Genomic DNA, 144,179 nt, shown 5'->3' with positions numbered 1-144,179 from the left:
GCCTAAGTAGACCAGATTCAGTTCAATGGATTTCAGATCACACGAGATAAGATCTATCCAAACTTCGACTAGCCCGAGGACCAATTTGACTACTTGAAGAACACTGTTCAACTAGTCGAATTTGGTCTTCGACTAGTCGAAGTTTCAAAAATCCGATAAGTTGTAGTTGCTGGACTTGGAGTTGAATTTTCTTAGGCTGGTCAAAGGTCAAGCTTCGACTGGTCGAACAAAAAATTCAACTAGTCGAATTTGTAACCAAAATTGGTTTTTGTTTCGACTTAAACTTGGACTAGCTGAGAAAACTTAAACTAGTCAAATGAAAACTTAGGCTGGTCGGATTCCAAGCAAAAAACAAGTATAAAAATCCAATTTTAAACGATTTTAAAAGCACCTAATCATAAGGTCTTTCTAGGGTTTTATATTACTTGAGATATATAAAATATTTGAACTTCTTTGACTTGAACTCAATTACGGAATTCATCTTGACTTTTGAGCTTGATCTATTCTTGAACATCAGTTGATATTTAGTTGATATTTGTACCAGTCTTGAGCTTAATCTTCTTTTGATCTTAAGCTTGATCTTTTCTCGATTATGGACCAGTCTTGAAGATCTCTTGTCAAGTTGGTTTGACTTTACGAAATTTATCAACTAAAGTTTACTTAATCATTTTAGCTTACAATCTCCCTCTTTGTCAATTTTGTGACAAGACAATTATCATTACAGATATGAAAATAATGAAGTCTTGTAACCCGAAGAAATCTTGTAATAGGAGCTTCTTGAAAGCTATAAGTTGAATTGGAATTACTCCCCCTCAAATAGCACTTCCCCTGTACAATGAAACATAGCAATCCATACACACATATATATAGCATTCCCTTTCCATACACACATATATAGTATTCTATAACTTTGTCATAGCATTCATGCATCACGCTATTATTAACCAATCATGCTAACTCTAATTAGTTAATGCTAACTCTCCATATTATAACTAACTCACCCCTTTTTTGTCACAAGTTGATAAAGGAAGAATGATATAAATAACAAGTAAGCATTGATAGACTTCGAATACCAAGAAGTAAGCTTATGAGATAACTATGAAATAGGTTAAATAGAAGTAAGCATATGAAATAGATAAAGTCAAAAAAGCAAATGGCATTGAAAATTAAAAAGTGACAAGGAAGTGTAAAGGGAAATCATTTAAGTACCAACATAAGAGTAAATTTTTAAGTTACATAACCAACAAAATAAGTTTAACCAGAAGATAATCAATCTCAATCCAATCCAGAAAAAGAACAAGCAAGAATTTATGGGTCAAGTTGATTCAAACTCTGGTTGATACGATAGAAGTACTTCTTCATGTACTTCATTGAAGACTTATGAGTTTGAGCCAAATTTTTCTATGATACGAGCAACGCTTCAACCTTCTCCTCCAGTGATTTGAGACGCTCATCAACCTGGGAGGGCTGGTAGTCGGAATCATCTAGATCATCTGATTCTTCTAATTCATTGAAAATGTCATCCATGGTTGTGTCCTTAGGTTGTTGTGCTTCCTCCTCTTCTTCACTTTGACCAGGAAGAGTTTTCAAGTTCATCTTATTCGGATTAGCGTTATTGAAAGGGAGTCCAGATTTTGGTGCCTCAGCCGATGAGATTTTAACATTATAATGCAATGCAAGGCAAGTCATAAGATATGCAATAGGAATCGAACCATGTTTGGGATGTAAGCGATACTGAATAATGGTGTAGCAAATTAATGATCAAAGATAAATATGCATACCTAACACAACAGAATGAAAAACTCTAACCATAAAGGGAGTAAGATCAATCTTATTCCCTGATCGAGGATAGACATTGGAACTAAAAATTCTATGCCAAACTCTATACTTCAGGAGCATTTGGTTTGTAGTGAGGGCATTACTCAACCTTCATTCGACATTAAAGCAACACAAATTACGTGTTACTGCCTGCTTTTATTATATGATATTTTTTTAAGTTAATGTGGCAATAGGTATTGCATCGTCTGCAACATCAATTTCTATCAACGCTGAAATTATGTGCGGTGTAACTAGGAATATCCCTTCAACAAATTTAATCGTGAATGTCAAGTTATCAAGGGATACATCACAGATTAATGCATACATTCCATGCACAATGGAGCGGTAAGTTGTTCCACCTCATCCCAAAATGCGCTCCCAACCAATTTCAATGAGAATGGGAGCTATACCAAAAGATGATTTTTGCGTGCCATTTTCTTTAATCGATACTCCATATCAGTTTGCGCAAGATAGAAATCAAAGAAAGTGAAAGGAATCAGACTAGATCATTTTTTTGAAGAGAACCCACCCCAAATAAGGTTTTAAATGAAGAATACAATACTCAAAAGAAATTTACTAGCAATAAATTACCAAATATTAGAAGAAAATTAAAAGGAAAACACTTACTAGCAAGAATGAATGCTGGGTTAGTCGAACAAGGCACCGGCTAGTCGAGGAAGAAGATGAGAAATGAAAAGAAAAAGTGATTTTTTTCCCCGTTTTTAGGTGAAATCGTGCGACCTTCGACTGGTCGAGTATGTACTCGACTGGTCGAAAAATAACAAAATTTGATTTTTTGACTTATTTATTTTTAATTTTATCATGATTAGAATTTTATGTATTTAATAGAAATAAACATAAACAAACAATGCATAAAAAGAAACAAGATAATTATTTAACAAAGCAAAAACCAATATCATGCTTTAAGTAGGAAAATCTGGTTCTGTCAAGTGGCTTGGTCAGTATGTCTGCAAGCTGCTTCTCAGTTTAAATGTATTTAAGCATGATAAACTTGTCTTCAACCAATTCTTGAATATAATGGTATCGAATATCGATATATTTCGTACAAGAATGTTGGATTGGATTTTTGGCGATATTAATTACACTTGAATTATTGCAGTACAATGTCATTATATCTTGTGTAATTCCATAATCAGCTAGCATTCTTTTAATCCAAATTATCTAAGTGCAAGCATTTTTTGATGCAATATATTCAACTTTAGTTGTAGAGAGAGATACATAATTTTATTTCTTCTTGAACCAAGATACTAAGCAGTTTCCTACATAGAAACATCCACCACTGGTAGATTTTCTATCATCAATATTTCCTGCCCAGTCTGCATCACTATATCTAGCAATTTGTACAGACATGTCATGCAGATACCATAGTCCTAAGTTCATGGAACTTGCGACATATCTAATTATCCGTTTAACAACAGTTAAGCGTGATTCTTTAGGATTAGATTGATATCTGGCACTTATTCCAACATTAAAAGCAATATCAGGTCTACTAGCAGTTAACTACAAAAGACTACCAATCATGCTTTGGTATAGACGAGAGTTTACACTTTTACACGATTCATCTTTTGAGAGTTTAAGTGTTGTACTCATTAGAGTATCGAAATTTTTTACATTCTCAAAATCAAACCTTTTTACAAGGTTCAATGCATATTCGGTCTGTGAGATGAACATTCCATCTTCAAATTATTTAACTTGTAATCCAAGAAAATAGTTTATTTCGCTGACCATACTCATTTCAAACTTAGATTTCATTAGATTTGCAAACTCAATCTTAGATTTCATTCTTTATCAGATGGTTTTTGGGAATTTGTTCTTTTCTTGTTTTTGAAAACTCATTTCAAAATTTCTTTGCTAACATTGCCATATCATCTTCATTTTCTTCAAAAACAAACTTAACATTACTTTCTTTTGAATTATATTTAGAAGATTTAAGAGTAATGGACTTAACTTTAAGAGCCTTAAAATTCAACCCATAAGTTTGAAGAGAACTAACTAACTCCTCAACCTTCATAACATCAGTTTCCCTTAACTCCTGTATAGCAGTAACCTTTGAATTCAACCTATCAGGTAGTGATTGCAGTATTTTTGTGCAAACCTTACTTTCAAGGATTCTATCTCCAAGACCCCACATGGTCATTCAGTTTTGTATGGAAGTCCATAAAAGACTCATTTTCTTCCATACGATCTCCTGAAATTTTAGTTGTGAGGATTTGAAATTTTGATTTCTTAACTATAGTGGTTCCTTCATGTCATTCCGAGAATGTCCCATGCTTTCTTAGTTGTATCGCATGAAAAATTCTTTGAATTCATCAAGCATTAGTGTGCAAGTTATTGTATTTAAGGCCTTTGTATTTGCACTACTTTCACTTTTCTGAACCATAGTCCAAAATGTAAATGCGGTTTCTTTCATTGATATTGCTCCATCATCGGCTACTACTTCCATCATAGGAGGGATCCATTTAGTCACAGTGGCTTTGTAAGATCTGTATCCTAGCCTATACGGTTTCGTAGGCTTCCGCAGTCATCCCGGTCGAATTCTGGTGACCTTCGATCTGTTATCGGTGTTTGTGCACGATACTGAGTCGTGTCCTGTATATCAGAGTCAGCTCGACTCGAAACTTGTACCCTTGCGACCACACTGTCGCCGCAGTTCTGATGTCGCGTCTCGCAAGCTGAGGCGATATCCAGGCTAGGAGATGTGGACCCGCGTTCAGTTCGAGAAAAATGCGGTCCTTTGCAAAACCTAAGAGAATTTTTATCAAATCAATCAAGTACACATCACCTCTCATGTCAAGTGCATATCTCATCACTCCCTTACCAAAGCAACCCCAAAATCAAAGCAACCCACCCCTTCACGTCAAGTACACATCATTCACTCTCCATCACTCCATCACTCACACCCATCCCTCTCTCTCATTTTTCCCAAGAAACCCAAACATCTAACATTTCCATGGGAGAGAGGAGAAGCTAGTGTGGCCCACCTTACTACCACCCAATCTCACCCTCCAAAATCAATCTCAACCATTGAATCGTGTTTCCTTGGAGCTCTAGAACCCATTGGTGAAGGAATGAAGAAGAGATCTTCAGGTGGGTATTTTTATGTGATTTTGTTAATTAGAGGGCCCACATATGGTGGGACCCATCTTGATGTATGTATTGTTCAAGAGGGACCCATAGTGTCGGGGTTCCTCCACTACTCACATCCCTCCATCTTGTCTCTCCCCCCCCTCTCCCTCTCTCTCTCTCTCTCTCTCTCTCTCGCAGTGGTGTGTGGCCCACCTGATGTGTCCAGGCATCCAAAACCGTCCGCCCATTTGGCCGGACACAGGGCCACCTTAATGATGTATTCCATTCAGGTTGTCCGTCCGATGGATGTCCAGGACGCCAGGATGGGAGTAGGGAAAACATAAATATCGACTTTACCAGAGGCTGGTGGGTCCCACACGTGTGGACCCACCCCCACACATGTGTTTTATCTGGACCATCCATATGGCCAGCAGCTGTTAGCTGCATTGAAGTTAGTAGCACCATGATGTATGTTTTTTTATATATACCCACTGCCCTTTTTTTTAGAGGTGGGCCCACCCCACACATGTGACACGTGTGGGCAGGTGGGACCCACCTTGATGCATCTGTTCTATATCCTCACCCGTGCGGCTGGACGAGTGGTGTGGGTGTAATGACCTGAAAAAAAATGCATATAAGGACCCGAGTACCACCTCATGCAGGACTACCTAAGGACCACATTCTCTCCAATAATTTAGGCAAAGATTAGTTAAGTATTAAACTAAATAATCAGTGGATTAAGCTCATGCCACCATTTCCACAAATGAGAAGGCCTAAAACCATTAATACCATGGGCGCAACATCACTTAAAGACCTAGGAGAAATTCCAAGAGCTTGTCGCTCTCGGGAGTACATTGAAACCTCGTATCAGACCTATACTACACGTCAAGGGTCCAATGATCGCGAAACCATAGGACTATGTCCATCTTACTGGGCTTGACAACCATTGTGGTAATCAAGCCCAGATAGTGTCCAAAAAAGTACAACTTGAGCACTAAGTGAAGTGCATGAGAAACGAGAATATCTTTAGAAAATGAAATGAAACTTAAGTGAATTGGGCCATTCGCTCTCACGCGAAATTGAGGATTTCGGACTGTCAGTTTCTTACCAAACTTCACCCATGGGGAAAGGAAATTTCCCTGCACATCCGTATACCTGTGGCCTCGATTGAGTAAGTATGACCTTTGATTTGACGTAGGCTCTCCACGATCTATTAGCTTACCCGATCGCACCAAAATCATGTCCTGGCATAGATCCATTGTCAGGGAACATACCTTATGATGTAGGTGGGTAATGGACCTCCCTATGAGCCCTGTTTGTCAAAACCAATCGCCTAAAGGGTATAAACCATTTATATAGTGGCCCTGGGCCCATTTGCATCACTTATGGGCTTATAAATAGCCCTTATTTCACCCCACCTCTCTCATAAACGAATTTCACCAAACCCTAAGGGATAGAGGAGAGAAAAGAAGAGAAAAAAGGAAAGAGAGAAGAAGGATTTTGGGAGATTGTTATGGGAATCCTCTCCCACAATTTCACGGACCAAATCGCCTGCCTATCGCGCTACCGAATCTCTTTCGGTTACAATTTTAGGTAAGAAAACCAAACCCTAATGTCGTTGTAGAGATCCAGGTTGATTGTTCATCAAACTAGCTAACCTATTTCATCATTTAGGTGCCCGACGTTCCATTTTTGAAAACATAGAGTTTGAACCAACTCCGAATCGAGTATTCTGATGAAAGGTGTGGACTATAAACGCTTAGGTTATGGTTATCAATGCTTTCATGTCAGATAATGATTTATGTCTGATTTAATTGCTACCATATTGTCTTAGATACGCCGATTTTGATATAATATACATGTATGAACAGTGTTGAGCAAAAGATGCATCCCATGTGTTTGTTGAAACGTTTGAATGAACATTTAAACATGATTTGTGCTTGCCATGATTACTGATCTAGGATTCATCATTGTCATATGCATGTTGATCAATCTGTATAAGGAATTGCTAAAACATATGTCGTAATTAGCCTAGTCTATGTATTTGGTAAAGTATAGTCTAAGTGTTTGATGAATTGTTTAAATGAGAAATTGTTGATGATTTGTATTTATTACGAGTATTAAGATAGGATTCTTAATTGCCTTATACATATGTATAGTTTCTTTCATGTAATCATATTTGCATCTATGCAATTCATTGATAAAATGCAAGTGTTTAGTGACATGATCAATGTGTTTGATGAAATGCTTAAATGAGGAATTTACTTGGATTATTTGTTAAATGTTGAAATGATTATCACATGTCTTTATTTACTGCATTTGAGTAATATTGGGGCTACAACGTAGCCTAGGCAATCAATAGCAATCCCTGTTTAGGTGGTTAAACTAGTCTCACTACATTGGGTATACTCGATGAATCTAGGTCGCATGATGATTGTCGATAGTGGTTTGGCCATGAGGGGTACTTATGCGCTCCATGTCGATTAAGTCAGCATGCGCCTGTAACAATCGAACTTGCCTAATAAACTAATTGGCCTATTCTGTGTTTACCATGTATGGACACTACTACTTGAATCTAAGGTACCCCTCACCAATCTAAAGGCCCACTTAGCCATGGTACCACGATCCACTAAGACTCATGAGCTGGGCATGGTGGTATGGGACATCGTGTTCGAGCTGTTGGCTTACGCTAGGGTGATGAGCCTCCCGTAGTGATCAGTGAGCAACTAAAACTCGTGAGTCAGGCATGGTGGTATGGGACACCATGTTTATACTGTTGGCCTACACTAAGGTGACGAGCCTCCCCATAGTGACTACGAGTATAAACTTTTAAATTTACCTATCAACTACTTTTCATTAGGAGTGATGACCGTACAACTTGCCTATCGTATGTGCTTAATAAGGGGTGACAAACCTAGATGGATACTTGGGTTTGGGTCAATGATACAAAGGGAGGTACCCTAGCTTCACAAATCTGCTGTATGAATAAGCTTAATTAAGTACTTGGCTAACAAGACCATGCATCGCATTGCATTAGTTAGGATGCACTTTAAAGGGAATGAAGTTACACTGGAGGAAGTGATGTCATATGCAAAATAGGTTTTTGGAGTTGCTTATGAGGGAGCCTCAATGTGAGGGCATACATCATTACTTGCACTCCATTCCTGCATTAACAAGAGTAGTTAGGAAGTGATTGTTATATTGCTTTATCATTACTACTTGATTGACTTACCTTATAGTACCGCTGAGTTGGCCACTCACTCCCACTCTGGGACGATGTTTTAAAACAACAACTAGACTTTGATTTAGATGCAGGTGTTGATGAAGTTTATACGACGGATCAGGACTTTATGGATGAGGAGCTTCCTATTTTTAGCTCTTGGGCGGGTCTACGTAGACCTCGTGCCGATGCGCAGGGACTGCTAGGATATTTGGCTTAGTTGGACACCTTACATTTCCACATTTTGTATATTTTAAAATAGTACATGTCTATATTGAGTCCGGTTACATACTCATACTCTGGAGGTTGCGAAACACTTACATGCCTAAATATATATGTTTCAGACTTCCACTTACTTAATTTAATTATATCCGAAGTATGATATGTTATTTTAGTATAATCTCACTCATGTTTAACTCATTAATATGGGCGAAATCTGAACATCATTATCCCTATTGCATAAGTGATGCGTTAGATCTCGGGAGTAGAGCTTTGCACGACCCTCGAAATTTAGGGCGTTACAAGTTGGTATTAGAGCATGATTTAGATTAAACTGAACCTGGGTTAAGGTAACACGATGTACTCTGACGCACTCTGACTTAGGAAGGGGGCGATAAAATTTAAAGACAATCTTAGGATCCCAATGTTTCGCCGACAGGCGAGACCAAACATTGTAATGTAGTTCCCAACATATACCTGAGGGACTTAGCTCACGTGCATTGACCTAAGTCACCTCTCGGCCGTCAGTCGACAGGTTCGAGTCATTAGTTGATGAATACTAAACCTAAAACAGATCCAAATGGCATGAATACACATGTGTTGGACCACAAAAATGGACCATACAGGCCTAAGACCCCAAATCACGAGATTCGGTGGGGCATAGGGGGTCCCACAGACCAAAATACGACGCTGGGGGGGTGGCCACCGCCGGACCAGCCAGACAGGTGTAGCAGCGCTGCAGGATCAGTGGTACGCCACTGCCAGCCGACCATGGTGGGGTCCCTCCCATGTGTGGGGCCCCCTTTTTACACCTTTAACACCCTTTTCCCCCATTTTCCCTATTTCTAACCCCTTAAACCCTCCAAAAACCCTATTTCTCTCTCAAATCTTCATTTTCATACTTTTAATCTCCCATTTTCTCTACATTCTACACACCTCCACCACTATTTCTCTAAAACTATCCTTTACATCTTCCCATCTCCCTTATTCTCACTCATTTAAGCACAAAACCCTCTTTTTTGTGCCTCATAACCCCCATACCTTCAAATCCACTCCATCCTCAAGGTGCTTCCATCTCCATGGTTCTTTTTGAGATTGTGACCACCATCTTCTCCATTTCAACACTCCTTTCCCTTATGGGAAAGAAGAAAGTGGCCCCGGATGAGGTCGGGCCAAGACGTCCAAGTCACTCTAAGTAGAAGACAAGTACCGAAGCAAGTGTAAGCGCCGAGCGAAGGTCCAAACGGGACCTCGACCCTCGAATCCTGATAGAGAGGTCTCTACCAGTGGGCGCCGAACTCGGTAAGTTCTGAAATCGTAAGGTTGTTTTTGAAGCTCACGTGGATGAGAAGTTATTTAGGATATATCCAGTGATCGACCTTCTTCTAAAGAACGGGTGGGGTCCCATATTTGAAGGAAAAACACATGATAGTGAAGGCATTGTACAAGCCTTCTATGCACACATAAGGGACCCAACTCTCGAGCCTCTCTAGTTTACCATCCCATTGAGGAGAACTGAAACCAGGGTCGATGTGGATGTCATGGCACGTATCATGGTGTGGTGTATGCCAGTGATACTAATCTCGCTAGTGAATAGGAGAGAGATCGCCACACATGTTTCCTTTATGGCTAACTCGTTAACTAGAGGCAAGGGAATAGCCGCGCATTGACACGTATGATGGAAGATTTTCACCTGCTCCACCATATATGCACGTACAACGTGTATCCTAGATGGAGAAACTGCATAGAATGTACTAGATTTATGGTGGACTTCCTGTATCGAGTTGGATAGGGAGAAAAAGTGTGCCTACCTACTCTCGCCTTAACTCGAATAATTAATATTGCATGATATATTAAGGGGGACGGCTCCCTCCCATTCGGCTGACTCATTGCAAGATTGCCCACAACTTTGGTTCAAGCTTCACATGGATAACCTCACACCTATCCATCTCATCAACGAGACTACACTCAACAATATGAAAATAGGCCCCAGGCAATGCCAAGCCAGAATTGAAGAATTTGGAGATGAGATAGAAGAAGAGACCGAAGAAGAGGAGGGCAGTGAAAAAGAGGAAAGAAGTGAAGGAGAGGAAGACAGTGAAGAAGTGAAGTAGGAAGAAGATGGGGAGGCCCAGGACTCAGACAGGGGACCTCCTATTTCTCATGAGGACTGCCATAATGGGGCCGCCCTTGAAGCCCGGATGGCTAAGATCGAGAAAAATCAGGCCTACTTGAAGCAGAAGTTTGAGGAAAACCAGACCTACCTGAAGGAAAAGTTTAAGAGAATGTCCCGCACCCTGAAGGCCCTCCTATGCTGTATGCAAGATAAGGGAGCACCTCCGCCTTCGCCAGAATCGGAGGACTAGTAGTATAGTTGTAGTTTCTTTTTGTTTCTTTTTATAATAACCTTGGATAGGCTTGGTTTAGATGTTAGGTTAGTAAGTATTGAAGCCTTTTTGTTAGTTAGCTTTCATGCATCCTCTGTCATAGTAGCTGTAATATCACATCATATGTGGTTATGAAAAATTTTGTTAAATTAAATGCATGAAGCTTCTTTTATTTAGAAATGTTTAGAATGTTTGGAAAGAGTGGATTTGCAACCAGCCACTGGCCTCACAAATGGGCCAACACCGAGTGCACCACCGGTTCTAAGTTAGAACCCTGCATCTTCATTGATGCCACCCATGCCTCGGGTGGCCTCTTCCCCTGATAGGTTGGAGCAGATGATACTCCTAATGCAACAACAACAATAAGTTATGGCAGCTATAGCGGGGGCCATCGCATAAAACATGAATGTGGCCCCGCCGATGCCACACGTGCAGCCTACTGGGACTATGACTACAAGTGGCCCGTTTGAGCATTTTTAATGCCTTCGTCCTCCCACTTTTACGGGTACTCGTAGACCCAAGGAGGTTGAGTGCTGGTTAGATCACATTTCTAAGATGTTGAGTGTGTTACACTGTACCAAGGCGGAATAGGTTGAGCTAGTCACATATATGTATGAGAAGGAAGCTAGCCTATGGTGGGATGGTGTCCTTCGAACCATTCCCATAGGGTTTGTGTGGACATGGGACGAATTCAAGGTACACTTCCATGAGAAGTATTTTTCCCTCCCCGTAATGAAAAGGAGGGAAAATTCCTCTACCTCCGACAGGGGGAATGATAGTGGCAGAATACGAGAACCATTTCACAGAGCTGGCTAGATATGCTCCTTTGATTTTGGTAGACGAGTCGATGAGAATGCGACGATTTTCAGAAGGGTTGCGGGCTGACATCCGCACTACGATATGTTGCGCTAGGATTCTCAACTATACTGAGCAAGTGAACATGTCCCTACGAGCTGAGTAGGATGGTGAGCAAGTGTCTTGAACACGCATGCTAATGGGCTTGAGGCCTAGGCCTGAATTACAGAACCGGCCATTTCTCAGCAAGAGGCCGCGTATGAACTCACCTCCTAGACCAATAGAGGCGAACTGATCTTTGGTGTACTTATTGTAATAAAGCAGGCCATACTGACCCCTTTTGTTTTACCAAGATGAAGGACAATGGCTACACGCCACCTCAGAAGGTCAACCGTCAGCCACCACATGTTATTTCAACTCCACCTTTACGATTTGTAGCACTGACACAACCATTTAGCCGACCTCCTATGTCTCAAAATAAGCTACCTCAACGACCTATGATAGCACCGCCTAACCACCCGTAACAAGCTCATGTACATGCACTCGCAGCTGAAGCATCTGAATCAGCGGTTGCAGTGTCGCTAGCCTTTGAAGTCACTACCCACATCCAACGTACACCAGTATTTCTGTTAATAGACACCAGGTCCACTATTTTAATGATAGCATGCTATACAATCAAGCGATTAGCGTTGGACACTACCCCTATGGTTGGGGTGAGAGTCATCGCTGTAGCAGGGACCTTCACAAACGCCACTAAGCTTTGTAAGGGTTGCCCGATAGACTTAGGGAGTAGAATGGTGTGCATTGACCTGATCGTAACTAAGATACATCATTATGGCATTATCCTTGGCATGGATTAGCTCACCGAAATGAAGGTAGAGATTGACTATGAAACCAGATTGGTGACAGCTCATGGGCCCAAAGGCACGACCTACACCTTCCCGGTTCAGGTCAGTTGTCCTTGCCGCATTCGTTGTTACGCTTCCCTATTGGAAAATTATGATGGTCTGTCACTTGGGAACATACCAGTAGTCTAAGATTTCATGAACATGTTCAGAATGATCCCTGGACTACCCCCTCATCGCGAGATCAACTTTACCATCAACCTTGTGCCAGGCGCGACACCTATCTCCTTATCAACATACCACATGCCTTCGTGTGAAATGGAGAAATTGAGGAAGTAGATTGATGACTTATTGGATTCGGGTTTTATGCGGCCAAGCATATCTCCTTGGGGAGCACCGATATTGTTTGTGAAAAAGAAGGATGGATCACTATAGTTGTGTATAGATTATCGCAGGCTAAATCACGTCACGGTAAAGAACAAGTATCCTCCGCCCAGGATAGATGACTTGTTTGACCAGTTGAAGGGGGTGCAGTATTTCTCTAAGATAGACTTACAGTCCAGGTATCATCACTTGCATGTCAAGGATGAAGATGTGCAGAAAACAGTTTTCAGGACCACCTTTGGGTACTACGAGTTCCTTGTGATGCCGTTTGAACTTACAAATGCACCGGACGTATTCATGGATCTCATGAATCGGGTATTTCGGTCATATCTTTACTAATTCATCATCGTATTTATAGACGACATTTTAATATACTCAAAGAGTCAAAAGGATCATGAAGAAAACCTGCAAACAGTCCTTGATACTCTTAGGCAGAGTCAGTTGTTTGCACAGAACCGAAAATGCGACTTCTGAAAGAAAGAAGTCAAGTTCTTCGGACATGTGGTTTCCAAGGAAGGAATCACCGTGGACCTTGCCAAGGTGACCGCGGTACAAGACTAGGAACGGCCCGGCTTGGTTACAAAAGTGAGGAGTTTCCTCGGACTTACCGGCTATTATCATCGATTCATTAAAGATTTCTCCAAGATAGCCCGACCATTGTCTCAACTTACTCAGAAAGATCTTAAGTTTACTTGGAATAAGAAAGCAAAGGCAGCCTTTCAAGAATTAAAGGACAAGTTAACATCTGTGCCCGTGTTAGTACTATTAGAGTAAGGTGTCAAATACACTATTTACACCGATGCATCTCGAGTCGGTTTGGGTTGTGTACTTATGCATAAGGATAGGGTGATCGCCTATGCCTCACGTACCAGCAAGTCAAGGTCGAGCACCGTCGACCCCTTGGGTTACTTTAGTCCATGCCCATAGCTGAGTGAAAGTGGAATTTCATATCTATGGATTTCATTTTCAGGTTACCAAAGATGAGATATGGATGATGGTGGACTGGTTGACGAAATTGGCCTATTTCCTCCCAATTAGAGTTTCTAATTCAGTAGATGATTTGGCCAAGATGTACATCAAGGAGATAGTACGACTACATGGGGTTCCTATAGATATTGTGTTGGACCAAGACACATGATTCAAGTCTATTTTTTGGCCTCGAAACTAAGAAGCAATGGGAGTGAAACTGAAGTTCAGTACCGCATTCCACCTACAGATTGATAGGCAGACAGAGCGGGTAAATCAAATACTTGAGGACATGTTATGAGTGTGTGTACTTGACTTCAAGGACAGCTGGGATGATTGTCTCCCTTATGCCGAGTTTGCTTATAGCAATAGCTTCTAAGCAAGCATTGGCATGGCTCCTGACCAAGCCTTATATGGACGCCCATGTCGAGCTCCCCATTGTTAGGCGGAAGCTGGTGAGAGGAGCTTGGTTGGCCCAGATCTGGTTCAAGCGACCTAAAAAAAATTGATATTATTAGGCGTCGACTCCTTATAACCTAGAGTAGATAGAAGAGTTACGCTGATATGAGATAGAGATAGTTAGAATTTGAAGTTGGGGACCATGTATTCATTAAAGTTTCCCCAGTGAAAGGATGTAACGCCCCAAAAATTGGGGGGTTGAGCAACGCTTAACTACTAAGGTCCGGTGCATCACTTATTTAACATAGATAATGATGTTTAAACATTGTCCATATTAGTGCATTTAACGTGAGTGGGATTATACTAAAACAACATATCATACTCCAGAGATAATGTAATTTAGCAAGTGGAAGACTGAAATATATGTATTGTGATAAGTAAGCGGTTATCTGTCTCCAGAGTATGATAATGCAACAGGGTTGAATACATACATGTCTGATTCTAAAATTTACAAAATATCAAAGTGTAACTGTCCAACTAATCCATGTTATCTTATAATCCCGTCGAATCAGAATAAGGTGTAGGAAGACCTGCCTGACAGTAGGACATATGAGAATTCATCCTCCTTGTCCATGACGTCCATTTCAACTGCATAGACTCCATCATTACCTACATCTACAACAGAGTTTGGTTGGTGTTTTAAAACACCATCCCAAGTGGGAATGACTAGCAAAATCAATGGAACTATAAAGTAAAGGTTAACATGTTATCAATTCAGTCAAGCAGTAATGGTAAAGCAGTACAACAAACATTTCCTAAGTACTCTGGTTAATGCAAGGATGATATGCAGTAATGATGTATGCCCTCGCCTGCACTCCATCTCATGGTCGCACATACTAAACTCTCATTATGCCTTCCTCACCTAAGCACATGCAATGCGATGCATGGTCATGTTAGCCAAGTACTTAATTAGGCTTATTCATACAGCAGATTCGGGAAGCTAAGGTACCTCCCTTTATATCATTTACCCAAACGATGATCCATCTAAGGTCGTTAATCCTAGTTAATCACATACGATAGGTAAGTTATAGGGCAACATCACCCCTGATTTGAAAAGCAGTGGATAGGCAAGTTTGCGAGTTTACACTCGAGGTCACTACGGAAGGCTTATCATCTTAGCATAGGCCTAATTTATACTTGAGGTCACTATGGTAGGCTCATCACCTAACGTAGGCTGACAGCTAGAATACGGTGTCCCATACACCACCATATTCAGCTCATGAGTTTGGGTTGCTCACTGGTCACTATGGGGAGGCTCGTCACCCCAGCGTAGGTCAAAAGCTCGACCAGGGTGTCCCAACCACCATGCCCGGATCATGAGTCTTAGCGGATCATTCTACCATGGCTGAAATAGGTTTTTACATTGGTAAATGGTACCTGAGATTCAAGCAGTAGCGTCCATATATAGTAAACACACAATAGGTCAATCGATTTATTAGACAAGTTTGACTAGCACGAACGTACGCTGAATTAATCGACATGGAGCGCATAAGCACTCCACGTTACTTAACCACTGTTTACAATCATCGTATGACTCAGATTCATTGAAAGCATCAAATGTGGCGAGACTAATTCGACCACTCAAGCAGGAATTGTTAATTGTTACCAATTGCCCGGACTACGTAGTAGTCTCAATCATACTCAAATGCAGCATGTGGAGACAAGTGATAATCATATAGGCATTTAACAAACAATCCAAGTACAACACTTATTTGAGCATTTTATCAACATATTAAACATGTTATCGAATATTTTGATACATCCATAAATTGCATAGTTAAAATTAAGATTACATGAAGAAAATTATACATATAGATAAGGTAAGTGAGAATGCTATCTCAACACCTTATTAAATACAATTCATCAAACAATATCTCATTCAGACATTTTATGAAACACATAGAACATGTTATTATATATGTGCATCTTATACATAAATCACGTAGTTGAAATTAAGACTACATGAAGGAAATTATACATCTAGATAAGGTAGTTGAGAATCCTATCTCAACGCCCTTAATAAATACAATTCATCAGACAATTGCTCATTCAGACATTTTATCAAACACTTAGACTACACATTACCACATATATAAACTAAATTAGTTATATCATATATTATGGCAAATCCTTTTACAAAGAAGTTGTCATACATACAACAATCATGTATTCTAGGTTAATAGTCATGGCAAGCACAGATCATGATTTCATATTCATTCGAACAATTCAACAAACACATGAAATGCATCATATATTCACATAGTTTACACACATGTATAAATTATTGAATACATCATAACTAAGATCATATGGCAGTAATCAAGTTAGACATAAATCATTAGCTGACATTAAATGCGTTGAAAACTATAACCTAAACGTATATAGTCCGCACCTTTCATCGAAAAATCGTTTCGAACTCGGTTTGAATCCTACGCTTCCGTCTACAGAACAACGGCTACCTAAATCACGAAATAGGTTAGCTATTTCATCAATTCCTCTATTTGGATTCTTCAAATAATATTAGGGTTAGGATTTCTTACCAAAATCGTAGCCGGAAGAGGGTTGGATAGTGAAAGAAAACAGTGATCTAGCACGTAGAGTCATGTGGGAGGATTCCTGCAACGATCTCCCAGACTCTCCCTTCTTTCCTCACTCTTTTCTTTCCTTTTCTCTCTTCTCTCTCCTAGGGTTTGGAGAAATTCGTATGGGAGAGAGAGAGAGGCATGTTTAAGGGCCTTATATAGGCTCAAAAGCGATGCGAATGGCCCCAGGGCCATGGTATACATGGTTTGTTTCCAAAGGGCACCTATTTCAGGTAAACGGGGCTCATCTGGAGGTCCATTACCTATCTACGTCACGGAGTAAGTTCCCTGACAATGGATCTAGGCTAGTTATGATTTCTGTATGATCGGATTAGTGGATCGACCATGGAGGACCCGTATCAGATCAATAGTCGTTATCACTCGATCAAGGCCACAATTATATGTTTAAGAGTAGGAAAATTTCCCTGATCCATGGGTTAAGTTTGGTCAGAATCTAACGGTTTGAAGACTTCAATTTCGCCCACATGTGAACGGCCCAATTTACTTAAGTTTGAGACCTTTTTTTAAAGATATTTACGTTTCTCACACACTTCGCTTAGGGCTCAAGTTGTGCGTTTCTAAATACTATTTGGGCTTGATTCCCACAATAGTTGTTAAGCCTAATACAGTGATCATAACCTTATAGTTTCGCGGCAATCGGACTTTCGACGCGCAGTCTAGGTTCGATACGGAGTTTCAATGTGCTCCCGAGAGGAACTAGGTTTTGGGATTTTCCCTAAGTTTACAAGAGATGTTGAGTTAATAGTATTAATGATTTTTAGGTCTTATCGTTTGTATAGAAAGTGGTTCAAGCCAAATCCATCGATTGTTTAGTTTAGTACTTAACTAAATTCCGCCCTAATTACGACAGAATAATATCTTATGGTAGTTCTATGCCCCTTTTTGGCACTTTTAGTTAGTATATTATTTTAATTATTTTTCTAGTAGTTCATCATCAAGTTTACGTTATCTCTACCAAATTTCACTACATTTCGTATTGTGAAAAAATTCTAAAAATTCTAAAAGTAGCAGCTATCAGAACTAATAATTTTGGACAGTTGTCACATCAACCTAATTTTTAACTATATTAAAATTTTCATTATATTTTCACTTATTTGTATATGAAACTAAACTTATCAAGCTTCAATCTGACTTGTGAATCACCTAAATCGAAGTTATAACGAGGAAGATATGACTTTTTTAAGTCGGTCGAAAACTGTAGCGAAGGTCCACCTAATTTTTAGTGCACCAGCGACGCACCGCGGTCCACTGCACTGTTGGCGGTGCCACCGCACCTGCCTAGTAGTGGTTTTGCCACTCATTTTCTTGCAACAGGCGTATCTTCCAATCCAGAATGAGTTACGCGATGTGCCATATGTGAATTTGGCATAGGAGAAGCTGATATATCCAAATAACCTATTTATTTTGTGAGATTTCATAAGGTTAATGGTTAAAAACCCATTTTATTTATAAATTTACTATTTATAGTAAATTTTAGTTTAAGTATTGATCTTCATCATTTAAACTTTAAGATTAGTGTCTAATATGAAAGTACTTGAAAAATTTTGAAGAATAAGGTGGTGAAAGGTGAGATTTTGAAGGAAATGGGTTGAAAGGGGATTTGAGACTTTGGGATTGAGTTTTGAGAAGTCGATAATGTGTTATGATAGGCTCATTGCCTAAGAACGTCTAACTTCAAGTTGGAAAAAATTCAGGATGTTACAATCTACTCCCCTCAAAAACAATTTGTCCCCAAAATTATCTAAGGGTAGTAACGAAGGATTTTATTATTTCATTTGCCTAAGTTTTATTGATTTCAAGTTTATATGGGTGGTAGAGTGTATATTGTCTATGCTAGTTTGACTCATTTTAGTCTACCTCTCTTAAAACTTTTTCGCCCTGAAATTGGCTAAGGTTTCTATTGGGTTCAAATTCAACGAGCACATTTGTAGATACACTAACCTCGGTTATTGTAATTCAGCTCGTACCCATTGTTAGGCCTATTCCTTAATATGAATTGGTTTAACACTTGAACCCTAGTTGCTTTCCTTCGATGACTTCATTATTGACATTTTAAAGGAGATTCAGATCCTATTTAGTGACCTAACCTTACGTGTATCCTAGATCCATTTCCTATGAGCCTGGGCCAGTGGGGTAGGGACCCACCACGCTTCCGCTATGCCATTTTGATCAAATGGATGTATTAGCCGACCTAAGTAGATTGGGCTCATAATGTTCTACCCCACTTAAAAATTATTTCTACTCTCAAGGCTCAAGAATTTATGTCATGATTCGTATGTCGGAACAAGGTGTAATGTAAGACCTATCCTTGACATGAAATGGGAAACGATCTCTTAATACATTGGTCTTCCTTTCATCGATGATATGTACTATGGCATTGGTACCTATGGTCATAGAAATGAGTTAAAAATGATGGGTGTTGTGGTTGATTCCAGGGACGGGTGTGAGTTTGTGGCAAGATGCCTAATTCTACCAAAGAAAGACTTTTACTACGATCCCGACTTATCCTCTTTAATCATGCCTGGTTTAGTACTATAAGATAATCTATACATTATTAGTGCATAAGGAATTTGGACAAAATAGGTTAATGGGTGGACTATCTTTTGAAGTTCATATGCACAATATGTATGCTAGAATGGTCTGCGACTCAGGACCTAATTTCTAACTGTTTGTTGCCTATTTGAGAAATTTCTTAGGCCAAAACGAAAATATCCCTATTGGCTATATGTTCTTAACACCTCTGAAAGGTAAAATAATAAACTTTTGGTTGTAAGTGGTCGGGCCAACACGGAAGGAAGGTCGTGTAGTGGGTTTGAGTCGGATACACAAACCTTCTCTCTAGCTATGACAGAAAATTTTTCGTATCAGTTCTTAATCCTAGTTGATCTCGATCTTCTACTTGATCAGAGCATTGAGTTCATTGGTAACTACCAGGATCAAGAATTTGATTCAAACTGTAAATACTTCGCTTATATATATAGTTTCTCTACTCCGTGTTCCCGATTGTAATAAGTCTCTGGGAAGGCAATTCTAAGGGGTGTGTTGATTTGACCTAATGTCCAATCTGAGGGATATATAAGTTTTCTTTGAGCCTAAATAGTTTCTAATCAAACGTTATTAAAGAAGCCTTTAAGTATCAAAGGGATCCAATGAAGGAATGAGGTCTTAATCCAACCTAATCAAGCCAACTAACGAAGTCTATCTTTCAATTATCTTAGCATATTCAATCTTTTACATTCCTTAGTATAACTAGTAGCCTAGTCTTAATTTAAGAGTAGCGGTAATCCAATAGTTGTGATCCAAAGTCTACGCTCATATGCTAGATGATTTCATGTCATTTCTAATACAAGAAATCGTTTTATTGTTTAGGGTCAAAAGTTGTCTGATTGGGATTGAGTTGCCCGAACTTAAATTTAACTGTGCTCGAGCACTCCACACATGACCATACCAGCTAAGGAGGTCCTAGGGTTCACGTTATTAATTTATTGGATTGATACTGTCAGATTTTTCGAAATCTAGGAGTACCAACTTTAGGTCCCAAAACTCAAAATGTCCCAACATTTGATGGTCATTGTTTATGGACTAAACTATAGTGTTTGGTCTCGCCCGTCGGTAGAGACCTTTCTAACGGAATTCGAGGGTCGAGATCCCACTTTGACCTTCACTCGGCGTTTGCACTTGTTTTGGCACTCGTCTTCTTCCTAGAACAGCTTGGATAGCTAGGCACGTAACCTTCACTCTCTCGATCCAACAAGTGCGTATTCGCACCTTTTTGCTTATTTCAGGTTTTTTAAACTTGTTGACTTATGGTTCTAACCTGTTGATTGACGGCCCTAAAGTGACTGAGATCAATTTATATGATCAAGGACGCACACGGGCTACACTATAGAAGTCCATCTCGCCCGTTGGTGAAACTTAGGATTCAAATGTAGTTTTTAGATTCCATCGCCCCCTTCCTAAGTCAGAGTGCATCAGAGTACGTCGTGTTACCTATAACCCAGGTCCAATTTAATCCAAATCATGCTTTAATACCATCTTGTAATGGCCCGAAAATCGGGTGGTCGAGCAGAGCTCAACTCCCGAGGTTCAATGCATCACTTATGCAATATAGATAATGATGTTTAAATGTTGTCCATATTAGTGCATTTAACATGAGTTGGATTATACTAAAATAGCATATTATACTCCAGAGATAATGTAATTTAGCAAGTGGAAGATTGAAATATATGTATTATGATATGTAAGTGGTTATCTGCCTCCAGAGTATGATAATGTAACAGGGTTAAATACATACATGTATGATTTCAAAATTTACAAAATATCAAAGTGTAACTATCCGACTAATCCATGTAACCCTATAATCCTATCGAATTAGAACAAGGTCTACAAAGACCCGCCTGATAGCTAGACATAGGAGAATTCATCCTCCTCATCCATGACATCCATTTCAGCTGCATAGACTCTGTCATTACCTGCATCTACAACATATTTTGGTTGGTGTTTTAAAACACGATCCCAGGTAGCAATGAGTAGCTAATTCAATGGAACTATAAAGCAAAGGTTAACATGTTATCAATTTAGTCAAGGAGTAATGATAAAGCAGTATAACAAACATTTCCTAAGTACTCTGGTTAATGCAAGGATGATGTGTGGTAATGACGCATGCCCTCGCCTACACTCCCTTAGCGACACCATCTCACGGTTGCGCATGCTAAACTCCCACTGTGCCTTCCTCGCCTAAGCACATGCAGTGCAGTGCATGGTCGTGTTAGCCAAGTACTTAATTTAGCTTATTCATACAGCAAATTCAGGAAGCTAAGGTACCACCCTTTATATTATTTACCCAAATAATGATCCGTCTAGGGTCATTAATCCTAGTTAACCACATACGATAGGCAAGTTATAGGGCAACATCACCCCTGATTTGAAAAGTAGTGGATAGGCAAGTTCGCGAGTTTACACTCGAGGTCACTATGGAAGGCTCGTCACCTTAGTATAGGCCTAATTTATACTTGAGGTCACTACGGTAGGCTCGTCACCTTGCGTAACCCGACAGCTCAAATACTATGTCCCATACACCATCATATTCAGCTCACGAGTTTGGGTTGCTCATTTGTCACTACGGGGAGGCTCGTCACCCGAGTGTAGGCCGAAAGCTCGACCACGGTATCCCATACTACCATGCCCAGCTCATGAGTCTTAGCATTGAAACGGACTTTTACATTTGTAAGTGGTACCTTAGATCAAGCAGTAACATCCATACATAGTAAACACACAATAGGCCAATCGGTTTATTAGACAAGTTCAACTGGCATGAGCGTACGCTGAATTAATCGACATGGAGCGCATAAACACTCCACGTTGCCTAACCACTATCGACAATCATCGTATGACTTGGATTAACCAAATGCATCAAATGTAGCGAGACTAATTCGACCACTCAAGCAGGAATTATTACCGATTGCCTGGACTACGTAGTAGTCCCAATTATACTCAAATGCAGCATGTAGAGACATGTGATAATCATATAGGCATTTAACAAACAATCCAAGTACAACACTCATTTGAGCATTTTATCAACATATTGAACATGCTACCAAACATTTCGATTCATCCATAAATTGCATAGTTGAAATTAAGATTACATGAAGGAAATTATACATATAGATAAGGTAAGTGAGAATGTTATCTCAACACCCTTATTAAATACACTTCACCAAACAATATCTCATTCAGACATTTTATCACACACATAGAACATGTTATTATACATGTGAATTTTATACATAAATCACATAGTTGAAATTAAGACATTTAGATAAGGTAGTTGAGAATCCTATCTCAACGCCCTTAATAAATACAATTCATCGGATAATTGCTCATTCAGACATTTTATCAAACACTTAGACTACACATTACCATATATATGAACTAAAATAGTTATAGCATATATTATGGCAAATCCTTTCACAAAGGAGTTGTCATACATACAACAATCATGTATTCTAGGTTAATAGTCATGGCAAGCACAAATCATGATTTCATATTCATTCGAACATTTTAACAAACACATGGAATGCATCATATATTCACATAGTTTACACACATGTATAAATTATTGAATACATCGTAACTAAGATCATATGACAGCAATCAAGTCAGACATAAATCATTAGCTAACATTGAATGCCTTGAAAACTATAACCTAAACATTTATAGTCCGCACCTTTCATCGAAAAACTCGTTTCGAACTCAGTTCAAATCCTATGCTTTCGTCTACAGAACAACGGCTACCTAAATCACGAAATAGGTTAGCTATTTCATTGATTCCTTTATTTGGATTCTTAAAACAAGATTAGGGTTAAGATTTCTTACCAAAATCGTAGCCGGAAGAGGGTTAGATAGTGAAAGAAAACAACAATCTAGCATGTAGAGTCATGTGGGAGGATTCCTGCAACGATCTCCTAGACTCTCCCTTCTCCCCTAACTCTTTTCTCTCTTCTCTTTCCTAGGGTTTGGAGAAATTCATATGAGAGAGAGATAGAGAGGCATTGCAAATGGCCCCAAGGCGATGGTATACCTGGTTTGTATCCAAAGGGCACCTGTCTGAAGGTCCATTACCTATCTATGTCACGGGGTAAGTTCCCTAACAATGGATCTAGGCCAGGTTATGATATTGATACGATTGGATTAGTGGATCGATTGTGGAGGACCCGCATCAGATCAACGAACTTTGTCACTCAATCATGGCCACAATTATACAGTTAAGAGCAGGGAAATTTTCCTGATCCATGGGTGAAGTTGGTCAGAATCTGACGGTCTGAAGTCTTTAATTTTGCCCGCAAGTGAACGGCCTAATTTACTTAAGTTTAAGACCTTTTTTCTAAAGATATTCGTGTTCCTTATGCACTTCGCTCAGCACTCAAGTTGTTTATTTCTTGATACTATTTAGGCTCAACTCCTACGATGTTTGTCAAGCCCAATAAGGCGGTTATAACCTTATAATTTCACGCCAATCGGACTTTCGATGGGCAGTCCGGGTTCGATACGGAGTTTCAATGTGCTCCCGAGAACAACTGAGTTTTAGGATTTCTCCTAGGTTTACAAGGGACATTGAATCAATAGTATTAATAATTTTTGGGTCTTGTCATTTGTATAAAAAGTGGTTCAAGCCAAATCCATCGATTGTTTAGTTTAGTAATTAACTAAATTTTGCCCTAATTACGATAAAATAAAGTCCTAGGGTAGTTATATGCCCCTTTTTGAAAATTTTAGTTAGTATATTATTTTAATTATTTTTCTAGTAGTTCATCATCAAGTCTACTTTATCCCTACCAAATTTCAGTAGATTTTATGTTGTAGAAAAATTCTAAAAATTCTAGAAATAGCAGCTGTCCAAACTAATAATGTTGAATAGTTGTCACATCAACCTAATTTTTAACTATATTAAAAATTTTATTGTATTTTTTACTTATTTTTATATGAAATTAGATTTATCAAGCTTCAATTTGGATATGAATCACCTAAATCGGAGTTATAACGAGGGATATATGACTTTTTAAAGTTGGTCGAAAACTGCAGCGAGGGTCCACCGAATTTTTGGTGCACCGGCGACGCCACTGCGGTCCGCTCGACTGTGGCGGTGCCACTGTGCCCGCCTGGTGGTGGTTCTGCCACTTGTTTTCTTAAAATAGGTCTCTTCTAATATAGAATGAGTTACTCGATGTGCCATATATGAATTCGGGGTAGGAGAAGCTGATCTATCAAAATAACCTATTTATTTTGTTATATTCCATAAGTTTAATGGTTAAAAACTCAATTTATTTATAAATTTACTATTTATAGTAAATGTTAGTTTAAGTATTATTCTTAATCATTTAAACTTTAGGATTAGTATTTAATATGAAAGTACTTGGAAAATTTTGAAGAATAAGGTGGTGAAAGGTGAGATTTTGGAGGAAATAGGTTGAAAGGGGATTTGAGACTTTGGGATTGAGTTTTGAGAAGTTGATAAGGTGTTGTGATAGACTCATTGTATAAGGACGTCTAACTCCAAGTTGGTAAAAATCTGGGATGTTACAAAGGAATACTTTGTTTTAGCAGAAAAGGAAAACTTATGCCAAGATTCATTGGCTTGTTCCAGATTTTTGACTAAGTGGGTGTGGTATCATACCTTTCTAGCCTTGCCCACACCACTCACGTGCATGCACAACGTATTAAATGTATCGATGCTGAAGAAGTATGTTGTTGACCCTACCCATATTATCAAGTGGGAGCAACTGTAGCTAAGTGAAGATGCTACATATGTATTGCGGCCTATGCGTGTTCTGGATAGGAAGGAACAGGTGTTGCGCAGCAAGGTTATCCCACTCGTAAAAGTGTTATGGACACACCACACCGAGGAGGAAACTACTTGGGAAATGGAACTCGAAGTCCTTAAGAACTACTCTCAAATCCTCGAGGAGTAGGAAAAGGTACTAATTTCAAGGATACAATTTTTCTTTAAGGGGGTAGATTGAACATCTCAGAAAAATCTGTACAAGGACTCGAGTACCACCTCTAGCAAGACTACATAAGGACCGCATCCTAACGAATAATTTAGGTGAAGATTAGTTAAGTACTAAACTAAATAATCAGTGGATTAAGCTCGGGCCACTATTTCCACAAATAAGAAGGCCTAAAACTATTAATATCACTGGCTCAACATCACTTAAAGACCTAGGAGAAATTCCAAGAGCCTGTCGCTCTTGGGAATACATTGAAACCCCGTATCAGACCTAAACCGCACGTCGAGGGTCAGATGACCACGAAACTATAGGACTATGTCCGTCATACTGTGCTTGACAACCATCATGGGAATCAAGCCCAGATAATGTCCAAAAATGTACAACTTGAGCCCTAAGTGAAGTGCGTGAAAAACACGAATATCTTTAGAAAATGAATTGAAACCTAAGTGAATTGGGTCATTCGCTCTTAGGCGAAATTGAGGATATCGGACCATCAGTTTCTGACCAAACATCACCCGTGGGGAAAGGAAACCTCCCTACACATTTCTGTATACCTGCGGCCCCGATTGAATAAGTATGACCGTTGATCTAACGTGGGCTCTTCACGGTCGATCGGCTTATCCAATCGCATCAAAATAATGTCCTAACATAGATCCATTGTCAGGGAGCATACCCTATACTGTAGGTGGGTAGTGGGCCTCCCTATGAGCCCTGTTTGTCAAAAACAGTCGCCCAAAGGGTATAAACCATGTATATAGTGGCCCTAGGGCCATTTGCATCACTTCTGGGCTTATAAATAGCCCTTAATTCACCCCACCTCTATCATATACGAATTTCACCAAACCCTAAGGGAGAGAGGAGAGAAAAGAAGAGAAAAGAGGAAAGAGAGAAGAAGGATTTTGGGAGACTGCTGCAGGAATCCTCTCCCGCGATTTCACACACCAAATCACCTCCCTGTCGCGCTACCGAATCTCTTTTGGTTACAATTTTGGGTAAGAAAACCTAACCCTAATGTTGCTGCAGAGATCTGGGTTGATTGTTCATCAAACTAGCTAACATATTTCATCATTTAGGTGCCCGACGTTCCATTTTCAGAAAGATAGAGTTTGAATCGAGTCCGAATCAAATATTCCGATGAAAGGTGCGGACTGTAAACACTTAGGTTGTGGTTATCAATGCTTTCTTGTCAGCTAATGATTTATGTCTGACTTGATTGCTATCGTATTATCTTAGATACACTGATTTCAGTATAATATACATGTATGAGTTGTGTTGAGCAAAAGATACATCCCATGTGTTTGTTAAAATGTTTGAATGAATATTTAAACATGATTTGTGCTTTCCATGATTACTGATCTAGGATTCATCATTATTATATGCATGATGATCACTCTATATAAGGAATTGCTAAAACATATGTCGTAACTAACCTAATCTATGTATTTGGTGAAGTGTAGTCCAAGTGTTTGATGAATTGTTTGAACGACAAATTGTTGATGATTTGTATTTATTACGAGTATTAAGATAGGTTTCTTAATTGCCTTATACATATGTATAGTTTCTTTCATGTAATCATATTTGCATCTACGCAATTCATTGAGAAAATGCAATTGTTTGGTGATATGATCAATGTGTTTGATGAAATGCTCAAATGAGGAATTTACTTGGATTGTTTGTTAAATGCTGAAATGATTATCACGTGTGTTTATTTACTACATCTGATTAATATTGGGGCTATAACGTAGCCCAGGCAATCAGTAACAATCCCTGTTCGAGTGGTTGAACTAGTCTCGCTACATTGGGTGTACTCCATGAATCCGGGTCGCATGACAATTTTTGACAGTTATTAGGCCACGAGAGGTGCTTATGCGCTTTATATCAATTAAGTCAGCGTGTACCCCAGCATGTATGGACACTACTGCTTGAATCTAAGGTACCCCTCACCAATGTAAAGGCCCACTTTAACTATGGTACCATGATCTGGTAAGAGTCATGAGCCCGGCATGGTGGTATGGGACACCATGTTCGAGCTGTCGGCCTATGCTGGGGTGACAAGCCTCCCCGTAGTAACCAGTGAGCAACTAAGACTCCTAAGCCGGGCATGGTGGTATGGGACATCGTGTTCGTGCTGTTGGCCTACACTTAGGTGACGAGCCTTCCCGTAGTGACTGCGATTATAAACTTTTAAATTTTTCTATTGACTGCTTTTCATTAGCAATGACCTTATAACTTGCATATCATATGTACTTAACTAGAAGTGACGAATCTAGATGGATCCTTCGGTTCGGTTTAATGATATAAAGAGAGGTACCCTAGCTTCTCAAATCTATTGTATGAATAAGCTTAATTAAGTACTTGGCTAACACGACTATGCATCACATTGCATTAGTTAAGATGTGCTTTAAAGGCGATGAAGTTGCACCAGAGGAGGTGATGTCATATGCGAAATAGGTTGTCGAAGTCGCTTGTGAAGGAGCTTCAATGCGAGGGCATACATCATTACTTGCACTCCATTCCTGCATTAACAAGAGTAGTTAGGAAGTGATTGTTATGTTGCTTTATCATTACTACTTGATTCACTTGATAACATGTTAACTTTTGCCTTATAGTACCACTGAGTTAGCCACTCACTCCCACTTGGCCACGGATCAAGACTTTATGGATGAGGAAGAGGAGTTCTCCTACTTTCAGCTCTCAGGCGGGTCTACGTAGACCTCGTGCCGATGCACAAGGACTACTGGGATATTTGGCTTATTTGGACACCTTGCATTTCCACATTTTGTATATTTTGAAACAATACATGTATATATTGAGACCGGTTACATACTCATACTCTGAAGGTTGTGAAACACTTACATGTTTAAATATATATGTTTCAAACTTCCGCTTGCTTAATTTAATTATATCCAGAGTATGATATATTGTTTTAGTATAATCCCACTCATGTTTTACTCATTAAAATGGGCAAAATCTGAACATCATTATCCATATTGCATAAGTGATGTGTTGGATCTCGGGAGTAGAGTTTTGCTCGACCCTTGAAATTTAGGGCGTTACAGTGGGCCACCAAACGTATGTATATCCATCACCGCCCGTCCTTATGGCGGAATGTGGGACCCACCCACACGTGTTGCACATGTGGGGTGGGCCCCTAACTTGATGATGTGTTGAACATCACACCGTCCAACACCCTTAGACGGTGATATATGGAGTGCGTCGTGATGTATTATTCCATTCAAGCCATCTAGGGCCTGGACGCTGCCCTTTTCAAAAAAAATATCATATTATATTATATTATATGTGGTGGGCCCCACGTGGGATGCACCTGATATGAAGTTGATTAGCTGGGGTGCCTCACACAAGCTATATAGCAGTTGTGGTGACGTCACCAAGTTCCGTGGGACACAACTACATGTGTTTGATCCACGTCGTACATCCACCATTATGCATGTGTTTCATCAACATTCTCCATCTAATGGGGTGTGGACCCCACACGTGTGGTCCCACCGGATGAGATCCACATCATCAAGAGCATGAACGGTGGGTCCCACGTAGCCACATAACTGCTCCTTAATATCAGTGAGTTCTATGGGTCCCATCATGAGATGTGTTATATATATACCATTCGTCCATTTTTTCTGCAACGTGGGATCCACCTCACACGTGTTGCATGTGTGGGGTGAGGCCCACCTTAATGGGTGCATTGTGTAGCAGTCGTCCATCTGGACGGGCTGTGTGGACCCCCAGCCATGATGTATCTGTTTACATCCACGTTGTCCGTCCATCTGGACCGTCAACACACCATAATAGATGTGTTTTATCCAAGGGTCGTCCAGTCCCTGGATGTTATATGCTTTATCCCAGATGACCAGCAACTGGACGGTGGAACACCACCCTGATGTATGTGTTTTATATACACCATCCATCCAATTGATGCATGGGCCAGCAAGATGTATATGTACATCCACACCCTCCATCCACTTTTCCATGGACATGGGACCACTTCACACGTGTGGCACATGTGAGGGTGGGGCCCACCTTAATGTATGTATGTATTTTATCTATGCACTATCCATCTGGACGGTGCATGTAAAGACACCCACCGTGATATGTATGACTTGAGCCCCACCGTTCATCTGCTAGTGGGGCGCTGACCATGATGTATATGTTATATCCTAACCATCCATATGTCTGGACGTGGGCCCCACACCAGCCATATGGTTGTTGTATGACGTCAGTAGGTCAAGTGAGCCTTGACCTTGATGTATGTTTTATATTAAAATCGTACACCCACGTAGGTACCTCATGATTTATGTATTTTGTATCTACACTGTCCAAATCATCTGGATGGTGCCATGTGGGCCACACCTTGATGTATTTGTTCCATCCACACCGCCATCCAGATGTGCTCGATGGTGCTGGACTGCTTGGACGGTGCTGCAATGCCCCGCCTTGATGTACTTTGCAGCTATGTCATTCACCTGTTTTAGCTGCCAACGTGAGGCCCAGCTTAAGTATGTATTGTATATCTATGTTGTCCATGTGAGAGGCCCACCTCAATGTATGTTGTACCCCCCGTCTTGATGTACATAAGGCCCAAGTAGTGCGGCCCACTTGTTCTATAGGAGGGCCATGGGTTGAGGCACATTTAGATGTATTTGGGGCCTATGGGTTGAGGCCCATTGAGATATATTTGAGGCCCAGGTATGACGCCCACTTGATTGTATTAGGTCCATGTGTAGGGCCCACCTATTGTGTATTTGAAGCCCATGGATTGTGGCCCATCGTGACGTATCCAAGGCCCATGGGCGAGCCCCGTTGTGATGTATTCGAGGCCCATGGGCAAGGCCTGATGTGTTGTATTTATGGCCCATGTGCCAAGGCCCATTATGTTGTATTTTTGTCCCATGGATGCCCCATTGTGATGTATTTCCAGGCCCATGTATGCGGCCCATTGCGATGTGTATGGTGATGTATATAAGCGGCCCATAGTGATGTGTATTAGGCCCATGTGAGCGGCACATAGTGATGTGTATTAGGCCCATGTGAGTAACCCACAGTGATATGTGTTAGGCCCGTGCAAGCAGCCCATAGTGATGTGTACTATGCCCATGTGATGCGGCCCATAGTAATGTGTATTAGGCCCATTGTGATTGTAGGTGGCCCATTGTGATTGCATAGGACCCGTTGTGATGTAATTGTGGCCATTGATGAGGCCCGGCATGATGTATTTATGGCCCAATGTGATGTATATTAGACCCTTGTGTGAGGCCATGGGCCCACTATATGTTTGGCTCTATGTGGGCCACTCCTTGGGTGCAATGATTGGTTAAATGTCCACATTGATGGGCAATGATAGTTAGATGTCCTCATTGTGACCTTCCCTTAGGCCCTTTGATAAGACAATTATTGATGCCGGTTATCGATACCAATTATGAGTATGTGACGGCATAACATCATGATACATGCCCATACACATCATCTGCACGTTTATTATGAGATATGGTTGGACATTGCATATGCCATAGGGCAGGTTGTTTATGGGACTCCTTGATAGGAAGAGTTGCCCTACATGAGCACACAATATGCGTAAGATTGATGCATGATTGGACTATGTGACTCGTGCATCTCGCATTGTATGATTATAATTACCGTATGCCCTAGCAACATCAAGGCCGTAGCCTCCACAGGCATATCGTGGAAAGCCAGATAGGACACCAAAAATCTGTTCTATATGTGTTCTATAGATATCCTTGGGTGAAACTCCCAGAACTTTCTTGGTTCCAGAGGTTGCTCCAACGTCTAGACCGAGTGGATGCATGATCACATGAGGGTCGTATACCGTTAAGCCGCGTCTCCTACTGTGTCATAGTCGGTTGAAAGGAGGTGCTACCTTACCTGCCCGAGAGGAGGGGGCAAAGCTAGGCTGAGTTTGACCAACTCAAGGAATGGGTCCGCTATCGACGAGTCGGGCCCGATATTGGCAGGTGGATATTGAGGTCTCTTACCTTGTTGCGCACGATAGGGCGACAATCTGGTTTGGAGTGTACTAGACCCCGGTGATTTCCTAGAGAGGAACCGCACTGATATGTGGACTTATTGAGCAGGAGTTACATGCTCATTCATTCAGTCATTCACTATCCACTCGAGCTAGTGGTGACAACTAATTATTGTGTCTTTTCGTAATGGTAAGGATTTCGGTTAGGGCGTGTGACTAACCTGAGATCAAGAGTCTATTACATTGAGTCTGGCTATCCAAATTTAGGTATGGGACTGGTTTGGATAGAAGTCCTTTATGATAGACCCGTAGCTTACGATGCTACATTCTATCATCCCGACTTCACACTCCAGCTTGGTCATTCCTTTCGCATCGCATATTGCATTGCATCCTTGCACTACTAAAAAAATGACCAAAGGTTACAAAATATGTAGACTTTTCACTACGGATATAAACTGTAGCTATATTACTATGGATTTAATCCGTAGTTAAAACCTGCATAATTTGTAGCTAAAACATGCCTCCCCATAGGACTTTATTAGAGACTGACAATGCTTAAGGGGCTCTATGGGGCCCATTGCAAAATATGTGTTTTTATCTAATACGTCTATCAATTTTGAAATATTATTTTAGTGCATGAGCCCAAAAAGTAGAAAAATCAAAAGTCTAAGTCGACCACACCATAAGAAATAATGAAAAATAAATTTATATCGTTAATATGTGGTGTGATCCACCTACATCTTCGATCTAACTCATTTTTTAGATAAACCCTAAAACTGAGCCGTTAAAATGAATGGACGGAGTGGATAATTAACGTACACAAATGTGGGCCCCACAAGTCCTAAAATAAATTAAGATGGTGATATGTTCGTCACCCCTATAACATAATCCCGTCCGCGCTCCTCTCCCGCATGCACCCAATTCCTAAAACCAAATCCCGCTCTCTCTCTCTCTCTCTCTCTCTCTCTCTCTCTCTCTCTCGCCCATGCACTCACCCTCCCTCCCCCCCCCCTCTCTCCCTCTCTCTCTCTCTCTCTCCCAGCCTCTCCATTTCTCTCGCCCTCTCTCGATCTCCCGCGCTCCCTCACCCTCTCTCTGTCTCTCAGCCCCATTTCCCTCTCTCTGTTTCCCAACCTCTCTGTCTCTCTCGCTAGGGTTTTCAAAACCCCCTTTCGCTGTAAACTCACCATTGATCTGTGAGCACATCCTGTGCTAGGGTTTTAGAAACCCCTGGTATTTGGGTAATAATCCCCTTTTTCTATCCAATATTTCTTTGTAGTACTTTCTAGCTGTTATAGGATGATCCCATTCGTGCTACTGTTCAACGTGATGGTAAGACTCCAGATCCATGGGTTGTGGATAGTCTAGATCTTCAAAGACTTGCAAATGCTAAATGTGTATGTTTCATCTATTCCTTTTTTGGTTTTAATTTCATTACATTGACATGGAATCAGATTGATTCTTAGTTTGGTCAATAACTTACGACCATATGGTGGGAAGATGCAATACGTTTTAAGCCATATTCATGAGTTCATCGTATGAAATTGGAAATGATGGTTAGGAAATTTTCTTTCCACATGAGTGTTTGCAATTCCTCAGTATTAACTGTTCAAATCTGCTCTTTTGTTCTATTTTTTTTTCTATTAGTGATGTCTAAGATTTTCCTGCCCAATGGAAATCACGAAAAATCAATGGAGGAAGGAGTGAATGGGAATTTAAAAGAAGGTGACGCTCTTCTAAGTAAATATAGGGATTCTTCTTTCACTACTTCGAAAAATAGTAGAGCATGGAGTCTCAGTTCTCTGTGTCATTCTTATTGAAGGTGAGTTTTCTTTCTTACCTTTATTTCTTTCTCAGGTTTTCTTAGAGAAAGTCAATTCCATTTACCTTTTTATGTGTTTTTAATGTTAGATGATGAGTTTATAGGTCTGAATTCTTACCTGGGTTTATGTTGAAATTTCACATTGTTAACTTGGCGCCTGTTTGGTTGCCTCCTCTTGGAAATGTGCTCATCTCATTTTAGTTGTTGTCAATTGCTTATGAGAGATCATATTTTGTATAAATTGTTGGTTATATTTTTAAACCCTACAAAAAAATTGGTCTCTAATACATAGAAATGAAACAAACTCATTTTTAAGTGGTACCGTTAGTTCCTTTTTGAATTTGTTTTTTTTTTAATGCATGTTTTTGGGTCTTTATGGATTATGGTGACCATTTTTGGATTATAGGTATGAGAGCATTACATAAGCATGTCAAAATATTGTATTATTTGGATTTTCTTTTCTTTTTTCTTTTTTTTGTCCTACTGCTTTAGAGAATGCTTTGGGTCGTAATCTGATTCTAGCAATTCTCCAGGAGGGTGACCTTCTCATCACATCCCCTATGGAACTAATTAAGATAAAAAAAAAAAAGATGAAAAAAGTATAAAGTGAAACTTTCTAGGGAAAAAGCCCAAGTCTCCTCAGCTTTGCACATCAAGCACCTATTCGGAGGTATAAAATTCCACTTCTTAAGTATAACGAGCTTGGAAATTTTTGTGCTAATCTTTCCTTAAGTAGTTGTTTTCGGGGTAATTAACGCTATACTCGATTGCTTGTGAAATTCGTATCAATCACTTTAAATTGAATCTGCATGGCTTAAAACTTGTAGATTAGTTAGCGCTACGTTACTCTGAAATCTGGGATCCATCGCTAAATCCAGTTGTTCTGGGGAATTTTTAGAAGATCTGGATCGGACCTGGACTGCGTGTCGAAAGTTCGATAGTGATGATCTTAGGCTGTTACGGTCACCGAGTTGGGCTTGACCATCACCTCGGAAATCAATTCTAGGTCGATTTGATTGAGTTCGGAGTGAAGAGTGTGAGAACGGTTGGAATTTATTAAGTTTTTATGAAATCTGAGTCGTGTTACTTGCACGATGATTTTAAGCTATCTGACCGTTGGATTCTGACCCAATTTCACCCTCTGATCAGGGTAGGTGGCCCAGGCATATCCTAGTGCTTGTGGACCTGATCGAGATTCCGTGACCGTTGAATTGAGTGTGGTCCGCCATGGCTGATCTGAAGAGCCGGTCGGTACGAAAACTCAGCCTAACCTAGATCCATGGTCAATGAGCTTAAGTCCGACCTTTCGTGGTTATAGGCCCACCAGAAGTGCTTCGTTGGATCGCGAGAGTCGGGTTTTGGTTATACCCTAAGTATACCTTGACCCTGGGGTTATTTTCATCAATAATAGGCCTATTTATAGGCCTTAAACCCTAGCTCTCTTTTCCATACGAATTTTCTCTAACCCTAGCTTGGAAAGAGAGTGGAAAAGAGAGAGAAAGTGAGAGAGATAAGTTGGTGAATCATCTTAGATTCTTCTTTGTTCTTCTTCATCTTTGAACCATCACTTTGAATCGTTCTTCTGACAGTTCTGAGTTCTTTTTGGGGTAAGTTAATCTAACCCTAACCTGTGTTAGAGCTTAGATTAGTCTTGGTGTTGTTGTATCTCATTTCTATCCTTGTTTTAGGGTATTCTATCGCCATTGACGAAGACAACTCGTCTAAATCAATTCGGTGTTCTTTCCTTGCTTAAGGTGCGGACTTTAAGTGTATAGGTTATGGTTTTCAAGGCTTTCAACGCCAGTTAGTGATTTATTCTTGTTATGGATGAGATTTCACATGCCAAATGTTGTGTTTACGTTGCTTTCCTGATATGCATGTGCTATATTGAGATTTGTGTATTCTATGTGTATTTATAAAGTACCGTATACATATAAAATATCACTTATGTTTGCCATGATTATTTGTCATGTATGTATGCTAGATGCATGTATGACAACTCCTTGGTAAAAGGAATTGTCCAAATGCATGTATTTTAACATACGTCATGTATGTTGTTCCATGTATGCTAAGTGTATGTAGAAATGCATGAATGACCTAAAGTGTAATTTATTACACTAATTGAGGGCGTTGAGAAGTGATTCTCAACACTCCTACTGATATGCATGATTTCCTTTATGCAAGTTACATTCCATGTTATTTAAATTCAAGCATTACCTATGCTTACATTTATGTTAAGTTGAGGTTCTTCAGATGCGTATGTACTATGATTTAAGTTGTTGTTCCATTACTGTTTTTCATTCCATATGAATATCTGTTGTAGTGTAAGGTGTGTGGGACTATGCATTAGTCCAAGAAATCGGTAATCGACTCTATGTTCATGGTTGAGGTTGCTTTCGCCACGTAGGACGTATTAGACGAACCCGAGCCCTATTAGAGTTGTCGGCAGTGGTTTTGCCACGCGAAGTGTTTGCGCACTCTATGTTGCTCAACTCAATGTGCACTCGTGCTAGTCGAGTTCGTCAAGTAACCCGATTGTCCGATGCATGTTCACCATGTATGGACGCTACTGCTTGAATCTAGGGTACCGAACTTACCAGTGAAATCCTATTAACCATGGTACCTCGATCCCCTAAGACTCATGAGCCGGACAAGGTGGTATGGGACACCGTGGTCGAGCTGTCGGCCTACGCTGGGGTGACGAGCCTCCCCGTAGTGACCAGTGAGCATCTCAACTCGTGAGCCGATTATGGTGGTATGGGATGCTATATTCGTGTTGTTGGCCTACATTGATTGGTGACGAGCCCTTTGTAGTGACCTCGAGCATACCTGGATACCGCAAGGAGTTGACGAACCGAATTGTGGTAGTAAAGGTATGAAAGGCTTGCATTGATTGGTGACAAGCCCTTTGCTACGACCTCAAATATATGATCGTATGAGATGTCTAGGATTGACGACCCTAGAATGGATCACTGTTTGGATGGTGACATGAGGAAGGTATCTTAGCTTCCCAATCCTACTGTGTGAAATGGACTAATAACAACTCGGTAATCATATCCATGCACCGCATTTGTATGTGCTTTATAGATGTGGCGCACTTTGAGGCGATGTCACGCGTAACGTAAGATGAAGACGCTGAGGGTGTACGAGTGAGGGCACGCATCTTATTGCATACATCCTTGCATTAACAAGAGTACTTAGAATTTATTTAATTATCCTGCTTTTCATTACTGTTTGATTGAACTGATAACATGTTAACCAGTGCCTTATTGTTCCACTGAGTTGATCACTCACTCCCACGTTTCTGGGGTGGTGTTAAACACCCACCAGACTCTGTCTTAGGCTCTAATGTTACAGATGTGGATGCGACTTCTGAGGCAGAGCGGGAGCTGGATGACGATGAGGCTGGCTTCTCCTATATGCAGTTTTCAGACAGGTTTTAGCGAGCCTCGTTCTGATGCACGGGATCTCTGGGATTATTTTTGGGAATTTAAATGATGTAACTTGATACTTATAATTTTGTTAAATAACACTTTTATACGACCTGGTTTGTATATGTACTTCAGGGATTTACACTTGTACACATATTTTTCTATAAGTCTTCCGCTTGCTTTATTCACTTATCCCTGAATCATATCGGTGTTTTGGCTTAATATATTCCATGTTTTATGTACTAATACGGTCAACATACATCCATCATTAAATATGTTGCATAAGTGATGTTTTGGAACTCAGGAGCTGAGTTACGCTCAACCCCCAAATTTTAGGGCGTTACAAGTTGGTATCAGAGCATGATCTGAATTAAACCGGACCTGGGTTATGGTCACACACCGCACGTTGTCACCACTTTAGTTTATTTGGGTGTGGGTTTATTATAGATTTGGTGTTTGTGCTCCGTAGTTTCTATCGGTGAAAGTTTCCTGAAAACCTTCGCCGAGATCGAGTCTGTACTCTTACCTAATCACACACAGCGACCCGAAACCTTTCATAGACCATCTATTAATGAGTGTAGATGGTTTATCATCTTGTTTTAACCCTTGAACCTTCAAGAAATCTCTCTTTCAATCAGATTTCTACCAGAATGGCCCAATAGGCGTCAAATCATGCAAGGGGCCAATCGGGGCATTTCCAGTGGGGCTCAGGGGGAACCACATCATTTGGACCAAGGGGGACCAGGAGGGCCTCGCCAAAATGGTGAGGCATTGCCGGAATGTCCAGAGACCGGCGATGCCATCGCCAGTTCGGCGAGGGATCGCCGGCCAACGGGCCAGACCCGGCGGGCCGTTGCGGGCCGAAGCATCTCAGGCCTAGTGTGGCCCACCCCTCCATGGTTTTACCTTAAAACCCTCTTCTTTTATCTATTTCCTTCACAAATCCCTCTCCTAAGCTCTCCCTTTCTTCAAAACCCTCTCCAAATCCTCTCAAATCTCTCCTAAATCTTCTTCTTCCTCCATTTTTCATGCAAACCCATCACCCCATCTCCAAATCTTCCCTCCCATTGCTGATTTCTCTTTCTTTCCTTCTCATTTGAGCTCTTGCTTTCCCTTTTGATTGATAGTTGTGTGGAAGCTTCACCATCTTCCTATTTCTCTCTTTCTCTCTTTTCTCATGGCCCTCTTTGAGATTGTGATGGCCATCTTTTTCATTTCTTCCCTTCTTTCCTTGATGGGGAAGAAGAGAGCACCTGTGGATGAAGCCGGGCCGAGCCCCCCAACCCGTGCACGGAGGCCAAGAGGTGCCGCCGCGAGCACGTCCGCCACTCGTGAATTCCAGACGAAGCGGGACCTCGATCCTCGAGCTCCCGTTAGTAGGACTTTGTTGGCGGAGTTGTCGCATGGAGTCTATGAAGGCCGTAGAGTCCTTTTTAAGGTTCATGTTGATCCGCGGCTCTTTGGTGAGTTTTTCTTGTTGGAGCGCCTAGAAGGGGCTGGTTGGGGTCCCTTGTTTGAAGGCGAGTATCGCGTGAATGCTAGCACTGTTCGGGCCTTTTATGCCAACATTCTGGAGCCTTCGCTGGAGCCTCTGCAGTTCAAGATTCCTTGTGGTAGCGGTCATGTGGGTATCGTCGATGTTGCTTTGTTATCCCGCCTCCTGAAAGTGCCACTTGGTGAAGTGCATGCCAGCTAGAAGAATGTGGACAGTGTGCGCGAGAGGGATCGTCGCACCCGATCCTTGTGTGGTCGTCTGGTTGAATGGCAGCCGAATAAGAGTCTTCTGGCTTCCTACATGACGGACGACTTCTGTTTGCTTCACCACATCTTTACGTTCAATGTGTGTGCCGATGTACGTCCTGCGCTAGATTATTCTCATCGCTCGTTCGAGTAGAAGGACCGAGTCGCTTCCATTTGGCCGCCTCATTTGTAAGATTGCACATGAGTTTGGCTATAGGCTTGGAGTTGAGAAGCCGGTTCCTGTTCGTCATATCAATCTGAGGACTCTTAAGCCGATGGAGGTTGGTTCTGGTCGGCTAGCCTCAGAGGGTGAGGCTGAGTCTGAGAGCGGTGATGAAGAGAGTTATGCTGAAGGTGGTGTTGAGTCTGAGGAAGAAACAGAGCAAGACGAGGAAGAGATTGAGGCACAGGATTCGAGTGATAGCTCTCCTCCTGTGGCGCCAGAGCAGGGCGCAGAGCAGACTGCCAGAGATGCCCGTATTACACGGCTTGAAGAATGGCAGGCTGTTTTACGCCAGGATATGGTTGATCTTCGAGGCCTTGTTAAACATAAGTTTAAGAAGGTGACTCAGACTCTGAAGTCTATCCTGTGTTGCTTGCAGGATAAGGGTGCTCTGCCTCCATCTCCTGATTCCGACGAGTAGCTGTCGTCGTGGCCATCTTTTGCTTTGTTTGTGGTCTTCTTTCTGTGTGTAGCCGTTGTTGGCTTGTAGTTGGAGTGTTGTAGTTGTTGTAGTTGTTTGTGGGTGTTGTAGTTTCTGTGGTTGTTTGAAGTGGTAGATGTTGTTGCTTTCATGCTTTCCTAGTCGTGATTCATGTATTGCTGCACTACTTGTATTGCGACGATTTTGATTAATGGAATGCATGTTGTTTACCTTTGGAGTTGTGCTGTGTTGTTGTGTGGATGGATTATGTGATTTAGAATCTGACAGGTTGCATCCTCTGTTGAATGTAGGGATGCCTCCTAAGGGTTCGAAGACTTCGGCCCGTCTCTCTTTGATTGATTCGCTTGCTGGGGTTCCTCCCTTGAGCGATAGCCAGTCAGATCCGCAGGCGGGTCCATCTCGGGCCAGTGTTGGGTCGACACCGATGGCTCCTCCAGTCACACCCTCGGTTCCTGGGCCGAGCCGTGCACCTTCATCTACTCCACCTGTTGATAGGTTTGAGCAGATGATGCTGTTGATGCACCAGCAGCACTAGCAGCAGTAGCAGCAGCAGCAGCAGGAGTTCCTCTCTTCCATGGCTGGCATCTTTGCTCAGTCAGTGGGGGCGACTCCACCTGTTTCACCTATGCCTCCATCTGGGAGCGCCAGTGCCAGTGGCACTTTCGAGCGATTTCAGCGCTTGCGACCTCCTACTTTTGCGGGTTCTCATAGACCCGAGGAGGCCGAGTATTGGATAGACCCCATCTCTAAGATGCTAAGACCGCTGCACTGCTCTGAGGTCGAGCAGGTTGAGCTTGCCACCTTCATGTTGGAGAAGGAGGCCAGTCTGTGGTGGGATAGTGTTCTTCGTACTGTCGAGGAAGGCTTTGAGTGGTCGTGGCAGGCGTTTGAGGTGCGCTTCCACGAGAAGTATTTCCCGGTCACGTACCGACATGAGAAGGAGAGTGAGTTCCTTCGCCTCCGCCAGGGAGGGTTGTCGGTTACGGAGTATGAGAACCTGTTTGCTGAGTTGGGGCGGTATGTTCCTTTGATCCTGGGTGATCAGCTGATGAGGATGCGGCGTTTCTCTGAGGGACTGAGACCTGAGATTCGATCGAAGATTTGTTGTGCTAGCATTTCTTCTTATGCGGAGCTGGTGAGCATGTCCTTGCGAGCAGAGCAGGATGGAGATAGAGCGTCCCACATGCGAGCACCGATGGTTCCTAGGCCACGACCAGATTTCTAGGGTGTACCTTTCCTCGGTAAGAGGCCGTGAGCAGATTCTCCTCCGAGGCGTTCAGCGCCGCCCGCTCAACAGATGAGAGCTGATCTTCGATGTTCTTATTGTGGGAAGGTGGGGCACTTGGACCGTTTTTGCTTCTCCCGTATGCGAGCCGGTGGTTTTACTCCACCGCAGAGGGTTAGCCGTCCGATGCCTCAGGTTATTTCTCCTCCTCCTCTTCGATCAGCGCCAGCTCATCCATCCTTCAGACCTGCAGTTCCTGGTTTCAGGCCACCTCAGCGGCCCATGGTTCCTCCACCGAATTGTCAGCAGTAGGCTCGTGTTCATAGGCTCTCAGCTGAAGCGCCTATGTCTGACTTAGTGCCGAGGTCTTTTGAGGTGACAGTGAACATTAAAGGTATTCCCGTTTCTGTGTTAGTGGATACAGGGTCCACTACTTCTCTTATATCTTATGCGGTAGTTAGGCATTTGGGTTTGAGATCTGTTCCTATGCAAGGAGTGACGTTTACTACCGCTACGGGGATTTTCTCTGCTTTGGGCAAGCGTTGTATGGATTGTTTGGTTGATCTGGGAAGTGGATCGATCCGTGTTGATTTGCTTGTCGCACTGCTTTATCACTACGATGTTATTATGGGTATGGATTGGCTCACGAGGATGCGAGCTGAGATTGATTGTGAAGCTAGATCAGTGACGATCCATGGACCTGAGGGCGAGACTGTTACTTTCCCAGTTCAGGTCAGTTACCCTCTTCGTATTGATTTTTATTCTTCTCTGTTGGAGAGTTCGGCCGAATCGGCGTTGGTTAGTACGCCGGTAGTTCAGGAGTTTGAAGATGTGTTTAAGTCAATTCATGGATTACCTCCTCAGTGTGAGATCGATTTTGCTATCGATCTTATGCCTGGTGCGGCGCACATTTCTTTACCCACCTATCGTATGCCTCCGAGTGAAATGGAGGAGTTGAGGAAGCAGATAGATGGTTTGCTGGAATTGGGTTTTATTCGGCCTAGTGTGTCTCCTTGGGGAGCACCTGTTTTGTTTGTGAAGAAGAAGGATGGTTCCTTACGATTGTGTATTGATTATCGCAGGCTGAATCTGGTAACTGTGAAGAATAAGTACCCTTTGCCCAGGATTGATGATCTGTTTGATCAGTTGAAGGGGGCGCGGTACTTTTCGAAGGTTGATCTGCAGTCAGGGTATCATCAGTTGCGTGTTAAGGATGGGGACGTGCAGAAGACCGCCTTCAGGACTTGCTTCGGTCATTATGAGTTCCTTGTGATGTCGTTCGATCTGACGAACGCACCGGCCATGTTCATGGATCTGATGAACAGGGTGTTTTGGCCATTCCTGTTTCGATTCGTCATTGTCTTTATCGATGACATCTTGGTTTATTCGGCGAGCCGGGCAGAGCACGAGGAGCACTTAAGAGCGGTTTTGGATACTCTTAGGGAGAATCAGCTTTTCGCACAGTTCAAGAAGTGTGATTTCTGAAAAGAGGAAGTCAAGTTCCTGGGACATGTGGTGTCCAAGGAAGGAATAGCCGTCGACCTTGCCAAGGTAGCTGCAGTGCAGGACTGGAAGCAGCCTGGTTCAGTTACTGAGGTAAGGAGTTTTCTGGGTCTTGCAGGCTATTATCGACGCTTTATTCAGGACTTCTCAAAGATTGCTAGACCGTTGTCGCAGCTGACATGGAAGGATTTGAAGTTTGCTTGGAATGAGCAGGCGGAGTTAGCTTTTCAGGAGCTGAAGGACAAGTTGACGTCCGCCCCTGTGCTAGTATTGCCAGAGCAAGGGGTTAAGTATATTATTTATACTGACGCCTCTCGCGTTGGTCTGGGTTGTGTCCTTATGCAGAAGGACAGGGTGATTGCTTATGCTTCGCGTCAGTTGAGGAAACACGAAGAGAATTACCCTACGCACGACCTGGAGTTAGCAGCTGTCATCTTCGCATTAAAGCTTTGGAGACATTACCTCTATGGTGAGGAGTTCGAGCTCTTTTGCGACCACAAGAGCCTTAAGTATATTTTCACGCAGAGTAATTTGAATATGAGGCAGCGCAGATGGGTGGAAATACTGAAGGACTTCAAGTTCGATGTTTCTTACCATCCGGGCAAGGCGAACCTTGTGGCAGATGCGTTGAGTCGCAAGAAGGCTATTGAGTTTGCGGCTTCGCTAAGGATAGCAGAGTGGGATATGTTGGAGTTTGTGCATGATTTTGAGCAGAAGCTTACGGTGGTTGAGCCGTATGAGGTTATCGCACACATTCGTGTACAGCCCCTTATCGACGAGAGGATCGTTGCAGCTCAGGCAGATGATGAGCTTTTGGTGAAGATGAGGCAGCGGGTTGGTACAGATGAGAACTTCGACTGGAGTGTTAGTTCTGATGGGGGCCTACGTTTTCGTGGCCGGTTATGTGTTCCTGACATCCCTAACTTGAGACGTGAGGTTCTCGAGTTAGCCCATAGTTCTAAACTTGCGATGCATCCAGGTAGCACGAAGATGTATCAGGATATGAAGAGGTCTTATTGGTGGGACAATATGCAGGTCCAAATTGCTGAATTTGTTTCTCGTTGTCTCACGTGCCAGCAGGTCAAGGCAGAGCATCGCCGACCTCTTGGATTGCTGCAGCCCATGCCCATAGCTGAATGGAAGTGGGATTTCATCTATATGAATTTTATTTCTGGGTTGCAGAGGATGAGGAAGGGATTTGACTCTATCTGGGTGATCGTCGATCGATTAACGAAGTCGGCGCATTTCTTACCGATCAGAGTCACTTACTCTGCAGACGAGTTGGCTAGGTTGTATATCAAGGAGATAGTGCGTCTGCATGGAGTTCCCCTGGAGATTGTGTCTGATAGAGACACGCGTTTTACCTCTATCTTCTGAACTCATATCCAGGAAGCAATGGGTGTGAAACTGAAGTTCAGCACCGCATTTCATCCGTAAACAGATGGGCAGACGGAGCGCGTGAATTAAGTCCTAGAGGATATGTTGCGAGCTTGTGTTTTGGATTTCAAAGACAGTTGGGATGATTGTCTTCAGTATGCAGAGTACGCATATGAAAATAGTTTCCAGGCGAGTATCGGCATGGTTCCCTATGAGGCGTTATATGGTCGCCCGTGCAGAGCACCACATTACCGGGCAGAAATTGGTGAGCGTAGTTTTCTTGGCCCAGAGTTGGTGCAGGTGACTTTAGAGAAGGTTGACATCATTCGACGTCGACTTCTGACAGCGCAGAGCAGGCAGAAGAGTTATGCTGATACGAGGCGTCGACCGCTTGAGTTTGAGGTTGGAGACCATGTGTTTCTGAAGGTCTCTCCTATGAAGGGAGTTTTGCGGTTCGGTAAGAAGGGGAAGCTGACGCCGAGATTTATTAGTCCATTTCTAGTTCTGGATTGAGTGGGAGCGGTAGCATACCGCCTTGCTTTGCCCACACCTCTTGCGGGCGTGCATAACGTATTTCATGTTTCTATGCTGAAGAAGTACGTTCCTGATCCTTCGCATATTATCAGTTGGGAGTAAGTGCAGTTGAGTGAGGATGCCACTTATATATTGCGACCGACGCGTATTCTCGACAGGAAGGAGCAGGTATTGCGTAGTAAGGTTATCCCTCTTGTGAAGGTGCTATGGACGTATCATGGTGTGGAAGAGGCTACTTGGGAATCTGAAGCTGAGGTCAGAAAGACCTACCCTCTGATCCTTGAGGATTATATGAAGGTATGAATTTCGAGGACGAAATTTTCTTTAAGGGGGATAGATTGTAACGACCTTGGAAATTTTTGTGCTAATCTTTCCTTAAGTAGTTGTTTTCGGGGTAATTAGCGCTATACTCGATTGCTTGTGAAATTCGCATCAATCACTTTAAATTGTATCTGCATGGCTTAAAACTTGTAGATTAGTTAGCACTACGTTACTCTGAAATCTGGGATCCATCGCTAAATCCAGATGTTCTGGGGAATTTTTAGAAGATCTGGATCGGACCTGGACCGCGCGTTGAAAATCCGATAGTGATGATCTTAGGCTATTGCGGTCACCGAGTTGGGCTTAACCATCACCTCGGAAATCAAGTCCATGTGATGTTCTGGGTCGATTTGATTGAGTTCGGAGTGAAGAGTGAGAGAACGGTTAGAATTTATTAAGTTTTTATGAAATCTGAGTCATGTCGCTTGTGCGATGATTTTAAGCTATCTGACCGTTGGATTCTGACCCAATTTCACCCTCTGATCAGGGTAGGTGGCCCAGGCATATCCTAGTGCTTGTGAACCTGATCGAGATTCCGTGACCGTTGAATTGAGTGTGGTTCACCACGGCTGATCTGAAGAGCCGGTGGGTGTGAAAACTCAGCCTGACCTAGATCCATGGTCAATGAGCTTAAGTCCGACCTTTCGTGGTTATAGGCCCACCAGAAGTGCTTCGTTGGATCGCGAGAGTCGGGTTTTGGTTATACCCTAAGTATACCTTGACCCTGGGGTTATTTTCATCAATAATAGGCCTATTTATAGTCCTTAAACCCTAGCTCGCTTTTCCATACGAACTTTCTCTAACCCTAGCTTGGAAAGAGAGTGGAAAAGAGAGAGAAAGTGAGAGAGATAAGTTGGTGAATCATCTTGGATTCTTCTTTGTTTGTCTTCATCTTTGAACCATCACTTTGAATCGTTCTTCTGACGGTTCTGAGTTCTTTTTGGGGTAAGTTAATCTAACCCTAACCTGTGTTAGAGCTTAGATTAGTCTTGGTGTTGTTGTATCTCATTTCTATCCTTGTTTTAGGGTATTCTATCGCCGTTGACGAAGACAACTCGTCTAAATCAATTCGGTGTTCTTTCCTTGCTTAAGGTGCGGACTTTAAGTGTATAGGTTATGGTTTTCAAGGCTTTCAATGCCAGTTAGTGATTTATTCTTGTTATGGATGAGATTTCACATGCCAAATGTTGTGTTTACGTTGCTTTCCTGATATGCATGTGCTATATTGAGATTTGTGTATTCTATGTGTATTTATAAAGTACCGTATACGTATAAAATATGTACTTATGTTTGCCATGATTATTTGTCATGTATGTATGCTAGATGCATGTATGACAACTCCTTCGTAAAAGGAATTGTCCAAATGCATGTATTTCAACATACGTCATGTATGTTGTTCCATGTATGCTAAGTGTTTGTAGAAATGCATGAATGACCTAAAGTGTAATTTATTACACTAATTGAGGGCGTTGAGAAGTGATTCTCAACACTCCTACTGATGTGCATGATTTCCTTTATGCAAGTTACATTCCATGTTATTTAAATTCAAGCATTACTTATGCTTACATTTTATGTTAAGTTGAGGTTCTTCAGATGCGTATGTACCATGATTTAAGTTGTTGTTCCATTACTGTTTTTCATTCCATATGAATATCTGTTATAGTGTAAGGTGTGTGGGACTATGCATTAGTCCAGGAAATCGGTAATCGACTCTATGTTCGTGGTTGAGGTTGCTTTCGCCACGTAGGACGTATTAGACGAACCCGACCCGTTTTAGAGTTGTCGGTAGTGGTTTGGCCATGCGGAGTGTTTGCGCACTCTATGTCGCTCAACTCAACGTGCGCTCGTGCTAGTCGAGTTCGTCAAGTAAACCGATTATCCGATGTATGTTCACCATGTATGGACGCTACTGCTTGAATCTAGGGTACTGAACTTACCAGTGAAATCCTATTAACCATGGTACCTCGATCCGCTAAGACTCATGAGCCGGACAGGTGGTATGGGACACCGTGGTCGAGCTGTCGGCCTACGCTGGGGTGACGACCCTCCCCGTAGTGACCAGTGAGCAACTCAACTCGTGAGCCGATTATGGTGGTATGGGACACTATATTCGTGCTGTCGGCCTACATTGATTGGTGATGAACCCTTTGTAGTGACCTCGAGCATACCTAGATACCGCAAGGAAGTGACGAACCGAATTGTGGTAGTAAAGGTATGAAAGGCGTGCATTGATTGGTGACGAGCCCTTTGCTGCGACCTCAAATATATGATCGTATAAGATGTCTAGGATTGACGACCCTAAAATGGATCACTGTTTGGATGGTGACATGAGGAAGGTATCTTAGCTTCCCAATCCTGCTGTGTGAAATGGACTAATAACAACTCGGTAATCATATCCATGCACCGCATTTGCATGTGCTTTGTAGATGTGGCGCACTTTGAGGCGATGTCATGCGTAACGTAAGTGAAGACGCCGAGGGTGTACACGTGAGGGCACACATCATATTGCATACATCCTTGCATTAACAAGAGTACTTAGGATTTATTTAATTATCATGCTTTATCATTACTGTTTGATTGAACTGATAACATGTTAACCAGTGCCTTATTGTTCCACTGAGTTGATCACTCACTCTCACATTTCTGGGGCGGTGTTAAACAACCACCAGACTCTGTCTTAGGCTCTGATGTTGCAGATGTGGATGCGACTTCTGAGGCAGAGCGGGAGCTGGATGATGATGAGGCTGCCTTCTCCTATATGCAGTTTTCAGACGGGTTCTAGCGAGCCTCGGTCTGATGCGCGGGATCTCTGGGATTATTTTTGGGAATTTAAATGATGTAACTTGATACTTATAATTTTGTTAAATAACACTTTTATACGACCTGGTTTGTATATGTACTTCAGGGATTTACACTTGTACACATATTTTTCTATAAGTCTTCCGCTTGCTTTATTCACTTATTCCTGAATCATATCTGTGTTTTGGCTTAATCTATTCCATGTTTTATGCACTAATATAGTCAACATACATCCATCATTAAATATGTTGCATAAGTGATGTTTTGGTACTCGGGAGCTGAGTTACGCTCGACCCCCGAATTGCAGGGAGTTACATTAAGGTTATGTACTGTTAAAATCTTTTTTTTTCTTTTCAGAATTGATAATTTTATTGCATGAAATGAAAGGCTCGAAGGAGAAACAGAAAGCTACAAAAGAAACATAAGGAAAAATAAAAAATACAACCTACCCCCACAAGCAACTATTCATACTAATTGTCTTTTATTCTGTTGGTGTTCTTTTGTTTATTTCTGCACAAGTATTTATTTGTGCTTATCATGATCATCTAACTTCTATTAAATGGTGCAACAATAGCCACAAGTTTGTACTAGTTTTCATGAGTTGTTCCTTTAAAAACAAGGTAAGGAAATTTTTCTTTAGATTTATTTTCATTTGTTTATTCTATGTTGCTGATAATTTTTTTTCATTATTGAGATAAGTGTTTTTCAAGAATGTAACTTTGGTAGTTAATGTGGTTGAAATTTACTAAGGAATATTAATGTAACTAAGATGAAGATATGAAACACATGAACAATTCAAATAAAGTTAGTGATTGGTTGTCATTATCCATTGATAGAAATATGTGGAAAGTGAGAAAATTTAGTGGAAGGATCTAGTTTATTTTTGTTGATTACTTGGAAATGAAGGATTTGAGAAAGATAATTTGACCATATTAATTACAAACTTGTCCATCTCCCAATTTTGACATCTTTGTTTCCTTGACGGTAATTTGATCATCATTAAAGATTGGAATTGAACGCATACTGCTATTTTGCCATATGTCGTTTTGCTAACTATGAATATAATGAGTGTGTTGTTCATACTTTTCGGTGGAATTTTCTAATCATTGATAAAATAAAATAAAATAAAATAAGTTGTGTATACTCATTAAACAAATTGTTGTAGTTGTCTGACCAGTGTGATTGCTCTGTCTGGGTAGCCATATGCAACTGAGAGCACATAATTTATAGAGCCATGGGAGCACTGGATCATTTCTCTAATTTAAATTTCAATTTACTCAGTTCATAATTTCTGTGTTCAGATATCCCAAATACCAAAAGCATTAGTTAATGCATACAAGAAAGTAGCAAGAACGTAGGAGGAAAAAGTGCGCAAAAGATGTAGGTCTTGATACAAATGTAAGTCTTGATGAAGAATTAGTATATAGCACAAGTACATACATGCATTCACACTTGCATGCTGTAGCACTAACAATGCATGGAAGATGGCATTTATTACGCAGCACATATACAATATAATTCCTTTTTGAAAATGCATCTCAACTCTATCATACATTAGTATTCTTCACTCAAACCAGTTTACAGGCACTTGTTTTACCGGTTCTGTACATCAATTATTTGGCTGATTTTTCTTAAGTCCCATCAAACATGCTTTTTTTTTTGTTAGCATGTTAGTACACCCGCTGTCAGTTCATTTGAGAGCTCTTTCTAGTACATCCGTTGGTTGTAACTCGTAGAGCTATACTGTCGATTGAAACTTTATTTCTAAATAAGAAAAAAAATGTTAGCTAAAATTGTGGTTGGTACAAAGAGTATGTCTAATGCTGCAGAGTGTGTCGAAAGGGCAACCAGTGACATGTTGATTGGTCTGAACTGGGGAGTCAATATTGAGATCTGTGACATTATTAATATGGATCTAGGGTATATACTTCTTGCATCTTGCCTTTTCTTTTGATGTGCATACTATCGTTGATGGCATGAACACCTTTCTCTCTACTGTGTTAAGCTTTGTTCTGAACTGGGGAGTCCGGTATATGGATCATTATTTGCTAAGAAAATAAGGTTGACAGGTTTTTTATTTCCTGTTATTACTTATCACTACAAGGAGTGAATGTTGAGATGTTTTTCAAAACCTTGTTCAACCTTAGTACAATGTAATTGCAATTTGATTTGATAATGCATCCAAAAGCACCCTCAGTATATTCTTAGGAAGATTAATCACGGGTCTTATTATGTACATGATTCTTGTGGCCACAACGTTTCTTTTGTGATATTTTCCTTAGACTTTAATCAGAATTGCATGTGTGTCATTTAAACCCTTGATCTTTTTCTTTCAATAAACTGTTCCTTCAGTAGTTTATTTAATTCCATAGCCGATGGTCTTAAAATCCTATTGCAAATTATTCAAGTCTTTTCTTATTGTATCTAATTCCAAGTTCCTGACTAACATCATGTTTTAATGTAGGAAATGGTTTGTTTATGTTTAAAGTGGCTAAGAGATGTATTGCTGTGAATTTTCTTGGGCTGGAAATAAATGAGAAGGTAAATATTTCTTTATTTCTTTTTAATTTGTGAAAGCAACTTCCATGCTTCAAAAAATTTCGATCTGGTGCAGCTTGTGAAACGATGTCTAGATTTTCATTGAGTTTGGAAAGTTGATTTGATAAGCACTGTCTGGGTTACTTCTCTGTAGGGATGCAATATCTACGAAAGTTGTTATCAACTAGATATTCAGCTCTCCAAGTATGTACCTTTTGGAATGCCATTATTTACTGCTTTCGGTTTTTGCACCTGACATGGCTCTTTTTTTTCTTCTATTCACAATCCAGCCTCAGTGAGTTACAGGTGAACTATAATAATGAGTGATCTAGGTGCGCTAGTAGCTTCTCATACATTTAGCTTTCTGTGGCTTGAAAATTTTATACTTAAGGGGCCTTATCGATTGTCAGCTTAATGCTACTACTGTTGAGACTCACTTTTTGTTTGCAGGGATTTCACAAATCCGTCGTTGCCATCTAATCAGACAAGTAGATCCTCTCTGGTAAGAGCCTACCCTTTACTTCCAACTCCAACGTATTTGTTTAGTGACTCGTCTCTTCAGTGACTTAGTCTTTGGTTTTAGCATAATGGGTTTGTGGTTTTACACATCCAAGGCTAGTTGTACCATCATTATATGCAACATTGTTAAAAGAAATGGCATTATTATTATTTCAACCTTCATAAAAGATAGAAATAATAAATAAGAAATACTATCATTAGATTTGATACTAAAATGCCCGATGTGCATTCTGTTACTATTTTTGTAACAGCCTGGCTATGGTGATGTTGGGGACCGTGTATGTACTTCAACCTCCAGGTTCCGGCGCAGTTGCTTACATTGTTCTTTCCTCTCATTTTTGTATGGTTCTTTATCATCTCACTCACATGTTCCGGGGCAGGTGCTTATACTAAAATGCCTGATGTGCATTCTGTTACTCTTGTGTAATTTCCCCAATCACATTCTTCATGGACTTTAGATTAATCATGTGCATTTTCTATATTATTTGTCATAATAAATCCCCTCGGATGCTGAACTTCATTGACTCTATAAAATCCATCCATTACAGAACAGATCTTGTAAAACCCATATAATGTAAGTGGAAAATGTAATATATATAACAAGATAAAGGAGATGCCAACATTGTTAATAAATATAAGAAAGGTAATCTTGTACCTAAACCTCACTTCTCCCTGAAACTGTCCAGATCGTAGTAGAACCTAAACCAAGAAAAAACTAATGCATGGTATGAAACTGGCGTCGGTTTCAACTTCAATGGCCTCTTTCAATGTACCCCAAATTGCAACTTGTTTGGCCTTTCCAGTAGATACAATACAATACATTTGATGTTTGTAATGGCACGAAAAATAGAAACCCACATTTGTTTTTCACAGTTTGTACCCTTTGCACACCAAATCATAGTGTGATCAGAACTATTCTTAACATGCAATTTGGGCAAAGTGCATCCTTGCAAAAGCATGAATATCTAAGTGTAACGCCCAGAAATTCGGGGGTCGAGCATAACTCAGTTCCCGAGTTTCAAAACATCACTTATGCAACATATTGAATGATGGATGTATGTTGTCTATATGAGTGCATAAAACATGAAATAGATTAAGCCAAACTACAGACATAATTCAGGGATAAGTGAAGAATGCAAGCGGAAGACTTAAAGAAATATATGTGTACATGTACAAATCCCTGAAATATATATACATACCAGGTCGTAATTCAAGTGTTGCTATCAAAATTATAAGTATCAAATTACATCATTTAATTCCCAAAAGAAATCCCAGAATCCCACGCATCATAACAAGGCTCACTGGAACCCGTCTGAAAACTACATAAAAAAGAAAGCAGCCTCATCATCCTCAATCTCCCGCTCTGCCTCAGAGGTCTCATCAACATCTGCAGCTAAGACAGAGTCTGGTGGGTGTTTAACACCGCCCCAGAACGTGGGAGTGAGTGATCAACTCAGTGGAACAATAAAGCAAAGGTTAACATGTTATCAGTTCAATCAAGCAGTAATGATAAAGCATAACAATCAAACATGTCCTAAGTACTCTTGTTAATGCAAGGATGTATGCAGAATGATGCGTGCCCTCGCGCGTACACCCTCAGCGTCTTCATCTTATGTTACACATGACATCGCCTCAAAGTGCGCCACGTCTACAAAGCATATGCAAATGCGGTGCATGAACATGATTACCAAGTTATTATTAATCCTTTTCATACAGTAGGATTGGGAAGCTAAGGTACCTTCCTCATATCACCATCCAAATAGTGATCCATTCTAGGGTCGCCAGTCCTAGATCATCTCATACAATCATATGGTTTTAGGTCGTTGCAAAGGGCTCGTCACTAATCAATGCACGCCTATCATACCTTAATTACCATAATAAGGCTCGTCACCTCAATACGGTATCCAGGCATGCTCGAGGTCACTACAAAGGGCTCGTCACCAATCAATGTACGCCGATAGCATGAATATAGTGTCCCATACCACCATAATCGGCTCACGAGTTTGATTGCTCACTGGTCACTACGGAGAGGCTCGTCACCCCAGCGTAGGTCGACAGCTCGACCACGGTGTCCCATACCACCATGTCCGGCTCATGAGTCTTAGCGGATCAAGGTATCATGGTTAACAGGATTTCATCGGTAAGTTTGGTACCCTAGATTCAAACAGTAGCATCCATACATGGTGAACATACATCGGACAATCGGGTTACTTGACGAACTCGACTAGTACGAGCGCACGTTGGGTTGAACGATGTCCGTGTGGCCAAACCACTGCCGACAACTCTAATACGACTCTAGTTCGGCTAATCACGTCCTACGTGGTGAAAGCAACCTCAGCCACGAACTTAAGGCCGATTACCGATTACCTAGACTATTCATAGTCCCAAACACATTCCACTATAACAGATATTGATATTAACAATTTAGAATAGTAATGGAACAACAACTCAAATCATATGGTACGTAAGCATTTGAAGAATATCAACTTAACATGGATTTAAGCATAAGTAAGACTTGAAATTAAACAACAAGGAATGTAACTTGCATGAAGGAAATCATACACACTAGTGGGAGAGTTGAGAATCGCTTCTCAATGCCCATACTAGGTTGATATATCACACTTTAGATCATTCAGACATTTCTACAAACAGTTAGAATACATAATACAACATACATGACGTATGTTGAAATACACACATTTGGACAATTCCTTTTCCCAAGGAGTTGCCACACATACAATTAGCATAAGTACACGACAAATAATCATGGCAAACACATGTTCATATTTTATACGCATACGATACTTTATACATACACATAGAATACACAAATCTCAACGTAACACATGCATCTTAGGAACGCAAAATAAAGATAACATTTGGCATGTGAAATCTCATCCATAGCAAGAATAAACCATTCACTGGCATTGAAAGCCTTGAAAACCATAACCTATACAATTAAAGTCCGCACCTTAAACCATAAATAGAACACCGAACTGATTTCAGACTATTTGTCTTCGTCAACGGCGACAGGATAACCTAAGGCAAGAATAGAAATGAGCTACAACACACAAAGACTATTCTAAGCTCTAATACAGATTAGGGTTAGGTTAACTTACCTAAAGATAAACTCAAAATCGCCGGAATAATGATTCAAAAGTGAAGGTTCAAGGATGAAGAAGAACAGGAAAGAATCTAAGATGATTCACCAACTTCTCTCTCACTTTCTCTCTCTTTTCCTCTCTCTCTCTTAGCTAGGGTTAGGAAATTCGTATGGAAAAGAGAGCTAGGGTTTTAGGTCTATATACAGGCCTAACATTGATGAAAATAACCCCAGGGCCAAGGTATACTTAGGGTATAACCAAAACAGGCCTCTCTTGATCCAAAGGAGCACTTCCGGTGGGCCTATTACTACGAAAGGTCGGACTTAAGCTTACTGACCATGGATCTAGGTCAATCTGAGTTTTCGTACCCATCGAATCTTCAGATCAGCAATGGCGGACCACACTTGATACAACGGTCACCGAATCTCAATCAGGTCCACAAGCACAAGGACATGCCTGGGCCACCTTCTCTGATCAGAGGGTGAAATTGGGTCAGAATCCAACGGTCAGATTGCTTAAAATCATCGCGCAAGCGACACGACTCAGATTTCATAAAATCTTAATTAATTTCCAACTGTTCTCACACTCTTCACTCCGAACTCAATCAAATCGACCCAGAACATCACATCGACTTAATTTTTGAGGTGATAGTCAAGTCTAACATGGTGACCGCAACAGCCTAAGATCATCGCTATCGGACTTTCGACGCGTGGTCCAGGTCTGATCCAGAACTTTCAAAAATTCCCAAGAGCAACTGGATTTAGCGATGAATCCCAGATTTCAGAGTAACCTAGCGCTAATGATTCTACAGGTTTTGAGTCATGTAGATCCAATTTAAAGTGATTGATGCAAATTTCACAAGCAATCGAGTTAAGCGCTAATTACCCCAAAAAGCTTCTAAGGAAAATAGAGGTAGTACTCGGATCTCAGCACAAAATTTTTCGGGTCATTACAATCTACCCCCCTTAAGGAAAATTTCATCCTCGAAATTCATACCTTCTCATATTCCTCAAGGATCAGAGGGTAGCTCTTCCTGACCTCAGCTTCAGATTCCTAAGTAGCCTCTTCCTCACTATGATACATCTATAACACCTTCACAAGAGGGATAACCTTGCTATGCAATACCTGCTCCTTTCTGTCAAGAATAAGCGTTGGTTGCAGTACATAAGTGGCATCATCGCTCAACTGAACCTGCTCCCAACTAATAATATGCGAAGGATCAGGAACGTACTTCTTCAGCATAGAAACATGAAATACGTTATGCACGCTCGCAAGAGGTGTGGGCAAAGCAAGGCGGCATGCTACCGCTCCCACTCAATCCAGAACTTGAAATGGACTAATAAATCTCGGCGTAAGCTTTCCCTTCTTACCGAACCGCAGAACTCCCTTCATAGGAGAGACCTTAAGAAATACATGGTCTCCAACCTCAAACTCAAGCGGTCGATGCCTCATATCAGCATAACTCTTCTGCCTACTCTGGGCTGTCAGAAGTCGACGTCGAATAACGTCAACTTTCTCTGAAGTCACCTGCACCAACTCTGGGCCAATCAAACTACGCTCGCCAACTTCTGCCCAGCAATGCGGTGCTCTACACGGGCGACCATACAACGCCTCATAGGGAGCCATGCCAATACTTGCCTGAAAACTGTTATTATAAGTGAACTCTGCATACTGGAGACAATCATCCCAACTGTCCTTGAAATCCAAAACATAAGCTCGAAACATGTCTTCCAGGATCTAATTCACGCGTTTCGTCTGCCCATTTGTTTGCAGATGAAACGCGGTGTTGAACTTCAATTTCACACCCATCGCTTCCTGAATACGAGTCCAGAAGATAGATGTGAAACGCGTGTCTCTATCAAACACAATCTCCAAGGGAACTCCATGCAGACATACAATCTCCTTGATATACAGCCTAGCCAACTCGTCTAGAGAGTTTGTGACTCTGATAGGTAAGAAATGAGCTGACTTCGTCAATCGGTCGACGATCACCCAAATAAAGTCATATCCCTTCCTCGTTCTAGGCAACCTAAAAATAAAGTCCATAGTGATGAAGTCCCACTTCCATTCTGCTATGGGCATAGGCTGAAGCAACCTAGGAGGTCGGCGATGCTCTGCCTTGACCTGCTGGCACGTGAGACAACGAGAAACAAACTCAGCAATATGGACCTTCATGTTGTCCCACCAATATGATCTCCTCATATCCTGATACATCTTCGTGCTACCTGGATGCATCGTAAGCTTAGAACTATGGGCTAACTCGAGAACCTCCCGTCTCAAGTCAGGGATGTCAGGAACACATAACTGGCCACAAAATCGTAGGCCCCCATCAGAACTAACACTCCAGTCGGAGTTCTCATCTGTACCAACCCGTTTCCTCATCTTCGTCAAAAACTCATCATCTGCCTGATCTGCAACGATTTTCTCATCGATAAGGGGCTGTATACGAATGTGTGCGATAACCTCATACGGCTCTTCCACTGTAAGCTTCTGCTCAAAGTCCCACACAAACTCCAACATATCCCACTCTGCTATCATCAGCGGAGCCGCAAACTCAATAGCCTTCTTGCGACTCAACGCATCTGCCACAAGGTTCGCCTTGCCCGAATGGTATGAAACATCAAACTTAAAGTCTTTCAATGTTTTCATCCATCGGCGCTGCCTCATATTCAAGTCACGCTACGTGAAAATATACTTAAGGCTCTTGTGGTCGCAAAAGAGCTCGAACTCCTCACCATAGAGGTAATGTCTCCAGAGCTTTAATGTGAAAATGACAGCTGCTAACTCCAGGTCGTGCGTAGGGTAATTTTCTCCGTGTTTCCTCAACTAACGCGAAGCATAAGCAATCACCCTGTCCTTCTGCATAAGGACACAACCCAGACCAACGCGAGAGGCGTTAGTATATATAATATACTTAACCCCTTGCTCTGGCAATACTAGCACAAGGGCGGACGTCAACTTGTTCTTCAGCTCTTGAAAAGCTTCCTCCGCCCTCTCATTCCAAGAAAACTTCAAATCTTTCCGGGTCAACTGCGACAACGGTCTGGCAATCTTCGAGAAGTCTTGAATGAAGCGTCGATAATAGCCTGCAAGACCCAGAAAGCTCCTTACCTCAGTAACTGAACCAGGCTGCTTCTAGTCCTGCACTGCAGCTACCTTAGCAAGATCGACAGCTATGCCTTCCTTGGACACACATGTCCCAGGAACTTGACTTCCTCTTTCCAGAAATCACACTTCTTGAACTGCGTAAAAAGCTGATTCTTCCTGAGAGTATCCAAAACCGCTCTTAAGTGCTCCTCGTGCTCTTCCCGACTCACAGAATATATCAAGATGTCATTAATAAAGACAATGACGAATCGGAACAAGGATGGCCGAAACACCCTGTTCATCAAGTCCATGAACACGGCCGGAGCATTTGTAAGACCGAACGATATCACAAGGAACTCATAGTGACCGAAGCTAGTCCTGCAAGCGGTCTTCTGCATGTCCTCATTCTTGACGCGCAATTGGTGATACCCTGACTGCAGATCAACCTTCGAAAAGTACCGTGTCCCCTTCAACTGATCAAACAGATCATCAATCCTAGGCAAAGGGTACTTATTCTTCACAGTTACCAGATTCAACCTGCGATAATCAATACATAATCACAAGGAACCATCTTTCTTCTTCACAAACAGGACAGGTGCTCCCCAAAGAGACACTAGGCCGAATAAAGCCCAAATTCAGCAAACTATCTATCTGCTTCCTCAATTCCTCCATTTCACTCAGAGGCATACGATAGATGGGCAAAGAAATGGGCGCCGCACCAGGCATGAGATCGATAGTAAAATCAATCTCACGCTGAGGAGGTAATCCAGGAATCGACTCAAACACATCTTCAAACTCTCGAACTACCGGTGTGCTATCAAACGCCGATTCAGCCATACTCTCCAACAGAAAAGTATAATAATCAAGACGAAGAAGGTAACTGACCTGAACTGGCAAAGTAACTGTCTCGCCCTCAGGTCCATGGATTGTCACCGACCTTGCTGCACAATCGATCTTTGCTCGCATCCTCGTGAGCTAATCCATACCCATAATAACATCGTAATGAAAAAGAGGTGTGACAAAGAAATCAACACGGATCGATCCACTTTCTAGATCAACCAAACAATCCATACAATGCTTGTTCATAGCAGAGGAAATCCCCGTAGCGGTAGTAAGCGTCACTCCTTGCATAGAAACAGTGCTCAAACCCAAACGCCTAACTGTCGCATATGATATAAGAGAAGTAGTGGACCCTGTATCCACCAACATAGAAATGAGAATACCTTCAATGTGCGCTGTAACCTCAAAGGATCTCGGCACCAAGTCAGACATAGGCGCTTCAGCTGAGAGCGCATGAACTCGAGCCTGCTGCTGACGATTCGACGGAGAAACCCTGGGCCGCTGAGGTGGCCTGAAGCTAGGTACTGCAGGTCTAAAGGATGGATGAGCTGGTGCTGAACGAAGAGGTGGAGGAGAAATGACTTGAGGCATCGGACGGCTAATCCTCTGCGGTGGAGTAAAACCACTAGCCCGCATACGCGAAAAGTAAAAATGATCCAAATGCCCCATCTTCCCATAATACGAACAGCGAAGATCAGCTCGCATCTGCTGAGCGGGCGGCGCTGGACGCCTAGGAGGAGAATCTGCCCGCGGCCTCTTGCCGAGAAAAGGTGCACCCTGAAAGTCAGGTCGCGACCTAGGAACCATAGGTGCTCGCATACAGGACGACCTGTCCCCGTCCTGCTCTGCTCGCAAGGACATGCTCACCAACTCCGCATAAGAAGAAATGCTAGCACAGCATATCTTCGATCGGATCTCAGGCCTCAATCCCTCAGAAAAGTGCCGCATCCTCATCGGCTGATCGCCCAAAATCAAAGGAACATACTGACCTAGCTTAGTGAACCGGTTCTCATACTCCGTCATCGACAGCCCTCCCTGGCGGAGGTGAAAGAACTCACTCTCCTTCTCATGTCAGTACGTAACTGGAAAATACTTCTCGTGGAAGCGTGCCTCAAACGCCTGCCATGACCACTCAAATCCTTCCTCGATAGTGAGAAGAACACTATCCCACCATAGACTGGCCTCCTTCTCAAACATGAAGGAGGCAAGCTCGACCTGCTCAACCTCTGAGCAGTGCAGCGGTCTTAGCATCTTAGAGATGCAGTCGATCCAATACTCGGCCTCCTCGGGTCTATGAGAACCCGTAAATGTGGGAGGTCATAAGCGCTGGAATCGCTCAAAAGTGTCGTTCGTACTGGCACTCCCAGATGGGGGCATAGGTGAAGCAGGTGGAGTCGCCCCCACTGACTGAGCAAAGATGCTAGCCATGGAAGATAGGAACTGCTGCTGCTGCTGCTACTGCTGCTGCTACTGAATCTGCTGCTGCTGCATCAACAGCATCATCCGCTCAAACCTATCAGACGGTGGAGCAGACGAAGAAGCACGACTCGGCTGAGGAACCGAAGGGGTGACTGGAGGAGCCATAGGTGTCGACCCAACACCGGCATGAGACGGGCCCGTCTGTGGATCCGTCTGGCTATCGTTTAGGGGAGGAACCCCGACAAGCAACTCAACCAAGGAGAGATGGGTTAAAGTCTTCGAACCCTTAGGAGGCATACCCTACATTCAACAGAGGATGCAATATGTAAGATTCTATGTCCAGATAATCCATCCACGCAGCATTCACAGCACAACTTCAAAGATAAACAATTTGCATTCCATTAAACAAAATTGTCACAATACAAGTTGTGCAGCATTACATGAATCACGACAAGAAAAGCATGTGAACTACAACATCTAAAACTTCAAATAACAACAAACAACTTCCAACTACTCCAACTACAAAGCCAACAATAGCTACACACAAAAAGAAACAACAAACAAAGTAAAGGATGACTACAATGACAACTACTCATCGGAATCGGGAGATGGAGGCGAGGCACCCTTATCCTACAATCAACACAGGATAGACTTCAGAGTTCGAGTCACCTTCTTAAACTTATGCTTCACAAGGCCTCGAAGATCCATAATATCCTTGTGTAGAACAGCCTGCCCTTCCTCAAGTCGAGCAATACGGGCATCCCTGGCAGCCTGATCTGCACTCTGCTCTGGTGCCATAGGAGGAGAGCTCTCACTCGTATCCTGTGCCTCTACCTCTTCCTCATCCTGCTCTATTTCTTCTTTAATCTCAGCACCACCTTCAGCATAACTCTCATCCTCATCACTCTCTGACTCATCCTCACTCTCTGAGGCCTGTTGACGAGGACCAATCTGCTTAAGAGTCGTCAGATTAATATGACGAACAGGAACCGGCTTCTCTGCTCCAAGCCTATAGTCAAACTCATGTGTAAGCTTACAAATGAGGCGGCCAAAATGAAGCGATTCGGTCCTCCTAGTCGAACGAGCGATAAGGATAATCTGACGTAAGATGTACGTCGGCACATATAACTTCACTTCTTGCCCCACCTGATACAGAAAATCTACCATCAGGCGTGTACACTCGTTGCGGTTGCTCCACCTTGGATATACATTAAACGTACATATGTGGTGAAGCAAACGAAAGTCGTCCATCATGTAGGTAGCCAGAAGACTCCTATTAGGCTGCCATTCGACCAGACGACCACACAAGAACCGGGTGCGACGGTCCCTCTTGCCCATACTGTTCAAATTCTTCTCACTGGCATGTACCTCACCAAGTGGCACATTCAGGAGTCGGGATATCAAAGCGACATTAACCGTGGCCTCCCGACCGCTACCACAAGGAATCTTGAACTGCAGAGGCTCCAGCGAAGGATCACAAATATTGACATAAAAGTCTCAAACAGTACTTGCATTCACGCAATACTTGCCCTCAAACAAGGGACACTAACCAGCCCCTTCCAGGCGCTCCAACAACAGAAACTCGCCAAACAGCCGCGAATCAACTTGAGCCTCAAAAAGGACCCTACAGCCTTCATAGACTCCATGCGATAGCTCCGCCAACAAGGTTCTACCAATGGGAGCTCGAGGATCAAGCTCCCACTTGGTCTGGAATTCACGAGCGACGGTCGTGCTCGCGGCGGCACCTCTCGGTCTCCGTGCACAAATTGGGCGGCTAGGCCCGGCTTCATCCATGGGCGCTCTCTTCTTCCCCATCAAAGAAAGAAGAGTAGAGATAGAAAAGATGGTTGTGATAAACTCAAAGAGGGCCATGAGAAATAAGAGAAAGAGAGAAATAGGAAGGATGATGAAGCTTCCACACACTTGAGATCCCAAAAGAGGATTTGAGAGCCCAAATGAGAAGGAAAAGGAGATGTAAATAGTAATGGGGGGTGAGGTTTTGAGATGGGTTGGGGGGGTGTGCACGAAAATGGAAGAAGAAGAAGATTTGAAAGAGATTTGGAGGAGTTTGGAGAGAAACTTGAAGGAAAGGAGAGTTAGGGAGGGTGAGTTGTGAAGGAAGTAGGGTTTAGAAGAGGTTTAAACCAGCAAACCGTGGAAGGGTGGGCCACACTAGGATAAAAATTTGTTAGCCCAAGCCGACCCGCCCGGCCTGGCCCGCTGATCGGCGAGGCCTCGCCGAACCAGCGAGGACATCACCGGTCTCTGGACCGTCTGGTGATGGCTCGCCGTTCGGGCAAGGTCCTCCTGGTCCCTTAGCTCTAAAATGATGTAGGTCCCCCCTTGGGCTCCACTAGAAATGCCCCAATCAGCCCCTTTACATGATTCGACGCCTATCGGGCCATTCGGGCAGAAATCTGATATAAAAAGAGATTTCTTGAAGATTGAAGGGTTAAAATGGGATGATAAATTATCTAGACTCATTAATAGATGGTCTAGAAGAGATTTCGAGTCACTGTGTGTGATCAGGAGAGAGCACAGACTCGATCTCGGTGATCGTTTTCAGTAAACTTTCGCCGATAGAAGCAACGGAACACAAACACACAATCTATGATAAAATTGCACCCAAATACACTAAAGTGGCGATAGCGTGCGGTGTGTGACCATAACCCAGGTCCGGTTTAATCCAAATTATGCTCTGATACTAACTTGTAATGCCCTAAAATTCAGGGGTCGAGCATAACTCAGCACCCGAGTTTCAAAACATCACTTATGCAACATATTGAATGATGGATGTATGTTGTCTATATGAGTGCATAAAACATGGAATAGATTAAGCCAAACTGCAGACATAATTCAGGGATAAGTGAAGAACGCAAGCGGAAGACTTAAAGAAATATATGTGTACATGTGCAAATCCTTGAAATACATATACATACCAGGTCGTAATTCAAGTGTTGTTATCAAAATTATAAGTATCAAATTACATCATTTAATTCCCAAAAGAAATTTCAAAATCCCGCGTATCAGAACAAGGCTCACTAGAACCCGTCTGAAAACTGCATAAAAGAGAAAACAGCCTCATCATCCTCAATCTCCCGCTCTGCCTCAGAGGTCTCATCAACATCTGCAGCTAAGACAGAGTCTGGTGGGTGTTTAACACCGCCCCAGAACGTGGGAGTGAGTGATCAACTCAGTGGAACAATAAAGCAAAGGTTAACATGTTATCAGTTCAATCAAGCAGTAATGATAAAGCAGAACAATCAAACATATCCTAAGTACTCTTGTTAATGCAAGGATGTATGCAGAATGATGCGTGCCCTCGCGCGTACACCCTCAGCGTCTTCATCTTACGTTACGCATGACATCGCCTCAAAGTACGCCACGTCTACAAAGCACATGCAAATGCGGTGCATGAACATGATTACCAAGTTGTTATTAATCCTTTTCATACAGCAGGATTGGGAAGCTAGGGTACCTTCCTCATATCACCATCCAAACAGTGATCCATTCTAGGGTCGTCAGTCCTAGATCATCTCATACAATCATATGGTTTTAGGTCGTTGCAAAGGGCTCGTCACTAATCAATGCACGCCTATCATACCTTCATTACCACAATAAGGCTCGTCACCTCAATGCGGTATCCAGGCATGCTCGAGGTCACTACAAAGGGCTCGTCACCGATCAATGTAGGCCGACAGCACGAATATAGTGTCCCATACCACCATAATCGGCTCACGAGTTTGGTTGCTCACTAGTCACTACGGGGAGGCTCGTCACCACAGCGTAGGTCGACAGCTCGACCACGGTGTCCCATACCACCATGTCTGGCTCATGAGTCTTAGCGGATCAAGGTATCATGGTTAACAGGATTTCATCGGTAAGTTTGGTACCCTAGATTCAAACAGTAGCATCCATACATGGTGAACATACATCAAACAATCGGGTTACTTGACGAACTCGACTAGCACGAGCGCACGTTGGGTTGAACGACATATAGTGCGCAAACACTCCGCGTGGCCAAACCACTGCCGACAACTCTAATACGACTCGGGTTCGTCTAATCACGTCCTACGTGGTGAAAGCAACCTCAGCCACGAACTTAAGGCCGATTACCGATTTCCTGGACTATTCATAGTCCCAAACACATTCCACTATAACAGATATTGATATCAACAATTTAAAATAGTAATGGAACAACAACTCAAATCATATGGTACATAAGCATTTGAAGAATATCAACTTAACATGGATTTAAGCATAAGTAAGACTTGAAATTAAACAACAAGGAATGTAACTTGCATGAAGGAAATCATACACACTAGTGGGAGAGTTGAGAATCGCTTCTCAACGCCCATACTAGGTTGATACATCACACTTTAGATCATTCAGACATTTCTACAAACACTTAGAATACATAATACAACATACATAACGTATGTTGAAATACACACATTTGGACAATTCCTTTTCCCAAGGAGTTGCCGCATATGCAATTAGCATAAGTACACGACAAATAATCATGGCAAACACATGTTCATATTTTATACGCATACGGTACTTTATACATACACATAAAATACACAAATCTCAATGTAACACATGCATCTCAAGAACGCAAAATAAACATAACATTTGGCATGTGAAATCTCATCCATAGAAAGAATAAACCATTCACTGGCATTGAAAGCCTTGAAAACCCTAACCTATACGATTAAAGTCCGCACCTTAAACCAGAAATAGAACACCGAACTGATTTCAAACGATTTGTCTTCGTCAACGGCGACAAGATAACCTAAGGCAAGAATAGAAATGAGCTACAACACACAAAGACTATTCTAAGCTCTAACACAGATTAAGGTTAGGTTAACTTACCCAAAGATGAACTTAGAATCACCGGAATAACGATTCAAAAGTGAAGGTTCAAGGATGAAGAAGAACAGGAAAGAATCTAAGATGATTCACCAACTTCTCTCTCTTTTCCTCTCTCTCTCTCTCTTAGCTAGGGTTTAAGGTCTATATATAGGCCTAACATTGATGAAAATAACCCCAGGGCCAAGGTATACTTAAGGTATAACCAAAACAGGCCTCTCTCGATCCAACGGAGCACTTTCGATGGGCCTATTACCACGAAAGGTCGGACTTAAGCTCACTGACCATGGATCTAGGTCAAGCTGAGTTTTCGTACCAATCGGATCTTCAGATCAGCCGTGGCGGACCACACTCAATACAACGATCACCGAATCTCGATCAGGTCCACAAGCACAAGGACATGCCTGGGCCACCTTCCCTGATCAGAGGGTGAAATTGGGTCAGAATCCAACGGTCAGATTGCTTAAAATTGTCGCGCAAGCGACACGACTCAGATTTTATAAAATCTTAATTAATTTCCAACCGTTCTCACACTCTTCACTCCGAACTCAATCAAATCGACCCAGAACATCACATCGACTTGATTTTTGAGGTGATGGTCAAGTCCAACATGGTGACCGCAACAGCCTAAGATCATCGCTATCGGACTTTCGACGCGCAGTCCAGGTCCGATCCAGAACTTCTAAAAATTCCCAAGAGCAACTGGATTTAGCGATGAATCCCAGATTTCAGAGTAACCTAGTGCTAATGATTCTACAGGTTTTGAGTCATGCAAATCCAATTTAAAGTGATTGATGCAAATTTCACAAGCAATTGAGTTAAGCGCTAATTACCCCAAAAAGCTTCAAAGGAAAATAGAGGTAGTACTCGGGTCTCGGCACAAAATTTTTTGGGTCATTACACTAAGCCTATCTGAAGGTTTTGGATTGACATACCATTAGTTGTTTATTATTCGACCAAAAAATGGCCAGTCTACTTATAACTTAAATAAATAAATAAATAAGAGAAATGCTCCAATGCTCCTAGTTGCATCTGGCCACTTGGATAGTCCAATCAATCAATCTCTACTATCTATTGAGTCCATAACACATTGTATGGGCTACACTGCAAAAATCACACTGATCAGATGAGCCAATCCATTCCAGGTTTGTCCTTGTTTTTGTAATCATCCTTTTCCAAAACATGTATGGAAGGATTAAGATTGCCTAATAGAAGTGACTCTTTAGAATCTGATGGTCCCCAATAAATAGATCCATCAAATTGTTAAGTGGACCTATTTTGTGTAGATGATCTTGACTGTCGATATCAAAGGCTACTGATCAGATTATTACAATAGTTAGGTTGGTGTGATATATGCATGATATCCTATGAAATCTTTGAGTTGGGTTGAGGAGGGCAATAGGGTCCACACATTTGCCTCTGGGGACCGGTCACACCCATCCGTGAATGCATTTGCAGCAGGGCGAGCCGCAGCATAATGGAAAGGCTATCTTTGATCTTGTTAGTAAGGATTCTAATGATGTAGCTGTTAGTCTTGCACTTCAAGGTCTTGGTCATCCTGACCTTTGTATTGGGACTTTGGTACCCTTCTGAATCTCTCTTAATAAATATCAAAAAGAAAAATTGCTATTTAAGTCAATGCTTACCCTTGATAACAATGAAGTGGGGATTTTCTCTTGCTTTTTATTTTCTTTTTTCTTTTTCCTCCATTTAGGTATTTAATTAGGAATATGCTGACTGGGCCTATACCTGGATGGATCATAAAGAAATAATAATATTACTCATTAGACTGATTTCCTTAAATGCAGGTAGTTTTGCACTAAAGAAGCAAATGCTAAATGACAGAAGATTCTCCAAAATGCATCTGAATTTGCAACGCCTCCTGTAGGTATTTTCTCAATGTCTATACACATTGCCTTAGAGAAAAATATGTACAAAAGGTGCTTACCCAATCACAAGGGAAGCACACTAAATAGGAAAACTCCATAAACATCACTACTTGTGGCTACACCTAGCACATGTGGGACATCTAAGCTAACTGTAAGGTGTGACTGACTATGTAGATGACCTGGTCTAGAAATTAAGTGGATCACTCATCAGGGAACCACTTGTGTGTGTGAACGTGGACCATTGGAAAATTGTTTATGAATGTGAAAACCAAAGTAGTTGTATTGTGAATGTTATCCATCCAAGTGGGGCCCAGTAGAGCAATGATTCCAGATTTACAAAACAAAAATAAAAAAGAAGAGAATGCTAATTATGTGTTAGATGCCCCATTTATTTGGATATCAAACTTAAATAAGTATTTATCTTTTAAGAAAAATTGATTTATTTCAGTCTTTCTTTTTGCTTTTCAAGTTCCAAAAGCAACTTATTTCCTTCATTTTTGTTGGTGACATAGCAAGTTGATTGCAAAACAGTAACATTTCCTTCAATCTGTTGATATGAGATGACTTTTATCCATTTGTAGTTCTATCCAATCCTCTTCTGTAAATCCTTGGTATTATGAAAACCCAGTCTCCTCAAACATAAGACTTTCTGTGCTTTTCCAATTAGTGATGCTAGATGTTTGGAAAAAAAATGAAAGAAAGAAAAGAAAAGAGAGAAAAAAGAAGAAGCTAGAATGTGAGAAAACTACATGTGGACTAAGACCAAACCACTAACAATTAACTCAAACCACAACTGAAAAAATCTAAGGATCAATTAAAAATACATTAGTTTGTGTTTATCAAATATAAGAGAAATGTGCTCAAGTGGACTAAGACCAAACCACTAACAATTAACTTTGGTGTTTACAAGTAATGTTAAGGATGCAGGGGATCCTTATAGAGACCAGATGAAAGATTGTATCAGTTTAATAATGGAATAATTGAAATCTAGAGGAATTGCCAACAATCACACTCTTGCATACCAAGTAATTCATTTAAAATTTTAGCTTTTGGTTTCTAGCTTTGATTTCCAACTATTAGAAATTTCCAATAGTCACTCAAACATCATGGTCGTCATCAAAGTAGGTTTTTCTGATTTCTACCTAATCAGCTTTACATTGGATCATTTTTATTTTTATTTTTTATTATTTATGCAAGTTCAGCTAGGAATAATTCTTTGATGAATTAAAAGATGATCATTGCATGTTCTTGATTTGGATTTCTACTAACCATTCCCTTAGTCAGCAGCCAATTACCTTCTTTTAAGAGGTAACTTGTAACTCTTCAATTGAAATGCTAGCATGCACAGTTATCTTTGAGTTGTCCTGATTTTCTCAATCCCTTTCTCTTAGGTTTTGCATTATGTGACCATCCTTCCATCTTGGACAGAGAAGAAATGCAGGGCTTGTTCAGGTACTAGAATTATGTCGATGTTGTCCATATTCTTTTCTTCTTTCCATATTCATACTAAAGGTAATTGAATGAAGGAATGATTATGCATGTGGTAGTTGAATGAATGAATGATTATAATTTTTTTTAAAATGTGGCCAATAGCTACGGATATTAACTGTAGCTTTTATTAAATTCAGCATATTACTACGGATCCAGTACTACTTTTAGCTACAAATATTATCCATAGCTGTAAGTACTTTTCGCTACAGAAATGATTGTTACGGGTTATATCTGTAGCTATTGCCACCTTTAGCTACGGATTTAATCTGTAGCTATAGATTATAGACCTATTGTTACGGCACCTACGACTACAGTCGTGCTACGGACTAAAACCGTAGGCATAGGTCTATGGCTACGGTTTTTATCTATAGCCTTTGCCCCATTTTTTGGTAGTGTTGGCATCTGATATTGGCTTATTATGTTTTTGCATCGCATAGCCTTAGTATGGCCATTAGCATTCATGCCTTGTATTGCATAGCCTTGGTACAGCTGATAGTACTCATGAATTTACCAGTATATTTCTGCTTACTTTGATATCGTATGATTTATGATCTTGCAAGTATTTTCGATATTGTATGATTATGGCATTGTATTGAATACTTAACACTTACCTTGTGCACACACTTGCACCACCCTCTAAGCTTTCTATAAGCTTATGCACGATAGATGCGTGCAGGTGATGTTAAGTCGCAATGGCGTTGAGCTTGGAGCGTGCAACGGACTTCTGGAGCTTTGATTTCAATATATGTATTTCCCTTTCAGCATTGGATTCAAATGTTTATATTACTGGATATGTGATGATGACATTGTCTTTGTGATTTGGGTAAACTTGTGGTTATGCTTATTATGAGATAAAAGTATGTTGGAAAATCCTCCTTATAAGATGTCAAGATCGGAATCTGGCGTATGGACGCTGAGAGCCGAGAATGGGGTACTACGGAGGCTGTCAGCACCGGATTCAGCAATCGGGAATTTTGTGAGCCCGGCTTCCGAGTTTGGGACTTGACAGAAGATGGTATCAGAGCATAACTTGGGAATACCTGAGGATAACATCACATATCTACTGATAGTTACATGCACTATGTGATTGTTGAGAACTTAGAATGATTAGATCCCCGAGTTCAGATAACTTAGAAATTTTCTGATATAACTCCCTACCGTTGAGCTTGTGAGGCTGCATAGTATTCCATTTTCGATCATTTCTGATTAGGGATCTGATGATCAGTGAGGTCACCACTCTATTGATGAGGCGTCTTAGGAACAAGAGCTTGAGATTTATAAGTTTTATCCCCATCTTTTAGGTGTTTGATTATGTTTGTATGTTGTCTTCTGATAGGATTTCCCTCCCTTGGTGAGCTCTGTATTGGTTGTATTATGGTTTAAATTTTAAAGATGAAATTTTTATTAGAAAGGGATGGTTGTAAGACCTGTATCCTAGCCCGTACCGTTCCTTAGGATTCCACTGTCCTCCCAGTCGAATTTCGGTGACCCACGATCTGTTATCAATGTTTTCACGTGATCTTAAGTCGTGTCCCATATATCAGAGTCGGTTCGACTAGAAACTTATATCCATGCGACCGCACCATCGCCACGGTTCTGATGTCGTGTCTCGCACGCCGAGGCGATACTCAGGCTAGGAGATGTGGGCCCGTGCTCAGTTCGAGGAAAATGCCACACTTTACAAAATTTAAGAGAATTTCTATCAAATCAATCAAATACGCATCACCTCTCATGTCAAGTACATATCCCATCACTCACTTACCAAAGCAACCCCAAAGTCAAAGCAACCCATCCCTTACCTGTCAAGTAAACATCACTCACTCCCCATCACTCCATCACTCACACTCATCCCTCTCTCTCTTATAATCTCTCTCTCTTGTCTCTCTCTCATTTTTCCCGAGCAACCCAAATGTCCAACATTTCCATGGGAGAGAGGAGAAGCTAGTGTGGCCCACCTTCCTACCACCCAATCTCACTCTCCAAAATCAATCTCAACCATTGGATCTTGTTTCCTTTAAGCTCTAGAACCTGTTGGTGGAGGAATGAAGAAGAGATCTTGAGATGGGTGATTTTTGTGTGATTTTGTTGATTAAAGGGCCCACATATCGTGGGACCCATCTTGATGTATGTATTGTTCAAGAGGGACCATAGTGGTGGGGTCCCTCTGCTACTCATGTCCCTCTATCTCCTCTCTCTCTCTCTCTCTCTCTCTCATACAGTGGTGTGTGGCCCACCTGATGTGTCCAGGCATCCAAAACCATCCGCCCATTTGGCCAGACATGGGGCCACCTTGATGATGTATTCCATTTAGACCATCCGTCTGGTGGACATCCAGGACGCCTGGATGGGAGTAGGGAAAACACAAATATCGGCTTTACCCGAGGCTGGTGGTCCCACACGTGTGGACCCACTCCCACACATGTTTTTTATCTGGACTGTTCATATAGTCAGCATTTGTTAGCTGCATTAACGTCAGTAGCACGATGATGTATTATATATATATATATATATATATATATACACACACCCACCGCCCATTTTTTTAGAGGTGGGCCCACCTCACACGTGTGACATGTGTGGGTAGGTGGGACCCACCTTGATGTATCTATTCTATATCCTCACCCGTCTAGCTGGACGGGTAGTGTGGGCCACCAAACGTATGTATATCCATCACCGTCCGCCTTATAACAGGACGTGGGACCCACCCACACATGCTACACATGTGGGGAGGGCCCCTAACTTGATGATGTGTTGAACATCACACTGTCCAGCACCCCTGGACAGTGATATATGTAGTGCACCATGATATATTATTCCATCCAGGATGTCCATGGCCTAGACGCTGCCCTTTTCAAATAAATAAATAATATTATATTATATGTGGTGGGCCCCACGTGGGACCCACCTGATATGAAGTTGATTGGCTGCGGTGCCTCACATGAGCTATATAGCAGTTGTGGTGACGTCACCAAGTTCCGTGGGACCTAGCTGCATGTGCTTGATCCACGCCATGCATCCACCGTTATGTATGTGTTTCATTAACGTTCTCCATCTAATAGGGTGTGGACCCCACATGTCTGGTCCCACTGGATGAGATCCACACCGTCTAAACCATGGACGATAGGTCCCACGCAGCCACATAGCTGCTCCTTGACGTCAGCGAGTTCTGTGGGTCCCATCGTGAGATATGTGTTATATACATACCATCTGTCCATTTTTTTCTTCAGCGTGGCATCCACCCCACACGTGCTGCACATGTGGGATGGGGCCGACCTTAATGTATGCATTGTGTAGCAGTCATCCATCTGGACAGGCTGTGTGGACCACCAGTCGTGATGTATTTGATTCACATCCACGCTGTCTGTCCATCTGGAACGTCGACACACCATGATAGATGTGTTTTTTCCAAGGGTCTTCCAGTCCCTAGACATGAACTAGACCCCACATGATATATATATATATATATATATATGTTTTACATCCACACCATCCAGTGGTCTAGATAGTGGGGACCACCACTGTGATGTATGCATTTTATGCACATTGTCCATCCCTTTGATAGACGTGGGACCCAACCACACGTGCTGCACGTGTGGGGTGGGGGCCCACCTTGATGTTATATGTCTTATCCCAGCCGTCCAGCAACTGGAAGGTGGAACACCACCCTGATGTATGCATTTTATATACACCGTCCATCCAATTGATGTATGTGTGCATCCACACCTTCCGTCCACTTTTCCTTGGACGTGGGGCCACCTTACATGTGTGGCACGTGTGAGGGTGAGGCCCACCTTAATATATGTATGTATTTTATCTATGCACCGTCCATCTGGACGGTGCATGTGAAGACACCCACCGTGATATGTATGATTTAAACCCTATCATCTATCTGCTGGTGGGGCCCTAACCATGATGTATATGTTATATCCTAACCGTCCATATGTCTGGTCGTGGGCCCCACACTAGCCATATGGTTGTTATATGACGTCAGTAGGTCAAGTAAGCCCTGAACTTAATGTATGTTTTATATTTAAACCGCACACCTACGTGGGCACCTCATAATTTATGTATTTTGTATCTACACCATCCAGATGATCTGGATGGTGCCATGTGGGCCACACCATGATGTTGTTCCATCCACACCATTCAGATGTGTTGGATGGTGCTGGACTGCTTGGACGGTGCTGCAATGCCCTGCCTTGATGTACTTTGCAGCCACGTCATTCACCTGTTTTGGCTACCAACGTGAGGCCCACCTTAAGTATGTATTGTATATCTATGCTGTCCATGTGAGCGGCCCACCGCGTTGTATGTTGTACCCCCGTCTTGATGTACATAAGGCCTAAGTAGTATGGCCCACTTATTGTATAGGAGGCCTATGGGTTGAGGCCCATTGAGATATATTTGAGGCCCAGGTATGAGGCCCACATGATTGTATTAAGCCCATGTGTAGGGCCCACCTCTTGTGTATTTAAAGACCATGAGGTGTGGCCCATTGTGATGTATTCGAGGCCCATGGATGGGTCCCGTTGTGATGTATTTGAGGCCCATGGGCAAGGCCTGATGTGTTGTATTTATGGCCCATATGCCGAGGCCCATTATGATGTATTTCAGGCCCATGGATGTAGCCCATTATGATGTATTTTCGGCCCATGGATGCGGCCCATTATGATGTATTTCCAGGCCCATGTATGCAGCCCATTATGATGTGTATGGTGATGTATATAAGCGGCCCATAGTGATGTGTATTAGACCCAATTGAACGGCCCATAGTGATATGTGTTAGGCCCGTGTGAGCGGCCCATAGTGATGTCTATTAGGCCCATGTGATGCGGCCGATAGTAATGTGTGTTAGGCCCATTGTGATTGTATGTGACCCATTGTAATTGTATGTGGCCCATTATGATTGTATGGGACCCATTTTGATGTAATTGTGGCCATTGATGAGGCCCGACATGATGTATTTATGGCCTAGTGTGACCCTTGTGTGAGGCCATGGGCCCACTATATGTTTGGCTCTATGTGGGTCACTCCTTGGGAGCAATGATTGGTTAAATGTCCACATTAATGGGCAATGATGGTTAGATGTCCTCATTGTGACCTTCCCTTAGACCCTTTGATAAGCCGATTATCGATGACGATTATCGATACTGCTTATGAGTATGTGACAGCATAGCATCATGATACATGCCCATACGCATCATCTGCATGTTTGTTATGAGATATGGTTGGTCATTGCATATGCCATAGGGTAAGTTGTTAATGGGACTCCCTAATAGGCAGAGTTACCCTACATAAGCGCACAACATACGCAGGATTGATGCATGATTGGACTGTGTGACTCGTGCATCTCGCATTATGTGATTATGATTACTGTACGCCTTAGCGATATCAGGGTTGTAGCCTTTATAGGCATATCGTGGATGGCCAGATGAGACACTGGAAATCTGTTCTACATGGGGAGCTATAGATATCCTTGGGTGAAAGTCCCAGAACCCTCTTGGTTCCAGAGGTTGCTCCAACATCTAGACTGAGTGGATGCATGAGCGCAAGAGGGCCGTATACCATTAGGCTGCATCTCCCATTGTGTCATGGTCAGTTGGAAGGGGGTGCAGCCTTACCTACCTGAAAGGAGAGGGCAAAGCTGGGCTGAGTTTGACCAATTCAAGGAATGGGTCTGCTATTGACGAGCCGGGCCTAATACTGGCAGGTGGATAGTGAGGTCTCTTACCTTATTGCAGCAATCTGGTTTGGAGTGTACTAGACCCCGGTGATTTTCTAGAGAGAAACCATACTGATATGTGGACTTATTGAGTAAGAGTTGCATACTCATTCATTCACTATCCACTCGGGCTGCTGGTGCGCAACTAATTGTTGTGTATTTTCGTAATGGCAAGAATTTCTGTTAGGGTGCTCAACTAACCTAAGATCAGGAGTCTAATACATTGAGTGTGGCTATCCAAATTTAAGTATGGGACTGGTTTGGATAGAAGTCATTTGTGATAAACCCCGTAGCTTGCGATACTACGTACTATTATCCCGACTTCACACTCCAGCTTAGTCATTCCATTCGCATCGCATATTGCATTGGATCCTTGACATCTAATATTGGCTTATTATATTTTTACATTGCATAGCCTTGGTACGGCGGATAGCACTCATGGGTTTACCGGTATATTTCCACTTACTCTAATATCGTATGTTTCATGATCTTGCCAGTATTTCCGATATTGTATGATTATAGCATTGTATTGAATACTTGGCACTTACCTTGTGCACACACTTGCACCACCCTCTAAGCTTTCTATAAGCTTATGCATGATAGATGCATGCAGGTGGTGTTAGGTTGCAGCAGCGTTGATCTTGGAGCGTGCAGCGGACTTCTAGAGCTTTGATTTCGATATATGTTTTTCCCTTTTAGCATTGTATTCAAATGTTTATATTAGTGGATATGTGATGATGATATTGTCTTTGTGATTTGGCTAAACTTGTGGTTATGCTTATTACGAGATAAAAGTATGTTGAAAAATACTCATTTTAGGATCCTAGGATCAGAATCTGGCGTATAGACGCTGGGAGCCAAGAATGGGGTATTACGGAGGCTGTCGGCACCGAATTTGGTAATCAAAAATTTTGTGAGCCCGATTTTCGAGTTTGCGGTGTGACAGGCTTGCCACACACTTTTGATCTAAGGATTTTAGAAAAATTCTCATCCTAGCCTTCTAGTATGAATAATTAGAGATATCAAAAGGAGGTGGCCTGGTAATAGACAAGCTGTCAAAATTTGACATGATAAAGCTCTAGATCTAGATCAATGAGGTAAATCCAAAAAAAAAAAAAAAAGAGCAACCTTCTCTAATACCACTTGAAAAGGAGAGCTTAAGATGTCCTTGGGGGGGGGAGGGAGGAGGTTGAATAGGAATAAGCCAAATAATCGAAATAAGTGTTGAATATGTAAATAAATCAGAGTTTTCAACTGCTTAAGTATTGAAACGTTGATTCCAAATAATTCTTTGGACAACCTTCACTTAAAGTTTTAGGCAGGACAACCTTATTTCACGAATTTCTTTAAAATCAAAACCTTAAACTTTGCAAGAGTAAATAAAAATAAGATATCACAATCATTCATCAATTTAACTAAAATTTAACTATAACCATTCACCACATAAAAAGTAAAAGCATTCACCATATAACACAAAGAATTATAGTGGTTCGGTGTTCTAAAAACTGTCTAAAAATAGCCACACCTACTCCATGAAAGTGCCCTGGTTTGTCAATTAGTGTGAGTGTTGAGTTAACTAGACAGAGAAGCTCTGTATGAAGATCAATCAACTGTCTATCTCAACCAAATGTGCACTCGAACTCGCCACAGGTAAATCTAAGCCTCACATCCCATGTCCCAAAACACTAAGTAAATAAAACCCTTAAAATTGATCAGAATATCTTAGGGTTTTTGGGTTAGAATTTTTTTTTTGCAAATTCAGAAAATCTCTAAGTTTTCTACCTCTGTCGATTTATCAATATTGATATTATCGATAAATGTTGTCGATGTCCTTGAAAGCTCAATTGATAAAATCGAATGAGGACATAAAGTATCCAGCAACCACATATACTTCTGGATGGAATTATCGATATATCGATAGTTGTATCGATATCATCGATATTTGAATCTCGAGTCTATCAAAGTCGACTCGATAAGATCGTCAGTAGAGTTTATGTGTCCCTATTTTTTATAAGAAAATCATGAAGACCTTCGATATATCAAAATGCCCCTCGATATCCTTTGAATTCAAATATCGATGATATCGAAAGGCCTTTGATGATATCGATCTTGGACACAGTTTTCCAGCAGATATTTTAGGTAGTTTTTATCTTGTATCGAGGTTCACTCGATAGAATCGATATTCAAATATCGATGATATCGAGGTTGTATCAATGGCATCGAGAATGGACATTACTTGTCTAGCAAGCTTACTAAAAATCATTTGGATTTATTGATGCATCGATAATGTCTTTGATATCATCGGTATTCAAATTCCAATGATATCGAGTGTCCCTCGATCATATCTATTGACCTGAAATATTTTAAAGCAAGTCTCTCTCATTTTTAAATGTCAAGGAATCGAACCTCGTTTCGATACTAGTGGAGTTCGAAATCCGATGATATCGACACCTGTCTCAATTTCCTCGACCAGCTGGCAAAAGGTTTCAAAAGCGTATGGCATTGAGTTTGTGTCATCGAGCGACCAGTCAATGCAATCGAGAGTATACGGTCGATGATATCAACCCTACTCGATGATATCGAACTCTGTAATAAATGTGACCATTTTATATCCGTTGGAACTTTTTGCCTATATATAAAGAGCTTGTCTTTAGTTGCTATGGGAGAAAGAAGAGAGTGCTTTTGCGTGTTTAATCTTAGATCATATACCTAATGCCCTTTCTCTCATGGAAGTTCATCCTCTAATCTACCCTCATCAATGACATTCAATAAAGTGGATTGGGGAATGAACTTCCACATTCAAGGATCCTCCAGCTACCATTTTAATGGAAAATCATTGAGCTAGGATACCTTGAATGCATAGAACATTGGAATCGCTCTATCTTCCTTATAGAAAAACATTTAGAAGAGTAGGATTTCATCATAGCCTTGACCCAACCCATTGCCATGTATTGGTACATCTTTTGAGTTGCGGATCAAGGAAGCTGAAGTTCTTCATCAAAAGAGGAGATCTTCAATAATGCACTGAAAGGGACTCATCTGCTTATCTGTAAGTTATTAGAGTCCAGAGGACCCTTGTGATCATTCCTTTGTAGGATTGGGTCTAAGGTGTTTCTCACCCCTTACAAGTCCTCTAGGAGGCCTCTGGCGGGAGTGTACGTGGTGGGTGTGTTGTGTTGACCCTTGCTCTATGGAGAACATAAACAGGTAGGGTCTTATGGAAGATCCTTCGCCAGTGTGCCTAAAAGTGGGTGTTATGTGTTGACCCTTGCTCGCAAGAGCATAAACAGTTAGCCTAGGTGTAGGTTGTAAAGGTTAAAGGTGAACCTAATTTAAAACTTTAGTTTTGGGGTGAACCATGGGAAACCTCCTTAGTGAAATCTGGTACACTCAAGGGTTGAGTGCAAGTGGAGTAGACAAGTAGTCGAACCACTATAAAAATGACTGTGTTTGAGCTTATTTTTGTCTTTCATTTGTTTATGTCATTTCCTTAAATACTTTCATATCTGATCATCTAAGATCACACCTCACACACACTCATAGTCATATCCATCATAAACTAGTCTGTATATTGTTTATCTCTTAAATAGTTTGTGATTGGATCCTCTACCAGGCTTAGAAGCCAGTAGAGTTACTCTTGAGTAATCCTAATATATGCTTGTTGCTAGGATTAGAGTGATAGGATTTTAAACTATTATAAAATTCTCAAAAAGTCCTATTTACCCCCCTCTAGGACATATTGGCATATTCCTACTTTAACTAAACCGATATTTACCACAATTTCATTTGGTATCAGAGACAAGTTTCTCTTTAAGGGCTTCACTGCTTAGCGAGTGATCTTGACTGAAGTTGGGAATATGGCCAAAGGAGAGGGTTCATCGGTCTCTAGACCTCCAATATTTGATGGATCAAATTATGCATACTGGGATGATAGAATGTACTACTTTCTGAGATCATTGGATCATGATGTTTGGAATATAGTTGAAAGAGGATATGTGCCACCATCTGAAGAAATAGAACTTGAAAATGGCACAACTATCACCAAATTGAAATCTAAAGAAAAGTGGACAACATTCGACAAAGAAAATCAAACAGCTGAGGCTAAAGCTATGAATGCTATCTACTATGTGGGACATCCAAGGAAGCATGGGATTTGTTGGAAACAACCCATGAAGGAACAAGCACTATGAAGAGATCAAAACGGCAACTCCTAACATCACAGTTCCAAAGTCTCGGAATAAAAGAGCATGAGACCTTCATGGAGTTTTGTACAAAGTTGAATATCATTTGCAACTCCATGGGTGGATTAGGAGAGAAAGTTCCGGTACCAAAAATCTATAGGAAAATTCTAAGATCCCTACCAAAACAGTTCAATCCTAAAGTAACAACCATTAAAGAATGTAGGAACATAGAAGAAATGAAAGTAGAAGAACTGGTAAGTTCCCTACAAACATTTGAACTACATTTCAAACAAACCCCTAAATTCAAAACTACTATCCTAAAAACTTCAAAGAAAACAACAAATGAGGACATTGAAAGTGAAAGAGAAGTTGAAGATAAGGAGGCAGCTTTGTTGGCTCAACGATTTAGGAAGTTCTTTCAGAGAAATCGTGGCCGTCCATTTAACAGAAGAAAGGTGGACAACAGACCTTCTACAAGTAAATTTGGTAAAAAGACTAAAGAACCACAATGTTATGCCTGTTAGAAGTTTGAACACTTGTCTACTGAATGCCCAAACAGAAAAACTAAGGGCAAGGCAATGGCTCTGACATGGGATGACACAAAAGAGTCAAACTCAGAATCCAGCGACTTAGAGAGCGATGGAGACCAGAAATCGTTGAAATTTCTTATGGTCTCCACTACTCCAATCATTCCCAGTGAAACTGAGAACGAGAACCAAGCCACTGAATTATTTCCATCAGACAATGAAGAAACTGAAAAGGAAGAAAATGAAGAACAGAATAAACTACAAGATGCTTACAATCAACTTTACATCCATAGCATCAACATTGTTAGAAGACTTGGAATATCTGAAAACAAAAGAGAATTGCTGCAAAAATATTTGGATAAAACTCTGGAAATTAATACACATCTAATCAATGATTTGTAGCAATATCATTCAGATAGTGATAGACTTGAAAGAATTAATACCTTCCTTAAATCTGAGTCTGAAAAAATAAACAAACAAGTTGACCAATTAAAAGATAAAAACATGCTCCTTCAAAATGAAAATCACACACTCCTGTTTGATTTAGAAGAATCTAGGAAAATCGCCAAGATAAACTATAAGTTTTTCCAAAGTGGCGAGAAATTAGAGAAACTCTTAGGAATGGGAAGACCCAGTAAGGACAAGTGTGGCTTAAGATATGAAAAATCAAAATCAAAAATTAAAAAAGCAACACAAGTGACTGTAAGATCTGCCACTTCGGGAAGTAACACCAGAACTACTCCAGTTTGTCATTTATGTGGTGATTTGGGTCATTATAAGTTTGAATGCTCATCACCTAGGAATATTCAACAAAACTCTGGTTAGAATCATGTTAGAAAATTCAAACCAACCAGAGAAAATGTCTGGAGTCAACCTAGGAATATGGATAAAAGAGATTCACATCAATCACCACCTAAAATGACTAACAAGGAGTTAATGAATCAAGTGATCGAATCAAACAAGAAAACAAAATCTACCACAGTTAAAAATCCTATCACAAAATGGGTAATGAAAGAAAAGAGGAAATGCCTTTAACTCACTCAAACCATATACCAGGCAATGAAACTAAGTGGTACCTGGATAGCAGATGTTCAAGACATGTCACAGGTGACAAATCTCTCCTTACAAATTATTCAGATCTTAATGATGGGATCATCACCTATGGAGACGGAAGCACCGCTAAGGTAATCAGACAGGAAATTATTAAAGGAATACATTTACTCAAAAATGAGAATGCCTTTTGCATAAAAGGATTAACATACAATCTTCTAAGCATCTCTCAAATATGTGACAATGAGCATGTGGTTAGATTCAACAAGGAAAAATGTGAAATCCTAAACCTCTCAGGAAAATCAGTTATGAAGGGTTTTCGAACAAATAACCAATATTATGTCATTAAAAGTAAAGGAAAGGATGATCCCTATGCCTAGAAATATTGAGCATGAAAAGACAAGTCCAAGTCACGCATCAAGATCTGGATATTTGCTGAAATGATGCAATTTTACTGAGCTCTTAATATCTGAGGTTCCTCTCCTCAATCTTTTTGTATATAAACAATCTAATGTTTATAATTTTGATTTGTACAATGCCTGTACAAAATTTTGTTGTGCATACTGTTGATTCAAAGATATTCTATTCTATACATGAGAATTTGGAAGTGCGGAAAAATGAAAATTATTCATCTTCGATATGTCTGTCAATAAGTCATTCTCGATTACTCGATCAAGGGCTGATATCATCGATGCCTCTTTGGAATGTGAAAAGTCTTATGATCAAGAATGATATCGAAGACAATTTCGATAACATCAAATGGTGTATCTCGATATCATCGAAACACTGATCGATGATATCAAAGATTGCCGCCCGATAAAAAGCGGTCGAGCGGAAAACATCATGTTCTTTTCATAAAGGCATTTCAGTTTTTTCTTGCTCATCCCCTTAGTCGAAAGAACATCGGTGGGTCTCACAAGCTCCTCAAAACCGGTATTACCCCATCCATTCCATCTTTTTCAGATTTTATCTTGCTTTTGGGTTAGGTATTTCCAGTTTTCTTTCTTTTTTTTTAAAAAAAAAGGGGGAATTTTGTCTGTTTCTTCTCTCAAATCTCTGTCTATATGGGTAAGGACAAAGAAAAGGCATCCGGTCTTAGAGAGTCCTCTAGGGCCTCTCGACAAAAGACCCTTGCTTCAAAGGAGAGTGCAAGAGCCACTGATCAGGGACCCCCACTCGTCAGAGGTCACGACAAACGTCATGTGGTGGGTCCCAATCCGACATACCAACCCCTCCTCCAGCTAGAGAAAATCCACTTCCAGCTAAATACACAGGTAGGAAGCTCATTCATGAGAGGAAGGTAGATAGGGACTGTTTAATACCTTACAATCTATAGCCCCTTTTTGTTGAAATTGATTGGTTGCCTGTTCTTGACTTCGGTGGGCCATGTCATCTTGAACGAACACGCAACTTTCTCACCGCTTGTCACTCACCCGTGTCTAATCCTCCTTCCATCATGGTATCTCTTGACGGTGATGATGTACTGATCATTCCTACTACAGTTGTAAACATCCTAGGGTTGGAATTGTCACCCGATGGTCTCCCTAAAATGGACCTCAAAAATGTTGAAATTCGGTCCATGCTTACTAAATACCTGTGATGGTAGAGACATTCCTTAGTACCAAGGAAATGCATTGAAATCTAAGTTCATGGAACCACGATTTCAGGTCTTGCACAGTATCTTTGCCACAAACATCTATCCTAGAAGTACCAACCAGTCCGATCTCATGGGATTCATGACCATCATAGTGTATTCAATAGCCAATGGGATAAAGATCTGCCTCTCGAGTCTGAATGTGCATCAGTTGGTCTACGTCGTTCATACATCCAGGGATCTTCACCTGCCCTATCCCTGGATCATAAACATGGTATGTAATGCCATCAACTTTCCAATGACCAGTGATCCAGAACTTCCCCTCCATGTCTTCACTAAGAACAACTTTCATGCCCCAGACTCGGTAACCAGAGTCACAAGGAACCCGATGGCCGGTTCTGGCCACAACAGCCTTCGTAGTACCCCATTCTCGGCTCCTGAGACAGGTTCCGATCCCGAGATCCTACAAAGAGGATTTCCATAATAGCATAATCATTTCTAATACGAGCATAACCAAGATCACAGCAAGTACATCTGAGAATAATAAAGGCACACATCACAAAATCCACTATAAATTTGAACTTTTATAGTTATCCATAAGGTCCAAAAGGACATACATGAGATAAAAGGAAAAGAGAGAAAGGTCAGCAACACTAGAGTCCTCAAATGCTTAGCTCTACTCCATGCTCTGCCCTGAGCATACCCTCAAGGATCTGATTGACAATTTCGGTCTGCCCATCCTTCTGCGGATGATAAGTGGTGCTGAGAACAAGATGACCCCCAGCGCCTGCTGGAAACTCCTCCAAAACTGAGATGTAAATCTGGAGTCTCGATCTGAATCTGGAGTCTCGGTCTGAAACGATCAAAACTGTAACACCGTGCAGTCTCACAATCTCCTTAATGAACACCTTTACAAACAGGTCCATCGACCAGGAAGCACGCACTGGAATGAAATGAGCCGACTCCGTCAGGCGATCCACGATAACCCAGATGGTATCGTGACCGCGCTGAGTCCTCGGCAAACCTGCAATAAAGTCCATCGATACGTGCTCTCACTTTCACTTTGGAACGCTCAACGGCTACAAGGGACCAGGGGGTCTCTGGTGATCAACCTTGACACGTTGGCATGTGTCACACTCAGCCACAAAAATTACAATCTGGCACTTCATCCCCTACCAGAAGTACTGCCTCCTCATATCACAATACATCTTCATGGAGCCCAGGTGGATAGTAAGTCTCGATCGGTGTGCCTCGGTCATCAAATCACGACGTAACTCTAGTACTTCCGAGACACACAACCGGCCTCTAAAGCGTAACCACCATTGAAACAAATCTGTTAGTCTAACTACTCCACGGATGCGGCCTCTGCTCAGAACTCCTGAAGTGACTCGTTCGTCTGCTAAGCCTCGATCACCCTTGCCACCAAAGAGGGTTGATGTAAGTGCTATAGTTTATATCCCTGTAAGTTGTCAAATTTGTGGTGACAAAATCTCTGTTATGTTTTATATAACCTGCTTAAGTGAAGCTCTCTCAAGGATCAACATTCATGACTTCATGAACAAACTAAGCTCACATCAAGCAAAGCTCTCAAGTACAAGACTCAAGATCTTGAATGAAAGAACTGATCACAAGACAAGACTCTTGAATGCAAGAACTGCTCACAAGACTCAAGCTGAAAAGAAAAAGAAAGTACAAGGCAAGACTCAAGCTGAACTCAAGACTCAAGTTGAAAGTCAAGCTGAACTCAAGACTCAAGCTGAAACTCAAGCCACTTTCATGATTGAGCTACTTCAAGGTTTAGTCTACATCAAGACTTCAAGGCTCATTCTTCATGGTCTCTTGTTTCAATGTCCATACTTCATGATTGAGGTTTGTTTGACCATAGGATGACCTTAGAAGTAGGTCATTTCGGATACATAAGTCGAATGTTATTTTACATGTGATTGGTCTGCATCTTCGACCAGTCTTAGGTCTGCTTCGACTAGTCCTAGACTTGCTTCGACCAGTCTAAGAAAATCCTCGACCAGTCGTAAGTTTGTTACAAATTTCGGATAAAATCTGTTAGCCTGCGACTAGTCCTGGAATGCATTCGACCGATCGTAGGAAGCAGTGTTTCGCATCTTCGACCGATCGTAGAATCTACAACTCAAAGTCCAGCATGAGCAACCTACGACCGGTCGAAGGAAACCTACGACGAGTCGTAGGTGACCTACGACCAATCGTAGGAGGGCTACGACCAATCGTAGAACGGTCAAAGTATATCCCGCCGGATTTTCAAATATCTGTTTATGACTTTGACTAGTCGAAGAGCACTCTAGACAATCGAAGACCTGATCTTCTCATCTATAAATAGAGCACGAATCTCAGAAGAAATCATCGATTTAATTATAGTATTCAAGCCAATCTTCATCGAACTTCTGAGAGATAATTCTGTGCTCCATCTAAGCTAAGTGTGCTTATTTAATATCTTCTTTCCTTAGCTTTATTTTAATTAATTTTGTTTCTGTTATTCCAATCTGATTTGAAAAGAGGAATTGTTATTCCCTTTCTTTGGAATCAAAATCAATTAAGGCAAGCCCTGTTTGGTTTAATTTAAAATCAATTAGATCTAGAACCATTGTAATCGAGTACTGGACATTGAACTTGGACATTCAATCATCTACTTTGATTTGGTTCTACCGGGCTGCTACAACGAAGAAGATATTCAGGTATTTTACATATTGTAAATTCCTTTCTATTATTTTGGTTTCTTTCAAGATTTGCCAGAAAAATCTTGTTATTTTGGTTATCTGAGGAGAGCCAGGAAAAATCAGAAGTGGGGGTTTTTTTAATTGTGTAAGCCCACATACAAAGACACAATTGTAAGGGTTTTGGGTGAACCTGGGAAAACCTATCTTTAGTGAACGCTAATATCCCCTGTGTGAGGATATTAGGAGTGGAGTAGCTTTTTGTGTGGCTGTTGGATAACAGTTGGTGAACACACAGGCGAACCACTATAAACCCTTGTGTTGTGGTTGATTGTTTTACTCTTCTAATTTTTATTCTTTTTGTGGGATGTATGTATGGTGGTGAATGTTGTAATTATTTCAAGCTTTGTGAGAATGTTGTAATAGCTTAGAATTTACTTTCTGCTATTCCTTTATAAGCTTGATTTTCAATTTCATTTGAAAGTTGTTCCAGCAAGGTTGTCCTACCATAAACTCTGTTTTTGGTGTAAGGTTGTCCTTAGAATAACGTTTGTATCAACCTCTCAAGATCTGAATTTTGAGGTTGTTTTACTTTCCTGCATTGTTATTTAATTTGGTTATCATTTTCTTTATTATTCCGCTGTTATAAGTTTTTATTTGGCATTGTCCTATTCACCCCCCCTCTAGGATATATAGCTTGGCCTTTTCAAGTGGTATCAAAGCCTAATAGCTCATTTTTTTTTGGATTTAATTCCTGAGCTAACGATTTAAGCTATTTAAGATGTCAAATTTTGATAGCCTTTCAGTCACTAGGCCTCCACCCTTTGATGGCTCCAACTATGCTTATTGGAAAGCCAGAATGAGGATCTTCCTCAAATCAATGGATGAAAATGTGTGGCAAGCCACAGTGACTGAATGGAATCCTCCTATCATGGAAGTTACTGGGGTTGATGGTTCAAAGTCTATGAAAACCACACCATATTACCAATGGACCACCCTTCAGAAAAGTGAGAGTAGTGCAAATGCTAAAGCACTAAATGCAATTACTTGCGCACTATCACCGGATGAGTTCAAAAGAATCATCTCTTGTGATACTGCAAAGCAAGCTTGGGATGTATTAGAAATGACACACGAGGGTACTACAATTGTCAAAAAATCTAAAGTCCAACTCCTCATAACTAGATTTGAAGAAATTCATATGGAGGAAAATGAAATGTTTATGGACTTCTACACTAGATTGAATGACATTGTAAACTCAATGTGGGGTCTTAGCGATAAAATCCCAGAAAGTAAAGTATGTGCAAAAATACTACGCTCACTTCCTGAACGGTTCAATTCTAAAGTAACCGCAATCCAGGAACTTCGTGATACGGATAATATGAGGGTTGAAGAACTAGTTGGTTCTCTACAAACCTACGAGTTAAACTTTAAAGCTCCTAAAGGTAAATCTATCGCTCTAAAATCATCTAAATGTAATTCAGAAGAAAATTCTGATTCAGAAGATGATATGGCTCTTTTAGCTAAAAAATTTTACAAAATTTTCAAAAGCAAGAAAAGAGTTGATTTTCAAAAATCAAATGATAAAAAGAAGTTTAGACCCAAATCTAGAAAATCTTTGAAAGATAGTCAATGTTACAACTGTAAAGAATATGGGCACTTAGCAAATAGATGTCCTAAAAGGGACAAACCCAAGAAGAAGGGTATGTTGGCTACATGGGATGAATCATCTGATCCTGAAGGTTCTTCTGAATCAGAAGATTCTGAAACTGAGTCGGGCAATGAGATTAAAGCTCTTATGACTCTAGCCAAATTCACATTTTCAGATAATGACTCTACAAGTGAAGAAAATCTGAATAGTGAATGTGAAAATGAAGATGATCTTCAAGACGCTTACAATGCCCTATATAAGGAAAGTTGTAAAATTGCTGTCAAACTTAAACTTCAAAAAGAAAAGTTTTCTAAACTCAAAAATTGTTTTGAATCACTTGTCTTAGAAAAATCACAAATTTCAGATTATTTTGAAAAATCGAAATGCGATTTGGAATTCAAAAACTCCCTAATTGTTGATTTAAAATCTGAAATTGAGAAACTTAAAACTGAAGTATCTTCTCTTCTGAGTTTAAAGGACACATGGAAATATGCCCAAGGTGATCCAAAATTAGAAAAACTTTTATCCGAATCAAGAAAATGTGGCGATCGATCCGGGTTGGGCTATGATAAAAATCTACCTCCCAAACAAAAGTATGCTCCTCCTATGTTTGTTAAAGGAGAGTCCTCAAACTCAAAAGGGAAAAGTACTTATCAAGATTTTTCTAAAAATTCAAAAACTTTTCAAAAACCTAGAAACAGCCATGTCAACTTTAATCAGAATCGAAATCCACTAGCTGAAAAGATAGTTGATTTACTCAAGGAGCTATTAAAATCTAACTCTATAGGTCATTCCTACAAGTATACACAAAAGAAGACCAACTATGTTCCTAAACCCAAAACAGTTATGAAATGGGTTCCTAAAGTCACCTGCTTGGTTGCTCACACTGCTTTCAAAGCAACAAGTCATTCAAAGTGGTACCTAGACAGTGGATGCTCCAGGCATATGACAGGTGACAAAGCCTTATTCACCGATCTGAAAGATATGACTGATGGTTCAGTCACATTTGGTGATGGAAGCAACTGCAAGATTTTAGGCCAAGGTACGGTTCAACTTTTTAATCTTCCGGTGTTTAAAAATGTTTTATACGTTGAAGGTTTAAAACATAACTTGCTTAGTATATCACAAATATGTGATAATAACCATAATGTTCGGTTTTCTAATCAAAGTTATGAAATACTAAATAATAAGGGTTCTGTAATATTAACTGGACGTAAAACGTCTGAAAATTGCTATATTATTAGTGAATCCAGCTCATCTAATCAAACATGTTACATGGTCCATACAGACGAGACTGATTTATGGCACAAACGTCTTGGACATGTACATTATCGAAATCTATATCGATTGAGCAAAGGAGAACTTGTAAGAGGTTTACCCAAACTTCAGAAATTAGATAAAATATGTGGTGAGTGCCAGATAGGCAAATAAACAAAGAACTCACACAAAAAGGTGAATTCAAATACCACATCAAGACCACTCGAACTTCTCCACATGGACCTGATAGGACCTACCAGAATGGAAAGTCGTGGTGGTAAAAAGTACATCTTGGTAATAGTTGATGACTTTACCAGATTCACTTGGGTAGTCTTCTTAAGGGATAAATCTGAAACCCTTGAAGAAGTAAGAAAAGTTCTCAAAAGGATTCAAACTGGAAAATCCTCTCAAATCAGTAAAATTCGTAGTGATCATGGATCTGAATTTACATGGTCCATACAGACGAGACCGACCAAGGAATATTACATGAATTCTCTGCTCCCAAAACTCCACAACAAAATGGAATTGTAGAAAGGAAGAATAGGGTGCTTCAAGAAATGGCTAATGTTATGTTAAATAGCATGAAGCTCTCTAAAAATCTTTGGGCTGAAGCAGTCAACACAGCTTGCTATATTATTAACCGAGTCTACACTAGAAAAGATAATAATAAAACGGCTTACGAATTGTGGTTCAATAAAAAGCCTACTGTTAAATACTTTCAAGTTTTTGGCAGTAAGTGCTATATTTTACGTGATCGTGAAAATTTGGGAAAGTTCGATACGAAGAGTGGTGAAGGTATTTTTCTAGGATACTCTTTAAACAGTCGAGCTTTTAGAGTTCTGAATAAAAGGACTGGTGTGATTCAAGAATCCATTAATGTTGTCATTGATGATCACTTAAACACACCAATCTCTAATTCAGATAATAATGAAGTAATAATCATTGATAAACCCGATACTTCATCGAATCAGACTGATTCTGAGTTAAGGACTGTTAAAGATCATCCAACAACACAAATTCTTGGAAACCCTCTCACCGGTGTTCGCACTCGTAGACAACTTGAGGATATATGTAATTATGTATGTTTTACATCCCAAATTAAACCATCTAACGTAAAAGAAGCTCTGGCTGATGAAAACTGGATTGTTGCGATGCAAGATGAACTCAACCAATTCGTAAGAAATGATGTTTGGTATCTCGTACCAAGACCTAAAGATAAACACATCATTGGAACAAAATGGATTTTCAAAAATAAGTCTGATGAATGTGGAAATATAATTAGAAACAAGGCTAGACTGGTGGCACAAGGTTATACTCAAATTGAAGGGATTGATTTCGATGAAACCTTTACACCAGTAACACGTCTTGAATCTATCAGACTATTTATATCCATTACATGTTTTAGAAAGATAAAGATCTATCAGATGGATGTGAAAAGTTCTTTTCTAAATGGCGATTTACATGAAGAAGTCTATGTTGAACAGCCAATGGGATTTGAAGATTTCAAAAATATTGATCATGTATATCGGCTTAAAAAGGCACTTTATGGATTAAAACAAGCACCTAGGGCATGGTATGAGAAACTAACAAAATTTCTTTTAACTCATAATTTTCAAATGGGATCTGTTGATAAAACTCTGTTTGTTAAGAAACATAATGATCATATCTTAATGGTACAGATTTATGTTGATGATATCATTTATGGATCAACTTGTACTGACTTGACTACTGAGTTTGCAGATTTAATGAAATCACAGTTTGAAATGAGCATGGTTGGGGAATTGACTTATTTCCTTGGATTGCAAGTAAAGCAACAACCTGAAGGAATATTCATTTCTCAATCTAAGTATGCCTTGAATCTAATCAAGAGATTTGGATTTGAAAATGGCAAAAATTTTGATACTCCTATGAGTACTACCCTGAAACTATCAAAAGACTCTAATGGTAAAAATGTTGACTCAAAACTTTATCGGAGTATGATTGGTAGTTTGTTATATTTAACTGCTAGTAGACCTGATATTTCACTAAGTGTTGGTATTTGCGCAAGATATCAATCTGATCCAAAAGAATCTCACTTGATTGCTGTCAAGCGAATTATTAGATATGTCGCAAGTACTGTAAATCTAGGTCTCTGGTATCCTCATGAAACCAATGTCCAATTAGCTGGGTACTCGGATGCTGACTGGGCTGGCAATCTAGATGATAGAAAATCAACCAGTGGTGGTTGTTTTTTCATTGGAAATTGTCTAGTTTCCTGGTTTAGTAAGAAACAAAATTCTATATCACTTTCAACAGCTGAAGCTGAGTATATCGCAGCTGGTAATGCGTGTACACAGCTTGTTTGGATGCAACGAATGCTAAGTGATTATGGAATTAAACAGGATTCTATGTTATTACATTGTGATAATTCCAGTGCGATAAATATTTCAAAAAATCCTATTCAGCATTCTCGTACTAAGCACATTGACATTAGATTTCATTATATAAGGGAATTAGTAGAAGAAAATGTTATATCTCTAGAATATATTCCTACTGAAGATCAACGTGCTGATATTTTCACAAAACCTCTTGATAAAAGCAGGTTCAAAAAGATGAAATTTGATCTTGGCATGTGCATTTTAAATTGATAATTTATGCCTTTTTGTATAATATTGTATATATTTGCTAGATTGTATTTCAATTTTTGTAAAAATTGCAAGAAAATTGAATTTTTTGGGGTTTGTACGACCAGTCGTACTACGACCGGTCGTAGATACCCACGACCAGTCGTGGAGTACGGGTTTCACTTCAAATGGTATCCATGTTATCTCAAATGGTACTCAGATTTGTTTGCCTTCCTTAATCTGTCATTTCATTCTTCAGTTTCGCCTCCATCCTGGTCATAGTGACATTCCATTTGCATACTTTATGACTGTATTGGCTACTCATATGTTAGTCGATATGCCTGTTGATGAAGCACCAATCCATCATCTGATCTTCAACAATACAAATATTAATAAGATGAAGTTGGATCTGCTTCCTGAACAAGGTGGTGGTGTTGATGGTGGTCCTGAAGAAGCTGGTGTTGATATTAATATGGATGATATTTTTGAGGAACTGGATTCTGACTCTACTAATGATCCAGATTTTGTACCATCTGATGTTGATGCACGTCTGAGTGCATTAGAAGGTAGAGTTGAGGATATAAATGTTAAGTTGGAAAACATGTCTGTTGCTCATGATTTGCAATTCAAGTATATGCGCAAATATCTTAGGCGCTTGAACAAAGGCATGCACCAACTTGATCCTTCTATTCCTGCTCCATCTTCAAGTTCTAATTCTGACTAGTTTTTATGAGACTTTTTGGTCTATAATAACTTTCTTACTTAGCACTTATTTGCTTGGGTATGAGTTGGATTCTATTTATGTTTTATGCTGGATATTTGTTCTTAATGTAATGCTGGATATATGTGATGCTATCTTGAGTATCTCTATAACTCTTTTGCTATACTCTATTTCCTCCACATGTTTACTCTCATTCCTTTATTTAGTTCTCCTTTGTCATATTGTGACAAAAAGGGGGAGAATGGTTTGTTGTTAATGTGATTGTGAGAGGAGTAGCATTGGTTATGTTACTCAGGGGGAGTGGGGTGTCAAGGGGTGTCAAGGAGAGTATATGTTTGATCTTGTTGAATGAAGCTGAGCTGGTTGAATGTTGAAACTGGTTGAATGTTAAATGTTGAATATTGATTTGCATGTATTAACCAGTTGATTTACTTTTGTTTGGTTATGTGTTTTGTCACTAATTTGACAAAGGGGGAGATTGTAAGTGCTATAGTTTATATCCCTGTAAGTTGTCAAATTTGTGGTGACAAAATCTCTGTTATGTTTTATATAACCTGCTTAAGTGAAGCTCTCTCAAGGATCAACATTCATGACTTCATGAACAAACTAAGCTCACATCAAGCAAAGCTCTCAAATACAAGACTCAAGATCTTGAATGAAAGAACTGATCACAAGACAAGACTCTTGAATGCAAGAACTGCTCACAAGACTCAAGCTGAAAAGAAAAAGAAAGTACAAGGCAAGACTCAAGCTGAACTCAAGACTCAAGTTGAAAGTCAAGCTGAACTCAAGACTCAAGCTGAAACTCAAGCCACTTTCATGATTGAGCTACTTCAAGGTTTAGTCTACATCAAGACTTCAAGGCTCATTCTTCATGGTCTCTTATTTCAATGTCCATACTTCATGATTGAGGTTTGTTTGACCATAGGATGACCTTAGAAGTAAGTCATTTCGGATACATAAGTCGAATGTTATTTTACATATGATTGGTCTGTTCTTCGACCAGTCTTAGGTCTGCTTCGACTAGTCCTAGACTTGCTTCGACCAGTCTAAGAAAATCCTCGACCAGTCGTAAGTTTGTTACAAATTCCGGATAAAATCTGTTAGCCTTCGACTAGTCCTGGAATCTGTTCGACCAGTCGTAGGAACAGTGTTTCTGCATCTTCGACCAGTCGTAGAATCTACGACTCGAAGTCCAGCGAACCTTTGCAGAACCTACGACCAGTCGAAGGAAACATACGACCAGTCGTAGGTGACGTACGGCCAGTCGTAGGAGGGCTACGACCAGTCGTAGAACGGTCAAAGTATATCCCGCCTGATTTTTCAAATATCTGTTACAGCTTCGACTAGTCGAAGAGCACTCTAGACCAGTCGAAGACCTGATCTTCTCACCTATAAATAGAGCACGAATCTCAGAAGAATTCATCGATTTAATTATAGTATTCAAGCCAATCTTCGTCGAACTTCTGAGAGATAATTCTGTGCTCCATCTAAGCTAAGTGTGCTTATTTAATAACTTCTTTCCTTAGCTTTATTTTAATTGATTTTGTTTCTGCTATTCCAATCTGATTTGAAAAGAGGAATTGTTATTCCCTTTCTTTGGAATCAAAATCAATTAAGGCAAGCCCTGTTTGGTTTAATTTAAAATCAATTAGATCTAGAACCATTGTAATCGAGTACTGGACATTGAACTTGGACATTCAATCATTTACTTTGATTTGGTTCTACCGGGCTGCTACAACGAAGAAGATATTCAGGTATTTTACATATTGTAAATTCCTTTCTATTATTTTGGTTTCTTTCAAGATTTGCCAGAAAAATCTTGTTATTTTGGTTATCTAAGGAGAGCCAGGAAAACTCAGAAGTGGGGATTTTTTTAATTGTGTAAGCCCACATACAAAGACACAATTGTAAGGGTTTTGGGTGAACCTGGGAAAACCTATCTTTAGTGAACGCTAATATCCCCTGTGTGAGGATATTAGGAGTGGAGTAGCTTTTTGTGTGGCCGTTTGTTAACAGTTGGTGAACACACAGGCGAACCACTATAAACCCTTGTGTTGTGGTTGATTGTTTTACTCTTCTAATTTTTATTCTTTTTGTGGGATGTATGTATGGTGGTGAATGTTGTAATTATTTCAAGCTTTGTGAGAATGTTGTAATAGCTTAGAATTTACTTTCTGCTATTCCTTTATAAGCTTGATTTTCAATTTCATTTGAAAGTTGTTCCAGCAAGGTTGCCCTGCCATTTTTATGGTGTATGGCTGTCCCTAGAACAATACATTTTTAATTACAAGTTATTTCATTTCAGTTTATATTTAATTCTGTATTCCTCTTCGATTTGAGACTTAATACAAAGACCTTTCTAGAAATAAGGTTGTCCTACCATAAACTCTGTTTTTGGTGTAAGGTTGTCCTTAGAATAACGTTTGTATCAACCTCTCAAGATCTGAATTTTGAGGTTGTTTTACTTTCCTGCATTGTTATTTAATTTGGCTATCATTTTCTTTATTATTCCGCTGTTATAAGTTTTTATTTGGCATTGTCCTATTCACCCCCCCTCTAGGACATATAGCTTGGCCTTTTCAGTTGAATCGACAAGCTTGAAAGCTGAACAATGGAAGACTGCAGACTGAACTCAAAGTCAAACTCTAACACATTCTCGAGCATCTGCCACTCACGCACCATCATTTTTGCTACTAGGCCTCGTGGTTGGTTGCTGAGTGCGTCTGCCACTACGTTCGCCTTGCCCGGGTGGTACAGAAGGTCAAAATCATAGTCTTTTAGTAACTCCATCCATCGCCTCTGTCGCGGGCTCAACTTGGACTGTGAAAATAAATATTTCAAGCTCTTATGATCCGAGAAGAGCTCAAACCTAACCCCGTATAGATAATGCCTCCACACCTTTAGAGCGAAGACAAATGCTGCAAGCTTCAAATCATGGGTGGGGTAGTTCAACTCATGGACCTTGAGCTGGCGCGAGGCATACGCCATTGGCTTCCCCTGCTACATCAGTACAACACCCAAGCCAACTTTGGAGGCATCAGTGAAAACAATAAGACCCTCACTCCCATTAGAAAGTGTAAGACCTATATCCTAGCCTGTACTGTTCCGTAGGCTTCCGCGATCCTTCTCGACGAATTTCAGCAACCCGCGACCTATGATTGACGTTTGCGCACAACCCTAAGTCGTATCTTGTAAATCTAAGTTGGCTTAATTCAAGACGTGTACTATTGCGACTGCGTCGTTACCGCGGTTCCAATGTCGCGACTCGTGCACCGACCCGATACACAGGCAAGGAGATGTGGGCCTGCGTTCAATTCGAGGAAAATGCCACGCATTTGCAATTCCAAGAGAATCTCTACCTAATGTCACATCAATCAATCAATCAAGGGTCAAGTACACATCACTTTACACCCCATCCCTAAGCAACCCCAAAGTCAAAGCTACCCATCCCTTACATGTCAAGTACACATCACTCACCCATCACCCATCACTCACAATCCCTCTCTCATCTCTCTTATCTCTATCAGTTTCCCCATTTTCCAAAAAACTCCAAGCAACCCAACGTCCAAAAATTTTCCATGGGAGAGGAGAGCTAGTGTGGCCCACCTTCCTACCTCTCATCTCTACCATCCAAGTTTCATCTGAACCGTTGAAATTGTTCCTATGGAACCGTATCATGCATTGACGGAAGAAGGAAGAAGAGATCAAAGGTGGGTGCTTCTATAGGCTATTTTTTTTTATATTTTTATGATGGGCCAAGTGAGACCTACCGATCGATGGTAAGGATCTCACTTTGAACCCTAAGATGTGGTCGATGGTCCACCTTGATTATCATGTTCATTCCATGATGGAGCCATTCTCCATGGACCCCATCATGATGTTGACTTTCTAAATTTGAAAAATGGGTCATCTAGACCTTCCATTTCGGTGGAGAAAGGATCTCCACCGGTTAGTTTGATGGTGGGCCCATATGGGATGGGACCCACTCGATGTATGTTGCAAATCATGGAAGGGAGGGTCCATAGTGCCGGGGTTCCTCCATCACTCGATCTCTTTCTTTCTCTCCCTCTCTCCCTCTCTTTTCATTTTTTCTTGTGATAGGTGGCTGTGTGGCCCACTCGGATGGATCCTACTCTGATGCGTGTATTACCCACACCATCCAACCATTTGGGTGGCTCACCTAGATAGCATGTCCATAGGTGGGGCCCACCTTAAATATATGTTTTATGCAACCGTCCAGCGTCTAGGGAGGCTGGACGTTGCAACTCAATGAAGTGTGAGCTGACAGTGGGTGTACTAATGTCAAAAAAGGGGGTTTTGGGTGGGCTGCTCATGCAGGCCCCACCTTGATATTTATTTTTAATCCAAGCCGTCCATCCCCTTTGCTACCTCATTTTAAGCGTTGAGCTGAAAAATGGAGCCAATTCAAGGTTCTGATGGGCTATAGCGTAGCAAATGGTGGTTTTCACCATTAAAACTCACCCTGATATTTCGGTACACCAAAACATATTGGATATTGGGCTCTTTTGGATGGTCTCAAGGTATGAAGTCCAATGGATGGGTTGGATTTTTTGGATGTGGGCCCTACCTAAGAAAAACTACGAGAATATAGTTTTTTTTGAAAGAAAAAAACAACAAAGCAGCAGGCACTGCTGCTGCAATGTGCACAGCAGCGTCCTGCATTGTTGTGGCGTCCAAAGGACTAAGAACGTGGGTCCCTTCCGTACGCCCCACCATGATGTGGTAGAACATCCACACCGTGCATTGGGTAGGCCCCTTAGGGCAGTGGGCCCCCACAAAAAATTAGCAATATGTGGAGCTCGGGTGGACCACGTCATAAGAAACAGTGGGATTAGATGGCTGCCATTGAAATTTTTTTGGGTTGTCTCAGAAGTATTGGACCGTTATGAGATTTGTTTTTCCCCCTTTATTGTGGTCTTTATGACCTTATTAACAGCTTGGATGGAACATAAATGTTATGGTGGGCCCCACGTTGGACCCACTTGCATGGAAATGGATTAGATAGTGTACCGCATGCAGCTATATATAGCTGCTGTATTGACGTTAGCACCCATGTGGGTCCACACAATGTATGTATTGTATCCAACGTCCAGATGCTGAACGGTGGTGCACATGTTGATGTATTTGCCATCTAACTGTCCATCCATCTTTAGGCTGCCGTGAGACCTACTCCACACGTGCTGCACATGTGGAGGTGGAGCCCACAAATGTATGCATTGCGATGTATGTGGCTGGGAGGATGTACTGTACATCCTAGCCGTCCGCCCACCACACCTGGACGCTAGAACTTGTAATATTTAAATAATATTATATATATTATATATAGATATATGATATATACATATATCTTGTATTTAGTGGGCATGCACGTGGGACCCACCAGAGGGATTGGCTGACGTACCTCTAATGTATTGACGTCACCATGGTCCGTGGGCCACACAAGATAGATGCGTTTTATCCCTGCCACATTGCAGCCATGAGACCCACACACGTGTGGACTCCACCATGCTATATGTATCTTATCCACACCATCCAAACGGCGAACCACACCTTGAAGTATTTTGTAGCCATCTGTGAGGCCCACCTTATTGTATTTTGTGGCCATCTGTGGGGCCCACCTTGATGAATTTTGTAGCCATTTGTGAGGCCCACATTGATGTATTTTGTGGCCATCTGTGAGGCCCACCTTGATGAATTTTATGGCTATCTGTGAGGGCCACCTTGATGTATTTTGTGGCCATCTGTGAGGTCCAACTTGATGTACTTTGTGGCCCATCCGTTAGGCCCACTTTGATAAATTTTTTGGCCCATTTGAGAGGCCCACCTTGATATACTTGTGGCCCATCATGATGTATGGGCTTTCCCACGCCATCTACCCATTTTTAGGCCCATCTGCTGTATGCAGGTCCCATCTGATGTATGTGAGTCCCATGAGCGAGGTCCGTTGTTGCGGCCCACCTTGATATATGTATTTTATATACACACTGTCCATTTGGACGATGCTATATGGGCCAACCATGATGTATCTGCTTTGCAGCAACGCCGTCTATCTATTTTGTGGGACGGTGGACCCCTTGATGCATGCGTTCTATACCCAGCTGTCCATTTGTTTTTATCGTAGGACAGGTAGGGCCCACCTTGATATGTGTTGGATATTCACACCGCCCATTCATGTGACCCCCACGTGATGTACATGTTTGATCCAAGCAGCCCGTTATGATGTATTTGTCGCCCAATTAATAAGGCTCATGGTGATGTATTTGTGGCCCCCATGAACGAGGCCCAATACGATGTATGTGTGGCCACTACATTGTGTATGAATTCCTTATGTAGGACACTCCTTGGCAGCGATGTTGGTTAGATGTCCACATTGTGACCTTCCCTTAAGCCTTATTAGACCATTCTCATTATTCCCTTAGTGGGTTAACCCAAATAAGTGGGCCCCATTCACCTTAGACGGATGGCTCCGTGCTATCGGATTTGATATAACTACGGCTGAGTGTCGATCTTTATACTATGGTTGATTGGCTGATCATCTATGAACCCTGGTTTGTTTATCTACTGATTATCGATGCTAATTATCAAGGTCGATGCCAATTATCGACCCTAATTATCGGTGCCAATATCGATTCTGATTGTCGTGACCGATTTGTCGATTTCGATTATCGTGGCCGATTGCCGATTCCAATTGACTTGACCGATTGCCGATTAGTGATCGAGGCCGAGTATCGAGGCCGATTCCGAGTGTCGATTTCAATTGTTGAGACCGATTCCGATTGTCGAGGCCCATTGTGATGTATTTGAGGCCCATGGGACGTGCCTCATTATGATATCTTTTCGACCCATATGGTGAGGCCTGACTTGATGTATATTAGGCCCATGGGAGCGGCCCATTGAGATGTATATTAGACCCATGAGATGCGACCCACTTGATGTATATGTGGCCCATGAGTGAGGCCCATCGCGATGTGTATTAAGCTCTTGAGTGAGGCCCATGGTGTTGTATATTTGGCCCTTATGTGAGGTCATGGGCCTATTATATGTTAGGATCTATAAGGGTCATTTGGGGGCAATGTTGGTTAAATGTTTACATCGTCGAGGTCGATTGTCGATGCCAGTTATTGATACCGATTATGAGTATGTGACAGCATAGCATCATGATACATGCCACACGCATCATCTGCATGTTTGTTATGAGATGTGGTTGATCATTGCATATGTCATTGAGTATGTTGTTATGAGACTCCTTGATAGGCGGAGGTTATCTCACATGAGTGCACGGTATGCGTAAGAATGATGCATGACTGGATTGTATGACTCATGTATCTTGTATTGTGTGCCCTAGCGACATCAGGGTCGTAGCCTCCACAGGCATATCGTGGATGGCCAGACGGGACACCAGAAATTTGTTATAGCATGGGCTGCCATAGATGGCCCTGTGTGAAAATTCTTAAACTTTCTTGGTACCAGAGGACGTCCCAATGTCTAAATCGAGTGGATATATGAGCGCCCGAGTGCCGAATACCAGGAGGCCACGTCTCCCACTGTGTCGTGGTAGGTTGGGAGGGGGTGTGGCCTTACCCGCCCAAAAGTAGGGGGCATTGCTAGGCTGAGTTTAACCAGCTCGTGAATGGGTCCGCTATCGACATGCCGGATAGGTATTGGCAGACTATTGGCAAGGCGGATAGTGAGGTTTCTTACGCTCACTTAGACTGCGCGGCTGGGAGAGCGACAATGCCATTTGGATGTACTAAACCCCGGTGATGATCCCAGAGAGGAACCGTACTGATATGTGGACTTATTGAGCAGGAGTTGTATACTCATTCAATCATTCATTCACTATCCACTCGGGCTGGTAGTGCGCAACTATTTGTTATATTTACCTTCGCATGGCCAAGATTTCGGTTGGGCGTGCAACTAACTTGAGATCAGGAGTTTACCACGTTGAGTCTGACTATCCAAATTTAGGTATGGGACTGGTTTGGAAAGGAGTCCTTTGTGGTGGACCCTGTAGCCTACAATACTACGTACTATCATCCTGACTTCACACTCCAGCATGATCATTCCATTCACACCTCATATTGCATTACGTCCGTGGCATATGACATTTTGGGTTACTATGTTTCTACATTATGTGGTTTAGATATGACTATTGCTATTCATGGACTCATCAGGAATTGCATATTGCATCGCATCATCAGCATCTATTATTGTCATGTTATGTTTTACATCACATAGCCTTGGTACGGCTGATAGTACTCATGGACTTACCAGTATATTTCTGCCTACTCTGTTATCGTATGATTTATGATCTTGTCAGTATTTCTGTTTACCTTGATAATTCATGATCTTGTCAGTATTTCTTCTTATTTCGATATCGTGTGATTAATGAATTACCAGTATTTCCGGTATTGTATGATGATGGCATTGTATTGAATACTTAACACTTATCTTGTGCACACACTTACACCACCCTCTAAGCTTTCTATAAGCTTATGCACGATAGATGTGTGCAGGTGATGTTAGGTTGCAGCAGTGTTGAGCTTGGAGCGCCCAGCGGTCTTCTGGAGCATGATTTTTTATTGATGTATTTTCCTTTCAGCATTGTACTCAAATGATTATATTAGTAAATATGTGATGATGATGTTGCCTTTGTGATTTGGGTATACTTGTGGTTATGCCTATTAAGAGTTAAATGTACAAAAAAAATCCTCTTTGTAAGATCCCAGGATCAGAATGTGGCATATGGACGCTAGAAGCCGAGAATGGGGTACTGCGGAGGCTGTTAGCATCGGATTCAGCGATCGGGATTCTTATGAATCTGATTTTCGGGTTTGGGGCGTGACAGAAGTTGGTATCAGAACATAACTTGGGAATACCTGAAGATAACATCACATGTCTACTAATAGGTACCATTCACTCTATGATTGTTGAGAACTTAAAATGATTAGATCCCTGAGTTCGAATAACTTAGAGACTTTTGATACAGTTCCCTACCATTGAGATTATCAGGCTGCATAGTATTCCCGTTTCGATCGTTTCTAATCCGGGATCCGTAGATCAGTGGGGTCACCATTCTGTTGATGAGGTGCCTTGTGAGCACAAGGTTGAGATTCGTGGGCATTATCTCCATTTCTTAGGTGTTTGATTATTTTGGTATCGTGTGTTTTGATTATATATATATATAGTGATAGGATTTTCCTCCCCTGGTTGAGCTCCATATTGGTTGTGTCGTATTTTAAATTTCGAGGATGAAATTTTTATTTGGTGGGGAGAGTTGTATGACTTGTATCCTAGTCTGTACTGTTACGTAGGCTTCCGCTATCCTTCCCGACAAATTCCGACAACCCGCGACCTATGATTGACGTTTACGCACAACCCTAAGTCGTATCTTGTAAATCTGAGTTGGCTTAATTTGAGACGTGTACCATTGCGACTGCATCGTCGCCGCGGTTCCAATGTCGCGACTCATGCACCGACTGCGTTCAATTCGAGGAAAACGCAGTGCATTTGCAATTCTAAGAGAATCTCTACCTAATGTCACATCAATCAATCAATCAAGGGTCAAGTACACATCACTTTACACCCCATCCCTAAGCAACCCCAAAGTCAAAGCTACCCATCCCTTACATGTCAAGTACACATCACTCACCCATCACCCATCACTCACAATCCCTCTCTCATCTCTCTTATCTCGCTCATTTTCTCCATTTTCCCAAAAAACTCCAAGCAACCCAACGTCCAAAAATTTTCCATGGGAGAGGAGAGCTAGCGTGGCCCACCTTCTTACCTCTCATCTCTACCATCCAAGTTTCATATGAACCGTTGAAATTGTTCCTATGGAGCCGTATCATGCATTGGCGGAAGAAAGAAGAAGAGATCAAAGGTGGGTGCTTCTATAGGCTAGTTTTTTTTATTTTTATGATGGGCCAAGTGAGGCCTACAGATCGATGGTACGGATCTCACTTTGGACCCCAAGATGTGGCCGATGGCCCACCTTGATTATCATGGTCATTCCATGATGGGGCCATTCTCCATGGACCCCATCATGACGTTTATTTTCTAAGTTTGAAAAATGGGTCATCTAGACCTTCCATTTCGGTGGAGAAAGGATCTCCACCATTGATTTTGATCAGTGGGCCCATGTGGGATGGGACCCACTCGATGTATGTTGTAAATCATGAAAGCGAGGGCCCATAGTGTCGGGGTCCCTCCATCACTCGATCTCTTTCTTTCTCTCCCTCTCTCCCTCTCTTTTCATTTTTTCATGCGATAGGTGGCTGTGTGGCCCACTCGGATGGATCCTACTCTGATGTGTGTATTACCCACACCATCCAACCATTTGGGTGGCCTACCTGGACGCATGTCCGTAGGTGGGGCCCACCTTAATTATATGTTTTATGCAACCGTCCAGCGTTCAGGGACGTTGGACATTGCAACTCAGTGAAGTGTGAGCTGACAGTGGGTGTACTAACGTCAAAAAAAGGGAGTTTTGGGTGGGCTGCTCATGCAGGCCCCACCTTGATATATATTTTTAATCCAAGTCGTCCATCCCCTTTCCAACCTCATTTTAAGCGTTGAGCCGAAAAATGGAGCCAATCCAAGGTTCTAACGGGCCATAGCGTAGCAAATGGTGGTTTTCACTGTTAAAACTCACCCTGATATTTCTGTACACCAAAACATATTGGATATTGGGCTCTTTTGGACGGTCTCAAGGTATGGACTCCAATGGATGGGTTGGATTTTCCAGATGTGGGCCCTACCTAAGAAAAACTGCGAGAATACAGTTTTTTTTAAAAAAAACAACAAAGCAGTAGGCGCTGCTGCTACAACGTGCACAGCAGCGTCCTGCACTATTGTGGCATCTAGAGGGGTAGGAACGTGGGTCCCTTCTGTACGCCCCACCATGATGTGGTAGAACATCCACACCGTGCATTGGGTAGGCCCCTTAGGGCAGTGGGCCCCCACCAAAAATCAGCAAAATGTGGAGCTCGGGTAGCCCACGTCATAAGAAACAGTGGGATTGGATGGCTGCCACTGAAATTATTTTTTTTAGGTTGTCTCAGAAGTATTGGACCGTTATGAGATTTGTTTTTCCCCCTTTATTCTGGTCTTTGTGACCTTATCAACAGCTTGGATGGAAGATAAATGTTATGGTGGGACCCACCTGCATGGAAATGGATTAGATAGTGTACCGCACGCAGCTATATATAGCTGTTGTATTGACGTCAGCACCCATGTGGGTCCACACAATGTGTGTATTGTATCCAATGTCCAGATGCTGGATGGTGGTGCACACGTTGATGTATTTGCCATCTAACTGTCCGTCCATCTTTGGGCTGTCGTGAGACCCACTCCACACGTGCTACACGTGTGGAGGTGGAGCCCACAGATGTATGCATTGCGATGTATGCGGCTAGGAGGATGTACTGTACATCCCAACCGTCCGCCCACCACACCTGCACGCAGGAACTTGTAATATTTAAATAATATTATATATATTATATATAGATAGATGATATATACATATATGTTGTATTTGGTGGGCATGCACGTGGGACCCACCAGAGGGATGGGCTGACATACCTCTAATGTATTGACGTCTCCATGGTCCATGGACCACACAAGATAGATGTGTTTTATCCCTGCCGCATTGCAGCCATGGGACCCACACACGTGTGGACTCCACCATGCTGTATGTATCTTATCCACACCGTCCTAACGGCGAACCACATCTTGAAGTATTTTGTGGCCATCTGTGAGGCCCACCTTGATGTATTTTGTGGCCATCTGTGGGGCCCACCTTGATGAATTTTGTGGCCATCTCTGAGGCCCACCTTGATGTATTTTGTGGCCATTTGTGAGGCCCACCTTGATAAATTTTGTGGCCATCTGTGAGGCCCACCTTGATGTATTTTGTGGCCATCTGTGAAGCCCACCTTGATGTACTTTGTGGCCCATCCGTCAAGCCCACTTTGATATGTTTTGTGGCCCATTTGAGAGGCCCACCTTGATATACTTGTGGCCCATCATGATGTATGGGCTTTCCCACACCATCTACCCGTTTTTAGGCCCATTTGCTATATGTGAGTCCCGTGAGCGAGGTCCGTTGTTGCGGCCCACCTTGATATATGTATTTTATATACACGCCGTCCATTTGGACGGTGTTATATGGGCCAACCATGATGTATGTGCTTTGCAGCAACGTCGTCCATCTGTTTTGTGGGACGGTAGATCCCTTGGTGCATGTGTTCTATACCCAGCCGTCCATTTATTTTTGTCGTAGGACAGGGAGGGCCCACCTTAAGATGTGTTGTATATTCACACCGCCCATCCATGTGGCCCCCACGTGATGTACGTGTTTGATCCAAGCGGCCCGTTGTGATGTATTTGTCACCCATTTAATAAGGCCCATTGTGATGTATTTGTGGCCCCCATGAACGAGGCCCAATACGATGTATGTGTGGCCGCTACATTGTATATGAATTCCTTATGTAGGACACTCCTTGGGAGCAATGTTGGTTAGATGTCCACATTGTGACCTTTGCTTAGGCCTTATTAGACCATTCTCATCATTCCCTTAGTCGGTTGACCTAAATAAGTGGGCCCCATTCACCGTAGACGGATGGCTCCGTGCTATCAGATTTGATATAACCACGGCTGAGTGTCGATCTTTATACTATGGTTGATCGGTTGATCATCTATGAACCCTGCTTTGTTTATCTACTGATTATCAGTGCCGATTATCGAGGTCGATGCCGATTATCGACCCTGATTATCGGTGCCGATTATTGACCCTGATTATCGGTGCCGATTATCAATGCTGATTATCGATTCTAATTGTCATGACCGATTTGCCAATTTTGATTGTCATGGCCGATTGCCGATTCTGATTAACTTGACCGATTGCCGATTAGCGATCGAGGCCAAGTAACGAGGCCGATTCTGAGTGTCGATTTCAATTGTTGAGGCTGATTCCAATTGTCGTGGCCCATTGTGATGTATTTGAGGCCCATGAGATGTGGCTCATTATGATATATTTTCGACCCATATGGTGAGGCCTGACTTGATGTATATTAGGCCCATGGGAGCAGCCCATTGCGATGTATATTAAACTCGTGAGATGCGACCCACTTGATGTATATGTGGCCCATGAGTGAGGCCCATCGCAATGTGTATTAAGCTCTTGAGTAAGGCCCATGGTGTTGTATATTTGGCCCTTGTGTGGGGTTATGGGCCCACTATATGTTAAGATCTATGAGGGTCATTCCTCGTGGGCAATATTGGTTAAATGTCCACATTGTCGAGGTCGATTGTCGATGCTGGTTATTGATACCGATTATGAGTATGTGACAGCATAGCATCATGATACATGCCACATGCAGATGATGTTTGTTATGTCGCTATCGATCATCTGCATGTTTGTTATGAGATGTGGTTGATCATTGCATATGTCATTGAGTATGTTGTTATGAGACTCCTTGATAGGTGGAGGTTATCTCACATGAGTGCATGGTATGCGCAGGATTGATGCGTGACTAGATTGTATAACTCATGCATCTTGCATTGTGTGCCCTAACGACATCAGGGTCGTAGCCTCCACAGGCATATCGTGGATGGCCAGACGGGACACCAAAAATTTGTTCTAGCATTGGGCTGCCATAAATGGCCCTGGGTGAAAATCCCTAAATCCTCTTGGTACCAGAGGATGCCCCAATGTCGAGACCGAGTGGATACATTAGCGCTCGAGTGTTGAATACCGGGAGCACGCGTCTCCCACTGTGTCGTGGTCGGTTGGGAGGGGGTGTGGCCTTACCAACCCTAGAGCAGGGGGTATTGTTAGGCTGAGTTTGACCAGCTTGTGAATGGGTCCGCTATCGACGTGCCGGATAGGTATTGGCAGACTATTGGTCGGGCGGATAGTGAGTTTCTTACGCTCACTTGGACTGTACGGTTGGGAGAACGGCAGTGCCATTTAGAGTGTACTAAACCCCGATGATGATCCCAGAGAGGATCTGTACTAATATGTGGACTTATTGAGTAGGAGTTGCATACTCATTCAATCATTCATTCACTATCTACTTGGGCTCATAGTGCGTAACTATTTGTTACATGTACCTTCGCATGGCCAAGATTTTGGTTGGGCACGCAACTAACTTGAGATCGGGTGTTTACCACCTTGAGTCTGACTATCCAAATTTAGGTATGGGACTGGTTTGGATAGGAGTCCTTTGTAGTGGACCCCGTAGCCTACGATACTAGGTACCATCATCCCGACTTCACACTCCATCATGGTCATTCCATTCGCACCGCATATTGCATTACGTCCGTGGCATATGACTTTTTAGGTTACTGTGTTTCTGTATTATATGGTTTAGATATGACTGTTGTATTCGTGGACTCATCAGGAATTACATATTGCATCGCATCCTCAGCATCTGTTATTGTCTTGTTATGTTTTGCATCTCATAGCCTTGTTACAGCTGATAGTACTCATGGACTCGGCAGTATATTTTCGCTTACTCTGTTATCGTATGATTTATGATCTTGTCAGTATTTCTGTTCACCCTGATAATTCATGATCTTGTCAGTATTTCTGCTTATTCCGATATTGTGCGATTTATGGATTACCAATATTTTCGGTATTGTATGATGACGGCATTGTATTGAATACTTGACACTTACCTTGTGTGCACACTTACACCACCCTCTAAGCTTTCTATAAGCTTATGCATGATAGATGTGTGCAGGTGATGTTAGGTTGTAGCAATGTTGAGCTTAGAGCGTGCAGCGGTCTTCTGGAGCATGATTTTCGATTGATGTATTTTCCTTTAAGCATTGTACTCAAATGATTATATTAGTAGATATGTGATGATGATGTTGTCGTTGTGATTTAGGTATACTTGTGGTTATGCCTATTAAGAGTTAAATGTACAAAAAAAATTCCTTCTTGTAGGATCCCAGGATCGGAATCTGGCATATGGACGCTAGGAGCCGAAAATGGGATACTACGGAGGCTGTTAGCACCGGATTCAGCGATCGGGATTCTTGTGAATCCGATTTTCGAGTTTGGGGCTTGATAGGAATTGTGAGAACAGGAGCAGATGTGAAGCGGTCCTTCAACTTCGTAAATTCCTTCTAGCAAGCATCACTCCAGATGAACTCATTGCCCTTCCGCGTCAACCGGGTCGGCGGTGCTACAATACGGGAGAAACCCTCGATAAACTATTGATAATATCCAGCTAGACCAAGGAAACTGTGAATCTCGGATGCATTCGTGGGCTGGCCCCACTGACGCACTGCATCAACCTTCGAGAGGTCCACAGCGACACCCTCCCTCGTCACTACATGACCGAGGAAGTTCATCTCCTCCTGTCAAAACACGCACTTCTCCAGCTTTGCATACAGCTGGTAGGCACGGAGGGTCTCAAGCACAATTCGTAGGTGCTCAAGATGGTCCTCTCAGGTCCTTGAATATATAAGAATATCATCAATGAATACCACCATGAACTGATCGAGAAACGGCTGAAAAACCTCATTCATTAGCTACATGAATACGGCGGGCGCGTTGGTCAGTCCAAACAACATGACCAGTAACTTGAAGTGACCATAGCGTGTCCGGAAAGCCATCTTCGGAATGTCCTCCTCTCAAACCCGAATCTAATGGTAACCGGAACACAAGTCTTTCTTGGAAAAATACTATGCACCCTGCAACTGATCGAACAAGTCATCAATACTGGGAAGCGAGTATCGGTTCTTGATGGTGACTCTGTTGAGCTCACGATAATCTACACAGTCGCAACGAACCATCATTCTTCTTCACAAACAATACCGGGGCTCCCCAAGGTGAACTGCTGAGACAAATGAAAACTAACTCCCAGAGGTCATCCAACTGCTCCTGGAGTTCCCTCAACTCCAACGGTGCCATCCGATAGGGGGCCTTCGAGATGGGTGCGGTACCAGGCACCAAATCAATGTGGAACTCCACCTGCCGATGTGGCGGCAAACCCAGGATCTCCTAAAACACATCCGGGTACTCACAAACAACTGGCAACTGCTCGATACTCTCCGCCACAGAATCTTCAACGACCAAAGTCAAGAGACTAGATAACAGCTCCATTCTAGGCTCGGTGACGAACTGGAATACTGGCAAGCCTAGAATATGAAATGTAACTGTCCTCGCATCATAGTCCAAGACGGCACCATACTCTGCAAGCTAGTCCATACCCAGAATAACATCGAATCCTATCATCGGCATCACAAACAGATCGGCAGGAAGGAACATTTCGCCCACCAACACCTGGCAAGAAGGGCAGCAACGAGTCAATACCACAGACTTCCCCATGGGAGTCGAAACGGCCAAGGCCTCAGACACAGACTCTGATGGAATACTAGTCGATCGACAAAACTGCTCGGCCACAAAAGAGAAGTGCTAAAATCAAACAAAACATGAGTAATGCAAACAAAAACAAGAAGAATACCCTCAACGACTCCACCGGTCGATGACTGCGGGTTCTACCCTGGTGCCTACTGTGTAGAATAAAAACGGTCCTAGCCCAGTGCTAATGATGAGGAAAAATCTACTGTCTGAACTGCAGGCTGCCAAAACCCTGATTTGCCCCTCCATCTCTGCTGACGGAGCTACTTAGAACTGCCGGCTGGTGCTCTCCTCTTCCAATCTCCACCGGAACTCTACTCTCTCGATCTTTGAGTCATAGCACAAACCTCCTCATAAACCAGTGCCCGACGAACAACCTAGTCGAATGTCTTCAAACATTGCCCTACCACACGACTACGAAGGGCAAGACACAAACCAATCACAAAACGATGGGCCCTCATCTTCTCATTGCTGGTGAGATAGGAGCAAATCTATACAAGGCCAAGAAATGGGCCTCATACTGAGATACGGTCATATTAACCTGCACTAGGGTCTCAAACTCCATCGCCCACTAGATCTGAACGTGCTCAGGAAAGAACTTCTGGTCGAAACGGACCACAAACTCCTCCCATGTCCAAACAAACTGAAGTCTGACCATCCTAGATATAGATGACCACCAATGACGGGCCTCAACCTGAAGAAGATAAGTCACAAGGGATACTCTCTGACCCACATGACACTAAATAGCGTTAAAAATCCTCACAACCTTAGTGCGCCAAGCCTCGGTAGCAGAAGGGTTAGGGTCACCACTAAACCTCAGGGGATCATGCTGTTGGAACTCCCAAGCTATCGCACTAGCACGTGGTAAATCAGACTACCCAGAAACCTCGATAGTAGCTGGCTGACGAATTTGCAATACGGTGCCAACAAGCTACATTAGCTGATGGAAATGCTTGGCTCCTATAAGTACTGTCTGAAAAGTAGTGGCAGCACTCACCTCAGGTGGAGGCACGGGTGCGGCCGGCGGAGCAGGAGCCTCCAAAACTAGAATAACAGACTGAGGAGGGGGAATAGGTGGGGGAACTAGAGCAACTGGAGCCTTTGTAACTGGAACAATAGGCTGAGGAGGGGGGATAGGTGGGGGAACTAGAGCAAATGGAGGTATGGGCGCTACGTGCTCAACTAAAGGAAGAGGCTGGATCGGGACCTTTGGAATCGGATCATCAACAATGGGAGTAGGATGTGCTCAAGTAGGATGGGTATCTCGAATGTCTCGTCCATGGGCACCATGACCACGGGCGCCACGACCACTGGTTCCACGACCACGGGCGCCAAGTCCACGCGGCATTGTCTACAAAATAATGATGATGCAAGGAATCAGGACAATTATAGGCTCAATACGGAGTAAAAGGAAGGATCTCGGGACACTACTTGTCCTATTCTCTTGTTAGACATGCGATGTTATCCTGAGTCATTCCACAATTACTTGTTATGCTCTGATACCAACTCCTGTCATGCCCCAGACTCGGTAACCGGACTCACAAGGAACCCAATGGCCAGTTCTGGCTGCAACAGCTTCCGTAGTACCCCATTCTCGGCTCCTGAGACAGGTTCCGATCCTAGGATCCTACAAGGAGGATTTCCATAATAGCATAATTATTTCTAATACGAGCATAACTAAGATCAAAATAAGTACATCTGAGAATAACAAAGGCACACATCGCAAAATCCACTATATATTTAAACTTTTATAATCATTCATAAGGTCCAAAAGGACATACATGAGATAAAAGGAAAAGAGAGAAAGGTCAGCAACACTGAAGTCCTCAAATGCTCAGCTCTACTCCATGCTCTGCTGCTACGTCGCCTGCTTAGAATCTCCTGCATGCATCAATCGTGCATAAGCTTATAAAAGCTTAGAGGGTGGTGTAAGTGTGTGACAATGGTGCACAGAAGAATAATAGGAGATGCAAGAAGGGAAACATGCTCAATGAGAACATCACTAGCCTTACCCAGGATTATCATGAATACGATGCGATGAGTACTGGATGTCATATTAAGGCAATGCATAAAGGGGCTTACACAGCCAATGCTAATGTGATGCAAATAATGTCAGTGCTCATATCCAAACCATATGTCAAGTATATTTCCAATCATAAGGAAATCACTGGGATCCATTACACTTCCAAATGACTGCCGCTTTACAGACCCCACATAATCAAACAAGAGTAAGAGAGCTCACTACCCGCCTATGGACAGCTAATCAACAACAAGGCCTGAAGGTAGCAAACCCATTTACAAGCTGGTCAAACTCAGCCTAGTAATGCCTCCTCACACCAGGCATGTAAGGCCACACCCCTATCCAACTGATTACACGACAGTGGGAGTCGCGGCCAAATGGTATAAGGCCCTTGTGCACTCATAGTTTCCACTCGGTCACAGTGTTGGAGCAGATCCTTGGTACCATGGATGTTTTAGAAATTTCACTCATGGGCATCCTATGCACCCAGTGTGCTCAAGTAATATTTTCAGTGTCCACTTATACGACCATCCATGAATATCCCTATAGAGGCGAGACCCTGATGAAGCAAGGGCGGTATCATCATGAAATGCTATGCCAATGCATGAGTCACACACACAGATCATGCACTAACTGCAGGCACACAATGTGTATAAGGGGAGAAACTCTATCCTTCAATGACCACCATACAATGCAATCAATATAGATGATGCATATGGGTCATAATGATGTAAGTGTACTACCTGTAGAATGTATTCCTCTGTCCTAAGGAGGGACAAGGTCTAGGTACATAGATAGGTACTAAGGAGAAACGAAGTCCTCTAATGGAGGCCCAATACTTTGGGATAACCCACAAGCTAGGAGAATCATAAAGCCTCGAGGAGACGGGCCTAACAAGGTTTATAGTGGGCCTTCAACCACCTATAAGGGCCTTATAGGCCTACCTTAGGGCCACCAAGGAGGACATTTAACCTCAACTAGGTCCCAAAAGGTAGCCTGCTATGTATGTAAAGAAAAGTCCAAGGCACAATCAATTCATAGCCTAGTGGGCCGTACACTACGCCCAATACATAGGCAACCTAGTGGGCTCTTAAGCAAGGTTAGGGCCCAACCATAAGTGTCATGGGTTCACTCATTGTGGTGGGCCTAATGGGCAGCCCATTATCCCAATTAGATGGAAATCCTTATTTTTAACACAAGTAAGTTGGGCCTCACATCTCGGCCCCAGTATGGATTTACTATAGTGGACAACCAAGGCTCCAAATACTTGAGTATTTGGCCCATAAAACCCATCACAATGGCATGATAAATATAGGATCCAAGGGTTCAATGGGCCTATCAAAATTTCCATCCTAACCAAGGCTATAAGGCACATAATTAACTAGAAGACTAGCCCATGAAGAATCCAATTGGAATGGGCCTTTAATCATGCACTAATTAAGCCCATAAATAAAATTAAGATGGTAAGATAACTAACTTAAATCCTCCTCAAATCTAGTGGGCCATACTCCCCCCCCCCCCCCCCCCCCTAAAACAACATTTATAAGCAACGATTATTGGGCTCATTGCCAAATTCCAGCCCACCCATTTTCTAGGTTGTTGGAGTTCAGTAATTTAATTAATTTATAGTATATTTATTTTCTGATAGCTCACATACATCACCATGGGTCCCACCATATGAGAGGGGGATGCACAACACATATTATAAGTGGGCCATTTTGGTGGAATACAGGCCCAGCAATAGCCCAAGGTAGGGGCGTCCCATGGTGGTTAGTCTTACGAGCCTGGATATTTGGCCCAAAACTAACCTAAATTGCAGGCCTCACCACGGTCAGTACAGGAGCCCGTTGGCCTTGAAAATTTCTAGGGCTGTCCTTCCATGGGTGGGTCACACTTTCATAAATTTTCATTATTTTTGGATAACTATAAAGTATTTTAATTAATTTAAATAAGGCAGTCTATCCAGAAAATCGAACAGACCTGGATGTCCCAACGTGGTGGGCCAGTCTGAACCTCACCACTACGTACATAGGAATCCATTAGCCCCAAAAATTGGTAGGTGGGCCCCAAAATGGGTTTATCAGATCTGTGTAAATTTTTATGATTTTAGGATACCTAAAAGTATTTTAATAAATTCAAGAGTTACAATGTGTCCAGGGTGGAATGTTGCTGGAAATGACTGTTCTAAATTTAGGCCATCCAAATGGGTGGGTTCTGGGCCTCCAAATTTCCTAAAATTTGGAACTAAGGTCCATTATCAATCCTAAAACAAGGTGGAACCCAGAAATATAGCCCACCTTCTGAGAAAATATTTTCAAAATTTTATTTTCATGGGACTATGCTGCTGGACTGCACAGCAGAAATTTCTGGCAATCCATCAAGTTGGCCCACCCTTTTGGATGCCCAAATGAGGTCCAATGGGGATGAAATTTGGTATGGTTGTAGTTTGGTTATGAGGGTACAAGAATCACATATTATTTTGTTTTATTATTACCACCAAAGATTCAAAAAGCAGGCCCCAATGTGGCCCAAAAATCAGTCCAGGCAGATTTGGACAGCAATATGTACTTCAAAAAAAAATAAAAAATTTGCAACCATAAATTAAATGGGGATCTAAACCCTGAAAATAATGGTGGGGTCCACAAATATCCAAACCATCCCATCACCAAAACAAGCTTGCATGTACCCATTTTTGTGCATTTAGGGGCCACACATTCAATGGGAGGGACTTGTGAAAACATCCCCTCTCTATGGATGGTTGGGATCTTGTTGGTCCACAAGGTGGGCCATACACTCATGATTAGCACTCAAAATAACAAAAGGAGGATCATCCGGCCATTGGGGGAGGGCTCCGCCACTATTGAGCCGTCCCCACACAATCATCACCACAAACAACATTACAAACACATGTACAACCTAGATCTTGTGATGCATGGCCTAGATCTTTGAGACGAATGGTTGAAATGCCATACTAACCACATGCAAGGGTCTAGATGACCCATCATACTTAAGTAAATAAGGGAAATCCCCATGCAAGGGGTCCATCAAGGGAGAAATCCAATGTATGGTCCTGCATGCACAAGATGGGCCCATTGGCCGCATCCAAAGGGTTAGATGGGATCCCCACCATGGATTAGTAGGTCCCACTTATTCCCTACATGAAGAAACAAAGAACTAAGAGAGGAAAGGGAGATTAGCATTTGTGGAAAACACCCACCTTAAATTTTCAAGCTATTACCAACACTAAGTACTCCACACTCCAAGCTTTAAGGTTCATTGGTCAAGATGAGTTTGTGGTGGCTAGATGGAGGAAGAAAGGAAGGGGAAGTTGCTGGAAATTGGGAGAGGGAGGGCTGGACATTCCACTATGGAAGAGGAAAATGAGAGAAATGAAGGAGGAGAGAGAGGGAGGGTTGTAAGAGAGTCATCATTGCTCTCTCTCCTTGGTTAAAGAAAGCAATCATGACCTATGGTGATACAAACAATGTTTGCTAAGGTAGGTTAGGTGGGTAGTATTTAGGGTGAGTAGTATTTATTCCATGAGAATTGTAGTGTGTGTGGGTGGTGTGCATGGGAACTTGTGCCATGAGAGTGGTCCATATGCTTTTATACAAAAAGTGGGCCACATGATGAAATGCTCACAACTTTTGATCTATAAGTCGGATGAACGCATAAGACGCGTCGTTGGAACTGCAACGACGATACAAACGAGATGGAATAGGGCTAGGGTTGACCCAAGTCGGGTCTATGTGACCGGACTCAAGGATGACCGCAAACACTATCCGAGGGTCGCAGGTCTCCAAAATTTAATCTGTAATGACCTTGGAAATTTTGTGCTTATCTTTCCCTAAGTAGTTGTTTTTGGGGTAATTAGCGTTATGCTCGATTACTTGTGAAATTCGCATCAATCACTTTAAATTCGATCTGCATGACTCAAAACTTGTAGATTAGTTAGCGCTATATTACTCTGAAATCTGGGATCCATCGCTAAATCCAGTTGTTCTGGAGAATTTTTAGAAGTTCTGGATCGGACTTGGATCGCGCATCGAAAGTCCGATAGTGATGATCTTACGTTGTTGCGTTCTCTATGTTGGGCTTGACCATCACCTCAAAAATCAAGTCCATGTGATGTTCTGGGTCGATTTGATTGAGTTCAGAGTGAAGAGTGTGTGAACGGTTGGAAATTTATTAAGTTTTTATGAAATCTGAGTCGTGTCGATTGCGCGATAATTTTAAGCAATCTGCCTGTTAGATTCTGACCCAATTTCACCCTCTGATCAGGGAAGGTGGCCCAGGCATATCCTTGTGCTTGTGGACCTGATCGAGTTTCCGTGACCATTGAATTGAGCGTGGTCCGCCACTACTGATCTGAAGAGCCGATCGGTATGAAAACTCAGCCTGACCTAGATCCATGCTCAGTGAGCTTAAGTTCGACTTTTCGTAGTATTTGGCCCACCAGAAGTGCTTCGTTGGATCGAGAGAGGCTTGCTTTGGTTATAACCTAAGTATACCTTGTCCCTGGAGTTATTTTCATCAATAATAGGCCTATTTATAGTCCTTAAACCCTAGCTCTCTTTTCCATACGAATTTTCTCTAACCCTATCTTGGAAAGAGAGTGGAAAAGAGAGAGAAAGTCAGAGAGAAAGTTGGTGAATCATCTTAGATTCTTTCCAGTTCTTCTTCATCTTTGAACCTTCACTTTGAATCATTATTCTGACGATTCTGAGTTCATCTTGGGGTAAGTTAACCTAGCCCTAATCTGTGTTAGAGCTTAGATTAGTCTTGGTATTGTTGTATCTCATTTCTATTCTTACTTTAGGGTATTCTATCGCCGTTGACAAAGACAACTCATCTAAATCAGTTCGGTGTTTCTTTTCTGGCTTAAGGTGCGGACTTTAAGTGTATAGGTTATGGTTTTCAAAGCTTTCAATGCCAGTTAATGATTTATTCTTGTTATGGATGAGATTTCACATGCCAAATGTTGTGTTTATGTTGTGTTCCTGATATGCATGTATTATATTGAGATTTGTGTATTCTATGTGTATGTATAAAGTACCGGATACATATAAAATATGCACTTGTGTTTGCCATGATTATTTGTCATGTATGTATGCTAGATGTATGTGTGACAACTCCTTGGTAAAAGGAATTGTCCAAATGCATGTATTTCAACATACGTCATGTATGTTGTATTATGTATTCTAAGTGTTTGTAGAAATGTCTGAGTGATCTAAGGTGTGATATATGAACCTAGTATGAGCGTTGAGGAGCGATTCTCAACTCTCCCACTAGTGTGCATGATTTCCTTCTTGCTAGTTACATTCCTTGTTATTTAATTTCAAGCATTTCTTATGCTTACATTTATGTTAAGTTGATATTCTTCAGATGCTTGAGTACCACTTGATTTAAGTTGTTGCTCCATTACTGTTCTACATTTAATATGATTATCTGTTGTAGTGTAATGTGTTTGGGACTATGAATAGTTCAGGAAATCGGTAATCTGCCTTAAGGTTGTGGCTGAGATTGCTTTCACCACAAAGGACGTAATTAGACGAACCCGAGCCGTATTAGAGTTGACAGCAGTGGTTTGGCCACGTGGAGTGTTTGCGCACTGTATGTCGTTCAACCCAACGTGCGCTCGTGCTAGTCGAGTTCGTCAAGTAACCCGATTGTCCGATGTATGTTCACCATGTATGGACGCTACTGCTTGAATCTAGGGTACCGAACTTACCAGTGAAATCTTATTAACCATGGTACCTTGATCCGCTAAGACTCATGAGCCGGACATGGTGGTATGGGACACCGTGGTCGAGCTATCGGCCTACGCTGGGGTGACAAGCCTCCCCGTAGTGACCAGTGAGCAATTAAACTCGTGAACCGATTATGGTGGTATGGGACACTATATTCGTGCTGTCGGCCTACATTGATTGGTAACGAGCCCTTTGTAGTGACCTCGAGCATGCCTAGATACCGCATTGAGGTGACGAGCCTTGGTGTAGTAACGAAGGTATGAAAGGTGTGCATTGATTGGTGACGAGCCCTTTGCAATGACCTACAACAATATAATCGTATGAGAAGTTTAGGACTGACGACCCTAGAATGGATTACTGTTTGGATGGTGATATGAGGAAGGTATCTTAGCTTCCCAATCCTACTATAGGAAAAGGACTAATAACAACTTGGTAATCATATCCATGCACCGCATTTGCATCTGCTTTGTAGATGTGGCGCACTTTGAGGTGGTGTCATGCATAACGTAAGATGAAGACGCTGAGGTTGTACGCGTGAGGGCACGCATCATTTTGCATACATCCTTGCATTAATAAGAGTACTTAGGATTTATTTAATTTTCTGCTTTATCATTACTGCTTGACTGAACTGATAACATGTTAACCAGTGCCTTATTGTTCCACTGAGTTGATCACTCACTCCCATATTCTGGGGCGGTGTTAAACACCCACCAGACTCTGTCTTAGGTTCTGATGTTGCAGATGTGGATGCGACTTCTGAGGCAAAGCAGGAGATGGATGATGATGAGGCTGCTTTCTCTTATATGTAGTTTTCAACGGGTTCTAGCGAGCTTGTTCTGATGCGCGGGATTCTGGAATTATTTTTGGAAAATTAAATGATGTAACTTGATACTTGAAATTTTGATAGTAACACTTTCATCACGACCTGGTTTGTGTATGTACTTCAGGGATTTACACTTGTACACATATATTTCTATAAGTCTTCCGCTTGCTTAATTCACCTATCCCTGAATTATATCTGTGCTTTGGCTTAATCTATTCCATGTTTTATGCACTAATACAGTCAACATACATCTATAATTAATTATGTTGCATAAGTGATGTTTTGGAACATCAGGAGCTGAGTTATGCTCGACCCCCGAATTTCAGGGCGTTACAAGTTGGTATCAGAGCATGATCTGGATTAAACCAGACCTGGGTTATGGTCACACACCGCATGTTGTGGCCACTTTAGTGTATTTGGGTGCGGGCCTATCATAGATTTTGTGTTTGTACTCCGTAGCTTCTATCGACGAAAGTTTCCTGAAAACGTTCGCCGAGATCGAGTCTGTGCTCTCTCCTAATCACACACAGCGACCCGAAACCTTTTCTAGATCATCTATTAATGGGTTTAGATGGTTTATCATCTTGTTTTAACCCTTAAACCTTCAAGAAATCTTTATTTTAATTAGATTTCTGCCAGAATGGCCCGATAGGCGTCAAATCATGCAAGGGGCCGATCGGGGCATTTCCTGTGGGGCCCAAGGTGGGACCCACACTTTTCTGACCATGGGGGACCAGGAGGACCTCGCCCAAACAGCGAGACATTGCCGGTCAGTCCAGAGACCGGCGATGCCATCGCCGGTTCGGCGAGGGCTCGCCAATCAGCGGGCCGGGCCGGCGCTGGCCGATGATTTCTAGGCCTAGTGTGGCCCACCCCTCCATAGTTTTCTATTTGAAACCCTTCCTTTAACCTGCTTCCTTCACAAACTCCACTCCCAAACTCTCCTTTTCTTGAAAACCCTCTCCAATCTTCTCCAAATCTTCTTCTTCTTCCATTTTCATGCAAACCCCATCACCCCATCTTAAAACCCTCACTCCCATTGCTGATTTCCTTTTCTTTCCTTCTCATTTGAGCTCTTACATTCCCTTTTAGGCTCTCAAGTGTGTGGAAGCTTCACCATCTTCTTATTTCTCTCTTTCTCTCATTTCTCATGGCCCTCTTTGAGTTCATCACGGCCATATTTTCCATTTCCTCCCTTCTTTCTTTGATGGGGAAGAAGAGAGCGCCCGTGAATGAAGCCGGGCCTACCGTCCAACCCGTGCCTGGAGGCCAAGAGGTGCCGCCGCGAGAACGTCCACAACTCGTGAATTCCATACCAAGCGGGACCTCAATCCTCGAGCTCCCATTGGTAGAACTTTGTTAGCAGAGCTATCACATGGAGTCTATGAAGGCCGTAGAGTCCTTTTTGAGGCTCATGTTGATCCGCGGCTGTATGGTGAGTATTTGTTGTTTGAGCGCCTAGAAGGGGCTGATTGGTGTCCCTTGTTCGAAGGCGAGTATCGCGCGAATGCTAGCACTGTTCGAGCCTTTTATGTCAATATTCTTGATCCTTCGCTGAAGCCTCTGCAGTTTAAGATTCCTTGTGGTAGCGGTCAAGTGGGTATTGTCAATATTGCTTTGATATCCCGACTCCTGAATGTGCCACTTAGTGAAGTGCATGCCAGCGAGAAGAATGTGAACAGTGTGCGCGAGAGGGATCGTCGCACCCGATCCTTGTGTGGTCGTCGAGTCGAATGGCAGCCTAATAGGAGTCTTCTTGCTACCTACATGACGGACGACTTCCGTTTGCTTCATCACATGTGTACGTTCAATGTATACCCAAGGTAGAGCAATCGCAGCAAGTGTACGCACCTGATGGTGGATTTCCTGTATCAGGTGGGGCAAGAAGAGAAGTTGTGTGTGCCGACGTACGTCCTGCGCCAGATTATTCTCATCGCTCGTTCAAATAGGAGGACCGAGTCGCTTCCATTTGGCCGCCTCATTTACAAGCTTGCACATGAGTTTGGCTATAGGCTTGGAGCTGAGAGGCCGGTTCCTGTTCGTCGTATCAATCTGAGGACTCTTAAGCAGATGGAGATCGGTTCTGGTCGGCATGCCTCAAAGAGTGAGGCTGAGTCTGAGAGCGATGGTGAAGAGAGTTATGCTGAAGGTGGTACTGAGATTGAGGAAGAAGCAGAGCTCTCCTCCTGTGGCACCAGAGTAGGGCGCAGAGCAGACTGCCAGAGATGCCCGTCTTACACGGCTTAAAGAAGGGCAGGCTGTTTTACACCAGGATATTGTTGATCTTTGAGGCCTTATTAAACATAAGTTTAAGAAGGTGACTCGAACTCTGAAGTCTATCCTGTGTTGCTTGCAGGATAAGGGTGCCCCGCCTCCATCTCCTGATTCCGACGAGTAGCAGTCGTCGTGGCCGTCCTTTGCTTTGTTTGTTGTTTTCTTTCTGTGTGTAGCCGTTGTTAGCTTTGTAGTTGGAGTTGTTGTAGTTGCTGTGGTTGTTTGAAGTGTTAGATGTTGTTGTTTACATGCTTTCCTAGTCATGATTCATGTATTGCTGCACTACTTGTATTGCGACGATTTTGATTAATGGAATGCATGTTGATTGTCTTTGGAGTTGTATTGTGTTGCTGTGTGGATGGATTATGTGACGTAGAATCTGACAGGTTGTATCCTCTATTGAATGTAGGGATGCCTCCTAAGGGTTTGAAGTCTTTAGCCCGTCCCTCCTTGATTGAGTCACTTGCTGGGGTTCCTCCCTTGAGCGATAGCCAGTCAGATCCACAGGCTGGTCCGTCTCATGCCAGTGTTGGGCCGACACCTATGGCTCCTCCAGTCACGCCCTCGGTTCCTGAGCCGAGCCGTGCACCTTGGTCTGCTCCACCTGCTGATAGGTTTGAGCAGATGATGCTGTTGATGCAGCAGCAGCAGTTTCAGCAGCAACAGCATTACTACCAGCAACAGCAGCAGTAGCAGGAGTTCCTCTCTTCCATGGCTGGCATCTTTGCTCAGTCAATGGGGGCGACTCCACCTGTTTCACCTATGCCTCCATCTGGGAGCGCCAGTGCCAGCGGCACTTTTGAGCTATTCCAGCGCTTGCGACCTCCTACATTTGTGGGTTCTCATAGACCCGATGAGGCCGAGTATTGGATCGACCGCATCTCTAAGATGCTGAGACCGCTACACTGCTCTGAGGTTGAGCAGGTTAAGCTTGCCTCCTTCATGTTTGAGAAGGAGGCCAGTCTGTGGTGGGACAGTGTTCTTCGCACTGTCGAGGAAGGTTTTGAGTGGTCGTGGCAGGCGTTTGAGGCGCGCTTCCACGAGAAGTATTTCCCGGTTACGTACCGACATGAGAAGGAGAGTAAGTTCCTTCGCCTCTACCAGGGAGGGTTGTCGGTGACGGGGTATGAGAACCGGTTTACTGAGCTGGGCCAGTATGTTCCTTTGATCCTGGGCGATCAGCCGATGAGGATGCGGCATTTCTCTAAGGGATTGAGACCTGAGATCCGATCGAAGATTTGCTGTGCTAGCATTTCTTCTTACGCAGAGCTAGTGAGCATGTCCTTGCGAGCAGAGCAGGACGGGGATAGGTTATCCCGCATGCGAGCACCGATGGTTCCTAGGCCGCGACCGAACTTTCAGGGTACCCCTTTCCTCGGCAAGAGGCCGCGAGCAGATTCTCCTCCGAGGCGTTCAGCGCCGCCCGCTCAGCAGATGAGAGCTGATCTTCGATGTTCATATTGTGGGAAGAAAGGGTATTTGGACCGTTTTTGCTTCTCCCGTATGTGAGCCAGTGGTTTTACTCCACCGCAAAGGATTAGTCGTCCGATGCCTCAGGTTATCTCTCCTCCACCTCTTCGATCAACGCCAGCTCATCCATCCTTCAGACCTGCAGTTCCTAGCTTCAGGCCACCTCAGCGGCCCATGGTTCCTCCACCGAATCGTCAGCAGCAGGCTCGAGTTCATGCGCTTTCAGCTGAAGCGCCTATGTCTGACTTAGTGCCAAGGTCCTTCGAGGTGACAGCGCACATTGAAGGTATTCCCGTTTCTTGTTAGTGGATAAAGGATCCACTACTTCTCTTATATCTTATGCGGCAGTTAGGCGTTTGGGTTTGAGATCTGTTCTTATGCAAGGAGTGACGCTTACTACCGCTACGGGGATTTCCTCTGCTTTGGGCAAGCATTGTATGGATTGTTTGGTCGATCTGGGAAGTGGATCAATTTGGGTTGATTTCTTAGTCGCACCGCTTTATCATTACAATGTTATTATGGGTATGGATTGGCTCATGAGGATGCGAGCTGAGATTGATTGTGAAGCTAGATCAGTGACGATCCATGGACCTGAGGGCGAGACTGTTACTTTCCCAGTTCAGGTCAGTTACCCTCTTCGTATTGATTATTATTCTTCTCTATTGGAGAGTATGGCTGAATCGGCGTTACTTAGCACGCCGGTAGTTCGGGAATTTGAAGATGTGTTTGAGTCAATTCTTGGATTACCTCCTCAGTGTGAGATTGATTTTGCTATCGATCTTATGCCTGGTGCGACACCCATTTCATTACTCACCTATCGTATGCCTCTGAGTGAAATGGAGGAGTTGAGGAAGCAGATAGATGGTTTGCTGGATTTGGGTTTTATTCGGCCTAGTGTGTCTCCTAGTGGAGCACCTGTTCTGTTTGTAAAGAAGAAGGATGGTTCCTTGCGATTGTGTATTAATTATCGTAGGTTGAATTTGGTAACTGTGAAGAATAAGTACCCTTTACCCAGGATTGATGATCTGTTTGATCAATTGAAGGGGGCACGGTACTTTTCGAAGGTTGATCTGCAGTCAAGGTATCATCAGTTGCGCGTCAAGGATGGGGACGTGCAGAAGATCGCTTTCAGGACTAGCTTCGGTCATTATGAGTTCCTTGTGATGTCATTCGGTCTGACGAACGCACCGGCCGTGTTCATGGATCTGATGAACAGGGTGTTTCGGCCATTCTTGTTCCGATTCATCAGTCTTTATCGATGACATCTTGATTTATTCGGTGAGCCGGGAAGAACACGAGGAGCACTTAAGAGCGGTTTTGGATACTCTTAGGAAGAATCAGCTTTTCACGTAGTTCAAGAAGTATGATTTCTAGAAAGAGAAAGTCAAGTTCCTGGGACATGTGGTGTCCAAGGAAGGGATAGCCGTCGACCTTGCCAAGGTAGCTGCAGTGCAGGACTGGAAGCAACCTGGTTCGGTTACTGAGGTAAGGAGTTTTCTGGGTCTTGCAGGCTATTATCAACAATTTATTCAGGACTTCTCGAAGATTGCCAGACCATTGTTGCAGCTGACACGGAAGGATTTGAAGTTTGCTTGGAATGAGCAGGTGGAGTTAGCTTTTCAGGAGCTGAAGGACAACTTGACGTCCGCTCCTGTGCTAGTATTGCCAGAGCAAGGGGTTAAGTATATTATATATACTGACGCCTCTCGCGTTGGCCTGGGTTGTGTCCTTATGCAAAAGGACAGGGTGATTGCTTATGCTTCGCGTCAGTTGAGGAAACACGAAGAGAATTACCCTACGCACGACCTGGAGTTAGCAGCTGTCATATTCGCATTAAAGCTTCGGAGACATTACCTCTATGGTGAGGAGTTCGAGCTCTTTTGCGACCACAAGAGCCTTAAGTATATTTTCACGCAGCGTGATTTGAATATGAGGCAGCGCAGATGGATGGAAACATTGAAGGACTTTAAGTTCGATGTTTCTTACCATCCGGGCAAGGCGAACCTTGTGGCAGATGCGTTGAATCACAAGAAGGCTATTGAGTTTACGGCTCTGCTGATGATAGCAGAGTGGGATATGTTGGAGTTCGTGCGAGATTTTGAGCAGAAGCTTACGGTGGTTGAGCCATATGAGGTTATCGTACACATTCGTGTACAGCCCCTTATCGACGAGAGGATCGTTGCAGCTCAGGCAGATGATGAGCTTTTGGTGAAGATGAGGAAGCGGGTTGGTATAGATAAGAACTCCGACTGGAGTGTTAGTTCTGATGGGAGCCTACGATTTCGTGGCCGGTTATGTGTTCCTGACATCCCTAACTTGAGACGGGAGGTTCTCGAGTTAGCCCATAGTTCTAAGCTTACGATGCATCCAGGTAGCATGAAGATGTATCAGGATATAAAGGGGTCTTATTGGTGGGACAATATGAAGGTCCAGATTGCTGAATTTGTTTCTCGTTGTCTCACGTGCCAGTAGGTCAAGGCAGAGCATCGCCGACCTCCTGGGTTGCTGCAGCCCATGCCCATAACTAAATGGAAGTGGGACTTCATCTCTATGGATTTTATTTCTGGGTTGTCGAGGACGAGAAAGGGATATGACTCTATTTGGGTGATCGTCGACCGATTAATGAAGTCGGCGCATTTCTTACCGATCAGAGTCACTAACTCTGCAGACGAGTTGGCTAGGTTGTATATCAAGGAGATAGTGCGTCTGCATGGAGTTCCCCTGGAGATTGTGTCTGATAGAGACACGCGTTTCACATCTATCTTCTGGACTCATATTCAGGAAGCGATGGGTGTGAAACTGAAGTTCAGCACCACGTTTCATCCGCAAACAGATGGGCAGACGGAGTGCGTGAATTAGGTCCTGGAAGATATGTTGCGAGCTTGTGTTTTGGATTTCAAGGACAGTTGGGATGATTGTCTTCAATATGCAGAGTTCGCGTATAATAATAGTTTCCAGGCGAGTATCGGCATGGCTCCCTATGAGGCGTTGTATGGTCGCCCATGCAGAGCACCATATTGTTGGGCAGAAATTGGTGAGCGTAGTTTGCTTGGCCCAGAGTTGGTGCAGGTGACTTCAGAGAAGGTTGACATCATTCGACGTCGACTTCTGACAGCGCAGAGTAGGCAGAAGAGTTATGCTGATACGAGGCGTCGACCGCTTGAGTTTGAGGTTGGAGACCATGTATTTCTGAAGGTCTCTCCTATGAAGGGAGTTCTACGGTTCGGTAAGAAGGGGAAGCTGACGCCAAGATTTATTGGTCCATTTCAAGTTCTGGATCGAGTGGGAGCGGTAGCTTACCGCCTTGCTTTGCCCACACCTCTTGCGGGCGTGCATAACGTATTTCATGTTTCTATGTTGAAGAAGTACGTTCCTGATCCTTCGCATATTATCAGTTGGGAGCAAGTGTAGTTGAGTGAGGATGCCACTTATGTACGGCGACCGACGTGTATTCTAGATAGGAAGGAGCAGGTATTGCATATCAAGGTTATCCCTCTTGTGAAGGTTCTATGGACGCATCATGGTGTGGAAGAGGCTACTTGGGAATCTGAAGCTGAGGTCAGGAAGACCTACCCTCTGATCCTTGAGGAATTTATGAAGGTATGAATTTCGAGGACGAAATTTTCTTTAAGGGGGGTAGATTGTAATGACCTTGGAAATTTTGTGCTTATCTTTCCCTAAGTAGTTGTTTTTGGGGTAATTAGCGCTATGCTCGATTGCTTGTGAAATTCGCATCAATCACTTTAAATTCGATCTGCATGACTCAAAACTTGTAGATTAGTTAGCGCTATGTTACTCTGAAATTTGGGATCCATCGCTAAATCCAGGCGTCGAAAGTCCGATAGCGATGATCTTAGGCTGTTGCGGTCTCTATGTTGGGCTTGACCATCACCTCGAAAATCAAGTCCATGTGATGTTCTGGGTCGATTTGATTGAGTTCGGAGTGAAGAGTATGTGAACGGTTGGAAATTTATTAAGTTTTTATGAAATCTGAGTCGTGTCACTTACGCGATGATTTTAAGCAATCTGACCATTGCATTCTGACCCAATTTCACCCTCTGATCAGGGAAGGTGGCCCAAGCATATCCTTGTGCTTGTGGACCTGATCGAGATTCCGTGACCGTTGAATTGAGTGTGGTCTGCCACGGCTAATCTGAAGAGCCGGTCGGTATGAAAACTCAGCCTGACCTAGATCCATACTCAGTGAGCTTAAGTCCGACCTTTCGTGGTATTTGGGCCACCAGAAGTGCTTCGTTGGATCGAGAGAGGCTTGCTTTGGTTATAACCTAAGTATACCTTGTCCCTGGGGTTATTTTCATCAATAATAGGCCTATTTATAGTCCTTAAACCCTAGCTCTCTTTTCCATACGAATTTTCTCTAACCCTAGCTTGGAAAGAGAGTGGAAAAGAGAGAGAAAGTGAGAGAGAAAGTTAGCGAATCATCTTAGATTCTTTCTGGTTCTTCTTCATCTTTGAACCTTCACTTTGAATCGTTATTCTGACGATTCTGAGTTCATCTTGGGGTAAGTTAACCTAACCCTAATCTGTGTTAGAGCTTAGATTAGTCTTGGTGTTGTTGTATCTCATTTCTATTCTTGCTTTAGGGTATTCTATCGCCGTTGACGAAGACAACTCGTCTAAATCAGTTCGGTGTTTCTTTTCTAGCTTAAGGTGCGGACTTTAAGTGTATAGGTTATGGTTTTCAAGGCTTTCAATGCCAATTAATAATTTATTCTTGTTATGGATGAGATTTCACATGCCAAATGTTGTATTTATGTTGTGTTCCTGATACGCACGTATTATATTGAGATTTGTGTATTCTATGTGTATGTATAAAGTACCATATACGAATAAAATATGCACTTGTGTTTGCCATGATTATTTGTCATGTATGTATGCTAGATGTATGTGTGACGACTCCTTGGTAAAAGGAATTGTCTAAATGCATGTATTTCAACATACGTCATGTATGTTGTATTATGTATTCTAAGTGTTTGTAGAAATGTCTGAATGATCTAAGGTGTGATATATGAACCTAGTATGGGCGTTGAGGAGCGATTCTCAACTCTCCCACTAGTGTGCATGATTTCCTTCTCGCTAGTTACATTCCTTGTTATTTAATTTCAAGCATTTCTTATGCTTACATTTATGTTAAGTTGATATTATTCAGATGCTTGAGTACCACTTGATCTAAGTTGTTGCTCCATTACTGTTCTACATTTAATATGATTATCTATTGTAGTGTAATGTGTTTGGGACTATGAATAGTCCAGGAAATCGGTAATCTGTCTTAAGGTTGTGGCTGAGATTGCTTTCGCCACAAAGGACGTAATTAGACGAACCTGAGCCATATTAGAGTTGGCGGCAGTGGTTTGGCCACGCGGAGGGTTTGCGCACTCTATGTCGTTCAACCCAACGTGCGCTCGTGCTAGTCGAGTTCGTCAAGTAACCCAATTGTCCGATGTATATTCACCATGTATGGACGCTACTGCTTGAATCTAGGGTACCGAACTTACCAGTGAAATCCTATTAACCATGGTACCTTGATCCGCTAAGACTCATGAGCCAGACATGGTGGTATGGGACACCATGGTCGAACTGTCGGCCTACGCTGGGGTGACGAGCCTCCCCGTAGTGACCAGTGAGCAATTAAACTCGTGAGCCGATTATGGTGGTATGAGACACTATATTCGTGCTGTTGGCCTACATTGATTGGTGACGAGCCCTTTGTAGTGACCTCGAGCATGCATGGATACCGCATTGAGGCGACGAGCCTTGGTGTAGTAACGAAGGTATGAAAGGCGTGCATTGATTGGTGACGAGCCCTTTGTAACGACCTACAATAATATGATCATATGAGAAGTCTAGGACTGACGACCCTAGAATGGATCACTGTTTGGATGGTAATATGAGGAAGGTATCTTAGCTTCCCAATCCTGCTGTATGAAAAGGACTAATAACAACTTGGTAATCATATCCATGCACCGCATTTACATGTGCTTTGTAGATGTGGCGCACTTTGAGGTGGTGTCATGCGTAACGTAAGATGAAGATGCTGAGGGTGTACGCGTGAGGGCACGCATCATTTTGCATACATCCTTGCATTAACAAGAGTACTTAGGATTTATTTAATTTTCTGCTTTATCATTACTGCTTGACTGAACTGATAACATGTTAACTAGTGCCTTATTGTTCCACTGAGTTGATCACTCACTCCCACGTTCTGGGGCGGTGTTAAACACCCACCAGACTTTGTCTTAGGTTCTGATGTTGCAGATGTGGATGCGACTTCTGAGGCAGAGCGGGAGATGGATGATGATGAGGCTGCTTTCTCTTATATGCAGTTTTCAGACGGGTTCTAGCGAGCTTGTTCTGATGCGCGGGATTCTGGGATTATTTTTGAAAAATTAAATGATGTAACTTGATACTTGAAATTTTGATAGTAACACTTTCATCACGACCTGGTTTGTGTATGTACTTCAGGGATTTGCACTTGTACACATATATTTTTATAAGTCTTCCGCTTGCTTAATTCACTTATCCCTGAATTATATCTGTGCTTTGGCTTAATCTATTCCATGTTTTATGCACTAATACAGTCAACATACATCCATAATTAATTATGTTACATAAGTGATGTTTTGTAACTCGGGAGCTGAGTTATGCTCGACCCCCGAATTTCAGGGCGTTACATAATCGGTAGGACCGCGGGACCAAAATAAATGAGATGCATACTCACACACACACATGCACACATGCGAACTTGGGTCATGTCTCACAAAAACATTCGAAGGATGGACTTAAAGTTTCATAAGTATCCCAAGGATCCAGAGGAAGGCATACAAGAAGGAGCAGGAGGTGAAGGTGATGCTCCCGGTGAAGGATCTGAGGCGGCTGGGCATGAACCTTCTGCATCCCATCAAGCACCATCCACATAAGGGCCTGAGCATACAAAGAGATTTAAGCTCCATCAGGACAGGATTGGAGCCATATAGCGAGATGTCTCCCATCTCAAGGAATTGGTGAATGAAAGGCATACCGACTTGGAACGCCTAGTGAACGGAGTGCAGCAGACCGTGCAATAGTTGGTCGATCTGTTCACCTGCTGTCGAGATGACACGGCGCCATCTTCCTCTACTCCATAGTGCTGGTCTTTGAATGCAATCACATACACTCACTTTTATTTCCGCATATGAACATTAGTATCTTTTTGGATGTTTTGCGCTTTCATGGGTGTATGTGATAACTCACTAATCTACATAGTCTAACATTTTTTTATTGTACATGCCCATGGTTGGGCTAAATACTGATGGTTGTTTTTGGGTGCCCATAAATGGGCTTGGTAATGTTGTTGGGATAACTGTTAATCTACTGCCAATCTTAGGCAATATAGATATGTTTTTGGATAATTTTTAAAAATGGCTAATAATAATTCTCTCCTATTTACTGCCATACTTATGCTTTCAAATCTCCTAGTTTATTCAGATTATGATATGTAGAATGCATGTGATAGTTTGATCATTAGTCTATCTACTTATATCATTGCTCTGTTTGGTCTATTATGCACCGATAATTTGGCGAAGCTATACATCCGGGAAGTACGATCCTACAGAGTTCTATGAGAAATTATATCGGATCGAGACTATGTGTTTACTTCTGCCTTTTGGAAGAGGTTGCAAGAAGAGATGGGTATGGAACTCAAGTTCAGTACGACATTCTATCCTCTGACAGACAGGCAAATTGAGAGGGTGAATCAGATCTTGGAGGATATGCTGAGGGCATGCGTTCTAGACTTTCAGGGCAACTGGGACGATCACCTGGCACTAGCAAAATTCGCGTACAACAAAAGTTTTCCATCCAACATAGCCATGGCACTGTATGAGGCTCTCTATGGTTGCCCTTGTAGAAATCAAAGAAAGAAGCTTGTTAAGTCCCGAGTGGTTCAGGCTACTACTACTCAGGTCATTGGCGTGGTCAGAAAACGTCTGCGTACCACCCAGAGCAGACAGAAGAGCTATGCAGACAATCGACATCTCGACCTGGAGTTTGCCGCTGGTGACTATGTATTCCTAAAGGTATCACCGATGAAGGGTTTGATGAGTTTCAGATAGAGAGGAAAGCTAGCACCACGTTTCATTAGGCCATTCGAGATTTTGGACCGCATGGGGGCCGTAGCATACTGCCTTGCACTACGTACTGTATTGGCCAGTAATCACAACGTTTTTCATGTATCCATGCTGAAGAAGTATACACCAGATGAGTCACACATCGTTAGCTGGGAGTAGATTGAGCTGACAGATAACGCCTCTTACACCGAGGAGCCTATCCGTATCTTAGACCATAAGGATCAGGTCCTATGGACAATGACAATACCATTAGTCAAGGTTATTTGGTCACATCATGGAGAAGAAGAGGCAACGTGGGAACAAGAAGTTGAGGTTAAGGAGTTTGAGGATGAAATTTTTTTTAGGGGGGTAAACTGTAACATCTCGTACCTCAGGTACATGGGCGATACCTTCTTAAGTGCATAGTAAGGGAATAAAACAGAGTAACTAAATTAGTTGAACATTGTACATGCAAGGTATGAATTCCAGCCAGCATCAGAGCCATCCACCTGGAGGCCTTAAGAGCTGAGACAGAATCCCATGGAAATCAAGAAGGTAACAGCTGACTAATCTCCTTAGATTAAAATAGTCTTAGGTCAATTCATAAGGAGATAGTGAACAAAAATCCTATTAGCTAGTCTTCACAGAATAGTAGGTGGCAAATTAAGTCACCACTGCACCTCGACACCACCTTTGACCATTGGGACTAGAAATCAGGTCAAGTTGGCTATTGGGTCAATTATACTAACCACTAGAAGGTCTAAAGAGCATGGTACAACCCACCTGGGCCTCGGCCTGGCACGAAAATGGGCCGGGACCCCTATTCCTGGGTCCCGAGAAAAATGGACAAAATGGATTTGTCACAACCATCATGATGGGCCCCCTCACGGTGTGCGTGTGCACCCCATGCATGTGCACGCGACATGCACTGGAATGATGGGCTCGGTCAAATGACCTTTGAATAAGCCATATTTGAAGTAAGAGAAATGGCTTCTCTCTCGCCATCTTAAAATTCAAATGGATGATCTTCGAACCTTAAAGTGGCCCACCATGGCCACTTTCCGAGCCATCTGAGTCGTTCAACCTCTCCGTGGGGCCCATATGATCAAAACTATATAGGCTCTTGGGACTTGGTAAATGGACAGGGAAGATAGCGTGCGACTATTTAATATGTTGCATGTGGCATATTTCAGTAAGATGGGACCCATCTTGGACCGCACGATCTGCCCATGATCGCCCTGGCCTACCCTTCTCATCTGTCCATCGCCTGGGAAAGTGATGGTCCCTCCTTTCCAAAATCGGCCAAGCAATGGCCTGCATATGAAAAAGCAGAGAGGAGACTTTCCTCTCCAAGAAAGCCTGGCTAGTGCAATCTTGGCCATCCATAGTGGGAGCATTCTCAGCCATTCCTGCTTTCTCTCTCCCTCTATATAAACATCCTTATAGACCTGGGGATTCGTGCCCAGGAGAAGAGAAAGAGAGTAGAAAGAGAGTGGGAGATGGAAGGTACTATCGGCCCTATTGTAGACCAGGTCGGTTGAAGGGAAGAAAGTGGAGACTGCATCCTCTTTCAGGGCCCGAATTCTCCAGGTAATGACTATGCTTAGTGAGAAGCATGACCAGAAATGCAAGGCCCAGTCTAATCCTTGCGATGGCTGTGTACGGCCTAGCATTCAACATAGTCTATAGATGGAGGGAGGTAGCAAGAGACCTCTGTTCAAGCTCTGTTAGAGCTAAAGACTGCTCTCAAATAGAGCTTTGCTGGGGTGCTAAATCTAGGCCAGCAGTAACGGTATTCCAGACCGAAACTAAGCCAAACAATGACTAGATTTTGGGCCAAAATCTGGTAAAAAATGAGTGCCTATTTTGTGCTTGAACTATCCTAAACAATGGTCATAGTTCGAACTAAATCCAGGGCCATAGACGGCTGCAAATCTGGCCTTAAACCAGCTTTCATGATTATTGTGGGTTGGGCTGAGAAACAGGGAGAGTTGAGGCTCCGGTTTGGACCCAACACTGGGCCAAAAACGGACTCAGTCTTAGTCCAGGACTAAGCCAAGCAATGATTGTGGGACGGACTCAGAAATCAGCTAGAAAAGGGTCCCTGTTTTAGACCCAAGCTGAGCCAATCAATGGTTCTTTCCTAGGCTAAAATCTGACCCAACTGTAGCACCTGTTTCGGGCCAAGACCTAGCCAAACAATGGCCATGCATCGGGTCAAAACCGGGTAAAACTAAGGCTCTGTTTTGAGCTGAGAGCTAGCCAAGAAATGGCCATGTTTCAAGGCTTGCTGCAGGCCTATCTAGAGCTCAGTTCTGGGCCGAACCTAGGCCATTATCAGGCTCCCATCTGGACCTTAAACGGGTCTGAACGTGTGGTGGAATCATGCTTCACCTAGGCCATGTTGGCTACTGATAACAGCCCAAAAAACCAGGCCTTAGATGGACTTGATGCCAACTGCATAGAGGCAGCTCTCAGCCAGACTGAGAACGGGCCCCATTGGGCCATGCAATCATGTCAGGGTGGGCCCCACGATAGCCTCTGTGGGCCATGCCATCCGACAGCTGTGAGTCCCGCCTGAGATTTAAATTCCAGTGGGTTGCACCTTATAATCAGAACGGGTGGGCTGCACCATGCTAAATGTGGGTGGGCCACAACATGCATAGCAGGCGGGCCACACTAGGCATGAAGCTCTCAGAGGCCATGCCACCTAGCTCAGTGGACCCTACCCTAAGCCATGATGGGCCACACCTGTGTTTACGGCATTGTGGGCTGCACGTGGGATCCAAGTTCAGTGGACCGCACCTGAAACCCATGTCTTCTGGGCCACGCCACAGATGGTGGGCCTCTCTATTATACAGGTAGGCCAGACCATTAGTCCGGTGCTATAGGCATGAATGGGCCACTCCCGTTTCAAGAAGCCCACGCCACACATCGCAGTGGGCCACACCATGCTAAATGCAGGTGGGCCTCACTACTAATTGTTGTTGGGCCCAGTCCGTGGGCCACCTTGGGAGCTAATTAATTGGGCCAAATCAAACCCAAGCTTAGCCTAGTTTGGTTCTGAACCTTGGCCCAGTCAGGCCTCTTGTTGGAGTAAGTATGGATGGGCCTGATTCTCTTGGTGGAAGCCCAAACAACATTTACTAAGGGTTAGTAAACCTTCCACCAACCTCCACGCTTAAGGCCTTAAGATGTATTATCTAATGTTAGAAAAATTTCATCAGGGAACTATTCAAGTGACGTGGAGCCACTTACTTCTCAAGGACATTCACATCTAGGAGTGCATTACAACTTTTCTGGTGATGATTCTCTTCCCCTTAGGCTTTCCATCCCCAACTAGACTAAGAGTAGTCATTCTAATAAAAACGTAAAGACATTTAACTGCTTTAAGTAATGATTTAATGACTTCGAAATAGATTACGTGTATTTAGTATATTTGTGTAAATTAATGATCTCTATGGTTTAGAAATAATTGACTTACCTAGTGAGATTGTTTAGTATATCTGATCATTGGATTTGAAAGTATGCCCTAAGGTCACATTTATACTTGGTTAACTCATTTGAACATGTGAATTAAATTATCTAAAATACATGCATAATGCGTTATTTCACTTAGTACATATTTTGGATTATAAACTCATGATTATGTGATTCGTAGTTGTACATGCAATGCTCTCTACTTCTTATTCATAGGCAGATTCCATGTTATTGTTTGTGACACACACATTGTTAAAATCTCTCCATGGAAAACTCTAACTAAGGAGAGTCCATGCTTGGGGTGTAACTAGACCAGTTGTGACGTAATTAGACCCCTAACGTGGAGGTTGTGGATTGTGACAATTGATTTTGGGGTTTACTATCCATATGTGATTCTTCTTATCTGACTATGAGATGAACCTTGCAATATTTACAATTACTGTTGTTTACTCATCTTTTAATCATACATGCCATCATGTTTTAATTATCGTGATTAACAAATTCGATAATCCATTCCAAGTCAGCATATGGTAGTGGCCCTTTACAATGGAACTGATTGACCACGTGTTGGTGGGTTCTATACACATACCCTAAGTCAGAAGCCTCATGGGTTGGGGATGGTAGTCATGAGATACTATGTACTAGCCATCAACTTACGTTGGGCCATGTGCTCCCCATAGTGACTGTGAACTTATTTAAATTGGCTGAGTGTAATTACACTAATAATGAATTGTCTAATCATGCATACATTGCATTCGGGCGATGACGGGTGGCTAATTCGTGATGTTGTAGCATGTGCCTCATACGATTTAGTTGGGGTATCATTTTTCTAGCTCCTAAACCATCGACTATCGACCCACCTTTGGTCAGTTTAACACTATGCATGTACTACGTGCTTTCGCTGGTGACCAGCCACATTGCATGGACTTTGCCCAAAGCCAACTGGATGAGCATCCCCAGTTGATGTGCACTCATACATCCATGCATTTATTAAGATCGCATTCATGTATTATTTTGTATGCTATGTTGTTTTATGCTACATCTTGTCTAGGGCGGTGATGTGTAATCTTGAGGGGAGATCACACTGAGCTGGCCACCCATCCATCAATGTTCAACCATATAGAAGAGGCAGGTATAGGAGCCGATGAGTACCCGACAGACTTGGAGGCTGTGGCAGTCGATGAGGAGCTATATGATGAGAAACCGCAACAAGAGGCGGCCGCCTATTTTGGGTTGAACTAGTAGATTAGCCTTTATTTTCATTCCAGTACATTTAAAATTTGAGAACTTGAGGTTATGTAATTGGCCCCTAGCTAAGTGGGCTAGAATATTGCTCCAATCTTTGGATCACATTTATGCTATATTTTCATTTTCGCTATTTGCACTTTGATTCACTTGTTGGATATCGTTATCTTTAGTTAACTCTGAGGTTTTTGTGGTACGAGTTGGGTACTCGGGTTCTGAAAACTGGGGTGTTACAAATTGCCCCCTGGATCTAGTAGGCGCAATGGTAAGATATGCATTATCATCATGTTGATAACCTTTCTTTCAGAGTTACTTGTCGTCTGTCCTAGCTATCGTCATGCACTTTATGTCTAAAGGATGTAGTTTGGTTCTATCGAGATTACCACCAATCATTTTCCTTGACTTCTCTTTTTCATTCATACTGATGATGTAGAATGTTGTCGGCGCTCGCTTTTGTCTGCCACGAAAATGTACTTAGGACCATTCAATGCCTTTGGGGTCATTCTTTTGATGATGTCCACACCTCATAATATAGAGGGGTTAGGGTGTTTTCAGGTTATAATGACTCGAAGCATGCACATGGATCCGTTACGCAAGCTTCGAATACTTGAAGCACTTCCTAACATGCTGCAATAGTCTGTCTCCATCGTTCATCAGTAGGACTCCATTGTGGACTTTAAACATGATCTTAACAGATTTGCTTAATGTTCTTGACTTCAAGCTTCATAGCAAATGGTGTATGACTGGCTCTTCATTCTATCTGGGTAAGGCTTTATAGGAGAACGCGAGGTTGGATAGCCCTGGCCTTAAGAATTCTGTCGTCCTCTATTTGTACTCAAGAAGCAAGGATTTCTTGATGTGTACTGTTCTAAGGAGCTCAAGGGATCCCAAGTTCACAATTTCAAAGTCGTCCATAACGATATTGGCCTTTGTTTTGAACTTTCTAAGGAAATCCTCTAGCTCGAGTGTAAGACCCATATCCTAGCTCGTACCATTCCATAGGCTTCCGCGATCTCCCAGTCAAATTTTGATGACCCGCGATCTATTATCGATAATTGTGCGCAATCCTGATTCGTATCCCGTATTCCAGAATCGACCTAACCCAAGACTTATACCTTTGCGGCCACACCATCGCCACCGTTCCGACAACGCGTCTCACATGATGAGGTGATACCCAGGCTAGAAGATGTGGACCTGCGTTCAATTCAAGGAAAACACTGTGCTTTGTAATCCTAAGAGAATCCATCACATCAAATGGCAAGTACACATCCCATCACTCACACCCATCCCCAAAGTCAACTCTCTCTCTCTTACACATCCCTTACATGTGAAGTACATCCATCATCTCTCACCCATCCCTCTCTCTCTTACAACATCTCTCTCTCATCTCTCTCTTATTTCTTCCCAAGCAACCGTCCATGGCTTCCAAGGAGAGAAAGAAGCTAGTATGGCCCACCTTCCTACCACCTAATCCCACCCTCCAAAGATTATCTCGACCATTGAATCGCATGCTATGGAGCTCTAAAACGCATTGGTAGAAAAAGGACGAGGAGATTAAAGGTGGTTGTCCATAGCATTTGATTTTGATGTAGGGTCCACATGATTTGGGACCTACTTGATGTATGCATAGTATGGGGAGTGCCCACAGTGGCGGGATCCCTTCCCTTCACCAATTTCTCTCTTTTTCTCTATTCCTCTCTTTCTCTTTTTTTGATGTGTGGCCCACCATGATGCAGGACGGTGGAGATCCACCACACCATGATGTATTTATTATATCTACACCATCCAATAGATTTGAATGGTGAAGATTCACCATGCCAAGATGTATATGTTATATTCAAACCGTCCTCCACTCGGCAGAGTGTGGAGCCCACCTCACACGTGTTGCACGTGTGGGATGGGACCCACCTAGATGTATTTATTGTATATCCAAACTGTCTGTTCGTTTAGAGATGACGGGGCCCACTGCTATCCGACGTTAGCAAGCTATGTGGCCCCACCATGATGAATGTGTTGTATAAAAACCGTCCGTTCTTAGGGCGTGGGGACCCACCTCAAATGTGCTGCACGTGTGAGGGTGGGGCCCACCAGATATATGGATTTAATCCACACCATCAGCAACTGTTGTGGACCCCATCATGTGGTACCCCATCATATAAGAGATGATCAAATCTCTTAACTTTTCATTGAACTAGCCTCAATGGATGAGGATTGTGAAGATTTGAAAGGGATTCCATCACCCTATTATGCCTAGGGGACGATGGTGAACAATAGGATTTACCAATCTCACAATCTTAAATAGAAAAAGAAGATATTCAAAGCTATCACAGTGTTTATTGTAATATGAGTCACAACAAACCATAGAAAATTAAAAATATTTCTTAAAATCAACTAGATATCAATGAAGTTCAATGTAAACAAGAATCAAAGCAAGATAAACATCCTAATCATGCTACAAGCTTCACCTCTTAGCCATAACCAAGAGGTTTAGTTAACCATAGACATGATTAAGACCAAATCTCTTAAACAAAACATGAAAACAAACTAAGGAAGAAGAAGAAAAAATCTTAGTGGCGACTCTCCACCCTTTAGCTCCACTCCTTAAACCCTAGATGATACCTAGGAACGTCCTCGGGACTCCTATTTATAGTTGTGAATCACCATCTTACGCACTGCCTAGGAATTTCCGCAAATCAACTTAAATTTACACACTCTACACAAGCTTCGTGTTATGCTTCAGTCAGACCGAAGTTGAATCTGAAGCTTGGCAGGATTTTGTTTCATCAGTTGCCTGATTTTGGTTGGACCGAGCTTAGGTTTGGTCAGATCGAACTTAAGTTGTCGGTCAGACTAAATTAATCTTCGGTCGAACCGAATTAACTCCTTTTAGCGCTAGAGCTTTTTATGCACTTTCGATCGCACCGAATCCTCCCTTCAATCGGACTGAATTATCTATTGGTTGAACTGAATTAGCTTCTAAATTTCATCGTTAGTTGCTAGACTGTTTTGTGTGATTTCATCAGATCGAACTTGTCTGTTTTCTGTTGTAGATTCTGAAGTCTTTCAAGTCCTTTCTTCATCCTTTATACTTGGTTTCCTTGAATCTTTGGTATGTAAATTCTTCATTCTTAGTCTCATAAGATTCATCCTTTGCCTTGGTGATTCTTGAGCATCAAATTCATGTTTTTAGCATTCTTTTCAATCCAAGCTCTCAGATTCACCTTACAATACAAACATGTATAGAATATACCATTAAGCATTATCATGTTCCTAAAACCAAGATATAATTAGGGGAAAATATGCAATATTTGACACTCAACACCCTGCGAGCTCTGTTTAAGTCCCCACCTCCTACGGGTCTTCTAATTATCGCGTGCATGTCACATGTCTCTTCATTGTCATTTTTATCGCTTTGTCGCTCATCGTGCTTATCGAGTTGCTCATCCCTCCTTCTGTTGATGTACTCTTGTAGGTGCCTTCCTCAAATGAGGGACTCAATCTCTTCCTTGAGATCGAAACATTCGGAAGTGGTGTGGCCGTGATCACAATAGAAGTGGTAGTACTTTCGCTTATATCTCTTGTCAGCATTGGCCTTCATCCTGTTCGCCCATTTCAGGATCCTTTTGTCACGAATCTCCATAAGAACTTTCTCAGGAGTGGCGTTTAGCAGGGTATATGATCAAAACATGCTCTCCAATCACTAATTTGGATGCTAACTTTGCGTGGATCGTTGTCCTTTCTATTTTTAATGTTGACAGTGGGCGGCTACCTTTCCTCCTTGCACTTCTTGTCCTTAGTCGAGCTACTTGTGCTCTGAGTAGCTCTCTGCGAGCTGAAGAGCTCTTCCACATTAGAGTACTTTTGGGCTCAATTAAGGAGATCAGACAAGGAGGTCGTGTAAGGCTCGTATCCTAGTCCATACTGTTCCTTAGACTTTCACGATCCTCCCTGTTGAATTCCAACAACCCGTAACTTATAGTCGGCATTTGAGCATGACCCTAAGTGATACCCTATCAACCCGAGTCAACTCGACGTGAGACTTGTACCCTTGCGACCGCGCCGTCGCCAAGGGTTCCAACGCCCATGCGATACCCAGGCCAGGAGTTATGGGCCCATGTTTATTTTGAGGAAAATACCGCGTGTTGCAAATCCCAAGAGAATCTTTACCCAATCTATGACAGCAATCAATCAATCACAAGTTATGTACAACCCATCACTCCACCCATCACACCCATCCCTCTCTTACACAAACCATCCCCAAAGTCAACTCTTCCTTACACCACCCATCCCTTCCTTACACAAACTTATTCCTCTCATCCCATCCCTCTTACAACACTCTCTCCTCTCTCATTCTCTCTACCATTTCCCCAAGCTACCATGAGAGAAAAATCCTAAGGAGGGAAAAAAAGCCAAGAGAGGACCCATCTTCCTACCACCCAATCTCACTATCCAACCTTCCAAACTTCATCATCCACCATCAAAGAGAAAGCCTAAGAGCAAAGGAGTCCAAGGAACTAAAAAAGAAGACCAACGGTGGGTGATATTAGTATTTTCACCCTTAATTTCTATTTGAGGGCCCACTTGTGGTGAGACTCATTTTGATGTATGTGTTGTAAACTAAGAAGAGCTCATAGTGGCGGAGCTCCTCCCTTATAACGCCCCATGCTTTCCAGTACTCAGGTGTTACCTTGAAAATGTAATTTAATCACACGTGCATGGGATAACGTGTGACTCACCTTACACATCATCATCTAGTGGTCCTCCATCTGGACCATTTAAGACGATCTCCATTCATATATCGAGTCATCTGACCATTGGTTCTCAAGAACGAACCATCATAACATCCAAAAAGTGACATTAATCTTAATGGAGATGGAGGTCTAACCCTACCTTGTTAGACAGAATGAGCCATACATTATCAATCGTAGGCCTTATACCTTCAGATCCACCTTTTGTTGGAATCCACAGCATCCAACTTACAGATCCGCCACTTGGTCATCATAATCAAACCATCGGACCACCAATTCAACCATGGATCCTCATCTAGACAAACTTTACAACCATTAAGACCGGCGAAAGTAACCTTCATCCTTAGATCAAGCGATCTACCGTTGAATTAAGGGAATTAATAGGATGTCGAGAATTTAAGACTAAATAATCACATGAAGTGACCCCACTTTCATGCTGGGCAATCCTAACCTTAAGTAATGAAACCAAATGATACATAGAAAGAAGATCCCATATCTTAAATATATACAATGAATAACAACTACGATAATAATAAAAACTAATGTCTAAATACTATAAAAGCATAAGATGGGTAATCCTAGTAACCTATAGAGTGGGACCCACAACACGATTAAAAATGCTCACGTATGTGGAAATAATAATCATGATAAAGAAATAAATGATGATAGTAATAAGTAGTAATGGTAATGAAATTAATACTAATATTAGTATACGGTTAGCAATATATCATAAGAGACTTTCAACCAATCCACTAGGACCTTTTACCCGTGGATGTTCGATTTTAGGGAGATCCAACCAGTAGATCGACAGGAATCCCCAGTAGGACCTAAATCAAGTTGTAGGGCCCACTAACATTGAGAGTTGGAATGATACTTGATCGAGGGTCATAAGGAACCCTTACCAACTAAATGGACAAAGTGGATTTCCCACTAACATCACGGTGGACCCCATACAGGTGTTGCGGTACATAGCTAGCGCACACCCACTGTGCACCAATCGTGTCAAGCCCGTCAGCACGAGCTAACCCGTGCTTCTCCAAAAAAGAGAAGTTTTCTCTTTTGGCATTGGCAGCAGATGGACAACACGTCCGAGGGTTTTCTTGATCGGTGGCGCACCACTCGTGGCCACGCGCATGATCCAAACTATTCATAATCTCCAAGACATTGGTCCTGCCAATCCCTATTAATCTCAGCCATTAGATTGCACTCGTGTGCGCACAATCTCGACCACAAATTAGACCTACAAGCACATGGTTTCCAGAAATGGAAACTGTCTTTCATGCAACACATTGGCGATCCGCGTGAGCAAGCAAGGGATCATCTAGGCCGTCCTAAATGGAGCCTTTTCAACCATCCATTCCAGCTAAGTGGCTTAGGTCTTCTTTTCTCCACAACGAAAATAAAAAACGGTCATTCTTTCCTAAGCTCAAACCCACCATGAAAACCTCCTTAAAGCTTCACTCCAACCATTCCCCAAGCTCCTCTGAGCCTATACACATCATCTACAACCATCAGATTGAAGGAATACCTACCAGATTGCGATCCACCATTAAAGGCCGACCGTCTCCCATGTCGAGCTTGCACCACTGCTGGTGTTTGTGAGGCTGAAAATCCACCAATGTGTAACACATATGACCATCGTCCAACGAAGGAAAACAAGAAAGAAAAAGAGGGAGAATAAAGAGAGGGCAGCAACGACTGCACTATAGCAGCAGCTTGAACCTAGCCAAATTCAAGCTGAGTCAAGTCGGGTGGACAGTTTTTGCTGGGTGTTCCCAGCAGCAGGAAAGGAGAAGAAAGAAGAAAAGAAGCATGAAGGAAAGAGAAGAAAAAGAAGAAGAAAAGAGAGAAGAGGGAAGGTACGCTGCTACACTCCCATCTGAGTCGGGCCGAGTTACTGCTTAGCGAATTGGACCAAGCTACGCCTATGTTCGGGTGTTGTTGGGCCTATTTAAACGAGAAAAGAGAGGAAATAAAGAAGGAAAGAAGAGCCATGAAGAAAGAAAGGAAAGAGAGATAGATAGAGAGACGACATTGGGTCGTTGTGTGACTGCCGAGTCAGGCTCGAATCGAACGAGCCACTGCTTGACTCGTTGCACGAGTCAAGTGGGATTCTGAGTAGGTCGGGTGCGACTCCAACTTGTTGTTAAATCCCTGAAGTTGGGAGAAGAAGAAGAGATTCATGAGGGGAAAGAGAGAAAGAAGAGGATGGTTGCTAGTTGTGTTGAGCCTAGTCAACTCGACTCAAACCAAGTCAACCTATGTGATTCCACCTTCTCCTTCCATATTTAAATTATTTCGATCAATGATATCACTGTTACCATCACTATCATCATTGGGATTGTTAATTCTACATGCGAATAGCCATTAGTAAATTACCTATATTGATGGTAGTTATTACATGCAAATTATCATTATTGAATATTAGAACTTATTCTGTTAACCTTAAGTATTATCATTGGTGATTAGAGTATACTATTTATTTCATTAGAATAGCTATTAGTGCCTCATTAACTAATATTAAGTATACTACTAATATTAATAATCATTTTAAAATTATTAGTGTTATTAGCATTATGATCAACTATACATCATTAGCCATTATTGGATTACTATTAGTAACATTATTAATATTGTTATTACATCCATTAGAAATTGAATCTTAAAATTTATCATAGAGCTAAACTTAAGAATGAAACCCTAAAAACTAAGTAATATAAATCCTAGGTTGAGACCTTAACCCTAAATAATGTGTTAGGATTGGAACTAATGATAGAACTTCATAATTCATGGCAGCTCCTAGTATCTAGTATTATTGATAGTCATTACTATTAGTGCTGAGAAGTATTTATCATTTTTCTTTATAGGATTAGTAAAATACTTGTTAAAATAATTAGTAGGACTAGCCCTTACTATATTATTGTTAATAAAGATTCTATTATTATCACTTACATTATTTAAGAGATTTTTAGTCATTATAGGAATATTAGATAATATCGGTATATTTAAATATGAACTTGTGAGCCATCCTTATGGATATGTTAACTAATATAAATTATGACACTAACACTAATAGTTGTCTTATAATTATTAAAATTAAATTGTAACTAATACACCAACTAGAGTTCAAATCCTAGAATATAAATTTAAGACTAAACCCTAAGATGAAAATCTTAATTTTACATTAAAAACCCTAAGATATATAATTCAAACCCCAGGCCATGATCTTAAACCTAGGTAGGGCATAGAATTTGGATCTAATTATACAAGTTCATGATTTGTGGTAGGATACAATTTTGAAGGCGCAAGCACTTAGCGACACTAGAAGGTGATTGAAAGTATAAGGTGATGATTTCTTCCCCTTAAGCTTTCCATTTTCAAATTAGTCTTAGTCTTTATTAGAACCACAGATATTATCTCATAACAAGCGATCTTTTATCAATTCTTAATGCATGGCTTAAACTTGAATTATATTGACAATTGTGCACCATGATTTCATACAATAACTACTTACATGATGGTTTTCATTTGAACTACAATTGATAGTTCTTTCCACGACTTATGGTAATTATTATGAATCAACTTATGTCTGGCATGCCATAACTATATAGCTTTTCATGGATTGTTGTGAGTCGCTTATGGATCTTTATTCACCTACACTTACTAGTGGGTATTCCCTCTTGTGTATGTGAACCCATACTTAGGGTGTAATGAGACTGATTATGTAACAATAGATCCTCGACTTAGTGGTTGCTTTGGTAGTGGGTTATTAATGTGGATATAACATTCATGGAATGTTTCCACCTATGTGGCCTTGGAGTGAACTCTTTACCGCCCTAATTTAATGTTGCCCTATCGCACTGACTTATTTTGTCTCAAGATTTGGTATTTTCCCTTATGGCTTTGATGATTCATTTCCATAAAAGCATGTGATGGTATTTTCCTCTGTATTGAATTTGATTGACCACTAGTCGATGAATTCTGTTAAACATCCTAAGATGGGAAAACCTCATGAGCCGGGGATGGTGGTCATGGGTGTCATGCTCCAAATCCAGAAATCGAATTCACAGGAATCCCGATCGCCGAATCCGGTGCCGACAGCCGCCATAGTACCCCATTCTCGACTCCTAGCGTCCATGCCCCAGATTCCGATCCTGGGATCCTACAAAGATGATTTTTTTTCAATGTACATTTAACTCGTAATAAGCATAACCATAAGATTACCCAACTCACAAAGGCAACATCATTATCACATATCCACTAATATAATCATTTGAGTACAATGCTGAAAGGGAAATACATAAATCGAAAATCAAGCTCTAGAAGACCGCTGCACGCTCCAAGCTCACAATGCTGCAACCTAACATCTCCTACACGCATCTATTGTGCATAAGCTTATAGAAAGCTTAGAGGGTAGTGTAAGTGTGTGCACAAGATAAATGTCAAGTATTCAATACAATGCCATTATCATACAGTACCAGAAATACTGGTAATCCATAAATCGTACAATATTGGAATAAATAGATATATGGACAAGATCATGAATTATCAGAGTAAGCAGAAATACTGACAAGAGCAAGAATTATCAGAGTAAATAGAAATACTGACAAGATCATAAATCATATCATAACAGAGTAAGCAAAAATAAGGACAAGTCCATGAGTTAATCAATATAAGAATATGCAATATAGGACAGCTATGTAAATGAGAAGTCATAAAGAGCGAAATATCAGATTTCAAGGATGCGATGTAATATGCAATTCCTGATGAGTTCACAAATAGTGTCAGCCGTACCTAGACCACATAAATACATAAATACGGTAATCCAAAATGTCATATGCTACGGATGTAATGCAATATGCGATGCGAATAGAATAATCATGCTGGAGTGTGAAGTTGGGATGATAGTATGTAATATCGTAGGCTACGGGGTCTATCACAAAGGACTTCTATCCAAACCAGACTCATACCTAAATTTAGATAGTCAGACCCAATGTGGTAGACTTCTGATCTCAAGTTAGTCGCGTGCCCAACCAAAATCCTGGCCTTGCTAAGGTACACAACAATTAGTTGCGCACCACCAGCCCGAGTGGATAGTGAATGAAATGAATGTATGAGTATGCAACTCCTATTCAATAAGTCCACATATCAGTACGGTTCCTCTCTGGGATCATCATCGGGGTTTAGTATACTCCAAATGGCACTGCCCCTCTCCCAGCGGCATAGTCCAAGTGAGCGTAAGAAACCTCACTATCCGCCTGGCCAATAGTCTGCCAATACCTATCCAGCACGTCGATAGCGAACCCATTCACGAGCTGGTCAAAATCAGCCTAGCATTGCCCCCTACGCTCTGGCAGGTAAGGCCACACCCCCTCCCAATTGACCATGACATAGTGGAAGACACGGCCCCCTAGTATTCGGCACTCGGGCGCTCATGTATCCACTTGGTCTCGACATTGGGGCATCCTCTAGTACCAAGAGGGTTTAGGAATTTTCACCCAGGGCCATTTATGGCAACCCGATGCTAGAACAAATTTCTGGTGTCCCGTCTAGCCATCCACAATATGCCTGTGGAGGCTACAACCCTAATGTCGTTAGGGCGTACAATAATCATAATGCAAGGTACATGAGTCATACAATCCAGTCATGCATCAATCCTACGCATACCGTGCGCTCATGCGAGATAACCTCCGCCTATCAGGGAGTCTCAAAACAACATGCTCAATGACCTATGCAATGATCAACCACATCTCATAACAAACATGCAGATGATACGTGTGGGCATGTATCATGATGTTATGTTATCACATACTCATAATCGGTATCAATAACCGGCATCGACAATCGACCGCGACAATGTGGACATTTAACCAACATTGCCCTTAAGAAATGACCCACATAGATCCTAACATATAGCGCACCCATGACCTCACACAAGGGACAAATATACAACACCATGGGCTCACTCAAGAGCTTAATACATATCACGATAGGCCTTTCACATGGGCCTAACATACATCACAATGAGCTCCATAGCCTAGCCCTCAAATACACCATAATGGGCCTCATACAATCATAATGGGCTGCGTCACATGGGTCTAATACGCATCACATGGGCTACATCACATGAGACTATATACATCGGACGGGCCACGTCCCATGAGCCCCGAATACATCACAATGGGCCACAACTCATGGGTCCCAAGTACATTGCAATGGGCCTCTCACACGGGTCCATTATGCATCACATCAAGATGGGCCTCAATGGATGGCCATAGATACGTCACATTGGGCCTCATATACATCAAGTGGATCGCATCACATGGGCCACATATATATCACAATGGGCTTCTAACAAGGACCACATATATATCAAGTGGGTCGCATCACATGGGCCACATATACATCACAATGGGCTTCTAACACGAGCCACATATACATTAAGTGGGTCGCATCACATGGGCCACATATACATCACAATGTGCTTCTAACACGGGCTACATATACATCAAGTGGGCCTCTAACATGGGCCTAATATACATCACAAAGGGCTCTATAGCCTTATATACATTACATTAGGCCTTGACAATCTGACTCGGCCAAGATACTTGGCCTTGACAATCATAATTGGCAAATCGGTCACGTCAATCAAAAGCGGCCGAACAATCGGCCTAAGGAAAGGTCACAATGTGGATATTCAACCACCATTACCCATCAATATGGACCTTTAACCAACATCGCTCCCAAGGAGTGGCCCACGTAAACATCAATACATACATCATGACGAAATCACACATCATATCAGGCCTTGAAAAACAACAGGTGGGCCCTACACCTGGTCCTCAAATACACAACATGTGGGCCTTGCACATGGGCCTCAAATACATAACAGGTGGGCACTCCATATGGACCTCAAATACATCACATGGGCCATAACCCATGGACCTAATGCATATCATAATGGGCCTCATTAAATAGGCTACAAAACATCACAATGGCTACACCATATGGGCTGGAAACACATCTCATTGGGCCTTACCAAATGGGCAGGAAATATATCACAATGGGCCATAACATATGGGCCAGAAGTACATCTCAATGGGCCTTACCAAATGGGCCAAAAATATATCACAATGGGCCATAACATATGGGCCTGAAATACATCTCAATGGGCCTTACCAAATGGGCCGAAAATATATCACAATGGGCTATAACATATGGGCCGAAAATACATCTCAACGGGCCTTACCAAATGGGCCAAAAATATATCATAATGGGCCACAACATATGGTCCGGAAATATATCTCAATGGCCCACGACCCATGGGCCTTACACATCACAATGGGCTACATCAATGGGCCACACTAATGGGCCTTGTACACATCAAGTGGACCGCGTCCACGGGCCGCACCAATGGGTCTGCATAGATATACAAAACATACTTCACGGTGGGCCACACATATGGATGGCATAGATATACAATACATACTTAAGGTGGGCCTCACGTTGGCAGCCAAACAAGTGGACGGCATGGTTGTAAAGTGCATCAAGGCAGGTCCCGCCATCACGACGGTGAGAATACAATGCATACATCATGGTGGGCCACACTTATCCATCAAACAGGGTGGATGGCGTGGCTGAAAACACACATGTCGAAGTGCGGCCACACACCACGCGTCTAGATGAGTGGTGTCGATAAAACATATAAATCAAGGTGGGTCTTGTCCCACAAGTGCCACATGTGTGGGGTGGGCCCCACATGTCTAGAAATGGACATGCAGCAAGGACAAAATACATATATCATGGTGGCTGCACACCACCCGTCCATCTGGACGGTGTGGGCGGAATACATATATCAAGGTGTATACAATTGTCCAGCTATTGGACGGTGGATACAACATATATACCATAGTGGTCCTATGGATGGACGGCCTGAATATAACACATATCAACAGAGTAGGGCCACGTGTCCAGTAGATTGACGGAATGGACGAGCATATACATCATAGTGTGGATCACACCCACGTCCAGATCGTTGGACGGTGTGGATTTCACACACACATCAGGTGGGTCTTGCATGGGGCCTACCTCATACATATATAATATTATATTATATTATTATTTATATATATATATATATATATATATATATATATATATATATATATATATTAAAAAGGGAAGGTCCAGATCCAGCGTCCAAACCCTCTGGACGTGCTGGACAGCTGGTGGATTTAAAATAGATACATCAAGGTGGGTCCCACCTCCACACGTGTAACACGTGTGGAGTGGATACATGTCCGGGACGGACGGTTAAGATATAACACATACTCCATGGTCAGGGCCCACATAGCTTGCTGACGTCAGGAGCTTACTGACGTGCAGTACAGCAGCTACGTAGCTGCATGGTACATGTTCAACATCCATGGTAAGTGGGTCCCACATGGGACCCATCGTAACGTTTATTTTACATCTCATCCATTCATAAGGTCACAGAATCCTGAATAAAGATAAAACAAACAAATTTCATTTCGATCCAAAACTTCTATAGCACCCAAACAGGGTTTCAATGGCTGACATCCAATCCCGCTGTTTCCTATGATGTGAGCCACCTGGGCCACGTATATGGCTGATTTTTGGGGTGGCCCACTGCCCTAGGGGCCTCACCCAAATGCACAGTGTTGATGACACAACACACATCACAGTGGGGCCCACGGCAAGGACCCACGTCCCTGCCTGTTCACGTCTAGCGCAGGACGCGCAGGCGTCCTGAGGTCTGCCGGCAGTAGCGCCTACTGCTGCTTGCCCTGTAATTAAAAAAAAAAAAAAACCTGTGTTTTTCTGAGGGTTTTCACATGTGGAGCCCACATCGGGGGAATCCGACCCAACCATTGGTTGCTACCGCTCAAGACAAGCCAAACAAGCCCAGTATTCGATATATTTCGATGTGTAAAAAAATTAAAGTGAATTTAAATGGTGAAAATTACTATTTTCAATGGTATGGCCCGTCTAACAAGAGGATTAGCTTCATTTTTCGGCTCAACGCCTAAAATGAGCTAGGGAAAGGAATAGATGGCTTGGATTGAAATTATACACCCAGGGTGGGGCCTGTAAGAGCGGCCCATCCCAAACCTATATATATATATATATATATATATATATATATATATATATATATATATATATATTATACATATTTTTTTTTTAAAAATTGTTAGTACGCCCACTGCCTTCACGGTAAAACAACGTCCAGCGTCCCTGGACGCTGGACGGACGGTGTGGGTATATATATCATCAAGGTGGGTCCCACGTGTGGGGACCATGGCTGGTGGGTCCTATGTGGACGTGGTCCACTTGATTTGAATCAACCTGATACATATGTTTTCACATCATCCAGAGGGTAGGGCC

Source organism: Magnolia sinica, chromosome 7, assembly GCF_029962835.1.
Source record: "Magnolia sinica isolate HGM2019 chromosome 7, MsV1, whole genome shotgun sequence".
Lineage (NCBI taxonomy): Eukaryota > Viridiplantae > Streptophyta > Magnoliopsida > Magnoliales > Magnoliaceae > Magnolia > Magnolia sinica.
Note: the sequence above shows the minus strand (reverse complement) of the source record.